Source organism: Globicephala melas, chromosome 17 (assembly GCF_963455315.2).
Source record: "Globicephala melas chromosome 17, mGloMel1.2, whole genome shotgun sequence".
Classification (NCBI taxonomy): domain Eukaryota; kingdom Metazoa; phylum Chordata; class Mammalia; order Artiodactyla; family Delphinidae; genus Globicephala; species Globicephala melas.
The window spans coordinates 10,288,960-10,403,275 of NC_083330.1; the positions used below are offsets into that span (position 1 = coordinate 10,288,960).

General features: G+C 41.4%; 1 long non-coding RNA gene across 2 annotated transcripts; it reads right to left on the reverse strand.

Annotated features, from left to right (window-relative positions):
- Positions 1-6,893: 6,893 nt before the first annotated feature.
- On the reverse strand, positions 6,894-112,875 carry LOC132593781 (uncharacterized). Of its 2 annotated transcripts, none has more exons than XR_009559610.1 (9): positions 112,590-112,875; positions 97,719-97,813; positions 96,595-96,732; positions 95,913-96,022; positions 95,385-95,824; positions 94,670-94,821; positions 81,446-81,509; positions 79,173-79,263; positions 6,894-10,029 (listed from the first exon to the last, which is right to left on the reverse strand). It is a non-coding gene; the product is annotated as an uncharacterized lncRNA (long non-coding RNA). The 2 variants fall into 2 exon arrangements; XR_009559611.1 differs by having other exon boundaries at positions 95,913-96,102.
- Between the last annotated feature and the right edge of the window lie 1,441 nt (positions 112,876-114,316).

Below are 114,316 nucleotides of genomic sequence, written 5' to 3' on the forward strand. Positions count from 1 at the left end.
CAAAATAAAATATCAGATTGGGGGAGGCAGAGCAGGTGTCATGAGGAGGTGAGTCTTGAAGAAACGTCTGACTTTGCATTGGTGGAGGGAAGAGGTGAGGTATCCAGGTGGGGGAAGAGCTCAAGCAAAAGCAAAAGGCAAAGAGGAAAGGCTGAGCATGGCGTTATGAGGATATCAGACTGACAGAATCGAAGTGCTCAGGAAAGAGACTGGTGGGAAACACTGTTGAAGTATATCCTCTGGGGTGAGTGATTGATTAACCTCACCTGTGGACACGGTTCCCTAAGATAAGAGAGAAATCTGAGATGACAATTACAGGAAATCTTGGGGACATGGGAAGTCATTCATGAATATGGAAAGGTTTGTCCTTATATAGATTTCTAGAAGTAACTAATTCTAGCCTAGGGCTCTTAGATGAATCAGATCCCTTTGGTCCACAGTGAGCAAAGTTTGTATGGAAATAGAGGGGTCATGGTGTGTGCACATGGTGTGCTCATGGTGTGTGCACACTGTGCTGTCATCTGAATGTGCATGTCAACACGGCCGACCCAGTTCAGTTCCTCCCCGCAATCAGCCAGAGGACTGCAGAGGGGGGTAAAACTCAAGCAGTCTCCAGGATTGAGGAACCACTTTAGGAAGAAGAGGAAGACTGAGTTACTTGACAAATTCAATACACGAGAACATTTCTGGGCTTGAATTATTTTGGCAACTCATATCAGCTACTTTTTCAGTGATGATAGTCTTTACAGCTAGAGATTCAGCTAATCATTTATAAATTGTCCCAAAGCAATAAAAACTACCTACACATAAATATTAAAACTGGAAATATTTTGTTTTAAAATATACGCCTATAATCACCACACATTCAGGCAGCAATATTCTCCTTCTGTTTATTGGCTATTCTTAAAAATTAAAACATCAGAGTGATGATAATGATAACTCTTGCCAGGGGTTGGCAGTGCAGATTTTAGCAAAAGGATTTTTCTCTCACCACCTAAGCGGCTGCTGCCATCTAGCGACCAACCCAACTGACAAACAAAGATGGGTTGAGAAAACATACTCGGAAGCGTCTGACACAATCTTTTCCTTAATATCTCTAATTAATAACACCACAGAGAAGGAAACTGCATGTGCATAATATTTATGCTGTAATTTGAAAGTTATCATAGGGAAGAAATAGAAAAAATTACTAACGTGTTTCACCGGTAACACCCTTCAAGGTAAAAGTGATCACATTGAGATTAAATAACAATTTATAAAGCAAATAAGCAAAGATTCTGGAACCATCCTTCTACCAAAGATTAAACATAGAAATAACGACAAATTGTTTAAAATGCTTGCTTCTCTGAGAATATCATATAAAATAAAGTTCTAGTGTATGTTTAAACTGAGGGAATGGAATAGAAACCCATGCCTTATCTGGAACACAAAATATTTCATCGTCATCATCAGGAACTAGAATGGTGAAAATTCCAAATTTGAAACCCCATGACTTTCTTATTTATAAAAATTTAACCCCCTTAGGCTTTACAGTGAGAACACCAGTCTTGTGTATGTAAAGATTGGTCTGAAGAAGTTTCTCTCTCCTTATCTTGCTCCTTTATATTAGTGTTAATTCCAAATCAGCACAGTCTGCCTGGCACAGTTACCACCAAGTGCTACAAAGAACGAGGGTAAAATACCAAAGGTTGCTATTTAGGCACACGTTGGGCTTCTGTGGGGAGAGAAATGCAATAATCTGAAATGGCCCTGGGAGACCCTGAGGCTTCGATGGTAGAACCATCTCCCACAAAGGGCCCACAGCTTAAGATGCCGTCTAACCTGTAGCCTATTATAAGGGAACACAAGCTTATTAACGTCCTTGGTTTTAAGTTGCTAGATTGCTTTTGTTGTTATTGTTAAGAAAGGTGCTTAGGACATGGGAGTTTATGATGAGCTTCCTTTAATATGAAAGGATTATGCTCCTACAAGTTTTCCGTACAAGAAATGCTTAGAACTGTTTCCCTGGGTGAGTCATTGCCACTTTCCTGTGCTGTTCATTTTATGAGCAATGACACGAGTAGGCCACTGAGTAATGGTTGGAGGCTCCCACAGAAAATAAGGAGCCCCCATGGCACTACCGCTCCCTTCACATCGTTTTTATAAAGATGATTCGTAGTAAAAATCACCTGCGTATTTGTTTACTTATTTAATCAGCGACTGTTACCTTAACTATTTATTAAACAATTTTCCTTAAATGTTTGTTCACTTATTTAATCAGCAATTATTTCCTTCAATATTTATCAAACAACTATTGTACTTAGGCTATTATACCCAGAAGGAGGAAATTAAAGTCTTTGTTCTCAAGGCTACCAGTGGGAGAAAACAAGAATAGCATTTACCAATAGAAGGTTAAGTAGAAGAAATATAAATAAGGATTCTAGAATTTCAGAGGCAAAAGATGTCCCAGCAAGCTAAGAATTCAGGAAAGGAGTGAGGACATTGTACAGCAGTGATATTTAACCTAGGCTTTGAAGACGGCTAAGGTTTCAGTGGAGAGAAATGAGAGTCCAGGGCATTCCATCATGGAACTGCAAATACGGAGGACTAATGAGTGGCCAGTTGACCTGAAGCATAAATAAGTCTTGGGCACTAAAGGGATATTGGGCTCTAAAGAAAAGGCTTTCTGTGGTCAATGGAGTCAATGAAATTGTGAGTAAGAAAGTGAGTTTGAGACTGCTAGAGCGGTGTTTTAGGAAAGTTAGTAAAGCCACCACGTATGTCTATCTGGCATATGAACAGGATGAAGAGCAGAGGAGAAAGCCTAGAGGTGGGGTAACCAGTAGAGAGGGTACCTTACAGCACTGAATTAGGAATGGAAAAGAGAAAACAGAGGTAAAATGGGTAGAATTTAGTAATCACTTGGGCTCGGGGAAAGAAGAAAAACAGAAGGAGAAAAGGAGAAAGGAAAACAGTTCAAATCAATTTACTTTTTAAGCCTGGGTGACTAGAATTATGTAAAATTAACAGAAAAGAGGTAGGGGAGAGAACTAGCTTGCAAGACAAATATTGTACTGAAAAACAGAGAATATAAACCCAGTTCACATTATCAAAAGTACACACTGTACTGAGACACAGAGGACCTGAGATCTGAAGGAGATCTCTGGATATCGGAGCTCCTTTCCCGGAAAGGCAGAACCCATGACACAGCATCCTTAATAGGGGCAGGGAGATGTTGGTTACCTAACTATGTCCATGGATTTGGAGCTCAGTGTATCATCAGGCCAACCATTCCATCTTTGGATACTCTATTATAACATGTTTTCTTCTAGTCAATTAAATCCCACTTTTCTGTGATCTCTTATTTGTTCACCCTAGTTATGTTTAGAACATAACAGAACATTCTTCATTACCAGATATATTCTCTATCATTTCACAACAGTTATGTCCCTCTTTTTCCCCCAAAGTAACAGTTTTCAGTTCCTTCATCTATTTCTCACGCACAGTTATTTACACATAACTTGCTGTTTTGATGATCCCTTTCCAAAAATTCTTCAGAATGTGAATTTCCCTCAGAAACACCAGATCTACAATTGAGAAAGTCCACAAGATATAGCTTATGTCTGTCTGACTGCAGAGTCCACGTTCTTAACCTACACCACAGACTTCCTTCTTGAATGGATGATTAAAGATTGAAATCTTCTCCTTAGAAAAGGCCAAAATTATGGATATGAAAAGACACTACTTAAAGCACAGCACTTGACATAAAAGGGAATTTCCGTAAGCAATACTTTATAGCCAGTTCTGATTGCAGGGCCCTGAGTTCACATACAGAGTTCAAAAAAGTCACCTTTGGGGCTTCCCTGGTGGCGCAGTGGTTGGGAGTCTGCCTGCCGGTGCAGGGGACGCGGGTTCGTGTCCCGGTCCGGGAGGATCGCACATGCCGCGGAGCGGCTGGGCCCGTGAGCCATGGCTGCTGAGCCTGCGCGTCCAGAGCTTGTGCTGCGCAACGGGAGAGGCCACAACAGTGAGAGGCCCGCGTACCGCAAAAAAAAAAAAAAAGCCACCTTTAGAGGTCATCCACAGGTATCCTGATGTCAGAGAAAGAACTCCTATTACTCAAGGTCAAGAAACTTCAGGTAGAGTTTTAGCTCTACCATTATTTAGAAGTGAAGCCTGTGAGTTTCGGTTTCGGTTTTTTCCAAAGTGAGGATAAATATACCCATGCCTCATGACCATTTTAGTATCAAAGTCAAAAGAGAAGAATGTATGACACAAAGTAAACTGAGTGTTCCACAATTTTAACAAGTTAATTGTGCAGATGAGGGAGCTGAGGCAGAGTCAATATCTTACACTAGGCTCCCCAGACTAGACGGGTCTCTGGGCATCGTTAGAAACATGGGCTCTATGCTGGATCCGGCAGAGGGTGTCTCCTCCAGTCACACTGTTGTGAGAGTGAGAATGAAATTAATCCATGCCCACCCCTGTCCTCCCATTGCCAGTCACTAAGGTCTATTGCTTCCACCCCTCCCCCAATATCCTTCTCTAATAGCCCATAATAATTGCCTTCATTCACCTCCTCAACTTCTCTTTGCTGGGCTCACTCAACCACTAAACAAATGGAGTGCCTACCAGGTACCAGGCAGTGTTAGCTGGTGAAAATGTAAAGATGAATAAGATTTGATTCCAGTTTTCCAGGAGTTCACAGTCTTTTTGAAAAGGCAATCATATACCCACCAAGTAACTATTCTCAGAAAGCCAGACAATCCATGTGTGGATGAAGATGTGGAGAAACTGGAACATTTATGCACTGTTGGTGGGACTTAAAATGGCGCAGACATGTTGGAAAATGATTAAACATAGAGCTACCACATGACCCAGCAGATTCTACTTCAAAGTGTGTACTCAAGAGAATTAAAGACATACGTCTACACAAAAACTTATACATGAATGTTTATGGCAGAAGTACTCACGATAGCCAAAAGGTGGAAACAACCCAAATGCACATCAATGGATGAACGGATGAACAAAATGGGCCACATCCATACGGTGGAATATTGTTCAGCCATTAAAAGAAAGGAAGTCCTGATACATGCTACAACTTGGCTGAATTTTGAGATTATACTAAGTGAAAGAAGTCGGTTACAAAAGTCCGTATATTATATGATCTCATTCATATGAAAGTCTAGAATAGGGAAATCAATAGAGACAGAAAGTAGATTAGTGGTTGCTTGGGGCTGGGTAGGGACAGGGGTTGAAGAGCCAGGAGGGGTTGATAATAGGAAGGGTTAATAGATAAAGGATAAAGCTTCTTTTTAAGGTGATGACAATGTTCTAAAATTGATTGTGGTGATGGTTGCACATATCTGTGAACATACTAAAAACTGGTGAAATAGTACGCTTTAAATGGGTGAATGTAAATTATATCTCAATTAAATTGTATGTAGATTATATCTCAATATAACTGTTTTTTAGAAAAGCAGAATCAATAAGTGCTGTAAAGGATTTTAACTGCCACGATAACATGGAGAGCTCATCAAGGACAGCTAGGAAGGAATTCAACCTGGGGATCAGGAAAGACTTTACAGAAAAGTGATGCTACAGCCAAGACTTGAAATATGAGTGGGTGTGTTTTGGTCCCAACTATACTAAGAATCCTCTTCCAATACATTAGCTATGCTACTCCCACAACGACCTGTTCAAAAGTAAAATCTGATCATGCAAGAGAGGGGCGCACAGGGGTTTTCTAAGGCACTGCTAATGTTCTATTTCTTTCTGTGGACATACAGTACCTGAATGCTATGTTTCTGTATATAGCGATCATATACATTCATTGGAATAGATGATACTCCACAAAGTGAAAAAAAAACTCACTGTAAAATGAAAAAATGATACACTGCAGATGTAGTGCACCACTGCACTGCAGATGATACATTGCAAGATGAAAAAAAACAAACATCTGCCTAAAATCACTCGGTAGCTACACATCATCAACATAGTGGAGATTCAACCGCTCGGTACAACCCGGCTTTGTTCAGTATTACATCCCCGGCTATTGGCATGGTGCCTGCACGTAGTAAGCCTAGAGTTTTAGGTTATCTCAGAGCCTGGGACTCTGATGTGGGTGCAGGCAGTGTATTTGGGAGGTGATCCCAGGAAGCAAGAATGAGGGAGGGGACCCTGGGAGGGAAAGCCAACAGAAGGATGGCTGCCGTAGTAAGGTTGCCACTGCAGGCAATGGGGCTTTAGTTCCCATTTAATGGCTGTTTAATATCTCAGGTTTTCCAGACAAGTAGAGCAGTATTTCTCAAGCTTTGTGGTCTCAAGACCCATCTACCCTCTTAAAAATTATGGAGAACCCCAAAGAGCTTTATGTTAATTTTGCCTATCGAAATCTACCATAGAAAAAGTTGAAACTGGAGTATATTAAAAATATATCATAAAAACACTATATAGCATAACAACATACTTAGCATAAATGACATTTTGATGAAAAATAGCTATATGGAGTGACAAATTTGGCATTGTTCTATATTTTTGCAAATGTCTTTCATGTCTGGCTTCATAGAAGACAGCTGGATTCTCCTATCTGCTTTGGCACATCAATCTGTTGAGATGTTGCTTGGGTTGAAGTGTATGAAGAAAATTCAGCCTCACACAGATGTGTAGTTGGAAAACGAAGGTGTATTTTAATAGCATTTTTAGGTGATTTGAATATTCTTTGAAACTATACCAAAACTCGTTGAAAGGCAGTTTTTTTTTTAACATCTTTATTGGAGTATAATTGCTTTACAGAGTTGTGTTACTTTCTGCTTTATAACAAAGTGAATCAGCTATATGCATACGTATATTCCCATAACCCCTCCCTCTTGCGTCTCCCTCCCACCCTCCCTATCCCACCCCTCTAAGTGGTCACAAAGCACCAAGCTGATCTCCCTGTGCTATGCGGCTGCTTCCCACTAGCTATCTGTTTTACGTTTGGTAGTGTATATATGTCCATGCCGCTCTCTCACTTCGTCCCAGCTTACCCTTCCCCCTCCTCGTGTCCTCAAGTCCATTCTCTATGCCTGTGTCTTTATCCCTGTCCAAAGGCAGTTTCTTAAAGATTGGCTGCAGTGTGGGATCAGAAACCACTTTAAACATCATGCTTTGGTCATTTGGAAAGTATTGCTTCACTGAGTTATGCAAATTTTCCAAATGTTCACAGATTTTATTATGCAATATCAAAAACTCATGTTTGTTAATACCACCGCCTATCTCATCCGAAAATTCTGTAAGTACTAAGAAGTTGTCACACCCACAGTGGTGAATTCAAGTTTTCAACAATTCTAATTTTCATCTGAAAGTTCAAATTTTACCACTGGCAATAAATACTGTGAGTCATTTTCCTTCAAGCCATAGATTTTATTTCGTTCAGTTTTTTAAGAAACTGCCTGCCAGATGTCCGAGTCTGTATAACCATCGTTTGTCGGTTATTCTTTTTTTTTTTTTTTTGAGGTACGGGGGCCTCTCACCGTCGCGGCCTCTCCCGTTGCGGAGCACAGGCTCCGGACGCGCAGGCTCAGCGGCCATGGCTCACAGGCCCAGCCACTCCGCGGCACGTGGGATCTTCCCGGACCGGGGCACGAACCCGCGTCCCCTGCATCGGCAGGCGGACTCCCAACCACTGCGCCACCAGGGAAGCCCTCGGTTAGTCTTTGAAGTAAAAATGGTGTTCCATGTACTCAAAAATTTTGGTTTAATAAAATGAATACTTTTTACTGCTTCTTTAAGGGCATTTTTAAGTAAAACTGATATTTTCTTTTTTTTTACTGACAGTGTGTGAGGTTAAAGAACACAATGGCAAATAAGAAGTACAGTTAGATACCACTCTTTTGATTCACAGAGTTATGCCCACTATTGTTTTTGTGCCATTAGTGCAAATGTCAACCCAGTAAAAAAGGTCCCGTAATATCCTGGCATTATTACGACAGTTGTTTTGGCCTCAGGGAACCCCAGAGTTTCAGGGGCCTCCAGAGATGCACAAGCCATGCTTTAGGAACTGCTGAAGTAGAGTTCTAGTATGCCATAAATCATCTGCATCCTTGAAAAGAGTTTCAAGAGTTCATTAAATTAGACATGTTCAAATAGGATCAAAAGCGTGCTCTAACACCACATAATTACCGAGCCCACCCTAGCAGTGCCTTTTCCTCAGCTCTGGCCCATTTTGCTGCACCCCAGACCTGTCAGTTGAGAGCTCTGCTTATTATCGGATGCCTGCAGTGTCCAGCAAGAGGGAGCCAAAACAACAAATGAAAACAATCAGGAAAGAGAAGCAAAAGGTCTTTTGTCATGTGAAACACACAGCTTCATTGTCAATGGGTTCAAGAACCATCGGCTGGCAGTCAAGTTCTTAAACAGCTCAGCCATTTTTAGACATCCTCAGAGAAACTAAAGAAAGGGGACTTCACCCAGGTGTGAGCTCTAATGCATTCCCATGGACCAGATTGCAATGCAGGCAGTAGGAAAGAGAATGATTCTAGGGGAGGGTAAGGTCAAAGGCCAGATTTGAACTTTCTCCTTCTAACGCTTTCCTTGGAGTGTTCTGTGTTTTAAAGAAGAAAGGTCATTCCTTTTAGCAAGGATGGAAAGAGAGGAAAATATTTGATAGCGATTCAAATGCAAAATACCCAAGGACTGCAGTTGACCAGTGCCTGGGCTGATTTTCAAGACTGAATAGGTCATATGCTTGGGAAAGCCATCTGCTGTGTGCCCTAATTTTCCTTCTGACTCATCTCTTACTGGACCATGACTGAACTGAAAGCTTCATCACTAAGGCAAGTGCTAATAATATTCAGACCTGACATATGAATAGTGCCCCACAGTTTACAAATATTATCCTAACATTTGTTAACCACCAAGCTGTACTGGGCATGTGTATATTTATTAGTTCATTTAGTAATCGTAATATTTAACTGTATTGAGCATTAACTAGGTTAGGTTTTGTGCTAAGCATTTTATACACACACACACACACACACACACACACACACGTATACATAATCTTGTTTAAATATTCCCAACAACCTTACAGGTAGGGCTATTAGTATTTCCACTTAATGGTAAGAAATCTGGTCTCAGGGAATTTAAGTAACTTATTCAACATGATGCAATTAGAAAAGGGTCCTCCTGGTTGAAGCTGAGGCTCTTCACCACTAGACTCTTCTAGGGAGAACGTGCCCCCAAAGAACAGATTACATTTGAAATGGGCAAGCCTTTGAGAGAAAAGGAAATATGTATTAAGCCACAAGCAAAGGCATTTTTTTTTCTTCATTAGCAATTCTGTTGGGTGGTTACTGTGCTAAAAACTAGGAAAAAGCATGCTTCCTCTTATCAGGCTTGGTGACAAGTTAGGTACCTGGGGAGGGGCCCTGACACCAGGTCTTATTGCTGACATGCAAATGCTGTCTCTGAAAACTACATGGTATCAAGATAATGGGTTTCTGGTCCCAGAGACTTTGTCGATGTGAAGCTAGACCCTTGGGTTTGTCACCCACTCCTTGTTGGCTCCAAATGAACGATGACAGTAGTACCTGCTGCTCCCGGGACGGCCATGGATCTTGGGTCACTGCAGTCACTCACAGATCTTCCCTTGTAGGTAATCGGGGTCCGGTTTTTCAGGCCACAGAGAGCCGCTTCACCTGGTAGAGCATGAGTGCTGGAATGACCAGTTGGCTCAGTTAGTCACAGGGCTGTGCTCATGAGCTGACGGCAGGTTTCAATCCCTGTAGGTGCCAACTGGCTTTACACAGAGAAAAGTCTGTGCCGCCGACTTCATGCTCCCTTCATCGGAGCCTTTCCTGTAGGACAGGCAGTCTTTCCTGGGCACTGGGAGCAGATCAGGGAGAAATGAAGGCAGAGGGGATCTCTGTGGAGTTGACGGTCCGGAGGGGCTTGAGGTCTTCCCTGATTTATTCAGACATTTATTATAGCTTAATTAACATTTGTTCAATAAATGAATAATTTTACTCTGTTTCCTCCTAAGGATCTTTATGGCCATGATCTCTGTTCCTGATGAGAAGAGGAAAAGGAAGAGCCTCAGAATTAAAAAGTGTCATTTTCTTCTTAGACCTTAGACAGGCTAGAAGGTAGAACAGGATCCATTTTAATGGAGTTAGCAATCAAAAGGTCAAAAAACTCTGAGATTTCTGACACAGGCTTCATATATTTTCACTCGGGGATTTCTTTGTTTCAATGAGTTATCGGTAGATAAATTCTTCTAAACGACAGGGAAGTGCTTGATAGCAATTCAAATGAAAGATAATGTAGGGTTTGGGGTAACACATTCAATTAAGCTCACCATGTGATGTAACTACTAACATTCCCAGGCTGCATCAAGAGAAATGAACTGTCCAAGTTACAGATTACAGAAAACAAGTAGCCTCCTTATTCTTTGTGCTGGTCACCAAAAGTGGCTGGAATTTACCCTGACTCCGTCTTTTATTAACTATGTGCGCTTAGGCAAGTTACCTCATTTCCGTTCAACTGTACTTTCATTATCTTTAAAATGAGGATTCATGATAACAGCTAAAAGGAAAGTTGTGATAATTAAATAAATAGTACAAGGTAAAATGTTAACCTGGAATGTAGCCGATCATAAGAGTCATAACGGCAGCTCTTATGGACATTGTTTTGCTGCAGATAACACCGCAGCTGCCTTGTACGCTCTGGTTCTTAATACATACGTTAAGGCCCTTTGGTTGCAAAGAACAAAATAAAATCTGCCTCACATACACAAACACATTTGATTTTGATTCGAAGTATACGGAGCCCTTAATAACCTGATGGGAAAACTGGAGAGTCAGACACAGCAAATGAGACGTAACAAGTAGCCTTGTGGGTCCAAGAAACATGAGAGGTTTTCACTGTCATGTCCAGACTCTTCACCGTTTTCAGTCTTCTGGTCACCTGGTCAAGACCCAAATTCCGGCTTGGATCACATTCCCAGTGTAGATCTCTCAGGGGAAAAGTAATTCCCCCCCCCAAAAAATCTCATACCATTACTTAAAGAAGGCTAACTAGCCAACAAAGCCCTAATACTTCTAATGAGATCGTTCTCTTTGAACATTTAGCTAGAATAATTTGGGTTATAACTGGCATTTACTGGTGTGAGGAATGGATTGAAACTGCACTCAAGTCCCATTTGTGATGCAGGTTTGCTGTGGATTTCAGGAGCCCAAGGAATCTGAGGCAGGTAATTACTAGAAAGTGGCCACTAGATGGCAGTCGTAAGGGTTAGGCATCATTTAAAAAGAAGTCACAGCAAAATCTCTGAAAATTTTCAGCCCTTTCACATGTTATCCAATTAGCTGCACACAATAGTTTTGTGATCCTGAAACTATTTCCCCAAGAGTTTCTATTTGAGAAAAGTGGTCTTCAGAGAAATTCACTGACTTGTCCTGTGCCCAGAGTTTAAAAATGGATTTAGTCTACTAAATCTGTGCCTTTTCTACTAAACTTACTAAATTCTTTATACTTAAAGGGTTTCAAGGACTCAAAAGTTTCCGAGCTTAGAAATTTGGAGAGAAATTTAGAATCATCTGTCTAATGACTGACCCAAAGGAGCTGATTTAGTGAAAGCTGGTGCTGTACATGTGAATCTCGCAAAGCTCCAGCAGAACGGACCTTCTTCATCCTTTCCCCAGCCCCAGTCATTTCTGCTCTTCACAGTAGAGGTAACCATCTATGTTGTATTTTTTCATTAGTGACAAATAAAGATTTCAACTGGATGATTTAAGTAGTGGTAAATATTGTGCATTACGGTTTTGTTTTGTTTTGTTTTTCCTTTTAAGAAATACGTCCTTTGGGGGATTTCCCTGGTGGCACAGTGGTTGAGAATCTGCCTGCCAATGCAGGGGACATGGGTTCGATTCCCTGATCCGGGAAGATCCCACATGCCGCGGAGCAACTAAGCCCTTGAGACACAACTACTGAGCCTGCGCTCTAGAGCCCACAAGGCACAACTGCTGAACCCATGTGCCACAACTACTGAAGCCCAAGCACCTAGAACCCGTGCTCCGTAACGAGAAGCCACCGCAATGAGAAGCCCGCACATCGCAACAAAGAGTAGCCCCCGCTCGCCGCAACTAGAGAAAGCCCGCGTGCAGCAACGAAGACCCAACGCAGCCAGAAAGGAAGGAAGGAAGGAAGAAAAGAAGGAAGGAAGAAAGATGTCCTTTCGATCTATACGTCTTAGTTACATGACCTATATTTTTTGCTCACTGGTAGTAGAATTTATGTTAACCTTTAAGAGATTTTTTTTCCTCCAAAGGGAATTTTAAAGCATTTTTTACATTTCTAATAAGAGGATCAAGAACTGTCAAAAAAAAAATTCCTCATTTTCCAGGTGAGGAAACAGTACCCCAGAGAATTTACGTAACTTATTCAAAGTCACACAGTTGATTCACAGCCAAAGCTGGACTAAAGCCGGAGTCCTACCCAGACAGGGGTCCTTTTTCGAATACTTTCTTAAGAAACTTCACTAGTAGGATAATACCTGTAGAACTGAACCAGAAAGTCCTTAGTAAATCTTTGTCTGCTGAACACACGTATACAATTTGGCTAAAAGATTCCCATCTAAGGATGACCATGACAAACAAACCAGAGCCTACCTGTGTCAGAGCATCACATTTGACTTTGCACTTCACCTCTTTTGGCTGTAGGACAGCTTCTGTAATGAAGTGTGTGTTTTGTGACTTGCCTACTAGATGTTATGCTCCCAAGTAGTGAATTAGGTAGCATATTGTGTAAGATAGCCCAGATAAATAAAAGGAACATCTATGCTGTCAAAGAGGAACGAAAACCTACACCAACCACAGAAGATCTATGGTCACCCCAGGAGCGATCGGCAATATGGTCACCATTCATTATGGAAATAGCCTTGAGCTAATGGCCCGCTCAGAGGATATTGTCCACAGTGACAAAGAGCCCCACTCCTGCTGTTCTCTCTACCCCCTCCACCCCTGTCCAACACATACAAACCCTGAGAATTACAACCCATTCACCTCGGTCGATTTTTTTCAGTTCCATGTATAATGAAACTTTTCCACATTCCTGCATGTCATTCTCCTATGTGTACTTGTTCTGCATTGAAAACATTCCTTCTAAGCTCATAACACTGTACCTTTAATCAAATACAACATTCAGCTAATCATCTGGAAAGTTTTTGTTCTTGCGTAGTAAAAGGCAACATGATGTAGTAGAAAGAACTCCTCAGGTAGACAACGTTGCTGTGAGAACTACCTTGACTACTAATCAGTAGAAAGCCTTTTGTTTGATTTAGCTGTTTTCATGTGTATGTGTGTTAGGTCCCCTAATTTTTCTGAGGTTCAATGTGCTTATTCATAAAAGTTGCGTAAATGACATCTGCCCCACATGGTATTGGTTGGGATTATTTGTTTGCAAGTAATAGAAACCATCTTAAGCTATAATAACCAAAAATTGATTGTTTATTAAGGAAAAAAGGGATGCATTTCAACCCAGGAAATAAGCAAGACCTCAGGGAGTGCTAAAACCAGAAACTGGAATTAAAAAGTGTTTCCTCATTCTCCATCTCTTGTCTCTGCATCTTCTTCAATCTTCTCTACCTCCTGGCAAACCAGCCTTCTCTGCCTCTCTGTCCATACAGCAGAAGGCAGTGCAGAAGAGTGGCTAAAAGGTGACCAGATACATGGCTGAAGGCATGTTACAAAGCTCTCTGAGAGTTGTTTGCACATGGGAGAACGGGTCTATTAATAGTTGTCTCTCTCCTTTAAAGATTAAATAAACTAATGTATATAAAGTACTTAGTAGAGCCCTAACATACAGTAAGCATTGAACAAATATATAGCTATTACTACTACAGGTCCACAAGCTCTTATCCTCAATATCCAATCCAAAAAGCTCTGAAAATCAAAAGCCTTTGTAAGTTTTTAGCAAAAGTATTTGGTGTCAAAACATAACCTGAACTGAGCTGATGCAATCATAGTCTTAATCACAGTTAGTGGGGATATGTATACGTTTTGCTACAGAAACAGTAGTGTGTTTGGTTATGGTGTGTTGCTCAGAAACCACTGAGGATATTAGGAACTGCATGGCATATGCACCAAATCTTTCTAAAATTAAAAGATTCTGAACCCTGAAATAGATCTGGCCCCAAGGGTTTTGGATAAGTGATTGGGGGCTTGTTTTACTACGACTAAAAATGTTTAATTATGGCCTGAGCCTTTGGATGGCAATGCCTGTGAGGTGTTAGAGTTAATATTTGAACCTCATTAGAAGAGCAAACTTTCTCACTGGATCTCAGTCTTAAAATGATTCTAAGTGTTTCTTCTTGGCAACTGAAAGTCATTTTATTTCTTTACCAATAGCTACAAAAGCGGTGCAGCTATCGCCAGGTATTAGTCAACGTGGGCTGCCATAACAAAATACCACAGACTGAGTGTCTTAGCCAACAGAAATCTATCTTCTCATAGGTCTGGAAGCCAGAAGTCTGATATCAGGGTGCCAGCATGGTTGGCTTCTGTGAGGACTCTTCCTGGCTTGCAGAGGGGCCGCCTTCCTGCCGTGTGCTCAGGTGACCTCTTTGTGTCCATGTGGTAGGAAAGAGAGAGAAAGCTCTCTGGTGTCTCTTCTTATAAGGACACTAATCCCATCGTGAGGGCCCACCCTCGTGGCCTCATCTAATTATCTCCCAAATTATCTCCCTAATTGTCTCCCTAATTATCTCCCAAAGGCCGCATCTCCAAATACTATCACACGGCATGTTAGGGCTTCAACACAGGAATTTAGAGGGGACACAAACATTCAGTCCATAAGAGCCAGTTATCCAAATAGCTCCAAAACAGGGTGCAGGATATTTATTCATTCACTCATTCATTTATTCAGTAAGCTTTTCATTAAAGCACCTCCTATGTCCACACATTTGTACTTGTACAAAGTTGAGGGAAGCGGATATGGTCACTTCTACCACATTCTGGTGACATCCCGTTTGCTTCCTCTTTCTCCAAGTCACTAGCAAGCACACGGAGAAAAGAAGTTGCAAAGAGTAAGTGTCAGTGTGTGGCTCCCTCCAGGGGTCTCTCTCCTGACATTTGGGCCGTGGACTCTCCAGTTTTTGTGGCTCTACTTCAGCAACGACGGGAGGACCTGCAGGATGATGCCTTACACGCCTGCCATCTGACTCACCCCTGAAAATGTGGTCTCCAAGGCCAGCTCTCTGGTGAAAGGAACCACGCAGCGTGAATCGTGGCCTGATTGTGTCTGTTTGCTGCAATGTGATGTCCTTAGCCTCCCAAGGGCTCTGCCCCAAAGCCTTCCCTACACAGCCAACTCCATTTGGCAAGCGATGCCTCTAACAAAACAATGAGCTTGGCCCCATTAATGTGCTTGCCTCAAGGTCTGGAGTGTCCCCACTTGCGCTCTGTGGTGTGCCAGGGCTTAAGTCCGCTCAAGGTAGCAGATGCAGTGGAGACCTGAACTTCCCTGTCATAAGTGAACACTGCTCCAGAGGGCTCAACGGTGAACTTGGACAATCCTTTTTCCTTTACTAGATATGATTTTCTCTATCTAGAAAGTGAGGAGCTTGGCTCAGAAGACAGTGATTTCAAACTTTGCAGTAGCAGCAGAATCACTTATACCAAAGAAAGCTTATATAGGAGCCCAACATGCTTCGTGCTCCAGTAATAATTATTACTTGCAGTTCCCTAAACACTGTCATGCCTTGTACTTTTGCACGTGCTGTTTTCTTGGCAAGGAATGTCCCTGCTTAACGTCCTTCAAACCTAACTCAGCAATCATCTGCCCTTCGAAGGCTTTCCTGACTACCCGCTGTACCCTTCTCCAAAGTGTTAATCACTCGTTTGCTCATTAATTCATTGAGAGATTTACATTTAACTTCTACCATGTTGCATCAGGTACTGTGCTAGAACACACGGCTGAACGGCAGCCTAACCTTAAAGTCTTTAAAGCCTAGCATTTAAACATTCACCATCCACTAGGGGGGATGTGCCAGTCAGGGTCCTGGTTAGAGACAGGTGGTCCAAACGGAAAACTTGAGGACTGTCTAAAGAAGGATCTACCCACAAAGGTGTGAGAAAGGGAAGATGGAGCCCCGGAGGGGAGCCTGAGAAATGCAGAGGAAGGTAGTGGAACCTGGGAAGAACAACTGCAGCTGTAGGAGAAGGTCTTGCTGCAGGACCTGTGGCCAGGGGGCCTGACAGGGGAGAAGCAGGGAAATGAATACGTGGCCCGGTGGGATACTGTGATTTATAATAAGAAATATGTATTTGGTCTCTGTCCCCATTTCTGTCACAGAACCCCTAAAGCCCTTGGAATTTCCTAAGGAATGAGAGTATAAAGTTGACTTTTGTTATGCTAATAAGTGGATTTGGCCACCATCTAAGGATGAGGCTGGTTGTCAGTGGGGCCAACCCTTTGATTAGAGGGTTTGGACTTTCGGTCCAGCCTTGCCCCCCACGCCCCATCCCCCCTCACCGCCTGGGAGGGGGAGGGGCTGGAGATTGAGTTCAATTACCAGTGGCCAATGATTTAATCAATTGTGCTTATGTAATGAAGCCTCCGTAAAAACCCAAAAGGACATGGTTCGGGGAGCTTCCGGGTTGAGGAACACACAGGGATTTGGGGAGAGCGATGCCCTCTGAGAGGGCACAGAAGTTCTGTACTCTTTCCATGTACCTTGCCTTATGCATCCCTCCATCTGGATGTTCCTGAATTACATCTCTTTATAATAAACTGGTCATCTGGTAAGTAAAATGTTTCTCTGAGCTCTGTGAGCAAATTAATCAAATTCTGGGCGGGATGTCATTGAACCCTCCAATCTGTAGCTAGTCTGTCAGAAGCACAGGTAACAACCCTGGCTTGCGATTGGCATCTGAAGTGTGGCTGGAGGGGCAGCTTCGGGGGACTGGACCCCTAACCCGTGGGGTCTGATGCTTTCCTCACGTAGATAGCATCAGAACGGAGCTGAATGGAGGACACCCAGCTGGTGTTTGAGAATTGCTTGTCGGTATGCAAAAACCAGCCCCCCATACATGTTGGAATTATAGGTCCAGAACTCATTTTACCCTCACGCTCCCCGAACCTCCAAGAATCTGACAGAGCCTCCTACTGGCCAAACCCTAGCAGAATGCAAGATAGGCATGGGGGCTGCCGTAAACGTCAGCTCCCAGAGACCCGGGGAATTTATTTTACAAATGAGGAAACGGAGGTAACGAGACGTTAAGCACTTGGCGAAGATGACCCTGCTGGTAAGCCTCAGAGGTAGAATATGAGCCCGAGCAGCTTCAGACAAGTGGCCACCATCCCACACTTGCAGCTGTGCTCTCTCTAGAACAGAATAAAGGCGCAATGACTGTACAAAGAAGGTGATCAGCTCCACCTGAGTGGGCCCCAAGGACATGCAGGACTTTGCAAGACATATTAAAGATAGGGTTGGGGAGGAAGGAGGAAGTGGGTTCACGGCCAGGAGAACAGTATGTGCAAAAACATCTATGTCCAACAACATTGGCGGAGCTGAAAGAGGATCATTTTGATCAAGTGTACAGAGGAATGTGGATGTACGTGGGACATGAACTTGAAGAAGGTGACCGTAGGTCAGATCACGGAGGGTCTTGGATGATAATCAAGGTGGTTTGGACTTGATCCTGTAGACAGAGGGAAGATCTTGAAGATGTCTAAGCAGCGAAATGACATACACAAATCTGCCTTTTAGAAACATCTCTCCAGTGGCAGTGTGGTGAATAAGGACAGCAAATTAGAGGCAGGTGAGACAGAGGGCAGGGGCCAGTCAGGAGACTATTAGAGCAGCCCCGGAAAAAGAGGACCAGGATGTCACTCAAGGCAGTAGCAGGAGGGAAGGCGGGAAGGCAGAGGGAATTAGGAGGGAGAGACATCGGGGCTTAGAAGTTGGACAATGTGGGAGTTGAGAGGGAGGGAGAGGAGCCCAGGACAATTCCCATGTTTCTGACTTGCAGAGTCTCCATGCCGCCTAGATGCCTTTACTTCTCCTCTTTTACCTCAGGTTCAATTATTTTCACAGGGCATTTATTGAGTGCCTTCTCCGAGCCAAAATCTATGTTGATGCTGTGGATAGAAAGATGAGTTAGACAGAATGTTTTCCCTAGTTAAGGAGACAGACACATATGTAGACAATTTCAACACAATGTAATAAATGTTATCATAAAGATATGCACAAGAATCACTTTCTAGGGTAATTATTTATTTATACTCTCTGCTGCATTTCCTCTTCATCTTTAGGTCCTCAGGGTCAGGGACATGGCCGTGGCCTCTCACGTCACAGGGATGAATTAAGCACTGACTTTGGTTGGGTCCTCTGACCAGTTCTGTTACGATCAGGACTGGTTCCCCAGGAGTTCACAGGGCTCATACCTACCAGAGAATGAATAGGATACCTTAACCCCAAGATTGCATGTACTCCTGGCCTGCCGCAGTTCACTTGTTCATGTCTATAAAAATGCCCAGTGACACACCGCAAAGAAAGCAGGAGTAGACCCTACTCGACCTGGGAAGCCCTCCCTGCTTTTAGAAGATTGTTTTCAGGATGCTGTTGGTCCTCTGTATCCACAGATGCAGAACCTGCCGATATGGGTGCTGACTGTACTGTGCCGTGTTATGTACGGGACTTGAGCATCCTCGAATTGTTGTATCTACGTGGATCCAATTCCCGGAGGATGGGAATAAGTTTCCAGAGTCTTTTCAGAGAGCGAGTTCCACCCACGCAGAGGCAGCACCTTCCTTCTGCCCTCACCGCCCAAAAACACATGGTAGATCTCGATTTGGTGGAAACCTTATTCAAATCTCCATGCAGTTTGCTCTTCCCTCTCTAGCCTAGCCCAAACTAATGGAGTCCGATCTTGCTTTATAAATGCATCCCTCATTGTTAGCTTCATAATACAGACTTGGTTCTAGTAATTTCTGAAGATCTTTGAGAGGAAAAAACTTCGTGCTAGTTATAGTCTCCCTCTTCCCCACCAAGCGTCATCTAGTTTTAGTTATTGTAGAAAAATGTGCTTTGGTTAGCCCCAAACCAAGTGGTCCAGACCTTGACGTAACGTTCACGCACCAAACTCTGGTTTACGCAGTTCACAGAAACCCAAGGTGTTTCCTGTCTTCCTCAATAGATGAAATGGAATTCAGTGGTTCATTCTCATTTTTGACTATTAGATTCAATAAAGAGAGTCTGGTTCTTAAGTCCTCGACTGAGACAGCTTTGGAAGTAGGCAAATACGCCATCATATAAGTTAAGTCACTGTTCCAGTTACTAAAGCTACATAACTCGTTGTTGAAAAGTGGGTTGTCTACAAGAACCGTATTTTTTTATACTCACAAATTCTGTAGGTCAGGAATTAGGATAGGGAACAATGAAGATAGTTTGGGGGGCGGGAGGGAAGACTCAAAGGCTGGGGCTGACCCGATGTCCGGGAGCTGAGATGATCTGAAGGCGAGTTCACTTACGCATCTGGTGCTGAGCTGGGATGACTCTGAAAACCAAGGCTGCTGACCAAAGTGCCTCTCTGGCCTCACCATGTAGCTTAACTTCCGTATAGCATGGCGCCTTGGGGTAAGTGGACATCCTACATGGAAGTGGTCCAGCAGACAAGGCAGACAAGGCATGGCCTATTACAACGTTGCCTGGGAAGTCACATACTGTCTCTTCCACTGTACTCTGTTGGTAGAAACAGTCAAAACCCTGCCCAGATTCAAGAGCGGGAGAATTAGATTTCACATCTTGATGGAAAGAGGTGAGGTCATATTGAGGAAGAGTACTATGATAGGAGAAAACTTTGGAAATTGCAACCTGACACAGCTATTATACTTTTATATAACTGAAATAAAACTTTCTGCACCACTGCAATTTTTTTTTTTTAAGATGTTGGGGGTAGGAGTTTATTAATTAATTAATTTATTTTGCTGTGTTGGGTGTTCGTTTCTGTGCGAGGGCTTTCTCTAGTTGTGGCGAGCGGGGGCCACTCTTCATCGCGCTGCGCAGGCCTCTCACAATGGCGGCCTCTCTTGTTGCGGAGCACAGGCTCCAGACGTGCAGGCTCAGTAGTTGTGGCTCACGGGCCTAGTTGCTCCATGGCATGTGGGATCCTCCCAGACCAGGGCTCGAACCTGTGTCCCCTGCATTAGCAGGCAGACTCTCAACCACTGTGCCACCAGGGAAGCACCACTGCAATTTTTTTAACACTAAAATTATGATGTTCAAATTTTCAGAATCCTTATGCAGCTGAGGCACTGGGCTTCTGGAGAGGACAGTGTGCTTTCTAATTATCTTGGAAAAAAGTGGTATACTAATAGTAAGTAGTTCCAGATATCTTCCAATGCCGCTTTGGGGCAGAAATCAAGGATGGAAAATGTCTCCTTTCAGAAGTGGTAGAGCTCCTGCCTCAAGAAGCACTGCTGTAAAGGCCTTATTTTTTAAATACGTGCTGATGCATTTTCCTGCTTTAGTAATTTGATATTTTTGTTTGTTTGCTTGTTTTGTAGCCATTCCAACATGTTGCCTCATGGGAATAGAGTGCAAATGTCACCCAAGTAAGGACACAACAGAGGAGCAGTTCCGGTCCTACAGGAAGATGGAAACCCTGCCGGTGACATGGAGGAATAACAGAGAGGAAGCGGAGAGCAATGATTGGTCAGCTGCGGGGCCTCCCAGCCTTGGGGCTGAATCTGCGGGGATGTGTTGTTAGAAATAACCAAAGAGTTTGGGGGAAGTCCAGAGAAGAGAGGCTTTCCCTTATATTACAGAAGCCCAGGAAATGTCAAGCCTCCTGGAGGATTCCTAAATTCAGAGGAAGATGGTGCCACATGGGAGGTAGTTGAGAATGACTGAGGATGGCGTCCACCCAGGAGAGCCCGCGGGGCGCCCACAGCCTCATTCACACCCACAGTTCCTAGACCCGCTATTTCCAGGACCGCCATGGGGGATGCGAAAATGCTAAGAGACTCCAGGGCCTGGGGAAGACCTGGGATGGCACTTGGAGACCACAGATGACAGGAACTCCAGGCTTCAGGCACAGCCGGGTCCACGATGTCCAAAGGGGTGACCTCTCAGTAACCCAGCATAGGCTACCCAGTGAGCACCAGGGAATCGTTTGCAGAGACGTCACAAGTAGGCATCAGATAGAGCAAAATGAGACTTGACTACGTACGATCCCTCACAACGACCTCCACCATTCCCACTTTCAAATCATCTGTCTCCTCGAGAGAAAGACGGGCAAAGGGCTGGGAGTGGGATGGGGAGGGAGGCCAGAACTGACTGCACTCAACTTCTGCTACGGTCTGAAGGCTGGTGTCCCCCTAAAATTCACATGTAGAGACCTAACACCCAAGACGATGGATTAGGAGACGGGGCCTTTGGGAGATGATTACAGCGTGAGGGCAGAACCCCCGTGCATGGAATCAGTGCCCTAATAAAAGTAGCCTGAGAAAGCTCCCTACTTCCTGCAACATGTGAGAGCGCAGTGAACCGGGAAGACAGCTCTCACCAGAAGGCATCCGTGCGGGTGCCTGGATCCTGGACTTCCCACAGTGAGCGATAAATATATGTTGTTTATAAATTATCCAGTCTGCGGTATTTTGTTTCAGCAGACCAAACAAAGTAGGATAACTTCCCTGAATAGATATTAATCCAGGACAGACTGAGTATATCTTAAAGACACTGTTTACACCAAAAGGTGTTGAAATAGTTTGAAAGGACAAATGTAATTTCTTCATCCCTCCACCAAGCAGAAGCTGGGGTGGAGCAAGAGAGGGGAGGCAAGCACAGGGTGAGCTCGGCTTTAAAACAGACAGCATTCCTTATTATGTACTCTGGATTGTAGTGGTTACTTGTGATCGTGCTGCGCGTAGTACGTGTTAATGATCTGTTCGTATAACCCTTTCCCCCCTAGACTGTGAGCTCACTGAGGGCAGGAATCTTCCTCGTGCCTCTTTCTTCTGCCTCCAGTCCCGGCACAAAGGAGAGATCAAACACTTGCCCCGCCACAGCGCCACCAAGTGGCAGAACAGGGAAAACACAGGTCTAGCCAACTCTGGGTGTGGCATTCTGTTTACCTGCTGGACTGTCTCTCTACAGTTTCCTACTGAAAGAATAAAAGACCCCATAGAGATACCAATCTACAGAGAGGACCTCAGGCGTAGGTTACTCACGGTGTGTGTAACTAGTGGGTAAATAGGCCAGGTTTAGATAAACAGCAAAAGTCCCAAAGTTTGAAAACTCATTTCCCAGTCGTCTTGCTGCCTGGCTGTGTAACTTCACCTTGAGTTATGCAACAGTTATATAATGGAGATCCCCAGCAGAGCACTGCACTTGAAGCTAATTCTGTTTTGTTCAAATGAAACCCAGATTCCAGGTACATAATGACGGCACCCCAGGGCTATTATCAGTGTATATTGTGGCTCTGGTGTTGATAATGAGCATGTTCAAGTACATTCCATTCCTCTCTCTGTTTTAATCTCAACAGCACTCTGGTTACAAAGCAGTGAGCCTGGCCTTATCTCTTCCTCTTCTGTCTGCTTTGGTTCTTTTCAGCAGATTCTTGGGTCAAGGGTGAGATTCCATTCCTGGCTCTCGGCTGTAAGTCACCTGGAACGAATCCTTCTTTGCTTTTCCTGTCCTCAATTGTGCTTTCAAAAAAGGCAGGCTTTGGGACTACTCCATGTTCTGTCCCAGAAAATTTCTTTTCACTCAAGTCTGTAAAAGGAATGTTCCAAACGTGATAACTATATTCCTTTTGGTCACACCCCACCCAGCCATATGTTGTTGTTTTTTCAGCACACTTAGATTTTTTTGCAGGATGGCAATATGTTGTTTTTTTGGGTTGCCGCTTGTTTTGGAGTGCTTTTTTTTAGTCCTGTGGTCATGAGAAACACGCCACAGTTCTGGGATCAGCCCCCTTGACCAGAACCCACAATTCTTGGGAGTTGGCTAATGTCTGACTAAGGAGTGTGAAGGCGGGGAAGGTATGTCTTTTTCTTGTCCTGGTTGGTCTCCAGATATGGAAAAATGGAAGGCAACCATCATTTTGATTCCTAAAAGTACAAATGGTCTCCAACTCCGCCCACTCCCAAGACACCGATGAAGTATTTCTGTGTTTTTGTTATGTGTCTGAGTTCATGTTCGTGCACTCATATGTCTGTATTTGTAGAGAGAAGCTTTCTTTCTCGTTTCACTATTTCAATTATTTTTTCTGTGTTATTTCTGTTCTTAAGTATGCCCTAAAGTAGGGCTTATACTTTTCTCCTCCGTGCCTCTTACTTCTAGCTACCTGGAGAAAGCATAACAGTAGCACCATTTATTGAAACATTAGCTCTGCCTGATCTCCAAATCTCACACCCCTTGCGAGAAAGGAGGGCTCAGAGGTCAATCACTTGCCCAGCCACAGCGCCACCAAGTGGCAGATCAGGGAAAACACAGGTCTCCAGACTCCGGGTGTGGCATTCTGTTTACCTGCTGGACTGTCTCTCTCTCTCCATCCCCTGCCCTTAGCTCTGCCCAGGGAAATTAAATATCTCATTTAGCAGCAGCTCACAATAAAGCCTACCCTGAACCCCATCCACATGTGACCTCTGCCCTTTGAACCTTGGTTCAGGAATATCGTCCATTTATGATCAGACCGCCACTTGGGATATTTACATTTTCGTGTTGCCGAGGAGGAATGTGACCTGTCATATCAGAAACAAATGATGTTGCGAACATCAAGCCTTCGGCCACTGCAGCGCCCTGTCTGTGCACCCTGAGGCGATTCAGGATGGAGAAAAGCAGGATACTGGCCCTAGATAGTTAAGGTGCATATCAAAGGAATGATCTCCATGAGCCCAGACTCTTGCATCTTCCCATACATAGAAAAGTGCTAAATTCATTAACTTGAGAAGTCTGGTTTTCTTTAATTAACAGTCATCTTTTGATGTTCTGACTGCCTGGGTTTTATTTTTGTTTTTTGCAAAAACTCCTGTATAGCCTTGCGTCTCCCTTAGCTCTGCAGAGCACTCCCTCAGAGCCCTCTGAGAGGCTGCCTCCCAGGCTTAAGTCCTCAGCAAGTCCACCAAATACAACACGATTCTCAACTTTTAGGCTGTGGATTTTTTTTCAGTCGGCAGTCTTAATTTCCATCACTTACGTAGCTCTCTTAACTACCACAGTTACATTGATATGCATTTTAAGTGCAGGGGCTTTGGTCTTGCTCATGGCTTTATCCTGCTAAGAGGGCATTATGTGGGCTCCAGAGTCAGACAACCTGAATCTGAATCCACAGCGATTTACTTTTACATTCTCCTCATATGTAAATATGTAACAAGGCCGATCTACAGAGTTATAGGGCGGGTCAAGTAAAATAACTGCCTATAGATGGGGAGTTATACATTAGTCCCTTCAAACCCCCCATTTCGGAGGCAATTCAAGGGGTTCTCCAGGACTTTCTAGAACTGTGGATCTTTATCAATGCACTGCCTCTCCGATGTATTTATTCCCCAGCGTGAATCTTGGAGCGGCACCATGTGCCCGGGTGTCCCGGCATCTGACCTGTGACACAGAGACTGAAATTCCACGTGGGTAGACTTCGTTCTGGCTGGAATACTCAAGAAAGGGAGGGAACACTTTCTGCTGGAAGTTGCTAGTTGTAAATTTAGCTTATCCACTATCATTTCCTGAGCACCTTCTTCATGCCAAGACCTATCTAAATAATTATTCCAACTATTTAGTTAACTGTTAGCCAAAAATTTTAACGATTGTTATAGTAATTACTATATGTTTTGAGTTTTATCTATGCAGGTTCTAAGCAGCTTTTTTGTGAGTTGCTTTAATCCTTACAACAACTCTGAAGAGGGCACTATTATTATCCCCACTTTGAAGATGAGAAAACTGAGTGTTTGGGACTTTAAACAATTTACAGAAGTTTGAACGCTAATCTTGAGATGGAGTGGGAATTTGAACACAGGTAGTCTGACATGTCTGCCATACAATACCGATCCTTTTTAGTATTCATGGTCAAGTTGGATTCTTACTACAAGTCTTGGAGGGAGGTGAGATTAGTAGTATTTTGAGATGAGGAAAGACGCTGGGAGAGGTTAAGGGCTTGTCCAAATTCACTTGCCTTGGAAATAAAAATGCAGGGCTTTGAGCCAAGCCCATGAGACTGGTCCAACTCCCGTCTGGTGCCTTTTCCTCTCTACCATGACTTGGATTCTTCTCCATGGGGTAAAATGGAGGGATGGGAGGGCAGAAGGAAGGACTCATGTCATTATTCCCCAATCACGTGATCAAGAAATTAATGTCTCTTTCCAGACCCATATTAGGGATGGCAGAAACCTATTTATTTTCACTTTGGTTTCACTGTCAGCTTTAAACTTCTGTGTAAAGTCCTGAGGAGAAGATTTTGAACATCACAGACATACCGGTACACACACACCACTTGGACTAAGTCTTAATTTTGGTTTATGGTATCCATACTCCACGTCATAAAAACATGTTTCATTTTCCTCTCTTTGAGGAACCTGTGAGTCTGGTGCTGTAGATGAGGTACAATCCCACCCCACGTTGCACTTGCTCTCTCACCTGGGTGTGACAGTGGCCCTGTGGTTCCCGGACCAACTTCCTAATTATATCACAGGATCTCAGGCAGTTAAACTGTGATTGTCTACTCTGCTGATACATTTTGTTTTCCCTTGCTAAAAAACAAAAGAGAGAGAGAGAGAGAGAGAACTTCTCAAGTCATTATTTACCTTGTATTCAGAGATGCTATTTTGATATGCCCAGGCTGCCATCGATGCTCTGGTTTGGATGCGGCCGGGGCAGGGCCCGAGGAGCTCCACCTGACTGGCCGCCTCCTGCACAGGAAGCAGAGCGCTGGCCATGAACAGCACACGTCCTGTGACACAGAAACTTCAAAGTGCACGGCTGGCCTTTTATGTTGGCTCCGGGACAATCCCAGACTTTTATTCCCCTATTCCTTTGTTCATGATGTTTTCATGGATAAAACTGTCTTTTCCTCCCCATTTTTAATTCTACCTTTTGTAGTCTCACTCACCCTTCAGGGATCAGTAGAATACACAGTGATATGCAGAAAAATAAAGCAGGGAAGCAAAAATAGATTTGGGGGTGGGGAGAGTATTCAATGTTAATTAGAGTGGTGAGTCAAACTGGGAAGGGGATATATAAGGAAAAGCCGGAAGGAAGCCAGGTCGCTGGCAGTAAGGATAAGTGGAGGGTGAATATTTCAGGCCAAGATGAGGCAGATGTCCCAAGGGAACCCAGGAAGCAGCGACAGGCCAGGGGAGGTGCTTAGAGCTGAGGCGGAATTGGGAGGACTACAGCAGTTGAGGTAAGAAAGGAGAGGATGGGGCCAGATCCTGCAGACCACAGTTAAGAATTTGACTTTCCCCCAGAGTGAGATGGGAGTTACAGGACTTTCATAATATTGGTAGAGGGTTAGTTATTTAGTAGTTAACAGCTTTGCCAGTAACCAGCATCGACAGTCCCCTCTTTGTTACGATTTGAGAAGTGTTCATTTGCTACCGTGTTCAAGATATCTCTCCATTGGTCCTTTGACGATGAGGAGATTAGACTCCTCTGAGCCAAAGACTTGGGTACCAGTCTTATCTACATCCCTACGGTTTGGGTGTCCTGGGGTGTGTCACTTATTCTATCGTTGCTCAGTTTCATCACCTTCAAGATGAGGGTGATGATATCTCTAATTTATCTAATGGGGCATGTAGGAAGAATGACATAATGTTCCTGAAAATGCTTTGAATACAAAGGACTATAAAAATATCATATTACTTTTATTTAGGGGCAGAAAGGTCTCCAGAGAAATGAAAATGCTATCCACAATTGTCAAGCCAGGCAGATAAAACTTGGTTTATCAGGTGGCATAGATATTCATCTAGCTGGGTCCTTAAGGAACATCACCAGGGCGCTGAGCTTTGGTGCGGTACAGTGAGTAATGGTTCTAGAACACAAGCTCTGTTCAGAAGAACATCACAGGCGGTATATTAGTTTCCTAGGGCTGTGTAACAAATTACCACTAACAAGGGGCAGGGGAAGGATGGCTTTAAATAACTGAATTGTATTGCCTCAGAGTTCTGAAGGTCAGAAGTCCAAAATCAAGATGTCATCAAAGTCACGTATCTCCAGAGGCGCTAGAGGAGAAGTCTCCCTTGCCTCTTCCCTCTTTGGGTGACTTCAAGCATTACTTCTAATCTCTTCCCTGTCTTTACACGATCTTCTCCTCTTTTCCTTGTGTATCTTTTATAAGGACACTTGTCAATGGATTTAGGGCCCTCCCACCAACCCCATAATCCTGGAGTTCCTGGACTTAATTACATCTGCAAAGACTCTTTTTCTAAATAACGTCATACGCACAATTTCTAGTGATGAGAATGTGGATGTGTCATTTTGGGGGGCCACCATTCGACCCACTACTGGGGGGTTCCTGGCAGTAAAAGACAGCCTGGTGACAAGAGCCACTCATGATAGAAAAGCTATGCAAAATAACTGGGCTCAAATTGGTATTTGGCTATAACATGTTCAGAATTGAAGGGTCAGCTCTAAAAGGGTCTTCCTTCTAGGAAACTCGAGCTCTCTCTCGCTCTCTCTCTCTCCCTCTCTCCTCAAATGAAAAAAATTAATAAGCTGTTCTACCTCATCTAATCCTCTGGTTTAGAGTTGCTGTTGAGATAAATTTCTCCAAACCAAAACAGTAGAATTGTGGATGTTAGGGCTTGAAAGGACCATTGAAATGATCTAAGTCAACCTTGTCCTTTTTTTTTAACCCTAGTGATTTTTTTCAAAGTCACACAGCAAGCAATGAGCCAGACCCTGGAATCTAGGTTCTGGAACCTGTGCGTGTGCCTCCTTCATGACATGCTTTGCTGTGAGCAATTCTTCCTTCTGTCCTTGCCCACTCCTCCGCTAGGTAGAGGAGATTGGATTTACAGCACAACCCTCTACGAAGGAATGGTCCCCTCAATCCTTCTCTAATCCCTAATGCTTAACTCTTTTATATACTTGATATAGGTGAGGAAGTTGAAAAGTCAGGTAACCATTTTTCCCTTCCTCTTTGTAAATTTTATTTGGGATGTGGTTTTCTGTTTTCTTCTACCTCAGCTAAGATTTCCATTTTCACATCCTGTTATACATTCTATCATAGATGTATATGAAGGATGTTATGGGAACACACCACAGGCAAAGCTAACTCAGCCTTGTTGGGTTCAGGGGAAGGTGGAGGTGACCAGGAATTCACTATCTAAGTGAAGTCCTAAATGCTGAGTAGGAGTTCTCTACATGCCTGGGGACACTGGTGGACGCTGCGGAGAGGGAGAGGAGAGACAGGAGAGGAAGGCATTTCAGGCAGATGGAAAGACATCTGCAAAGACCTGGACTGAGGGAGTAAACTGTGCCTTTTTGGAACTGGCACTGAAGTTCGGTACAGCCCAAGTGTGGAGAGGTGCAGTTATATGTGTGCCTGGAATGGGGACAAGAAGAAGGAATTGTGCTGAAAGATGAGGAAAGAGACGGAGGCAGGGGAGAGCTCCTAAGGGACCATGCATGTCAGGCCAAGAAATCTGAGTTTATCCTGCAGGCAACGGGAAGCTTTTTTTGTCAGGATCAGACTTACATTCCAGTAAAAATGTCTCTGGCATATGTAATAAGGGGATTAGAGATGAAAAAATGATGAAAAGAGAAAGACTGTTTAATGGTTTAAGTATGGAAACAGCAACAAGGAATCGATTGTCAGGCACTGTACTAAGTGCTTTGATCGTCTTGTGTAATCCTCATAAGAACCTTATAAGTGCTAATGCTACGTCCATTTTACACACGAGAAAACTGAGGCACAAAGGATTACGATCCTGCGGCTGTTGTGTGGAAAACGGATTAGGGAGTCGGCAAAGTGGATGCAAGCAGATCGGTTAGGAGGATTTTTCAAAGGTCCAGGCAAGAGGTGATGGCAGCCTGGACCAGAGACAGGAGAATGGAGATGAAGAGCAGTGAACACACCTTCGAGATTTTAGAAGCAAAGCCAATAGGATGTGCTGATGGACTACGTTTTTGGAAATGAAAGAATCGAGGATGATTCCTAGGGCGTTGGTTTAAGCGGATGGAATGTGGTGCATTCTGAAGTTGTAAATAGTTGTGTAGACAAAATGGGAGCCTGGCTTTAGAAATCGTGTTCTGCAGAGTCTAAACTTGGTGTTACCGACGCATGCTATTTATTCTGTGCACACAGAAAAAGGACCGTTCTTTTCCATCCGTTTTCTGCTTTGTGTTTCACAGAGGCACACATAACTGAATCCTTGTGGGGGAGGTCTCTATCTCTGTCTGTCTCTGCCTTTCTCTCTTTGTGATTATGTCTCAGTCTGGTTCCAGCCTGCAATGCATATGAGGTAAACCAACTATGAGTAATATGAACAGTAGTAGCAACAACTTCCACTTATGGAGACAGAGCCTCTGAATATAACCAGGGCTCCCTAGGAGCTGGGTGACCCCAGGAGGACTCACTCTATATTCAGTTCGAAGAAGGGGGTTTTTTGAGGACATGCCTTTGACTTAACAGACACTGATAGGGCTCCTGGTGTCTGTGCCAGCCACTGAGCGAGCTGCCCCACGCTCAGGCAGCAAGTCCATCGCAAGCCAAACCCAGCCAGCTGGTGACAGAGTCGGGGACTGGCAACTGCAAACACTCAGCCAGGTGTGGCTTTCTCCAGCTGCTCCTTGCATCCCCCAATTCACTCCTATCTCCAGCCACCACCCCGTTCACTGCTGTCATTCAGTGACCTAGTTATCATTACATAAAAGGGAAATAAGTATAAGTGAAAGAATAAAGTGACCCTCTGCTTCTGCCTCCCGAGACACGTGAAGAAGGACCTTAGCTGAGAATTTCACTGAGTCCTTATGAGGGGTAACCTTTAAGCTCTATATTTGGGTCATTGTGTAGCAAAGGAAGTGGATATTAAGACGTTCAACTATGGGACCCTTGAACTTATCTGAGTTCTGGGTACTTACATCTAACCACCTATTTTATACTTCCACTAGCCTATGAACAGGCGTCTCAAACTTAACAACCTAACAGAAGCCTGGAATTCCCCCCAATCCCACTGCCATGCCACTGGGGCCACAGTCAACAGAAAGGATTGTGTTGAGGATTTCCAGACAATGACCAGCAGCAAAAGAGATGGTGATCCAAGACCAAGCTGGGAGTGACGAAGAGGAACCTACGCTTGTAAGGACGGGTACCGAGAAGCCCACATAAGAGGGACAAGGCTGCAGCCACCAGGATCCCACTGCGTATTGAAGGATGAAGAATATTGATGATGGAGTGAGGGGGAAGCAGACCCTTGGCCACACTGGGCCCTCCTGTTCAGGTTGGACCTTTCAATCTCAACTTTCCTTCTCACGCTCTGCTTGAATTTGCAAATATTTGTTCAAATGTGTCTTCAGCAGGACCAGTTACATGGTTTGTGAGGTCCAGGGCACAATGAACATGGGGGGCACCCTATTTAAAAATCATTAAGAACTTCAAGATGGCGACAGCAAGTATTAAACCAAGTTCAGGGCCCTTCTAAGCGGGGGCCTGTGTGACTGCCCGGGGCACACACCCGTGAAGCCCACCCTCCTCTGGGTTTAGAGCACCAGCTCTGTGCAGCCAGATGCCACTCACCCTCCCTCTTCATGTCAGCGGCTTTTCTGAGACCCCTTCACTATTCTGTTTCTTAGAGCTGTGACTATCTTAGTGATATAAAAATTTCATTTATATTCAGCTTTTTATTGTTTTTGTCTTGAAGACTGAGAATGGATTTAGATAAATTTTAAGGAGTTATATTCCTGCTGACAGGAAACACGAGGAGTCTTCTCCAGCCACACCCTGGACATGGCGATACCAAGGAGGCAGCACGGCGGACCTTTCACCCCACCTGGTGTCAGGATAACCCACAGCGGTCTGTGTGCAGGTCGCTTCTCAAATCCACACTAAGGTCACAGGGCTTGTTCCAAGAGCACTCTCTTCTCTCCTTTATTTATGGTCACTTTAACATGACCATGCTTGTTGACTAAGTCAGTGCATGGGGATAAACAGAACTCCAACCACAGTCTTAAAGGTCCAGAGAGAACGATCCCTTAGAAATAGTCACACACTGAGGTCCTCTTTAAAAATGCTCTGCTTTAGAACCCAGAGAATATCTGAGGCCTTCATCACAGAATGTTCCAGAAGATGGGAAAGACCCACGGATAAACACGTTCTCTCTCTCTCTCTCTCTCTCTCTACCATTCAAAGCTTCTTGAGATGGGGCTCTTACCATCTCATTCACAGACTAAAAAAAATCAATCTTCTTAAAGACATTCAGTTTTACTGCATGCAGCACTTTTGGGGAGAAGATTTCCCTTTGGCCTTTGCCCTTTTTGACAAGTAACATGCACCCCAGTCTTTCCTTTACTCATAGCAAGGCCACTCTGTCACTGGACATGAGGTCATTTCCCCCGTCTCTCTCCTCCTTATGTATGTTCCAATCTACCCCTGGGCATTAAGGCAACATGACATAAGAATCTATTTTCTAAATTTGCATAAAATGAGAACTTCACAGATGGGCAGCACATGCTTCTCATAAGTCCAGTGTGAAAATGGCTCGATAGCACTTGTCGCTACACACATTCTTTCCACATTTCTGGCACCCGTACATCTTAAACAAACAGGAATTGCGACAAGCAAAACAGATGGGCAACAAAAAAAAAAGTTTCCAAGGCACGCATCCCAAAATTCTTCCTTGAACATGGTACTGTATCACTTGTCACAATAAATCTGAAAGTAGTTTGGGTATTAACAGACAGTCTTTGCTGGAGGGGGAAGCTCAAGATATTCGAGATATTTCCATAACTCAGGAAGCAACGCTGGGAACACCTTTGCCTCCCCTAATTATGGGGAGACAGGCTCCAAGCCACCCTCTGTACACTGATGGCTTGCTAAGAGCGCAGGAAGCTCCCTTTGGTGTCCTCTGCTTTTGTCACTACACAGAAATAAAAGTGGTATAACTAGAGACCAGGAGCGGACCAAAGCATATTTCATGCTCCTCACGTTGTCAAACGTATTTCTTGATTTATCTGAATCTCCGCTCTTCCAGGTAGCTTCTACCCAAACTCAGGCACCTCGCCCCAGAAGAATGAGACAGAGTATGCGGGCAGCGTCTGCAACATGTGCATCTAACTCCATTTCTTCTCAAGAGTTACAGGCATCAGGAGAGCTCTAACCAAATTTCTAAATTTCTGAAAGTACTTGGAAGGAAACTGAAAGAATATTTGATGAGAAGTTATGAAACCAGGGCTTGGGTCCTACCTTTATCACAGGTTACCCGAGTGGACTTAGCAAACCACTTACCCTCCCTGGGCTTCTGTGGTCACCTGTCTAGTTGGTCCATCACATGGTCCCCTTCCCCACTGCTATCCTGGCAATTTGTCCCTTAAACCCTAGGACTTGGGGAACTTTGGAGCCAATGTCTGTTCAGAGTCACTACCACTGTTCCGGGTGCCGATGGCTCTGGGTGCCAGGTCAACAGAGGTGCTAGCACCTGTGTTGGGACCAGAGCTCCCACGTGTTTGCTCCACACCTCGACAAGTCCTCTCCTCCCCAAGCCCCCCACAGCTGAAGGCAGCCCGCCAAGCCTAGAGACCGCAACCGTCATAGTCTCAGCCCATTTTCCAGATCTAGGAGTTTTAACTTGTGAGGGGCACCAGAATTTCAACCTAAGTCTCCCATTTTTCAGGACAACCATTATTCTTCTGCCTCGAAAACCACAGGCAACGATGCTCGTTGTTTACCTCTCTAAGCAGAGGACGTGATAACCCAAGCCACAGCTCTCCAGGAAGCCTTATTGGTTTGACCTGGAGGCTTATTACAGAGAGTTTATCAGAATGAAGTCATAATAGTTTCACCTCTAGAAACTGAAATTGCTAACAACCTTCTAAAAGGTAGTTTTTCTAAAAGTTTTTTTTAAATTTGCTATGCACACTATGTTTAAAAGTTAAACAAATAAAAAATAACTTAAAGTTCCCCAATTAATCACAGCTAACACATATTGGTGTTAGCATATATGATGTATCAGACACTGCACCAAGTCCTTTACGTTAATTACTTATTTAATCCTCTTAACAACCTATGAAATAGGTAGGTATCAATACAATTATCATCATCCCCATTTTACAGATGGGAATATTGAAGCATGGAAGGCTTAAGGAATTGCCCTTGGTCACACAGCTAGCAAGTGGGAGATCCGTTTTCAATCCTGGGTAGCCTGGTTTAAGAAGTAATATTCCAGCTGTGTTTTGTTGTCATTGTTGTTTTGTTTTTGTTGGTAGTCTTATTGTCCTTTTGCATGTTTTATGACATGAAAAAATTTTCAAAGATTGAAACCGGTTTATATTTGATCTAATCATTTATCTTCCAACACAGTTATGGTATTCTATGATGAAAACTGATGTTGAATTGAAGCCTCTGGAATTCAACAAGATTCTTGGTCATCAGAGTAAGATGTTCTCTGTCTTCTACTTACTAATGAAATGAATTGTTTTAAAAAAATGTTTTAAAGAAATCTATAATAAGAATTAAAAGCAAAGGGAATTTCTAAATAACTTTTGTACAATGTTTATATATGTGCAATATATCACATATTTTGATCAAAAATTTCCCTTTTGCAGTGCAATTTTGTTGTGCTAATGCCAACTGAGTTTGTATTGCTGGTGAGGGTGGGCAGTGATACAGAAACGCATCAGATACATTTGGGGGCAAAGGAAGTCAGTTTAGACAGACAACTTGTCATGGACAACCCCCGTGGTGGGCAGTCTACCAACGGACTGTCGTAGCTCACCAGGGAAATAATTAAATATCCTGAAAACGTTTTCTCAAAACCTGCATTTCTAAAGTCTTCATCCCAGTTAAAGCATTCAGATTTAGGGTATTTTCAATACGAAGTCGTTTGTTTGATTCATTAGATTAACTTTCTAAATTCCAAATTCACCTCAAAAACTGCGTGTGAGAAAATGTCAGTGTGACATCATGGTAGGCCACAGGGGACAAATTCCAACAATTCAGAACGCTATGGTGGAATCTTTCCTTCCTGTTTGCAGGAAAAGGCAAGCTCAGGGAGCCAAATCCCTCACCCAGATAATTAGCAACTATCCAATCTGTTAATTGAGGATGTGTGTGCCAAACCTTCCTGGCAACCTCAGTCAAACGGTTGTAGGTGGTCAGTCAGTCAGTGGGAGCCGTGCAATGCCAGTGTGCTCGGCCCTACATTAAGAACTTTGCATTAAAGACAGTTCAGATGTGCTCTTTGACCTGGAAGAATAAATGTGCTAAATTGTGAGGAAATTGGCTGTTCTCAGTCGTAAATTTGGTAATGCTAAGAGCAAAATGATTTCATTAACCTTAGCTCTTTTTATGATCGTCAGTGAAAACAGTGACTCCCTTCTCTCTTTTCACTGTAACTTGGAGGACATTTTCAAGAATCAGGTGCTGCTGTGTCTAAACACAGATAAATAAGCACAGGTGGAAAGGTAATGGGGACAGGACAGAGTCAGGGAAGGGACAATGGTACCATTCACAGTGGGGATTTTTCAGAAGACTCCTCTAGGTTTCCGGAGTATTTCTACAGCTTTATATGTAATCACCTGCTCTCTTCCTACTGACCATACACAACCATCACACGACTAATGTGGACATCTCCAACTAGAAAGGTACCTTAGAGGAGAAAGACAGTGACCTAGGGAAAGAAGTAAGCCTGGGTGAGGAAAACTAAATGCCACCAGAATTGTCTGCACACAAAGTATGGACCCAAGTCAGTTTACAGAACGATAATTATCAAGTTTTTGGTATTCCAATACAAATGTAGCTATGTCTTGGCCAAAACAGAAACCTTCTTTTACTGTTTGGAGAGTGATCTTTTTGCTCCCAGGAACAAAACGTGCATTGTTTGGTTTGAAATGTGTTTCTAAGAGTCGGAGGTTGACCTGCTCAAATCATTATGGATTTGAACTCATAATGGAAAAGAGAGCATATAATGGAAAATGTGAAGGCAAGTTCAAGGTTAAAAGTGACCTGAACTAGAACAGAAGTCTTGCCTGCCAATTGTGAAAAAAGCAATTATGTAACTGTGTACATTGGACAAAGACCCATGATGAAGAAATCTGCATGGGAGCCTTTCAAAATCAAGGTCAGCCTTAGTGAGTTCCAACTTGGTAGTAAAACCATGTTTGTCACACATGTGAAAAGCGAGTAAGACGCAGCCACAACTTATGTGCATGTGCATACCTCAACTGTAACACATTTGAAGGGTTTGTAGTGTGTTGTTAACTACTTTACAGTTTAAAAAAAATAGTACTTGACATTTGGAAGTGAAATGATATGTGCAAAACATTAGTCAGATGGTGCTTCTTGGTTTGTGAATGAACTGTATGTAGTCTGAACAAATTCGATCCAAAGTTTAGCGCCATCAACTTTTCAGGCGGGGCCCACAAACAATACACTCCCAAAGCATCTGATAGTTTAACTCTATCAACCACCCAAATCAGTAAAATTGCTGATAGCACATTGGGAACAGGAGGCAGCTTACTAAAAGAGAGAAAGAAAAAAATCCCTCGAGAAGGAAATGACAATCTATACTACAAGGATTAGACTTGCTAGAATACAAGCCCCAGAGCCATGGGTCCTCTTCTCACATCAGTCTTCAAACGGGCTGAGATTTGAAGGGCCCTTCTGTCTTCAGAGACAGGTTGGCATGTGGACAAGCAAACCTAAACCGACACCAAATGGGCATCCCAGCATCTGTGAGCACGCTATATGGTTATTGATTTCCACTACCATCCTATGGCAATCCGTGAGAGCACAAAGTGATGTCAGCACAAAACAAATTCCTTCACAAATTGGGCAGAATGTCCTTTAGTGCTATGTGTAAAACGCTGAATATATAGGTTTATTTGTATGTTATACATGGTGAGTCATTAATGCTAACAAACTCTTGAACTAGTTCCCCAACTCATAAATGGGTATACTTTTAAGCAATTTTAATGGATTTCTACTGTTCTAAAGAAAGTTTTATTCATTTCCTAAGGCTGCCTTAGCAAAGTACCACATACTGGGCAGCTTAAAACAACAGACATTTATTATCTCACAGTTCTGGAGGCTAGAAGTCCAAAATCAAGGTGTCAGCAGGGCTGCTCTCCCTCTGAAACCTGTAGGGGAGTCCTTCCTCGCCTCTTCCTAGCTTTGGGGGAATCTCCTGGCAATCTTTGTTGTTCCTTGGCTTTGGCAGCCATACAACTCTACTCTCTTCCTTCATGGTCACATGGCCATCTTCTTATAAGAACACCAGTCATACTGGGGTAGAAGACACCAGTGATACTGGAGTAGGTGGTCCCTTACTTCTGTATGACCTCATCTTAAATAATTACATCTGCAATGACCCCCTTTCCAAATAATAAAATCACATTCTGAAGTACTGGTGTTGGGATATCAACATATCTTTTTATGGTGGAGACAATTCAACCCGTTAACGAAAGTAAACCTTGAAATAGCCCTTCATGTGTTGCCAAGTCTAATAGAAACTGTAGAAAGCCTTTAGCTCTACAAGCTGTGTGGCTATTTGGTCAAAGGGCTTTAATGTCTCTGGATATTTCTTAAAGTATGAATTTTCCACAATAATTGTCAATATCGCCAATCTAGAATTAGGTGTTGATCAGAGTAGAAAAGATCTCTAAGCAGCAGAAAATAACTTTGGGGTTCTCCCATCTCCCAGAAGAAGTTATTTATAAAACCGTTGACTACAATGCTATGTTGAGCCATATGGTTTTTTTTTTTTTTATTTGAATCACAATTTTTATGGACTGCCTGACAGGGCTATCTTTTCACATGATCTAGAAAGAAAACCCTGCGTGATGATGAGGAGGAAGTTTTTAGTTTAGTCCTTTCAAATCTATAGTTAGAACTGAATATTTTATTTTTAGATAACTTATTAATGTGGGTTTTGATTTGTATTCAGCCAGGGATCTTTTGTGGTGTGTTTCTTGCAAATACAAATACTATAATGAAGATTTACCACTGAGAAGGAGTTAAAACACTAAGCAACTGAACAAGTGGGAAAGAAGCTTAAGAAAGACATTTTTGTGAATCAAAAGACGATTGTTTTTAATTTTGAAAGAAAAGCACCAGATTATTGTTTTCTTCTTGGGATCAAAAGAGGAGTGGATCAGAAAGTTCACCGTGTGCTTATTTAATGTGCTTTCTTATTGAACATTTCCATGTAAAGGAGGCTGCAAGTCTGAACAAAAATCAGCAAAACATGTGCGATTGACTATTCCCTGCCTGACACTTAGTGGTAACTTGGAAGAACTGCAGCTTTTGACCTGTGGGAGGGAGCTCCATGGGAAACCACAGGGAGGAAACACATGGCTTTGGAGTTTATTGTTCTTTGCGTTCACATGAACCTGAATGCATCACCAAGAACTGACCCTAGAAAGCTGAAAGGCGGGTTGTGGTAACAGAGCCTAGAAAATGTCTGATTCCCTGTCATGCATCACAGAGAGATTGAAAAGTAGGAGACAAAAAAATGTGTTTTCATATTTGGCTTTTTAATATCACTTCACTTTTCTCATCTGATTATTTTATGAAGAAAATAATGAAAATCAACATAGAGCTTTGCAATGAAAAGAAAAAAGTCAGGGCAAGAACTTAAAAAAACAACAACAAAAATTAGATGGGATTGTAAATGGGTATCACCTTTCTGAAGGCCTATTTAGCAATCTGTATGACATTTTTTTAAGAATCTTTTTTTTAAGAATCTTGTTATGGACTGAACTTGTGTGTTCCTCCCTCCCCGCCCCCTGCCTCCACATCAAATTCACAGGTTGATACCTAATCCCCAGAGTCATGATACTTGGAGGTGAGGGCTTTGGGAAGTGATTAGGTTTGAGGATGGAGCCCCCAAAATGGGATTAGTGCCCTTATAAGAAGAGGCCAGAGAGCTAACTCGCTCTCTTTCCCCTGTGTGAAGATACAGCGAGAAGTCAGCAGCCTGCAGCCTGGAAGAGGGCTCTCACCAGAACTCTGATCTTAGACTTCCAACCTCCAGAACTGGGAGAAATAAATTTCTGTAGTTTATAAGCCACCCAGTCTGTGGTACTTTGTTATAGCTGCCTGAGCTGGCTAAAATACTGCTCACTTCCAAATTCCACTTTTATAAATTTATCCTGATGAAATTTATCTATTTAAATATTTAAGGATTTGTATATAATGATGTTGATGACCTCACTACTTTTTAGCAAAAGTTGAGAAAAAAACCAAATATGTCCAATAATGGAAATAAAAATGAGGCAAATTTCTTTATCATGAATACTATTGAAGTAATTTTGTGTAAGGATCTTAATGACGTAAGAAAATGTTCATATACTTTTAACAAAAATATTGGCTACAAAAATAATCAAAATTTTGTAAGAAAACATATGTAACACATTATAATATACATATAATATGTCAAATTACATATATGTAATATATGTGTAACACAGATAGGAAAAAAACCTAAAATGATCTAAATCAAAATTTTAATGATGGTTATTTCTAAGGAGTAAGATTTGAACTAAATTGCCATAATGAACAGAAATTCTTTTATAAATAGGAAAAAATACCCAATAAAAGATATTTTCTGAAAACCACAGAACTTTAAAGCAGAAGAATCACTACCAAAGAGTAGTAACAATTGGATGGAAAACTAGTTATTAAAACATGAAACTACAAACTCATAGGGGTCCTGAGTTCAATGTGAAAAGAGGAAATACAGCTGATTCCCAATTACCTAGGTTTGGAGGGCCAGTGAAGAAAGTGAAATCATGGGGACATTTATGATAAAACCGAGTTATATTTCAACTAGATGGATTATTTAAGCTACTTTTCCCATTTGGTCTTTAATTGGGACTCCTAACAGGTGGCCTGGGAGTCCCATCTCTCTGTGGCCTGGGACAAGTTTTCTTAGGTATTCTGAAGTTTACTAACCAAATCTGAAATATAGGAAATAATCTTAATCACTCTGACTACCTGACAGGGTTATGATGAGGACCAGATAAGCTAGTAAGTGTGAAAAATGTGTTATAAACTTCAAATTACGATCCAAATGGAAGGTGACCACGTGGCCTTTTAATTTTCACTGTCTGACCTTAGTGCAGGTGATCACAGTAGGAAAGTCAAGGGGCCTGCTGGCATTATTGACACACTCACTGTACACACGTGCCTACATCAGAGCAGCTAAGAACACCACACTGAAGCAGATTATTTACATGAGATCTCCCTTCTATTTTCTCAGGGTAGGCTGAGAAGGCTAAGAAATGAGTGATCTTGACCCTCAATCTAGACCAAAGTCTTAGGTCATCTGCGCAGGGCTTGTCAATCAATTCTGCCACCCTCAGCCTCCCCTACCTCCAGGCCTGGGAAAGCCAGGATTCACTGACAGAGAGACGAGAGGACTTATTGGGAGAGAGCTATGGAAGTGCTGGGCTTCCTCCTGACCTAAGCCAGGTGTGTGTGTGTACTGAGCATCGCTCCCCCAGTGAGGATTCTGGAGAACTGACCCTAGAGCTACCTTTAGTGAGTCCTAACAGTGCTGGGCGTGCTCTCAAACACAAAATTGATTGAATTATTCGTTGGACCTTGTATTATTTTTTAGCGATTTTTTTTTAAAGATTACAACATGAATGCTTAACTTGTTACAGACTACTTTCAATTAATACTTCTACCAGTCCTTCCAAAACAATACAAATACCTTGCAACACTTTAACTTCATTTACCCCCTCTGCCTTTTGCCTTATTTTTGTCATATATTATATCCTGATATCTATCTACCTACCTGTCTATTCTGAATGCCACAACATATTGTTTGAAATAGGGAATATTTATTTATATTTATCTACATGTTTACATTTTCTAAGGTTCTTCATGACTTCCTGCATGTCTATGTTTCTCATGTTTTCTCAGATGTTCCTCCCACCAGAAAAAAATTGTTTAAATATTTTAGTATGGGTCTACTGGCAACCAATTTTCCCAGTATTTGTTTCTCTGAAAATGTCTTTACTTTACTCTTGTTTATTAAGGATTTTTCGCTTCATATAGATATTCCACTGTCTTCTACCTTCTGCCATTTCTATAAGAAAAGGCAGCTGTAAGTTTTATTCTTACTCCTCAGAAAATAATGTTTTACTTTCTGGCTGCTTTTAAGATTTTCGGTCTTTAATTTTCAGTCATTTGACTCTGATGTAATTAGGTGTGGTTTTCTCTGTGTGTCTTCAAATAGTACTTCTAGACAATTTTTTTTTTTCTTTGCTGCTGGGATTCCAACTACAGGCATGTTAACCTTTTTCACAATATCCCATGTGTATTTTATGCTCTTTACTGTATTTTCCATCCTTCTCTTCCTAATAACCTGATTTCCAGTTTTCTAATCCTCAATTCTACTCTAATTTTCTAATTAAACCCATTTATTGGATTCTTAGTTTCAGTTGTTGTATATTTTCATTCTAGAATTTCCATTTGGTTTTATAGGTTTCAAGTCTTTTGTAATTCTCCATCTTTGGTTCTATTTTCTTGGTCATGTTAATCAAAGTTATGTTAAGGTTCCTCTATGATAAGGCTAATAGTTGAATCATCCATGGGGCTATTTCCTTGATTTTTCTTTCAATATGGGGTCACTTGGTCCTTTTATTTTATTAACATGACAAATAATTTTGTATTAAATGCCACACATTCCATATGAAAAATTATGCAGGTGCTGAATGATCTACTCTTCCCAAGAGGGTTACGTTTTCCCTGGCAGGTATAGAGAGCATGGGCAGATAGTTGATCTTGACAAGGATTATTTTTTGGCTTTGTTGGTGGCTAGTCTGTTTCAGTTTTCCCTTATTCCTTGGCATGAGGTCTCTCCTGGAAATCTAGTGTGTTTGCCAAAGCCAACCCACCAGGGCAGGAATTGGACATCAACCCCTGTCTCTCAGGCAAGACATGGCTATTGAGATAGTTATTCAGCAATTTAGGTTTTCAGTTGCTGTTTTCTGCTGAGTTGCTTGGAGACTTCCTCTACATAGCTTAAGGGGAAATTGTGAACAGATTCTTTAGCTCAATTCTTTGTGGTTTTCTCCCCTCAAAGATTTGCTCCCCCAGTCTTACCTGCTTTAGAATTTCAGATCTCTGTTGTTTGGCCCAAAGGAACTACTGCTTTCTGCTGAGACCTGATCGCCCTGTGCTGAAACTGGAAAATGCTTTCAGGGGAAAAAAACCCTAGAGTGAATGTCCCATGGGGCAGAAATGACACAGTGCTGAGAGAAGGGCATTGAGGCTGGGAAGAGAATAAAAATGTGTCAAATTTGGGGGGGGGCAAACGAATGCACCCTCTTCACTAAAAAAAAGATGACTTAGAAGACAAGAGGATATATCGAAATATGTAAAGACATTTTTCTGGATGTACCAGAAGCAATGCTAAACCAAAAACAAACGAAGGCTACGCGAGCAGCTCAATGTGGCATCTAATCCATATGGGGTTGAGTCAGCTGGTTTCAGAGAAGAGAAATAAAAACCTTACTCCTAAAGCAAGACTAATAGCAGAGATTTCCAAAACCCGAAAGAGTGGTGACCTGCAGAAAGCTAAAAAGGAGAGAACTTTTGTTTTCTACACCTTCCACAAGTGTCACCTGGAGGTAGTTACACCTTTAACTGTAAGATTTAGCAGTAATCCTCCAAACAATCCCGTGAGATTGAAGTAGATATACTAGGAATGAGGTTTGGAAAGATTCTGCTGTGTTGTATAAGATCCATTGTACCTACACTTTCGTTCATTCATTCATTCATTCACTGGACAAACATGTACTGAGTACCTGCTATATGTCAGTACTAGGTGCTAAGGATAAAGTTATAAAGACATGGTGCCTGTCCTCACAAAACTTACTATATAGTTGGGAATCACAGGGTCCTTATGTTACAGAGTTTCTCTCAATCCTGGCCACTTGGCTCCTAGTTTACCCACTGGGATTTCTGTCTCTGTTCCTGATAAATGTATCAGTCCCCTCCTTGGGACCAGAGTCTGACCTTGAGAAACTGTCCTGCTTTTCCCCACACCCCTCTGCTAGCAGGCTGATGATAACAACAGCAAAGCTTATATTGCACGTGCTCTGTGCCAAGCATTGTTATAAGTGCTTCACACATATAAACTTATTAGATTGTCACCACCGCCTTGGGAAGTAGTAATCGTATTATCTCCAATTTACAAAGGAAGAATACTGTTGCTTACTGGAGTTCTGTTTCAAATCGCGTGTGGTGCCTGGAACCGCATGGATGTTCTTCTTAGGAATGTTCCCACTTTCTAGAAATGCTTATTACTCTGTCCTACCCATGACATCATACTCCCTTCCACCCTGTAATTTGGATTGCTGGCCACCTACTACAGTTGAGTCATTATCTCTAAACATGGGTGTACCTCACTGATCCACTGGGGAAACGTTCCAGAATTTCCATAGCGAGGTCCTCTGAGTTATGAGAAATGTGTTGATTTGGGAAACCTTTCATGACCTATGTCTCCAAGTTTTCCGGGAATAGAGTCATCGATCCCAAAGGAAAACAACCCTACTCCGATCTTATGCAGCTGCAGGAGTTCAGACTCCTTCCTGAAATATTTTTAAGAATTCCTAAGGACTGGTGTCTCCAGTCCTAGTTGTCAGTTATCACCACTTGCTCTGGACCATTGCTAGGTTTTCTTTCCCGATCTCTTCTTCCCACTTTCTCACTGAATCATACATTCAGATCACAAACATTTAATAAAACTTTACTCAGTATTTTGAGACAAGGCAAGGGAAACTGAAGCACAAGACAGCAAAGCCTTTGTGTCCAGAGAGAAACTTCTTCAGGCAGAGTCATAGATACTTGCAATGGGAAGCTGTGGGCCTGGATAAAAACATGAGCACCGATGGAATAGCGGTGGGCGCCCTGCAGTACCTGCCACACCAGGCATTAAGCATGCTTTGCCTTTATTTTACTGATGAGGGTCTCACAGGGCACGGCATGTACCCCAGGTCACATAGCAGGCAATTGGCAGAGTCAGAAGTTGAATTCAGATCTACCTCTAAAGTTCATTATCTTTTTTATTTTGTCATGCCTCCTTCCCCACTCAAACAGAATATGTGGAGGGAATAAATTCCTTGTTGTAGTTGATTTGAACAGAAGGAAACCTAGGAGAGGAGGTGGTTGATGGCAGCACAGAGGGAAGAATATCACTGTCTGAGTTCCAGAACAGGAAGGAGGAAAAGAAAGAGCATTCTTCACATGAGTGTAGTTGGCATCAGATTCTGCAGGTTGGTTGAATAAATGAACAAGTGAATAATGGTTACTGGATCGTTGGATAAATAAATAACAATTTAAATAGCACTCAGGTGGATCAGACAAAAATAACATTTATCGATTAATTCATCAGGCAGGAACAGCTGAAGAAATCAAGTGCATCCCTGGGTCTTCACATTAACTGGCATCGAGAATCAGGGTCTACACACTTTGTAAACTTTTTATTTAAAATTTTTAACATGGAAGTAAAAATGGAATGATAGAGTTAATCTCCATAAAGCCATCATCTACACTGAAGAATGATGAACGTTTTTCCAGATTTGCATCTTTTTATCTGGTGAAGTAGTTTAAAGCAAATCTCAAACGTGATCTAGAAGGACTCTTATAAACATCTCTGAAAACAGCGTTCTTATAGAAACACGATATTATTACTATAATAAAAGTAATAATTCCTTAATATCTCCTAACACTAAACCATATTCAAATTCCTCTGACTGTCCTACAACTGTCCTTTTCCAGCTAGTTCGTTTGAATCAATGTCAAAAAAAGGTCCACACATTGCATTTGTTTGTTATGTTTTTAAGGTCATTTTAAGTTTAGAGCTGCCCCGCCCCCTTTTCATGCCATGGTCTTCTTAAGAAAACCAGATCAGTTGCCCTGTAGAATATTCCAAATTCTAAACGTGTTGTATCCGTGTATTTTTGCCACTTATTACTCACAGAGACATCTGCTGACCTACACTCATCATTTTGGTTATTTGTTATAGCCCAAGGAGTTCAATCAGGTATTTCTGAGGGGTCTTTGTAAGCTCACCCCCCTGTTTCTGCTGCAGGTGAACGAAACACACTGTCTAGAAAGATTATAAACAATCTCACCAAAATGTAGTGATCACGGAAGCTCACAGATTAGGAGCTGTCAATGGGCAGCCTTAGGCAAGTCCCACACTGACTGATGGCAGAAGGATGGTCAAGAACTAGAGTAGCTACAAGTCAGAAGGACCGAAGTCTGTTTTGTTCGCAGGTGTGTCTCCATTCCCTATTTCTACCTTTTTAGTGTGGATGCTCAAAAGAGGTTTAAACAAGGGCATAGGCACAGCTGGAGCTTGGGGAGGAGGCCTGCCTCACTGCGATGCAATAATGAGATTTTCACCTTCATTCCTGGTTTGAGAAATGCCACTTTTTCAGTCCTGAGAGTCAGTGAACTTAAATATCAAAGTGACTTAAAGAAGCAGTCGGTACTTATATCGGGCTTTTTGAGGCATTCACAGAGTTGGGGTTCCTGTGCATTGGCAGGATGTCACTAACCTCTCTTCCATCTTGGGGCGGGGTGGTCTAAGCTCGTTCAGCTCAGCCTCTCCAAATCCAAAGGAAAAGGATTCTGCTCCTTCCAGATCCCACCCTAACTCCAGTATGTGTCTGGGGTCCCTACCCCTTCTTGGGCTTAGGGTACCCTAGCGAGTTCCATTGTCCACAGAGAGTCACACAACATCCCCTGGAAAGACCCTGGGTGTGGATGAGCTCAGCTCCTCAGTGAACCAAGAGAAGGGACGCCAGCAAAGTCCTCGGTGCGGACAGTGGGCGCTCAGCTGAAAGCTTTACACGCCTCTGCACTTCTCTGTCGCTCGAATCTGCTCGGAGACTCTGGTCTGATCTACCCAGCTGAACCCTGCAACCCTTCCCGTCTTGGAGCTCCCCTCCTCTGGACGGTGCTGCTGGAACCGGGCCCCAGTGCTCTCAGGACCACAGACTCACAGGCTTCTCTCCAACATCCCTTCCCCAAGTCCAGGGAAAGCTTTTTAGTCTGCAAGGGGAGGGTAAAACCTAGCTCTCCCCGCGGCTTCCCTGAGACATTGTGTCTCTGTCACTTAATTCCCCTTTTTTCTCAGTCATCTGCTTCCCATACACCCCACTCCTTCATTCCTTCCCAATAGGCTTTGATGGCCCTTGAATCTAAAGCTCCCGAAACAATCTAAAACTAAGTCTCTCTTCCTCAAAGGTAGGGGGGATTTAAACAACAACTCCCTCTAATGTACCAAGGAAAGGAGGACAAAACTTTCATATGAAAATAAGTCTGAACATTCATATCTGGCTACCTGCGTATAGACTTTCCCTCCATTTTTCTTCCTGGAAACATGATTTCTGTTCCTTGCCAAGGTGAGTTAGGGATATAATCCCTGCCCTAGTGCTTTCAACAGAGGCTACTGCTGCCTTGGAAAACATAAAATCTGATGGGCCTGAAACTAGTCTAAGTAGCTCATACTAGTAGTAGTTTTATTATGGTCTCTTTTTCTTTTTTAAAAAAACTTTTATCAAAAAAATCAGAAGTTATGATCTCATTGACTACACCTAAATTTGGTGAGCTGTCCTGTTTTGCCCTTTACCCCGAGTCACAAACACGCTGTGTCTTTGGAGTAGTCTTTAGGTTCTTTGTAGCTGTTTTTCCACTTGTAAAATGAAAAAATTGGCCCCATTGATCTGAAACGTACCTCTTCCTGCTCTAAAATGATCTAATCTACACTTCACCAAAAAAGCTTGTGTCACATTTCCTGGAGTGTTCATCTCATGCCCACCCAAAAGACAGCCTCTTTATACACATACACACACACACACACACACACACACACACACACACACACACGCAGATCCTGACAAAAAAATAAAATATAGGCTATGCTTAATCTTCATAATTGCCCTATTTTTCTAACAGTTTGATTTGTTTTTAGAAAACTGTCAACTTTTCAAAACCCAAAGAATGATATCATACCCCTACAAGAGATGAAGGTTATTGGAAAGAAACTTGCCAAAAATTAGACAAAAATCACTCCTGAGGGAAGAGGCTCTGTTACAAGCATGAATCAGGGTCAGTTCCTCAGTAAAAATTGACAATTATCCACGCCCTTCAGTTAGACTAGTTTCATAGGATTATTATTGCTGGCACGTTTTATAATTTGACTCTAACTTCTCCCATGATCCTACTAATCGCAAACACACACTTCTTCCAAGGATCATACCTTTATAAGCCCCCAAATGCTTGCATAAGGGCCCTTCTTAACTGAGTGAAAGAATGTTTATTTTTAGAGAATACCTAAACTTAACCATCTCCATACGTGGTTGATTTTCTTGAAACACAGTAAGACTTCATTATTCAAATCACTGCCTAAGCATCAGTATCAGGAATAAGCTCCACTGGGCATATTTGTGAATGTTGAGTTCTTAAATGATTCAACCTCAGCTTCACTCACATCTGCAGTAATTATCACCACCAAAGAGAACATATTTTAGAGAACAAGATGTTAAATTAATGTTCTGAAGAATTTATCAAAAATAATCTTGGGGCTTCCCTGGTGGCGCAGTGGTTGAGAGTCCGCCTGCCGATGCAGGGGACACGGGTTTGTGCTCCGGTCCGGGAAGATGCCACATGCCGCGGAGCGGCTGGGCCCGTGAGCCATGGCCGCTGAGCCTGCGCATCCGGAGCCTGTGCTCCGCAACGGGAGAGGCCGCAACAGTGAGAGGCCCGCGTACCGCAAAAAAAAAAAAAAAAATCTTGGCTGCTTTCTCCCACGAAGTTCTCCGTGAATTACTACAGACTCCTAATGACTTCATCAGGAAACCTCTGTTTGAGGTGGGGATGAATTTGGGAACAAATTGTGGTGATATGTGGCATAATATTGGGGAAATGTAGAACACACAAATTTACTGCTTCATTCTAAAGGCCTAATGAATGTCAGGAAAGTGCTTCAAATCATAACACGTTTTTCTCTGAAAGCACAGGGAAATGAAGAACCCTTCTCAATAATATGTATACTTGGGTTCCCCTTTTAAATCTAGATAGAGGCTATACTGCATCTATTCAATATACACGCACATATTCGTAAACTTTGTTTGGAAAAACGCATTGATGGAATGTTAGTTACCATGTGGAAAATGGAGCACATTAGGGCAAGAGTGGGTGCAAGTGATGAGTGAGTTGTGGAAAAAGGAGCATTTATTGAGAATGTCTTACACGCTTGTCAATATTCCAAGTGCCTGATATATAGTGTTTCATTGTTTCTCTTAATACCTCTTGAAACAGGTATCCTTACCAGTTATACCTCCATATAACAGATGATAAAACCTAGGCAAAGGGAGACCAGATCACTCCCCCAAGATCACAGTTATAAGACTTAGATCCAGGATCCAAACTTCAGCATTCTGATTCCAGCCCATCCTGGACCACTGGGCCGGACCACAGTCCTGCATGAGAGAGACAGTGGTCACTTGGACCAGGGAGGGGCAATGGAGATGGAGAGAAGCTGACTGACCGGAGACACATCTATGTTTATATTCATCTGTCAGAGTGGAAAGTGGGAAACAATGCTAATGTCCTACACTAGGAGGTTGACAATAGATTTTCAAATATTTATATAAAGGTACACCGTGTAGCTATTCAAAAATCACTTTTTCTCATTATATTTAATAATAACAAGCAGGAAGGGCACGGTTTATTCTTGACTGAGAACATCATGCTAAATGAAAAACATAAGCATATAAAATGCGTATTTTGGATGACTCCATTTTTGTTTATTTATTTATTTTGTGGTACGCGGGCCTCTCACTGTTCTGGCCTCTCCCGTTGCGGAGCACACGCTCCCGACGCGCAGGCTCAGCGGCCATGGCTCACGGGCCTAGCCGCTCCGCGGCATGTGGGATCTTCCCAGACTGGGGCACGAACCCCATGTCCCCTGCATCGGCAGGCGGACTCTCAACCTCTGCGCCACCAGGGAAGCCCGGATGACTCCATTTTTGATAAACCTGTGCGAGTGTGTGCAAGGATCTACAACACTAAAAAGTCTACACAGCCACACAAAATGGGTTGGGAGTTGAGACTATGTGTAATTTATATTTTCTGTTTTGCACCATCTTTTTCCAATTATTTCTGCAAGAGCATGCATTGTTTCTATAATGAAAGCAAAATGGTTTCGGGGGAATGAAAGGATCACAAAGCTACAGTTCAATCCTGAGAACTAACAGGACCAGTGGAGATTCAAGACATGGGCTGACAGGGATGATGGCAAGAAGGTGGGATTCGTGCCAGGTCAGCCCTGCAGCTACAACCTCCTAAGCGAGTCCAGCAGGTTTGGTCAGCACTGGCTGAGGCACATTGAGAAGCCGAGCTTGCTGAGAGGTGATCTTCAGCATGAACACACAGAGGACACGGAGAGCCACTCACTACAGGACCAGAGAGGACAAAATAATTCATCCAGAGCCCCGCACAGAACCTAAAGTCTGTGCACTGAAAAGGGGCACTGGAGAAGACAAGGAGAGGAAGTGCGGTGGACAGGACAGAAAGGGGGTCAGAGTAGGGCAGGTGGAGTTTCGTGTAATTTATCCATCCTCCGGATAGGGAGCCTCATGTAATTTGCACAAAGGTGCTCTATGTGCTAGCTGCAGCCAAGATTGCGAGATGAGCTGAGGCCAAACGTGATGGGGCTTTGGAGTCCAAAGTCATCAAAGGTAAAGACGCACAGTTGGGAGAAACTGCTAGATGCAGGGGTCTTGAGGGATGAACAGGATTTATACCGGAGAAGTGGACAGACGGGAAGCGATCTTGTACTGGGGTGGAAAGAAATTTAAACATTGAAGTTCAAGGTGGGGTCATTAACTAGATTGTGAAAACCTACTGAAGTTTGGGAAACTCTGGGCTTTTGCCTTCAAGACTTCAATAAACCAGCAGAAGGACAATAACATAAAAAAAAAGATCCCTGTAACAGGATGCTCTCTCCTTCAAAGGCCTCCTTTCTCCTGCTTCCTTTCAAACTATCTGCCCCCTGGCTCTACTCTGACTTTTGGGAACAGGCATACCAGTTCAGACTCTCTTCTTTGGGGGCAGAATTAGAACTCCAGTAAGACCCATATGCTACCTAAGGGACCACATTCCTCAACTCAAGCTACACCGAGACCCATGACCATCCAGTGCATTCCGTCCAGGGAGCCGGACAGATCAAATAAAACTTTCGTTCATCATTTCAAAGGTGTTCTGCTGAGAATATGTTCATTTTCCCTCATGCAGGCTTGAGCAAAGTTTACTTTTTCCGGACAATTGCCATTTCTAGTCCATTTGCATGCAGTTAGTCTTCCACTTTTCCGCAGAGTATTTTATTGCCAAGCACGTTTCAATGATTTATTAGCTAGTTCTCCACTAAAGGCTGAAAAGTTGTTATTTCCTCCATGTTTATGGATGATAAAAAACAGAGCCGCAAATTAGTGAATTGTCTTCTCAAAGGTCATCCCACAAGTTTGAAGGACGGAGCCATGGTCAGGACTCGTACTCTCTGACGAGCCCCACCCTGAGAGGCCCACTGGGCCCACCACCTCGCTGCAGGACAACATAACATGCCGTCAGGGGCAGGTGTTGCCTGTCACCCTGACCATCCATCATGCCCATAAAAAGATGCATTTACAAAGAGGGATTTTAGAAAATAGCTCCTATCCAGGTGGCTAAAATCACTTTACCGAAACAAAGGCTTAGAAATCAATGTCTGAATAGTGGTCCCGTTTTCATCCTCACCTAGCTTCTCTCTGCTGGCCACCCGGCACAACTCTGAGTCACCTTCCCCTGACATTAGTGACAGGTCCTCAAAGAATGAAAAATAAGATCCTTTAAGTATTTGTCGAAGCAATTAGGAAAGGAAAACTTGGAAAGGAGGCGAAGTCACCTGCTGAATTATGAGTGAGGACTAAGGTTTGGGGATCGTCTGCGGTCCCAGATTTATTAGAACCACTTCTCAGTTCTGTCTCCTCCTACCTGTCCTTTTTCTTTGTTAAAGAGCCATTTGTCATAGGTGATTGGGGAATGAATTTAAATGTCACCAAGAAAAATAGGCCATGGAATTGATCTAGAAGAGAAGAGCTACTCCAACTCCTTTATTATGCCAGTGAGGAAACGGATAGAAAAGTTATGTAAATTCCTGAGGACTACATGGCAATTACTGGAAGCATAACGTCTGTAGACCCATCATTTAGATCTAGAGATCCACTGCCTCCCAGCCTAGGGTCTATTCTGCCACATACCCAGAACACAAGTAAATTAACAAAATTCAATCACCTGTTCAATAAATTCTCAGTAAGGGCCTACTATGTACCAGGAGTTTGGTAAAATAGAGCTCTTGCCTTCAAAATACCCATTGTCTAATGTAACGAAAGCAATACGTTATCTGATTAATAACTACAATAAATTTTAAAATGCTTCCATAGATCATAAGATGAGGGGATAAAATCAGCTTGACTATTTTTTTAATTAAAAAAATGTATCAAAATATAGTTGACTTACAGTATTATATTAGTTTCAGGTGTGAGATATCTTCTGTTTCTAATTACTATTTAAAAATTAAGGGACATGTCTCTTAAAAGACACAAAGGGAAAGGAAATTGACATAGTCTATAGAAAGGCTGCACTTCCTTATTTCCTCTCAGTTTGTCACTAGTGCCCTACACCGAGATGCTAAGGCCCCTTCTGTCCTGAAACTACCTGTGAACAGGCCAAGGAGTAAAATTTAGACACACTGTGGGACTGTTATGTGGAAATGTGTTGTTTCAAACGGCTGTCACTCATGACTGAAAGAACAGATTATTTGCAAATGCAGACGTGTTCGTGAGTAGTTGAAGCAGGAAACGTATTTCGCTTCCCCCGCCCCTCCACATTCTGATATGAGAATTGTAGGGTCTGGAGGACTATAGTGGGCGAGGCAGCACAGAATGTAAAGGCGGTACAGGTTGGGTCAGGGCTGTGTATGCGTGTGTGTGTGTGTGTGTGTGTGTGCGCGCGCGTGTGTGTGTGTGTGTGACTCAGGAATAGAAGATTCTACCTCTTGGCTTTCGTTCCTGGGGAGTTCCTCCAAGGTAAAGTCCAAGGGGAGCCAAGCTGAAAGTCTGAGCTTCAGCAGAGTCCTAGGAAATAAACATTCTGAGAGGCTTTTCCATATCTGACCACCTAGAGGAAACTAGGATAAAGATCAAGTTCATCAATCCTTTATTTTCTTTTTTTTTTTTTTTGCGATACGCGGGCCTCTCACTGTTGTGGCCTCTCCCGTTGCGGAGCACAGGCTCCGGACGCGCAGGCTCAGCGGCCATGGCTCACGGGCCCAGCCGCTCCGCGGCATGTGGGATCTTCCCGGACCGGGGCACGAACCCGTATCCCCTGCATCGGCAGGCGAACTCTCAACCACTGCACCACCAGGGAAGCCCCCCCCTTTTTTAATAGATTTTTTGGAGTATAATTGCTTCACAATACCATCTTAGTTTCTGTTGCACAACAAATTGAATTCAGCCATATGCATACACATGGCCCCATATCCCCTCCCTCTTGCATCTCCCTCCCACCCTCCCTATCCCACCCCTCTAGGTCATCACAAAGCACCGAGCCGATCTCCCTGTGCTGTGCTGCTGCTTCCCACCAGCCAACTATTTTACGTTCGGTAGTGTGTATATGTCCATGCTACTCTCATTTCAGCCCAGCTTTGCCCTCCACCCCATGTCATCAAGTCCATTCTCTACGTTTACCTCTTTATTCCCGCCCTGCCACTAGGTTCATCAGTACCGTTTTTTTAGATTCCATATATATGTGTTAACATACAGTATTTGTTTTTCTCTTTCTGACTTACTTCACTCTGTAGGACAGACTCTAGGTCCATCCACCTCACTACAAATAACTCAATTTCATTTCTTTTTATGGCTGAGTAATATTCCATTGTATATATATATATATGTGCCACATCTTCTTTATCCATTCATCTGTCGATGGACACTTAGGTTGTTTCTTCAGTGATCTCTTGGTTATTTAGTAGCAAACTGTTTAGCCTCCATGTATTTGTATTTTTTACATTTTTTTTCCTGTAATTGATTTCCAGTCTCATAGCGTTGTGCTCAGAAAAGATGCTTGATAAGATTTCAATTTTCTTAAATTTCCTGAGGCTTGATTTGTGATCCAAGATGTGATCTATCTTGGAGAATGTTCCATATGCACTTGAGAAGAAAGCGTATTCTGCCACTTTTGGGTGGAATGTTCTAAAAATATCAATTAGATCTATCTGGTCTATTGTGTCATTCACAGCTTGTGTTTCCTTATTCATTTTCTGTTTGGATGATCTGTCCATTGGTGTAAGTGGGGTGTTAAAGTCCCCTACTATTATTGTGTTATCGTCCATTTCTCCTTTCATGGTTGCTAGCATTTGCCTTATGAATTGAGGTGCTCCTATGTTGGGTGCATGAACATTTATAATTGTTATATCTTCCTCTTAGATCGATCCTTTGATCATTATGTAGTGTCCCTCCACATCTCTTGTAACAGTCTTTATTTTAAAGGCTATTTTATCTGATATGAGTATTGCTACTCCAGCTTTCTTTTGATTTCCATCTTCATGGAATATCTTTTTCCATTCCTTCACTTTCAGTCTGTATGTGTCCCTAGGTCTGAAGTGGGTCTCTTGTAGACGGCATATATATGGGTCTTGTTTTGTATCCATTCAGCCAGTCTGTGTCTTTTGGTTGGGGCATTTAATCCATTTACATTCAAGGTTATTATCAATATGTATGTTCCTATTACCATTTTCTTAATTGTTTTGGGTTTGTTTTTGTGGGTCTTTTTCTTCACTTGTGTTTCCCGCTTAGAGAAGTTTCTTTATCATTGGTTGAAAAGCTGGTTTGGTGGTGCTGAATTCTCTTAGCTTTTGTTTGTCTGAAAAGCTTTTGACTTCTCCATCAAATCTGAATGAGATCCTTGCTGGGTAGAGTAATCTTGGCTGTCGGTTTTTCTCTTTCAACACTTTAAGTATATCCTGCCACTCCCTTCTGGCCTGCAGAGTTTCCACTGAAAAATCAGCTGATAACCTTATGGGGATTCCTTTGTATGTTATTTTTTTGTTTCTCCCTTGCTGCTTGTAATATTTTTTCTTTGAATTTAATTTTTGTTAGTTTGATTAACATGTGTCTTGGTGTGTTTTCTCCTAGGGTTTATCCTGTATGGGACTCTCTGTGCTTCCTGGACTTGGGTGACTATTTCCTTTCACATGTTAGGGAAATTTTCAATGCTAATCTCTTCAAATATTTTCTCAGACCCTTTCTTTTTCTTTTTTTCTGGAACCACTATAATTCAATTGTTGGTGTGTTTAGTGTAGTCCCAGAGGTCTCTGAGATTGTCTTCAATTCTTTCCATTCTCTTTTATTTATTCTGCTCCTTGGCAATTATTTCCAGCATTTTGTCTACCAGCTCCTTTACTCGTTCTTCTGCCTCCGTTATTCTGTTATTGATTCCTTCTAGTGTATTTTTCATTTCAGTTATTGTCTTGTTCATGTCTGTTAGTTTATTTTGTAGTTCTTCTAGATCTTTGTTAAACATTTCTTGTATTTTCTCAATCTGTGCTTCCATTCTATTTCTGAGATTCTGGATCATCTTTACTATCATTACTCTGAATTCTTTTTCAAGTAGATTGCCTATTTCCTCTTCATTTATTTGGTCTTGTAGGCTTTTACCTTGCTCCTTCATCTGTGACATATTTTTTTGCCATCTCACTTTTTTTTTTTTTATATGAATGGGATTGTGTTCCTGTTTTACTGGTTGTTTGGCCTGAGGCTTCCAGCACTGGAGTTTGTAGGCTATTGGGTAGAGCTGGGTCTTGGTGCTGAGATGAGGACCTCTGTGAGACCTTGCTCCAATGAATATTCCCTGGCATCTGAGGTTCTCTGTTCGTCCAGTGGTTCAGACTCAGAAACTAACAGATATGTTAGAAAGAATGTAAAACTACAAATATAGATGAATCAACAACCAGAAAGTACATCAGTACCACAATAGTAAAAAAGAGGAGGAGGGAAAAGAAAAAATAAAAGGGTGGTGGGGGGAGGCCTTGGCTGTGAGGGTGGGGCCTAAGCAAGGGTGAGGTTTGGGGGCTGGGTGGGGCCAATGCTCAGGACCCACAGGGCTGGAAAAGGCCCTGGGGACCATGGGGGGGTGGGGCTTAGGCTCAAGGAAAAGAAGGGGCCAGGCGTGCCACCCATCCCTGATCTCAGAGGGCTGGGGACCTCACTTGGGAGCCCAGCAGGCTTCCTGGGCTTGAGTGGGTGGAGCAAACGTCCTCCTCTCCTCTCCTGCTCCTCTGGTCTGGGGTCTGTGAGGACCCCTCCCGCCTGCCTCTCCTGATTTCCTCGGCCTCCCTCCTATGGCCCCAGGACCCATGCAGCCTGGATGGGGCTTTGGAAGGGGGAGAACCGGCTTGGGAGCTCAGCAAGCTCTCCAGCCATAGTGGGCTAGGCAATCGCTCCTACCTGCCTCTCCTGATCTCCCCGGTCTCAGGGGTGCTGATCTTGTCTGGCCTCCACTTCTCCTCCCCCCTTGATCCTCCTACATCCTACCAGTTCACTCTGGGGTTCCTCCCATCCCCTTGGGGGTCAGTCCCCCACCAGCAGCCGGCAGGTGCCCTAGTTGTGGGGAGACATTAACTCCACATCTTCTCACACCACCATCTTGACTCCTCCCATCAATCCTTTCATTGCAACCTCTTAAGGGGACAAGTGGAGAAGGCATCATCCTTTTGAAGGACGGGAGGAGGGCAAAGGAAAGACAGTAAGTGTATGGACAGACAGAAGACCAAGGGAACAATTTATAAAGGCCACTAGAAAAGTATTGACAAAGCATCACATCAAAAATTATTACAAAAATCGAATTATCATGGTGCTGGAGAGCATGCTGCACTAGGAGAGTCAAGTTAAGCCCTTAGTTTCCCAGAAATATTAACACTCCAAAGGAGAATCTGGAAGAAGTGGATTTCGTGACCACTATAAAAACGCCAAACTTTCTTTAAGTCAAACTATGGAAGGACTTACACAGCTAAGTAAGTGGCCATATAGAAGCAGGGATGTTTTAAGGTGGGTAAACATAAAATAAAAAGTTTAGAGGAAAACAATGGAAATGTGAAATCTTTAGAGACTGAGTAAAGCAGTCTGGCTGTCACAAGGGCAAAACCCACTATACTTTCCAATGTCTTAATATATCAATAATATAATATAATGTAATACAGTATAATGTAATATATAATACAAATCAACATCCTAAGGGCACCAGGGAAAGGTACAGCAGAATTAAACTCTCTATTTCCCTGGTGCTTAACCACGTATTTGGTTGTGTTCCTTGGTTCCTGTACTTGTCTGTGGAGTAGGGTTTTGGAAACTCCACACAGAGATTTTTGGTTCCGCTTTGTGAAATGTGAATAGCAGTCACTGGCCCTCCTTCCTCTCCTAACTCTGCCCTCACAGCACACTGAATGTTGGTTTCTCCTTTTAGGTGATGTTGACCAGACACATTGTTGAATTCAACTTTGGCTCAGTTCATTTGGTTCTTATTTATGTTTTTCGTTTTGTTTTGCCAATTTGCCAATTTCATCAGTATGTGGTTTCCAGAATTTTTTACTTTTTTTTTAAATTAAGAAAATAATTTCCTCACTGCCAATTTCCTAGAAATTTCACGTGGTTTTATTTTTACGATTATTTATTATTTTTCTAGGATCACCTTTTCAAGCCTTCTCAGCAACTGTGAATATAAATTGCCAAAATTTTGGAGCTTAAGTCATTTGAAGTGTCTGTGTTTTGTTTTGTTTTGCCCATTGTAGGATTTAGCACTTCTCTTCCTCATCATCCTTTAGCTCCCTGTCACTCAAGTCTGTGTACAGTGAGGGAGAGAGAACAACCATGAGCACCCATGTCTCATTCAGGGAACAATTCCCTAGGGTATTTCTAATGTGGAGAGTAATGACTTAGACCAAGGCTATTGGTTCAAAGGAAGAGAAACAGACACCAAATGCCTATGCGGTCGGCACTTTTCAGGACTGGCAAAGGAAAACCATTTTTAACCTAATTTTTTGAGAAAAACAGAAATTGCTTTTTAAAATATATATGCTTTGACCCAGAAATTCCATTTAAGGACATTTATACTAAGGAATTAATTGTACAAGTATTAAAAGATAGCTGTACAAAAACATAAACTCTAACTTAATGCAAAATATCAAAAAATTTGCAAACAGCCTAAAATTTCTACATTGATTAAATAAAGTATGATACTACCATACTATGAAATATCATGTAAAAATTTTAAATGTTAACATCGAAATAGATTTATTGATATGGAAGATGTTCATTTACATAAAGTGGCAAAAAAAAAAAAAAAAACAGTTTACCAAAAAGAACTTTGCGTTATTGTCTCATTTTGCTTATATGTGTGTTGGTAAAGTATATGTATGAATAGAAATAGAAATGGAGAAGAGGACTATACATCAGACTTTAATAATATTATCATTAGAAGTATAATTATGATTAAATAGTTTTCTTTTTGCTTATCTGTTTTTTCCATTTTTTCAACAATGAATGTAGATTTTGTACAATAAAATCTATTTCATTTTAATGAAAGGGAGGAGAGATGAAAATCCTAACATGTCGGAATGAGTAATTTAAGGCAGAAAAAAAGTTGGCTGTTGTCTTAGAGGCTTATGGGTTTGTGGCATGCACCTTCAGAAAGAGGAATAATTTTTTGACCCAGGGTACCTAATAAACCAGTAAAAGCCTCATTCTCCTTTCTGGCCCTTTCCTTCCCCTGACCTCAGCCCTCCCCCATCCATACAGGGGCTGCTTGGGCAGGTTCTTTAAGCAAATGAGGAAAATAAATGGTGTTTCCAGCACGGTCGCCAAGGCTGTGTCGTTTGATTATGAAAGCTGACCCTGCAGGACCCCTGAGCAGAGTCATCAGGAGTCACACTGAGCAAGTGTCCACTTTCCCAACACGAGAAGCATGTCCTCAGGTAACATATTTCACTGACATACAGAAACCACTGCTTGCTTGCAATGGCTCAGTCTTTCTGAGATTGGCCGAGGTGAGCGTCAGCTCGAGTTTTAGAGGACAACCCATGCAGAGAGCTCCATTTCCCAAGTATCCATGGCAGCGCTGATTTCCTTCATCTACCATTCCTGAGAGCAGCCTTCGGCTACCTGTGATTTCACAGGTGTGTGTGTGTGTGTGTGTGTGTGTGTGTGTGTGTGTGTGTTTGGGGGATGAGCGGTGCAGGTAGAGAGACTAAAGACAGAGCTATAGCCTTTCCCCTCTTCAGAAGGCAAGAAAACTCCCGTGCAGACACCAGTGGCATCAGATAAGAAATTGTCTTCAGCAGCTCAAGGACCCACAAAACTGTTTCGGACCCAGCTGAGGTAGTACTGATAAAGGCCGATGACAATCCACTAATCTCTCATCACACTACTTCAAACACATTGTGTATTTCTCCAAAAAGTTAATTCAGAGACAGCTTTTCTTGTCTTAAATACGTTGACTTTGTTTTTCGGGACTATAATTTTCACCCCTTCCCATGTATCTATCTTGAAAAGTTATCTATTAGCATCAAGATGCAGTGAAAAGGCCAGGAACTTTGGCAATAAAAAGATAAATATAAATAATGACATACCCACCATGGAATACTGGGGGACTTCATAATTTCTCTGTGCCCTCAGTTTTCTCATCAATAAAGGAAGCTGAATAAGAATTGCTACCCAGGGACTTCCCTGGAGGTCCAGTGGTTAAGACTCGGCATTCCCACTGCAGGGGGCACAGGTTCGATCCCTGGTCAGGGAACTAAGATCCCGCATGCTGCACAGCGCGGCCAAAAAAAAAAAAAGGAATTGCCACCCAGAGTTGGAGGGAAGATTAAACGGTGCTCCTCCTGCCATGTCAAGCGCACGAAAGTTAGCCAGCCAGTGGTTCCCTCTCCCGTGACCTGGGCACCATTTCTGCAACTGCAAAGAAAGTAGGAGGTATCCAAAAACTCCCCTGTTGATAGATATTCAAAACTTTATGGAAATTGCAGTGTCATCTCCAGGAGGCATGTAATAACTTGCAGCACAGAAGAGAGAGACTAAAGAACTGATTAATTAAAAGCGACAGGCGCAACTTAAATTTCTTGTTGGATGTTAAAACAGCTAGTGACAGGGTCTGTAAGAGAGAATGATTTAAGGGATTCACTGGCCAAGGCACAGCCGTATTAAACGCTGTCCCTCTGGTTGAGTCCGCCAGGAAATGGCACGGTCTTTATTATTTCTTTCAACCTCATCACTCCCCTTACAAAGTAAACAAAACCAAAACAATTCAGGGGGTGGTTTTGTATTTTTTACCCTCAGACTCATGTTGCTGCCTGACCTAAAAGAGGATTTTATCTAGCTAAGTTATAGATCATTAAGCTGAAAAAAAAAAGTTTGCCTGTTACTGCTGTTTCACCATCTTGCCCCATCTTGTCTCATTAGCAGAAACTGATTGAGCATGAAGGTGTCTCTGGCTGTCAGTAGATAAAGTAGGTGCTCTTGGCTTTCATCTGTTCTGAATTCTCCTTGTCTCATTATCTTCCCAAGGTCAGATTCTCTGACACGGCGGCTGCTTGCTTTAGCACTTCATTCGGGCAATTACTTGCCAGGCAGCCTTAGCCAGGATAAGGTTTCTGGTCTGTGGCATAAAGGCAGGCATGGGCACCACGCCCATCCCTGTGTTCGGCCCCCAATCCAGCTTTCTCCAGAACCACGGTATCCAAGATCGGTGTGCTTTGTTCAGGGCTGCACTTTAGCACCTCTGAGGCACTATCCCACTGGGATATTCTAATTAAGCTGCGGTCCCATACAGGTCATAGAGTGATGTCCAGTCTTATTTTCTACTGGGACAAGTTGTTATATCACAGACCTCACACTTTGGGCCCCATCCTTAAACTTCGTTGTTCTACTTCAGCGAAAGGCATAGAACCACAAAGCTATACAATCTTCACTCTTAAATCCGTCATCCTCACACCATTAATAATTCCTGCTGGACTTCCTGTTCCTTCGAGAGATTGTAATGAGTAGCTGAGCAAGGAGAGAATGTTCCAGGCTCAAGCCCCAGGAGCACAGTTCCCACCAGAGCAGCTTGTGAAGGTGAAGTTGGTCACAGTGGCTTTGTCTGAACTGAGTTCCTTCTTGCCTGGGGCGGGCAAAGTCCTTCCGAGTATTGTTTTCCTTTGCAAAGACTCTGTGCAGGGAAAAGAAGGAAACAGTTCTCTGATATGATTCACTTAAAGGTGGATCTGGTTAGCGTTCACATTTTCTTCTGAAAATCTGTAGAAGAATCTTGGCCATTTGGTTTGTATAGAGATACACACACCAGCCAGGCAGCATTTTGTTAAAAGAATAGCTTCTCCTCAGATGAGATGCAAATCCACTGGCAGTATCCACATTATTTTCCAGATTGAAAAGACAGTGCACAAATGCACACCCATCTTTGTGAGGTAGGCGTGACCAAGTCATCCAAGAGGCGGCCAGAGAGCCAGGCCGCAGGGCAACCAGGTGCGAGCCTGAGCCTTCGTGGGAGGAGCAATCTGCTCCCTGGGAAAAATCCAGCCATCTGCCCTCTTTCTAACACAATTCACTGACCCTTATTTCCCGGACTTAACATGTGCAAACAGAATGGTCCTTGGCCCAGGAATGGACATATAACCATTATACTTACTGCACTCTCCAAACTCACAAATTTCAGGCCCCTCTGCTCACAATGTAGCTGTTTCCGACAGTGGCATCTACTCTGTGCTCATCACAAAAAATAACCAAACCAAGGGAATTTGAAATATTTTTTGCTTCTTGCCAAGAAATGATATATGTCCAAAAACTTTAGGTCAGAAAAATAATTCTCCAGAACTCTCATGCAGTTAAGTACACACAGAAAGCCCAGTGGGTGATCCAGTAGCTTGGATATCTATCTACACGGCATAGCCTTGTGTTTTTCTGAAATTCTGCAAGGTTGTGAACACTCAGCTTTATTTTCTGGCCAGTGTCTCTGGGTCTTTAGCACTTGGGTGTGTAAAAATGTGCAAGCCACTGTTTGAGGTGCTGTCCAACGAACCCAGCAATATAACTTTAGGACTGAACTTTTTAAGAGTTACTCTATTCCTCCAAATTAGAATTTTGTTTGTTGAATTTGTGCATTCTTTCCTGCCTCGCTCCTATGGCCTTTGGTTTCTTAAGGTGTCGTACAGGAAGATGGGTAAAGTATAAGACAAGCTCCCGTGTTCTGTGTCTAGAAGGGAGAGGCTTCAGTTGATGGGGGAAAATCATCCACTGCATCACCCAGCTACTAAGAAAGGAATATGTCCCTCTAAGCAAGAGCAAAAGCTAAACGGGTTGGTCCTCGAGGGGTGGAGAATCTGGAACCCTCTCTTTTCTGGCATTATCTCAGGAGATGACTAGATTCTCGGGAGCCTGGTTTTGTCCATCAAGATATATGATAATAACGATAGCTAACATTTAATGAGTATTCATTCTATGCCAGGCACTATGCAAAGTACTTAAAAATACTTAATCCTCCCAACAATCCAATGGAGTAGGGGCTCTCATTATTCTCATTTTTCAGATTAAATAACTGAGGTTTCGTAACTTGCAACCCATCACACAGATCACAGGTGCTAAAGCCAAGTTTTAAGATGGTGCCAGGCGTAGGGATGGATTTAGAAAGCCCACAGCCTGGCAAGTTACCTAGAGCATTCTATCAGTCCTCTGGCACTAAAAGTTACTAAGACAGGAGCATAAATCTTTTCAAGGTTCACTATTTTAATGCCCCTTATATTTCTTCACAGTCTTTGTGCATTGATTTCCTTCTTTTTCCCTTTGAAGATTTCGTCTGTCTTAAATCAGGTAAGAGAAACCAAGGAAGGGATTTATAACACTTTAGTGCTCAGGGGTTTAAATAAAGAGGTTCATATGAATGTGGCCAAACTATGTTAAATGCCCTTATGGGAGGGTAAAATGGGGTAGGCTGGACATTATGATTCGTTTTATAAGCTTCACCTCCTTACATAGGGATTCTTTTTCTAAAAACTCTTGTCCATGTTTTGTATTAACAAAAGACAGGGGGTTTTTTTGTTGTTGTTGTTGTTTTAACGTTTTTATTGGAGTATAATTGAAAGACGGGGTTTTGTTTGGTTTTTGTTTGTTTGCATAACAAAGCTGGGAACGGAAACACACTGGCGACATATGTGCCATAGATTCCCCCCTGCTATGGCTTTCACATTTTCTGTTTGCCCTTAAGGCACCATCTCATGATCTTGGAAATGAAGTCCAAAGAGAATCTATTACCATAAAACATCACCCAGCAGTCTTATCATATCACTTGACAGTATCACTTTGGTTAACGTTGAGTTAGTGTTTCTATTATAAACCCAATTTACTGAAGGGGCTGGGGGAGAGGACAGGAAAAAGAGATGGGCTCATATGTCAACGTGTAAAATGACATGAGGCTGAAAGCAAGTTGCCAACCAGCATAGGACTTTTGGACCATGACATCAAAGGGAAAAAGAATTCATTTACATTCCATGTTCATACTATTCAAAACAGGTAGCACAAACGTCATCTAAACGATGAGTGCAGTACCAACAGGCTAGCGTATCCTGCCGGTGGGAGGTGGGAGGGTACATTCAACAACTGGAGGGAAAATAAGGTAGAGAAGATGTGATAGGAAAAGCTGTCAAGTAGGAAAGAGAACTGAGCCCTGATCCTGTTTCTGCCATTTCTTAGCCACATCGTAAGTCACTTTACAATTTGCATAAGGAGATGTCCATTTCTCCATCTTTAATATAGAGCCCACAATGCCTCTGATGATGCCTGAGCAGGTTCCTGTAAGAAGCAAACCAGGTCCGTCTGAAACTGCACATTGAAGCTCAGGAACCACAAGACAAACGAGCGACACTCTCCTAGCCCTCACCCAGCAGACAGGGTCCCTGATCTGCCTGGCCTGCGGGGGGAAGACTCGTTAAGCACCCGGGTGACTGCTCAGGCCTCACCGCCCCGAGGCCACACTGAACCCCTCCTGGAGCCACTCTCGGCTTAGCAGCTGGAGAACTTCCCAGGCAGTGTCAGGAGAGGAGACCCGGGATGCTCAGCCCACCCTTCAGAGACGAGACTTCCAGACGGCAGGGGGCCCTAGGTTTGCTTAAAATGTTAATACCATATACATATATGTAAAATCATACATATGAGATAGACATATCTCATATATAATCATATATGTACAAATCATGTCGTATTTATTATTTTATAAACATATGATTTTTATATTTGATGGATTTACCGCATATATATGATTTTCACATATATGTTCTATATGTGATTTCATGCATTTTGCATGATTTTCCATAATCTACATGTAACGTCATGTATACGTTTTGTCATATATCTCTATACGTATACATCTGTACTGGGCCTCCCAGTTAATCAATAAGTTTAGGTTTTGAGAAGAAACTGTTTCCATGAACTATTTCTAGGTACACATTTATGACTCCATGATTTAACAATTTTTGAGCACCTGAAATGTGAGAGACTGCAGATCAGAAGCAATGTAAATAAGCCTGAATGGAGAGCAAAATACAAGAAAATTAAAGTAATAGGTCACTGAGATCAGAAATTTTAATTAGTGCCTCATATAAAATTCAGTTAGTATCATTTAGCTGTTTGAGGAATAATTCTGCCTTAAATTGCATTTTCTGTGCAACTCTTGTGAATATTATCTCCCATGAGCCTATATTAATTTAAGGACACTATAAAGATTGATTCATGAAATATACAACAATAGGTTAGTATCAGCCTGGAATTCCACTTTGGGAGAAGTGATATATATGATTTTCAGAGGAGAAGTAGGGATGCAGCAGAGGCAAGGAAAACTTAGAATGAATTATGACTAGGGACATGTGGAGGACAGTTTGAGAAGTTAAGATAGTAGAAATGCCTATGTAGGTAAATAGCATTGATTAGGAAAAAGAACTCAGTATTGAAAGGAGAAGTCTCCCTTCTTGGCTGGTGACAGCAGAAGTGACAAACAAGGAATGTGGGTATCTCTGTTTGGATATTCGTGGCATTTTCTTATATGAAGTTCATGTCATTCAGTTGGCTGGAAGGCAGTGTCCCAGGGACCCAAGGTTCTCAGTGAGAGAGACAACACCTGTCCAGGTGGCCAAGAGTGGGGGCTTTAGAGACAGACTGATCCAGGTCCCTGCATCAACCCTGTGACCTTGGGCAGGTGAGTTTACCCCCTAAGTTCCAAGTCTCTTGGCTATGAAATGGGGCAGCGATATAACCAATATCCCATCGTGAATATGAGGATTAAATACCATCAAATATGAAACGAGCTTAACCACATACTTAGCACCTCGTGTGGGCTGTGTCATCATCTTGAGAGGACCAAGGAGGAGGCTGACCCTGGAGATCAGGGCTCCTCAGGAAGTGCACCCTCTGGGATATGGAGTCTGCCTGGAATTCCAGCTGAGCCTGAACCACTGGCTGGTGCTTTCTGAACCCAAATGAAAGTATTTTGTGTCCCCAGTTTCAAGAGTGCTGAGCAACATGGTTATGGCTTGCAGTTAAGAATCAGGAAGATAAATCAGAGAGAAAACAAAAGGACCTGGGCACAGATAACTGAATCCTTCTAATTTTCCTATTTGTTATAATCTGTGCTACATTTGGGCGCCAGCCCACATCAGTGCTGGGTTTCAAAGATGAAATGCATTCAGGAAATAGAGCCCAGTACTTCTTCTGAAACTTACTGGCTGGGATCAGTCAGTTATTTAAACCCTTTAGCTCTCATTTTCTCATCCATAAAATGGGACTAGTAATCATAAAAAGAATAAGAAAACTAGATATGGGGATGATCAAAGAGAAAACATATGTGAAGGTAGTACTTGGACAGCTTTTCTTTTTTCTACAGAAATTTCATTTCTTAAATCGCCATTTTCTGGCGCCTACTCATAACAGATCTTCTTCCCCAAAGGGAAGGTGATTCTTCTTGTCAAGTGTTAGAGATCTCCAGGAATCTGAGTGATCACAGGCTTTCTATTGATTGGAAATGCTCCCAGTGTAGGAACCTAAGCCAGGGTCTCCAGAAAGCTGGCCTGGAAGCTTTGCCCGTGACTCACCCTGGGCCACATCCTCAGCTTTCCTGGATGACCATCAACCTAAGAACAGTGGCACATGCTTCTGGACGCGGGCTCTGGACTCAAATTCCAGCTCCGCCACACAGCGAAAGCCAGCAGTTTTCTAAGCACACAAAGAATTTAAGCAAAATCACTGTCCCAATATTAAGGATGATAGTAAATTCATCGCCTATATACATGTTAGACACACATACAGATACAAACACAGATTAGACACATTTCCTGTCCTTTAGGAACACAGAACCTGTCCCTGATTCTCCTCTAATTCTCTTTCCAACACTCACCAATAGCATCCTAAGGTCCAGGTTCAGTGTGTGAGAGCTGTAAATTACAAAATGGGGAAAAGTTTTTCAAGTTTTGAAGGAGACATACATACTCCTTCAATCGATGATGGGAGACTATTCCAGTTTTAAGACATGAGGATGGGAATGCCCCCTTTGGGAGGGTACGCAAAGCAGCAAAAGTGCAAAGCTGACAGAAAGGGAAGTTTGGCTGATCAGGTGTGGCAACTGAGGCAGAAAGCGAGGTGTTATAAAGTCTAATTGCGACACTGTCAAGAAAACGATGTCAAAATTAAGGGAGGGGCTTCCCTGGTGGCGCAGTGGTTGAGAGTCCGCCTGCCGATGCAGGGTACACGGGTTCGTGCCCCGGTCCGGGAAGATCCCACATGCCGCGGAGCGGCTGGGCCCGTGAGCCGTAGCCGCTGAGCCTGCGCGTCCGGAGCCTGTGCTCCGCGGCGGGAGGCGCCGCGGCGGTGAGAGGCCCGCGTACCGCAAAAGAAAAAAAAAGAAAAAAAGTTAAGGGAAAGGAAAAAAGTACCATCAAGACCAATTTTATTATCTTGCTGGCTAATTATTAGCAAGTACCAATAAAAAGGAGGGTATCTAAGGGTGTGTGTGTGAGAGGGAGAGAGAGAAAGAAAGTATAAAAGAAATAAAGTCTAGAACATAGGATAGAAGCAACTAGCTATGGTAGATAAAATATATACACATATGTTACCACGATAGCATAAAATCCTTCCTACAACTGTAAAATATCTTAACAGAGTAAAAACCATCTATAACTTTATGAATACCAACACAAACATACACACATTTTCACAATGTTTTAAAGCTTTTTACAGTGGCATTAAATAATTTTAAATGATTTTATATATATATATATATATATATATATATATATATATATATTTCAAAGATTCCGTTTTGAAACTTAGATAATCCAGGCACATCTTCTCTAGAAGATGCACCCTAGGTAGGGTCTGTAGCAGAACTTGCTATGTGTTCTCCAAGATCTGTTTTCCCCTTCTCCCCTGGTAAACTAATTTTTTGCTGGGCAAATGACTGCCCAAGATAAAGGCAACATTTCCAAGCTCTCCTTGGAGTCAGGACTCAGTTGTGGCCAACGCTATAAGAGAGAAAATTATGCATACGATTTCTAAGCTGTGCCCTTGAAGGAAAAGCATGTGCCCTTCTCTTCCCTTTCTCACTTCCTGGTGGCTGGAGTGCAGACGGGGAGGTGTAGAGCATCTTCGTCTGTGTGAAAAGAACAATCCCCCAGGGACGGTGAAACGCGATACAAGGCACCTGGACCTCTGGTTATTCAGTCTGTGAGCTTGAACATATATGAGTAAAAAACAGCTCTCTCTTTATAAGCTACTTCTATTTTCAGTCTCTTTCACAGAAGCCAAACTTGTATTTTAAGACATCATCTCTCTTCATTTCAAGAGGGCTAACACTATGCTACTACATCTGCACTGATTAACGTGCCAGGGGGTAGGAGTGTCCAGGATAGAAACTATGCCACAACCTCATCCCCAATACAAAGGAGACCGATCAGAATTGCCCTGGTGGCTCCCACTGTTGCTGGCCCCGGGTCCACAAGTTCACCTACAGCTGCCACAGACAATTGCCAGCACGCTGCCAGCTTTGCCCCTCGGGACCCGCATCGCTGGTCTTCCCTGCCTGAGGGCTTTTTCTGGGATCAAGGGAGCTTGCTGCATGTCCCTCAGTGCAACCCACAAGACAGAGGAATGACATGCCTGGGGGTAGCTCTCAAACGAAGGAGGATGGGAGTAGGACGATAAACGCCCAGTCACCTCATCCTTAATTGGAGAATTCGGAGGGGGATTCCCTCACGGCTTTTCAGAGATTGACTCCCCAAGCCCATCTAGACCAAGTTGCCCCAGCGGTAACCTGGTCACTGACAGGCTGACTGGCCTTTCTCCTTTCCCTGTCTCACCTTCCCTCTTGCCTCCGGTCATCTCCTCCCAAATAAACCATGTAGCCGAATCCTTCTTGCAGGATCTGCTGTTGGCAGGACTCAACCCCCCAAATGCCTATCCTCTTGATACTTTCACTCCAAAGATGTCTGAATCGGTTAGAAAGAAAATAATAATTCACCAAAAAAGTACGAAAAATAATCGCACACATTTGTCATCAGGTTGTTTGTATGGAAAGTTTCTTAACTTCTCCTATGTCACAAATCCTACAGAATTTTCCCAGGATGCAAGAATTTCGAACAAAACCTTGCTCACAATGTTAATGATTGTAGGAAAATTTTCTGTTGTAGGAAATAAACATCTCTAACACATCTTAACATAATGATCTATTTAATGCAAAGATTTGGGGCCCAAGTAAAAGTTTGGTCAGCCAGCAAACTAAGTGAACATACAATGCTTCCTAAAGGTCTTCATACTCCATCATTTCCTGTAAAATTATAAATCATCACATGAAGTCGCTTCCTTTACATGTCCCTTCTGAAATATATCAAACTGGGAAAGACGCAAGAAACTCCTTCCCCTGCTTGCCTAAACTTACTATTGAAATACCTTTACAAAAACTCCAATTTCTGGCTTTGATTTTCCTGCGTTCAGAGGAACTTCTTGTACATACACTTGAAAGTTTATGCATTGCCGTAAAAATGTAGTTTACTGGTGGATAATTGCTTTTTGGTTCCTTTGAATGTTAGTAAAAACATAATTCTTATTAATAAGGGAATTCAGTGAATATAAAAATGAGGGAAGAATGGTTTAAAAGCTTTTCATTTCTAAAATGTTTTATTCATATTGCTTTATATTTTTATACACTTAATTTACTGATCTGACTCACCCTCGATTTTAAGAACTATAAACCCTTGAAAGCATAACTGTCATCATAACAGAGGCAGCATTATCTTTCACTTGTCATCTTTCCAATTAGATAATAGATGTACAGAAACTAATCTAATTGTGACACTGCTCTGTGTGTAGTAAACTTCATGGTAACAAATCTTTTATTTTAAAATAGAGGCCTTGGGCTTCCCTGGTGGCACAGTGGTTAAGAATCCACCTGCCAATGCAGGGGACACGGGTTCGAGCCCTGGTCCAGGAAGATCCCACACGCCACAGAGCAACTAAGCCCATGAGCCACAACTACTGAGCCCATGCCACAACTACTGAAGCCTGCGCGCCTAGAGCCTGTGCTCCGCAACACGAGAAGCCACCGCAATGAGAAGCCCGCACACCACAACGAAGAGCAGCCCCGCTGGCTGCAACTAGAGAAAGCCCACGCCCAGCAACAAAAACCCAACACAGCCAATAAATAAATAAGTAAATAAAGAATGCAGAGTTCTTGTCGTGAAGAAATGGTCTACTAACTAGCACATTAAATGCTCTCCTTTGAAGGAAACGCAGTCCAATAACTAGGATAATGAATTTGTGGTAGAGTACCCCTTTAAAAAGAGATGCATTTGATCATCACATTGCATTCAGTGAGACCAAATGGTATAGGTCAATCCTGAGATGTTCTCACTGCCCTACTTATTAAGCCATTTGATTATCTTTGGTCTCTTATTGTTTCCCGTTTTCTAGAAATGAAGGTTAGATCAGCACTTCTCTTGCTAACCTTACACAGGGAAGTACCATCTAGAAGAAACTTGAATGGGCTGGATTTCACCAGCCTGTGGATGCAATTGAGGTCACATTTATTTTAGTGCCAAAATGATGCATATTTGGAGCTCCATCTTCCAAGGCAGATGCTGAGCCATCCACAAAGGGTCCTTGGTCGCTTTCTGGGTACCCAGGGGTGTTGTCTCAAGTCCATCTGTGCTCTCCCACTGCTGCCAGTACTTTCTGTAGGCCCCAGCTCCATCACCCCACCCTGTCCCCCGTCCTGACTAGGGCTCTCTCCTTAGCATCCCCAGCTTTTACTCCCAGCTCTGCTGGACTCTCCCAGGGTCCTATGCCTCAGTAGAAAAAACTGACCTCCCCTCAAAGTATCACCCCTGGGTCCTGGTGTCTCACCAAGTCTCTCAGGAAGTCAGCTCCTTCGGTGTCTTTCTCCCAGCTCCCAATCCAACAAAACAGAAATATCACCGGGGGGAAAAGAAAAAAGATTTCCCCTAAATCTTCAGAGAAGAAACAAAATAAACTCTCTCAAGGGACCTGAACACAGAGGAAATACAATTCTGCTCACTCCTCAGAAAAATTATTGATTATCTTGAGTATCAGGTTAGTCATTTAGAGTGACATTAACTTAAGCAGCTTTCCTGGGGGCAATTCTGCTCCACAATTGAAGGGTTAAATAATTCCCTTTAAGGGGCTCTTCCAAATCAAAGGACCAGACTGTCCCAAATCTCATATCTTCCAACACAGAATATAACATTCTTGCAGTTTGAAACTACTGACTCTGTTCTTAACCTTCTACCACTGCAGTTAAAACATTAAATATTAAATATTGAGGACAAGTTTCAGCAGCACTCAAGCAAGTTCCCAAGCTCTGCATCCCACCCCTCCCCCAATTCCCTGCTCATCAGCCTGGAAATAGAGTTCAATCCAGAGCTACGTGTTGCACAACCCACCGCACCCTGCTTTAACCTTTGTTCAGAGAATATTTAAGATTATTGCCAAAATAATGCTTATCTGAAAGAGAACGTTAAATAAACTAAGCAACATTATGACTATATATATGATCTCTAGAGCAATTTCTCTACTGCACCCCTAGTAGTTTAGAATTTAACTTCATATCCTTCCAAAATTAAAATTAAATAATGAGAGGGTGGCCTAGTAACTTTGAGACCTTTCTGCAATGGTATCACAAGTGTCAGGGAATCTTGCTACTAGCTTTGCCCAACTTAGAATTTATTTTTTAAATTTTGTGTGTGTGTGTGTTTTTTGCTTTTTTTTAAATTAATTTTTATTGGAGTATGGTTGCTTTACAATGTTGTGTTAGCCTCCACTGTACAACAAAATAAATCAGCCATACACATACAGATATCCCCTCCCTTTTGGACTTCCCTCCCATTCCATTTAGGTTACCACAGTGCACTAGGTGAGTTCCCTGTGCTATACAGCATGATCCCATCAGTTGTCCATTTTATACATAGTATCAATAATGTATATGTGTCAATCCTATTCTCCCATTTCCTCCCACCCCACCCCTTTCCCCCTTGATATCCATCATTTGTTCTCTATGTCTGTGTCTCTTCTGCTTTGAAACCAAGATCTTCTATACTATTTTTCTAGATTCCACATATATGCGTTATTATATGATATTTGCTTTTCTCTTTCTGACTTACTTCACTCTGTATGACACTCTCTAGGTCCATCCACGTCTCTACAAATGACCCAATTTCATTCCTTTTTATGGTTGAGTAATATTCCATTGTATATATGTCCCACGTCTTCTTTATCCATTCATCCGATGATGGACACTTAGGTTGCTTCCATGTCCTGGCTATTGTAAATAGAGCTGCAATGAACATTTTGGTACATGACTCTCTTTGAATTATGGTTTTCTCAGGGTATATGCCCAGTAGTGGGATTGCTGGGTCATATGGTAGTTCTATTTTCAGTTTTTTAAGGAACCTCCATACTGTTTTCCATAGCGGCTGTATTAATTTACATTCCAATTTGGAATTTAACTGCACACTAAGGAAGAGATATCCTTAGACATCTTGAAGATTACAGGACAACTAAAGACGGGAAATGTTCTCAGTGGGCAGACTTTTAAGTTCTGGCACTTTCAGTCTACCACATCTCTCCAGAGTGAGATTTGACATTCCATGTTTGATTGTATAAACATGAATAAAGATATGATCTTTATTCTTGTTCAGTGGATCAAACCCCTATGCTAGATGTTCTAGCCAGGGCAATTAGGCAAGAAAAATGAAATAAAAGGCATTCAAATTGGAAAGTAAGAAGTAAAACTATTTCTATTTGCAGTTGACAAGGTCTTATATAAAGAAAATCCTAAAGAACCCACAAAACACTATCAGAGCTAATAAACTAGTTCAACAATATTGGATGATATAACATCTATATATAAAAAATTAGTCTCATATCATATAGCCACTCCAACCTCATTTTGGTTGTTGTTTGCGTGCTGTAGCTCTTTCCCACGATTTTCTCTTTGTTTCTGGTTTCTAACAGTTTGAGTATAATGTGTCTATGTGTGAATCTCTGAATTTAATCTACATGGAGTTTGTTGAGCTCAGATGTGATAAGATAAGACAGGTAGATGAATAAAGACTAATATTTTCAATCAAATTTGAAAGTTTTCAACCATTATTTCTTCAAATATTCTTTCTGCCTCTTTATAATCTCTCTTCTCCTTCTGGCTTTTCAGTGGTCATTAAGTCATGAGAGTGGAGCCCCCATGAATGAGATTTATGCCTTGATAAAAGAGATCCCAGAGACATCCCTCACCCCTTCCACTATGTGAGGATATAGGGGGAAAAATGGCCATCTGTGAATAATGAAGCCCTCACCAAACACTGAATCTGCTGACACCATGATTCTGGACTTGCCAGCCTCCAGAACTATGAGAAATAGATGTTTGTTGTTTATTAGCCACCTAGTCTCTGGTATTTTGTTATAGCAGCCTGAATAGACTAAGACAGTAGTGTCTCACAGGTCTCTGAGACTCTGTTCAGTTTTCTTTGTTCTTCTTTTCTTTCTGTTCCTTGGATGAGATAACCTCAACTGGCCAATCTTCAAGTTCTCAAATTCTGTTTTCTGCTTGCTCAAATCCTCTGTTGAGCACCTCTAGTGAATTTTTTATTACAATTATTATATTTTTCTATGGAGTTTTTAGTTTTAAAATCTGTTTCTTTTTTGATATTCTCTATTTGGTGAGACATCATTCTCATATGTGGCTTCCTCTAATCCTTTGATAATATAAAAAATAACTGAATTAAAGCCTGTTTAATAAGCCCAACATCTGGACTTCCTCAGGAACAATTTCTACTGACTGCTTTTTCCAGTGTATGGGCCATACTTTTCTTTTCCTTACTTTTCGTTCCTTCCTCAGGAACAATTTCTACTGACTGCTTTTTCCAGTGTATGGGCCATACTTTTCTTTCCATACTTATATTATTGCTTAAAAAAATGGCAACTCTGCAAATTAGATTCTACTCCCTTCCTAAGGTTTATTTTTGTTACTATTTGTTGTCATTTGTTGTCTTACTGACTTTTCCGAATTGATTCTGTAAAACCCGTGTTTGTCATTTGTGACCACTGAAGTCTCTCCTCGTTTAGCTTAGTGGTCACCTAATAATTGGACAGAGATTTCCCAAAGTGTCTGGGCCAATAAGTTTCCCAGTTTTTGCCAAGGTACACTGCACATGTTGGTGAATGCCTTCAACTCGCAGTCAGGCAGTTTATAATTCCACCTTAGCCTTCACTTCCCACTGTATAGAGCCCAGAGGTGAGAACTTAGGGCTCTGGCTGATCTTTCCTGAGTATGCGCACAGCTCTGGGCATGTGCACAGCCCCACACATATACATTAACTTCTAGATTTCCAGATGTATGTTGCAGCTTTTCCAAGTTCCCAATGGACATCTCATTCCCCAGCTTTTCCTTTGAAGCTTTTTGGTTAATCTATTTGCCCCAGTTGTTATTTACCACCTCAGGCAGGCACAATGTTAAACAATTGCCTCTGATTATTTTGACAAATACCCCCGGGGAAAAGGCTGTCTGCACCAGGAGAGCTGTAATTACAAGTGGTTCTTTCTCAGAGGCTACCACAGAACTGGGGAGGGAGAGTGGGAATAGGGCAGGTTACAATGTCACTGTTCTTACTAAGATGGAGTCATTTTTCTTGAATAAACTTCCCCAGATCGCTCCAAGCTCTTTGCTAATTGCCAGATTTCTGAAAAAGTTGACTTTGACTTTTTTGCCAGTGTTTTCATTGCTTTAATGGAAGAAAGATTGTTTGGAGGTACTTACTACCCCATTTTTGCTGAAGTCCCATCCCCATTCCCCAATGCAATGCATATTGTTTTTATTCATTTATTTGAGCAAAAATTTTGCTCAATTTGGGAATCTTGTTTTCCTTAGGACTTCATTTAATATACATTACTAATAAAAATTTTATTTAAACCTATGAACACATGTAATTTTGGTCAAGTAGCATTTTACAAAAGGAAGCATTTTAGTCACAAAATCCCATAATAGTCATGTGCACACACACAAATGAAAACATCCCTCACGCACACACAACGGCTATTGTGCCCTCAGTGTTCACTAATTTCTGTTCCTACATGCTTATCAACTAGTTTGCCTCGAATAATGCAGAAGAAACAAGTAGAAGCTAAAATGTGGTAGAAGCTGTAATTTCTGTAAGAATAATGACCCTACCACCTCATGCCACCACCCTTCAATCTTCATCAGAAACTCTGGTCTTCAGTAGTCGAAGAGAAAAGAAACTGGAAATGCAATAAGGCTCTCTTCACATCTCTCTCTGGTGAGAAACAGAAGACAAAGATCTAAGACTTTATGATATCCAGAGCAGCTTCTGGTGTGGCCTATGCTTCTATGTGGCACATTCAGGTCATCCAATTCTTGACCCGTCCAATGTGGATTCTTCAACTTATAGACTTTACTGCAAACCTGGGAAAACTTCCATTGTACAAGGTAGAGATTGCGTTGCTAATGTTGGGCCAGTTTCAGGTGTGCTAATTACTAACAAGAAAAGGTGTTAAACCTCAAAATATGCAGGTGAAAAAAAGTAAAGTCTATTTGCATCAAATTTACCTTTCAAATGTTATTCCTCTTGAAGCAGCATGATGTTATTCTACAACAAGGGGTGGGAAGCATCAAAGCAGTGCTGTCTGTTTGTAAGATGAGGCACATTTGGGGTTTCCTTTTTGAGTAACAACTCTAGAAGGCCCTTGTAGCAGCACGTATAAAACATACCAATGAAGATCCCTGGCTCCGGATGCGGCCTGCCAGAAGCTGAGGAGTGTTCACGTTAAACACAATAATAACTTTGTGGACTAGACAACATTCATGCAACTGAAAACAACATACGGTCTTCAATAAAATGAAAGGTACACTAGGAAAGGGCAGCTCTGAAGAATACTTTTAAGAAATAGGCATGGAAAAAAAAAGAAAAAGTAGGCATGGAATTAAATTCAACATTCTTCTCCTAATTCAAAACAAAAAACAGAACAAAAAAAAACCTAGGAATGTTTATGTGTCTTTGTTATTCTAAGAAATTCATGAGGGGAAAATTTATGTGACTATACTTTCTTCTACCACCCCCCAAAAAATGTTAAGAGCGCACCTTAAACCACAAAGATAAAAGAGAAGCAGAATATTTAAGAGCTGTTAGAAGGTATAAGAATCCAACTCATTACACACAAGTTTACTGTCACCAACCCCTATCTGCCAATCGAAGTTCTGTGTCTCCAATCTCTAGCCTGTCTCAGGACCCATCTTAAAAATCTGAGAAATCACGCTTTGAAAATGTACTTCTCATTGGTGCTGTACCCAATCCCAGACAGAGTTGTGGAAATCAGCACGTACTATTTGCCTGGAAGAGTAAACATCTCTCTCACTGCTTCCTTTTGAAAATTCTACATAGTGTTTTTCAGAAGAAATCATTTACATGTAAGATGTAATATGGAGCTGTGAAGTGTAGTCATGGAAACCATGATGGTAGAGAAAAAAAGAGAGATTTGGGGATTTAGTGAGTGTTTTTGATTTTTCAAATACAATAGTCCGCTTAGCAAAATAAGTCGTGCCATATGGTGAACTGTGTGTGGTAATTTTCTAAGCTTGCAAATAGAATTCTGCAAAATGTGATCAACTGCTAAGTCACTGCACTCCGAGGAAGCCTGAATTCCACAATTGCTCACTGTTCCCAGGGGTACTAGATGCCAACACTATACATACTGCAAACAAACAAACAATGCTTAGGATCTAATTTTAAGAACCCTCCAATAAAGACGCATGGGATAGGACGGACGTTCACTAAAATCATTCAACTTGAGAAACAGAGAAACAGTTGGTTTCAGAAGGTCGTAGGCTTCTTTGAAAACTCACTGCTGATTGTCTCTCTGAAACTCAAACTGCCCTGAGATTCAGTTCTTGCCCTCTCTCCACCACCCACAGTCCATAATATTGGCATTATTCCCTTCTAAAAGTGAGCATTTTCTATGTCTCTAAATATAAATCAGCTTTTTCTACAAAGAAAACAATCGCAAAAGTTCAGTGATAAGAAAAAGCATCTATTACTTTTTTATGCAACGGCAAGTTGGCTGAGGCAGTTCTGCTTTGGACTCCAGGTCTGTGGGTTGAGGACAGCTCTGCTCCATGCATTTGACACCAGACCCCAGGCCGGAGGGCCAGCAGCTACTCCAGCAGGTCTTTCCATGGCTATAGCCAAAGTGCAAGAGAATAAGCCCAACCACGCAAACATGTTTTAAGCCTCTTCTTGCATCTCATCTGCTAACATCACATTGGCCGAGTAATTTGCAGAGTCAAGCCCAACGTCAAGGAGAAGTGGCATATGCTATTCTCATGGAGGTAGAGAATAGCACATAATAAGCCAATGTACCACAGTGCACCTTTTTGTTCTCATGTATTCTCCATCTTCCCACACGCGAAATATACTCATCGCACTACACTCCTCAAGTCACAGCATCAGGCTTAACACCACGACCTCATGATCTACATCTGGTCTGAATGCAGCTCCGTTTGATTCACCGGGCCATGAACTAAAAGCACAATTTGCCCATCCCCACACACCCAATACAAAATGATGAAACTTGGATAGAGTACCACAATAAATACTCCTATTTTTTAAAGGAGTATATGATAGTTCACTTGTCCATAACAAATCAGGAGTCCTGCAGAGCAAACGCTGTCAGGTCTTCAAACTGGATAGGGAACTTAAATGATTGCTTGCTAACTGCTCTTTCCCTACAGATAGACCGAAATAAGATATATATAACGATATCATGTAACTAGTGGGAATAAAAGCAATAGTGAACGATACCTGCGCACACCCCATAGGAGAAAGATGAGCCTTCCTGCACAAGAATACTCAATGGAAACCTTTACCTGTGTAATCATGTGAGTTGAGAAAAGGTGATTTGCTTCGTTCTCAGTGAATATGGAACCCATAAATAACAGAGTCATGGGTTATGGTTCCTGATAAGACCCTGGCTCTGTTTCCTGGTAGTGGTTCTTAGTCCACTGTCCCCATAGACTTCGAGTTGGCCCTCTTGGGGCTTCTGCCATTGCCATCATCCTGCTTGACTAATTCTGAAGAGGGCATTTGAAAATAAGTCTTTCTTGGCCTCTGAGCAGGGATTTTTTGGGGGGTGGGGTGGGGCTGTTTTGCCTTTTTTTTTTTTAAGATCAATTCCTGACTATATAAAGTTGGGAAGCAAGAGATTTCTTTTTTTGCATTTTTCTTTTTTTTTAAATTTTTTAATTAAAAACAATTTTTTTGGTGTAGAAATTTCATTTTTTTTAAATTGGAGTATAGTTGCTTTACACTGCTGTGTCAGTTTCTGCTGTGCAGCAAAGTGAATCAGCCATACGTATACATAAAGCCCATCTTTTTTGGATTTCCTTCCCATTTAGGTCACCACAGAGCACCGAGTAGAGTTCCCTGTGCTATACAGTAGGTTCTCATTAGTTATCTATTTTATACATAGTAGTGTATATATGTCAATCCCAATCTCCCAGTTCATCTCACCCACCCCTCTTTCCCCCTTGGTATCCACATGTTTGTTCTCTATGTCTGTGTCTCTACTTCTGCTTTGCCAAAAAGATCATCTATATCATTTTTCTAGATTCCACATATATGCGTTAATATACGATATTTGTTTTTCTCTTTCTGATTTCACCACAAGAGATTTTTTTTTACATCTCTGTGTCGGTGTCTTTCAGTCTAGGCTGGTAGCACTTTTGCTAATACTGGTCTCTCAAAAGAGTGGTTTGTTTTCTATGTAATTAATTCTAGTTAAATCCAAGTGCCAAGAGTCACACTCATAATACATTCCAAGGCATGTCTCTCTCTAGACTTAATTTCAGGTACTTTGGGTACATTAATCTTCTGTGGGAACTTGCTCTCAATTTTTCTAGAAGCCCTTTTGTCTAGCTGAGACTATCTACTAACCCACACATTCTATGCATACGTCTTAACAAAGGATGTTAGACCCAATGTTAATTTGGTCTTTAAAAACACCACATCTTTGTTTTAATTTTAAAAAACTATTTTATTTTTCAAACTTGAGATTTCTGGTCTCTTTATAGTCCCTCTAAATCCTCCTTGCTAATCAACCAGCGTTTACTGAGCTTATCTTTTTCCTGTAGCACTTTGTTTCAAAAGCTCGTGCTTTTGAAATCTCCTAACTAAATGCTACAAGTATATTAGGTACATTTTCTGACTTCTCAGTTACTGCGAAGCAACAGTTTTATCAAATATTTTGTCATTTTAGAACACAAATGACCATTTTTACAGCCTCCCATAATAGTTTCCCCATTACCCCCTGTGTGGTCCCAAAGCCAAACCCAAGCCAAAGATTTGAGGTTTTGATACGGCAGCATCTCATTTTCTTACCAACTTATATACCAGTCAGTTATGGCTACAGCAATGCTACATTTATTTCCATATGTATGTATTTTCATGCTGACTACTGTTGAGCTGATTCAGGATGAATTTAGCTGCGGTGGCTTTATATTCGGCTGTAGCTTGACCGAGCCTGGCCCCATGTGGCATCAGATATCTAGGAAATGTTCTCCTGGTAGAGGCTGGGGCTGGGAGACAATGCTCCACGCATCACTCATGTGTCTGCACATCTTATAAGCAAAGGCACTGACAGCCTTTACTGTGGACTATTTTTTTCAAAGACGTATGGTAAACAGACTTAGAAGATAGAAATAGGTTCTCCTACAGAATAAAAGGGAAACATACTGACTGCCCATTATAAAAGATTTGGGTTCCCTAAGCTCAGGGTTTCTCTCTTGTAATGCAACTCACTACAAGTGCAGGTGTCAGCTGGTCCTCTTCATATCACCCTGTGGGAACTGGGGTTTGGGAAAACAACACAAGAAAAGGCTGATACTCTGTAATTGCTGTAATAAAGCTCTTTGTCTGATGTGGGAGCCTTATGTCTTCTGCCAGCATCCATGAAACTGTGGCAGAATAATTTTTAGCTTGCAAATAGGGTTAAATATCAGACCTATTATAGTTCCTGACCATCAGAAGCAAAGCAAGTCACACAGCCAAGCCCAACATCAATGGGAGGAGGAAGTATAATTCTCCCATGGAAGGAGGGCAGAAGGGAAGGTAGGAAGTGAATATTTTCTGAGTAACAACCTGTACCTATTTAACATTTCTTCTCATTTCGAATATTACATGAATTTTACTGGGAAAACAATAATATATAAGTGATGAGTCTTGGCAGGATTGAGAAAAAAGTAAAAATTTCAATGGACCAAACTCCACAGCGTTTTTCTTTTTCTATCTCTTATGGACACAATTTCTCCTTCCTTACTTTGCAGATTTTCTTATTACTTTCCCCTTCTCCCATTAAAGTATTTTCTCAGATATTCCATGCCAGCTAAAGTTTCAATATTGGCAGTATTTATGAAAGTCTTTAAAATAAAAAGAAAATCCCAAAATGGCATTTCAGGGTTAAAGTTGAGTGAAAAGAAGCCAGTGTGACCTCCAAGGGTTCTCTAAAACCAAACCAGAAAGGCAGTAAATGTCATTCCTCTTTACATATCCACCACCAGTAGGATTCAACAGCAGCAGGTATTACTGATGACAGCGTGGTGAAGGACGAGTTTAATTTAGCTGGTACAGTATGCCATGATCTCACTTGCTCAAACCATGATTGTTAAGTCAACAGCTTTTGTAACAAATTAACCTATTTCCTCAAACTCATATAACTACAAGGGATTCACAGAATACCAGAAGCAAACTTACCCCTCTGGTACAACAGGTACCAGATAGGTACTTCCTACTCAGTTTCAGTAACACTGGACAAAAGGCTTGCAAACACATGACAGATTAGATACTGGAGTTAAAGTTAGGTGATGATTTCTCATCAACAGGAAAGGTAATTGAAACTCCAAGAATTTAAGCATTTAATAAAAAATAAAAGTCATGCCAAATTAGGATTAAAATCAAAACTTGCCGACCAGTATTTTATCTCCTATATTTCTAGTCTACCTACCAATCACACACAAGAAATGTTGAAAACAAACACCAGTCAAATCCTCAGCTCTTGCGTAATGTTTAATCTTTTTCATTGTGTGCAGTTATCATCATAATTTCAATATCTGTCTTATACCTCATTCTCACTGAACAGGTATTATATTGAAGGCCAACTATTACAAGAGCAAAGGGACTATTCTAGGCACATGGATGCTAGTGTAGCCCCAACACCTGCTTACTGATTCACTTGATGTTAGTCTTATTCTTATCTGAGGCTCTCAGATACCAAGAGCTTTGGTTTATTTGAAGGCATCTTCCCAAACTGAACAAGAAAAGTCATCTGGTTTTGCACTCACCTTTCAAGTGTAATGGACAGAATTAAAGACTGATGAAAGCACACGAGGTGGGCTGGGGTCAAGTGAGCCATCATGACTGGAACCCAATGTCCTACAGTGGGGAAAAGACCAGAGAGGTAAATAAGAGCTAAACTGTAGGGTTCTTTGAATGCTAGGTTGGCAAGTGTCTCTCACTAACGGTTTTAAAGCAGAAAAATGACATGATCTACCTCTTAGGAAGACCTCTCTGGAGAGATCTGAGCCTGGTGGTCAGGACAGTTAGGAGATAATCACTGAGCCCTTGGGAAGAGGTTACTGAGGGCCTGAAAAGGTGGATCTAATGGAGGGGGCATTACAGAGATGGACTTGACTAAACTTAGTGACTAGTCTTATAAATTTATAAATTTCTAACAACATTATAAAAATGCTTAGAGGCAATGAATATTTTTAACAAAATAAGAAAAGTATAGAGAAAAATGTGAGTATCCATTCACCTACCACCCAGCTTAAGATATAAAATGCTACAAATATAATTGAAGCCCACTATATGCTCTTCCCCAAACCCAATCCCTCCCTCTTGACCACAGGCTACCTCTATCCTAAATTTAGTATCTATCCATATTCTCTTTTTTCTCTTCCTCCATCCCTTTTCTTGTCTGCTGTAACCACTATGTTTGTTCAGTAAAGAAATATTCTCTTGCTAAACCACAACTTTAAATATTTGCTTGTAGTGTGTCCAAATTCTAGATGAATTTTCTAACTGGTCTCTTCCTTTTGTACACATAGGGCTTCTCCCACTATGGTTCTAGCAATCCCCTTCTTCACATGTCATAAAGTTACATATTTTTCCCATTTACGCGTTAGACATTTGTCATACACCAATTATTTGCCAGCTACTCTGCTAGGGACTGGAAATACAATAGACATGGTAGGCCCACTGTAATTGCTTAGTAGGTATTTACTGAATGAGTGAATAATAGGCTCTATTCTTGCCCTTGAAAGCTTACAGAATAAGGAAAGAGAAAGACACAGCCACGAGGTGATAAATGATATTAGAGTAATAAAGGGCTATGGGAATACTAGCCGAGATATCCAACAAAAGGTCGTCCCCTGGTTTATTCCATGGTATATCAGAACACTGTCACTTCATCTGATGACTTGCCACTTAAACATTTCCAGACTACTACCATTCCTGCACCTTCACAAGGTAAAGACGTAAAGAAAATACGCTTACTTGTCAAGATGAGACCACCCCCCAGAAGATATTCCAGTACTGGCCAGACAATGTCCACTTCCCCCAGTGTGGCAGTGGAGAGACATCATCAGCTCATCGCCAGACATCACCTTGAGCCCCACCTTGACCAATCCCCGGAAGCTCTGTGCATGCAAGGGCCCCTCCAGAGAGATTTCCCTGCATCCCCACTTCCAGTAGTGGGGACCTGCCTTGACTACAATGTAGAGGCGGATCACTTATCACAGTTACCCAACAATAACAATGATATACCAAAACTAGTGACAATGACTAGCAAATATTGAGCACTTACTATATAAGTGATACGTATATAAAAATTCGCATGTGGTATCTCATGTAATCCTTACAGACTCTCCATTAAACATCAGGTCTCACCCACTTCAGATCTAGGGACACATACAAACTGAAAGTGAAGGGAGGGAAAAAGGTATCCCATGCAAATGGAAATCAAAAGAAAGCTGGAGTAGCAATACTCATATCAGACAAAATAGACTTTAAAATCAAATGACAAAATCCTTTGAATCTAAGCCCTAGGACAATAACACCAATTGAAAGTGTGTATTATATTGGGTTTTTCTGTAAATTCAAAGTCAGAGATGCTCTTATAATATTTCTAAGAAATCAATATATCTTGAACATCATGTATTAAAACAAAGAAAAAAGTAAAATAAAAAAAAATTCAGGTCTCATTATTTCCCCCCATATTTCCTGGAAAGTTTCCCAACTCACCCTCAAGATTGTCAAGTAATCTGTCCGAAGAGATAGAGCCAGAAAAGGCAGAGGTATGCCAATCTGAAAGCTTCCAATCCTTTAGGAAATTGTTATGATAATGATAGGAAGTTTTAGTGCCATTAGCAACAAATTATTGACAAAACAGTAGTAATAGTAACAGTCATAGCAGTGTGCCTGAAAATGGGACAGCCTGGGCAGAAAGAGAAGTGATCCTTGGTGGAGGAGACCCCTACCAAATGCAAGTTCGGGGACTGTATTGACTGCATTGCTCCTTTGTTTAGCAGACAACCAAGAGTAGGTAAGGACTCACCTTCTCTCCGCTTGTCACACCAGGCAGTGGTTTCATACTGAGGCAGCAAACCCTCTGCTGTGACCTGTGTTAGTAACAGAAAATTCATTTCTATAGTTCCCTTATGGTTTCTAGAGACAATTATATTTATATATATATATATATATATATATATATATATATTTTTTTAAGCTTGGCTGATTTTATTCACGGATTCCACCCAATAGTTGACACATTACAAGTGGCATAAGTCCATATTTTGTAATGTGTATCAACATCTCACAGTTATGAAGTATTGCATTCCAGAGTAGAAAGGTCTTTTTAAAATGATATGCATCTGTGACAGTCTGGCTCAGAGCATCCAGCTGTAGACCCGTGCTGCTGATGGGAGCCAGGGTGTCCTCACTGGTCCTTGCTGGCTGAGGGCTCACAGAGGTCCCCTGGGACACCACAGAGGCAGAGTGGCAATCGGTCTCACCTCAGGTGTCAGTGACAGTGGGTGGTAGAGGCTGCAGAGAGCAATGAACTCATGGAAGAAAGGGACTTATAAATTTTATAAATTCTCAGGGCACGTGGCCTATTCTTTAGTATTTTTTTTAGGACCGAATAATTAACTCCCTTTAGGCACGACCTTCTCAAGAAAAGTTTCCACAGAAGGTATAATATATGAGCTAGATGTTCAAGGAAAAATAAGAATTCACCAGGTGGCAAAGTGGGTGAAGGCCCAGCAGATGCAAAAACATAAAGGCACTAGGATGTTCTCAGCCTTTGTCGAGATGAGCTGTGAGGTGTACATGCATTTGTATGTGAAATCATCTATTTATCAGGTTGTGTAGGGCTTTTTCTTAAATGTTATATCAGGATTATATTTTAAATTCTTGAAATACCATTTATAAAATGGTATTCTCTCACACAGAGTGGGTCCCAATTTATTTAATCATTCCTTCATTGTGGGCAGTTAGGTTTTTCCCAACCTTTCTGTGTTATAAGCAAGGCTCCAAAGAATATCAATGTGTATAAATTTCCATCTGACTTTTTGATAACTGATTTAGAGTGCATTCCCAGAAGTGGAAATACTCTGCAAAGGGGAATGGAAGTATATGACCTTCTGGATGTGTATCAATAAATTGCTTTCCAGAAAAGCTTACATCATCTGACTTTCCATTCACCTATGCAAGAGAGTGCTTGTTTCACTTAACGATTTCCACTTTGGGGTATTAATTTTATCAAAACTTGCTAATGTCATTGAGCTGAAATAGCATCATTTTGAATTGTTATCTCTTTGAACTTTTTCTTCCTAATATAAAATAGTCGTCATTTGGTCATTGTGAGTAGTAACACCCCTCTTCTTTTGGAAAGGGTGCTCTGTCAAGGAGAATATCAATTTCTGCATTGCTTCTATCTACAGGCTAAAGAGTGGAAAGGAGTGCTACTTCCTAACATTGTGACCTGGTCTAAAGGGGGCGTAGGGAGGGACTTTAATTCCCAAACTTCTGCCTGGTGTTGGAATAACAAAAGTTGCTGAGTCTGTTGTTTGGTAAGGCCCTAGGGATGATCTGGAAGCAGAAGGATGAGAAAAGAAGAATGGACATTGCTCTGCGTGATAATGTAATTCTCTACATTATCTGTAGGAAAAGTCTCTTCTTCCTTATTATCTAAAAAGTACCATCTGCCATTGGGTGATGTGTATGTGCATGTGTGTTCTGTTCACAATTATATAAGTCAAATTTTACATGGTCACATGTGACAGAAACTGAACTCGAAATAGCTGAGGCAATAATAAGATTTGTTGGTGCCAGTAACTGAAACTTATGGGCTCGATCCAGGAATTAAAACAAGGAGCACAAGCCCTATCATTTTCTTGCTCCTTGTTTAGACTTCCTTTTCCACTGTGCTGGCTGGCTTCATTCTCAAGCAGGCTTTCTCCATATACCTGTCCACGTGGCCCTCACCAGCTCCAGATTTTCAGGGACCTTAGTGTCCAAAATCCCAAAAGGAGAGGGTACCTCTTTTCCAATCATTTCAGGAAAAGTCCTGGAGGGGGATCTGATGGGTCCATCTCAAAAATTGTACCCATTTTTGTACCAATCACCAAAACCAGGAAGGATATTTCACTCTCCCTACTCTTGGAGCCAAAGAATAGGGTCAACCTCATCTGGACCACCTGGGCTAAGAATTGGGTCCCATAAAAGGATGCTGGGACGGGGGTGTGCTCGTAGATGTTTAACAGTTGGTTCTCTCAAGTACGAAAAAAGCCCTGATTTGTCGCAATTGCTGACTGCCATGGTGTAAACACTCCTACTATGACTGACTGCAAACTACCAACAAGACACGTGAAAGAAGAGTTGGGAAGAGATGCACAGCATTGGCTCCTTCACACCACTGTGGCTGGACCAAAGAAGAAGACTCAAGCAAAAAGCACCAGGTCCCTTCTAAATTGTCCTACCGAATCTCCCAACCCCACTCCGCGTATACTTCCTACACTTCAAATACAACAAAATATTACTATAGTCAGTTCGACTGATAAACTAGACTTTGGGAAATTACATCTCAGGAGATACTCTGATATGGAGAAGAAGATGGAACCAGGAGACAACTAAACCTTATGACAGAGAATAGAGTTTTCCTAAAGTGGGGTGGAGATTTTGTAGATAATCAACAGAATCACGGCTTTTCTTAAGCTCATCGGTAGGCTGAGATTACAAGGTTAATTGTGGCTGAGAGAGGAGTAAAAGCAAAAACCATCTGAAGGAGAGGAAAGACATCCGAGCACAGGCTCTTGCTCTGATACAAAGCAAAACTCTGCTACAGTTGGTCAAGACTGAAGCAGCACCCTCCAGCAAGATGCCCACCACGAGCCTCACACTGAGGTACAAGCAAAGTCAGTTTCCCACTGAAGGAAGAACAAGCATGAGAAGAGACCCTCTTTATGCTGAAGGCACACACTGTGCTGAAAGCTAAGAGTAGAGCAGAATATTTCCTCTTTGATTTCTTCAGTGATCACCTCGTTATTAAGTAGTGTATTGTTTAGCCTCCATGTGTTTGTATTTTTTACAGATCTTTTCCTGTAATTGATATCTAGTCTCACAGCGTCGTGGTTGGAAAAGATACTTGATACAATTTCAATTTTCTTAAATTTACCAAGGCTTGATTTATGACCCAAGATATGATCTATCCTGGAGAATGTTCCATGAGCACTAGAGAAAAATGTGTATTCTGTTGTTTTTGGATGGAATGTCCTATAAATATCAATTAAGTCCATCTTGTTTAATGTATCATTTAAAGCTGTGTTTCCTTATTTATTTTCATTTTGGATGATCTATCCATTGGTGAAAGTGGGGTGTTAAAGTCCCCTACTATGAATGTGTTATTGTCGATTTCCCCTTTTATGGCTGTTAGTATTTGCCTTATATATTGAGGTGCTCCTATGCTGGGTGCATAAATATTTACAATTGTTATATCTTTTTCTTGGATCAATCCCTTGATCATTATGTAGTGTCCTTCTTTGTCTCTTCTAATAGTCTTTATTTTAAAGTCTATTTTGTCTGATATGAGAATTGCTACTCCAGCTTTCTTTTGGTTTCCATTTGCATGAAATATATTTTTCCATCCCCTTACTTTCAGTCTGTATGTGTCTCTAGGTCTGAAGTGGGTCTCTTGTAGACAGCAAATATATGGGTCTTGTTTTTGTATCCATTCAGCCAATCTGTGTCTTTTGGTGGGAGCATTTAGTCCATTTACATTTAAGGTAATTATCGATATGTATGCTCCTATTCCCATTTTCTTAATTGTTTTGGGTTCATTATTGTAGGTCTTTTCCTTCTCTTGTGTTTCCTGCCTAGAGAAGTTCCTTTAGCAGTTGTAAAGCTCGTGTGGTGGTGCTGAACTCTCTCAGCTTTTGCTTGTCTGTAAAGGTTTTAATTTCTCCATCAAATCTGAATGAGATCCTTGCTGGGTAGAGTAATCTTGGTTGCAGGTTTTTCTCCTTCATCACTTTAAATATGTCCTGCCAGTCCCTTCTGGCTTGCAGAGTTTCTGCTGAAAGATCAGCTGTTAACCTTATGGGGATTCCCTTGTGTGTTATTTGTTGTTTTTCCCTTGCTGCTTTTAATATGCTTTCTTCGTATTTAGTTTTTGACAGTTTGATTAATATGTGTCTTGGCATTTTCTCCTTGGACTTATCCTGTATGGGACTCTCTGTGCCTCCTGGACTTGATTACTATTTCCTTTCCCATATTAGGGAAGTTTTCAACTATAATCTCTTCAAATATTTTCTCAGTCCCTTTCTTTTTCTCTTCTTCTTCTGGAACCCCTATAATTCGAACGTTGGTGCGTTTAATGTTGTCCCAGAGGTCTCTGAGACTGTCTTCAGTTCTTTTCATTCTTTTTTCTTTATTCTGCTCTGCAGTAGTTATTTCCACTATTTTATCTTCCAGGTGACTTATCTGTTCTTCTGCCTCAGTTATTCTGCTCTTGATCCCATCTAGAGTATTTTTCATTTCATTTATTGTGTTGTTCATCATTGTTTGTTTCATCTTTAGTTCTTCTAGGTCCTTGTTAAATGTTTCTTGCATTTTGTCTATTCTATTTCCAAGATTTTGGATCATCTTTACTATCATTATTCTGAATTCTTTTTCAGGTAGACTGCCTATTTCCTCTTCATTTGTTAGGTCTGTGGGTTTTTATCTTGCTCCTTCATCTGCTGTGTGTTTTTCTGTCTTCTCATTTTGCTTATCTTACTGTGTTTGGGGTCTCCTTTTTGCAGGCTGCAGGTTCGTAGTTCCCATTGTTTTTGATGTCTGTCCCCAGTGGCTAAGGTTGGTTCAGTGGGTTGTGTAGGCTTCCTGGTGGAGGGGACTGGTGTCTGTGTTCTGGTGGATGAGGCTGGATCTCGTCTTTGTGGTGGGCAGGACCATGTCAGGTGGTGTGTTTTGGGGTGTCTGTGGACTTATTCTGATTTAGGGCAGCCTCTCTGCTAATGGGTAGGGTTGTGTTCCTGTCTTGCTAGTTGTTTGGCATAGGATGTCCAGCACTGTAGCTTGCTGGTCGTTGAGTGAAGCTGGGTGCTGGTGTTGAGATGGAGATCTCTGGGAGATTTTCGCCGTTTGACATTATGTGGAGCTGGGAGGTCTCTTGTGGACCCATGTCCTGAAGTTGGCTCTCCCACCTCAGAAGCACAACACTAACTCCTGGCTGCAGCACCAAGAGCCTTTCATCCACACGGCTCAGAAGAAAAGGGAGAAAAAGTAGAAAGAAAGAATTAGTAGAAGAAGAAAGGAAGGAAGGAAGGAAGGAAGGAAGGAAGAAAGAAAGAAAGAAAGAAAGAAAGAAAGAAAGAAAGAAAGGAGGGAGGGAGGGAGGGAGGAAGGAAGGAAGGAGGGAAGGAAGGAAAAAAGAAAGAAGATAAAGTAAAATAAAGTAAGATAAAATATAATAAAGTTATTAAAATAAAAAAGATTATTAAGAGAAAAAAACAAAAAAACGGATAGAGCCCTGGCACAAATGGTGGAAGCAAAGCTATACAGACAAAATCTCACACAGAAGCATACACATACACACTCACAAAAAGAGGAAAAGGGGAAAAAATCATAAATCTTCCTCTCAGAGTCCACCTCCTTAATTTGGGATGATTCGCTGTCTATTCATGTATTCCACAGATGCAGGTACATCAGGATGATTGTGGAGATTTAATCCGCTGCTTCTGAAGCTCAGCTGGGAGAGATTTCCCTTTCTCTTCTTTGTTCTCACAGCTCCCAGGGGCTCAGCTTTGGATCTGGCCCCGCCTCTGCGTGTAGGTTGCCTGAGGGCGTCTGTTCCCCGCTCAGACAAGACGGGGTTAAAGTAGCCGCTGATTCGGGGGCTCTGGCGCACTCAGGCCGGGGGGGAGGGAGGGGCGCGGAGTGCGGGGCGGGCCTGCGGCGGCAGAGGCCAGCGTGACGTTGCACCAGCCTGAGGCGCGCCGTGCGTTCTTCCGGGAGAGTTGTCCCTGGATCCCGGGACCCTGGCAGTGGCGGGCTGCACAGGCTCCCCGGAAAGGGGGGTGTGGAGAGTGACCTGTGCTCGCACACAGGCTTCTTGGCGGCGGCAGCAGCAGCCTTAGCGTCTCCCGCCCGTCTCTGGGGTCCACGCTTTTAGCCGCGGCTCGCGCCCGTCTCTGGAGCTCCTTTAAGCAGCGCTCTCAATCCCCGCTCCTCGCGCACCAGGAAACAAAGAGGGAAGAAAAAGTCTCTTGCCTCTTCGGCAGGTCCAGAGTTTCCCCCGGACTCCCTCCCGGCCAGCCGTGGCGCACTAACCCCCTGCAGGCTGTGTTCACGCCGCCAACCGCAGTCCTCTCCCTGCGCTCCGACCGAAGCCCGAGCCTCAGCTCCCAGCCCCGCCCGCCCCGGCGGGTGAGCAGACAAGCCTCGGGCTGGTGAGTGCCGGTCGGCCCTGATCCTCTGTGCGGGAATTTCTCCGCTTTGCCCTCCGCACCCCAGTGGCTGTGCTCTCCTCCGCGGCGCCGAAGCTCCCCCCCTCCGCCACCCGCAGTCTCCGCCCGCGAAGGGGCTTCTACTGTGTGGAAACCCTTCCTCCTTCACAGCTTCCTCCCACTGGTGCAGGTCCCGTCCCTATCCTTTTGTCTCTCTTTTTTCTTTTGCCCTACCCAGGTACGTGGGGGGGTTTCTTGCCTTTTGGGAGGTCTGAGGTCTTCTGCCAGCGTTCAGTAGGTGTTCTGTAGGAGTTGTTCCACGTGTATATGTATTTCTGGTGTATCTGTGGGGAGGAAGGTGATCTCCGCGTCTTACTCTTCCGCCATCTTCCCGGAAGTCTGCTCCTGAATTCCCGTAACTTGTATTTTTAAGTGTTTCCTCTTAGAGAGATTAGGGAATCTCTTAAATTTCTTTTTTTTTTTTCTTTTTGGTTTTCTAGTTTCCTTGAAAAAAAAACATGAGTTTTTAAATTTCTCTGGCATTTATTAAGATCTAATTGTTTTCACTCTATCACTGCTTTTAATTCAGAAAGCCATCTTCATCCAGATATTTCAGTTAAAAACTTCCTTGCTTCCTACTTGGTATCTCTTTTGGGACTTATAAGGACTTGGCCGAAAGTTACAACTATTACCACAAATATAACTATTACACACTGCTTTGCAGTTATCTGTTTGGCAGAAGATTCTCATGAGAAGAAATCACTCCATTCATCTCCCTGTGTTTCCATCTCTGACCACAAGTGTTTGGCACATGATAGGGACTTGACAAGGGTGTCTTGGAGAAATAAATGGCGATAGGGGTCTGAACAGCTGGGCCTTATTCCTACCCCTTCCACGGTCACAGTGTGAACACAGGCCTACTCACTGCACTCGTTTACAAAAGCTAAATCCTGCTTCTCAGCATGTTGTAGTGCGATCCTAAAGAAACCAAGCAAATCTAACCAGAGAAGCATTTGAGTTGTATACGTTTCTTTGTGTTCTCCCTTCCATGACACAGGAGGGCCTCATTAAATTACTTGCAATGAAGGGGTTTTCTTTACTATAAGACAGTATAGCTAGAAGTTTAGATCATAGGCTGTGGAAACAATTCCTGGGATTAAAGGCGAGTTTTGCTACACACTGTAGTTTTGCGAAGTTAGTATCTTTCCCTGTAAAATGGGGAAAGTACACCTCTGACAGGGCCATCTGGAGGATTAGTTGAGATAACGTCCGTGAACCTAGCACATAGGCAAGGGACAGTGAAGGTGAAGAGCTCTTTTTATTAGCTCTGTTCTCCCTCTAGCCCATCTTCATTGAGTGCTTACCATTCACCGAAAGTTTTTAACGGGTTGTTTGACACAGGCTAGCACATTACATGGAGGTGTGTATTCTCGTGCCCACTGGCCTTACTGGTTGAAAGAAGGCAACTCCCTCAGCATCTCTGGCCATGCTGAGAATGAGGGGCTGCGCTTAATCCTCTCTGGCCCTGCAGTTCTGGGATTGTCCTGTAGGATGGCCGTGATTAATAGAAAAGCCTTCTCAGCAAGCTTTGCTCTTGTGCTCTGTCTCTGCAAAGATGAACCATTATTTTTCATCTCATCCTGTCATCAGTGCCCCTCAGTCATCCCTTGATGCTTCCACTTACATATGTGCTGCAAGGTCTGAGGGCCTGGATGCCACCCTTATTCTGTCTTCATTCATGCTGTGATTTCTCACCTATTGAGAACTGTTCTATTTGTGTATCATTCCAGCAGCTGGCTTCCTCCTGGTCTTTTTATTTCTCTTATTTGCTTTACAAATTAGAGAGAAAAATTCTTTCCTCATTTTTTATTTCTGTCATGGGGCTGGGGGCTGGGAGTAAGCTGGTCTTCAAATGTCTTTCTTCATGCCCAGAAAACAGGAAATCGAAGGGCACTGTAGAATTTGTTTTTAAGCTAAAGTACATCTGGGATTGTACCTGCTTGGGTGTCTGGGCTGTAAATAAATACTAAACAAGTGGTTATTTCACCAGGGTTTTAACTACAGGCTCATTTGCTTCTGTGAAATTCTAAGTGAGACTCATTTTTTAAATGGCTGGTGAAGAGAGACTACAAACTCTGTATTCTAGGCAAATGGTATAGCCTCCTAAGGCCATCCACCATGTGCCAGCCAAGTGTCTAAATTGCTACAGCTCAAATCCCACTCCAGTAAACAACATTAACCGAAAGGTTCACTTTGATGAATCATTTTCAAGTCCTGAAAAGTTGTCCACGCTGACATTCAGTGTGGCATAGGGGGAAAAACATCATTTTAGAGACAGGGTGATCTGAGTTTGAGTAATTTGCAGGACAGTACGAAGATTAAAAATAATAAAATCATAGTAGATCCTGCTTACTGGGAACTTACTCCTTCCTGGCCCTAGGTTTAGCACTTCCCAATATCATCTTGTTGAATTCTCAACACAACGCTTGGAGGTAAATAAACACTCACATTACCCAGTTTTGCGGATGACAGAAGGGGGGCTCTGAGAGCTTCAGTGACCTCACCTAAACTCACGCTGATGGTAAATGGCAGAACCAGGATTCATATCCTGTCCTGCCTGAAACCCAGAACTGCTCTGAACCAGTGGTCTCCAGAATCAGGTCTGGACAATAGCACTTCCTTGGCGGTACAGGAGTCCCCTGAGGATCCCAGAAAGAAACAGAAACCACTGGCTTCACCCTGGGAGACGCTGATTCAGAGGCTCTCAGATGTGAGCCAAGGAATTCTGACAGCAGCCCCAGTCTACCACCTACTCCACAATAACCCCTGGATTCTGGATTTGTAGGAGAAGATTCCGGAAACAGTCTCTATATTGTGGCTGCAGAAGAGAGAAAGACTGGTGGGTTTGGAGGTAAAGACATAGGCTGTCATCTTTAGAGCAAGTTGCTTGATGGTGCTGTACCTCAACTTCACACATCTGAGAAGGGTGTCATAGCATGTACCTGTATCTTCTAAGGTTGTAATGAAGATCAGAAGAGATAATGGTAGACTGTTATATACACGCATGTCCTACACATATTCCTATAGTATTCTGTTTCTTATTCCTGGGTGGAGAAGACTTCAGTGCTCTATCTAGAACAACGTGGATCCAGTTTCTACCATTTTTTAAAAAATTGGTACAGTTGATTTACAATGCTATATTGGAAACCTCGTTCCCCACAGCCTCAGTGGCTTTATTTCCAACAACCAGCACCTTCAGGTCCTTCTGAAGGCTGCCCTGGGGCAGCTGAAGTTGCTTTGTCCTCAGAGGTTTACCTGGGGGGTTAGGGAGGGAGGGGAGGCCCTCCTGGCTCAGGTTGGGACAATTCTGAGGCATAAGCTACTCTGCAGAGCTCCTCTGCAGGGTCAGGACTCTAGGCTTCAGCCTGAGATCACACCCTTGCGTGGCTTTTCCCCCTTTCCACCTTGCTCGCTCTCCCATCAGTCTCTCCTGGGAGCCCTTCCGTAATATGTTGCACAGGAATCTTCCACTTAAGATCTGCTCTAACCTAACCTCTAGGATTTCCCCCCAAAGTCTGAGAGCAGTGCCCTTCTATCTGGGACCCACCAACACAGACAATCATAGATTCCCCTTGGTCTTTCCTTCTCCCCAAGCCCAGCACCACATTCTAGTTTAGGTTGTGATGGAGTTCTAGACTCTCACACTGATAGTCAACATTTTTTCCCCTGCCTTTCAGCTGAAGAAAAGGCCCAAGGCACCGGGGCTGCTGGAGGTGGAGGGCAGGCCAGGCGTAGACTGTGGCACACGTGCTTGGTAACTGCCACATCTCCTCCCAGGGCAGTGAATGAAACAGCTGCTCAAATGGGAGGAGGGGAAAAGGGGAGAAGTTGATGGGGTGACACCAGTTAATATTTCCAAAATATTCTACCACGTGACTCAGTATCACAGTTGCTTTTCTCACTTTTGTTTATTGTTAGCTTGCTTTTTACTCATTGGTTCTCACTGGTCAACACTTTGAGAAGGAAGTTTCCCCAAAGTGACTTCCGCCACTATTCTCTTTTGAGTGGCAGATAAAGGCCCCTCTAAATAGGACTCTGTGCTACCAGATCCCTCTTTGACTCTCTCATCCTGAGTTGGACAGGATCCGTAGGGTGTGAGGGAAGTCAAAACTCCTGAAATTTCCAGAGAAAAGTAAAGTCTCTGAACACTAGGATGAGTAGCCTTTTGAGCAACCAAATATTTTTCACAGCATGGCTATCTCAGTTCAGCTCATTTATTCAAGCTACAGAAGGAAATTCTCGTTAGAAAAAATAAAAACCTGAACTCTTAGAGTTAGTGCATCCCTCTGCCTGAATATTAAACATCTTTAGACCCAAAATAGCTGTAAGAAACTAGTTTAGGGAAAGGATTGACACAATGATCCTAAAATGAATGTTACCAACTGCTCCACATCATATATTTAGAAAGCATCTGTTTATGTTGTTTTGCTGTTCTAATGACTAAAATCTGAATGGTTTAATCATCTTTCAAATATCAAATAATCTTTATTTTGACTAATGTCCTTATCGGTCCAGACTTTCAAACCCGAGTACCTAGAATGAGACAACATAGCCATTTTCATGCCAGCAAGAGAAGCAACTCTAGGTCCTCAGGGATAACAGAATCACCTCACGTCCCAGCTTACGGCGTGGCGCAGCCCATGTGATGCTGAAGCAGCCAGGTGAAAAGCAGAACATCCGACGCCTCCAACAGCTATTTCAGCTGCACGAAGAGTCGGAACGGCTGTATTTTACCCCTGGCTAATAGATTTAGGTTTTTAATGAATGACTGAGACAACTGGATTTTTCTGAAAAATAAATTTATGACTGAGATGACTTAGAAAGGAAGGCTGCCATAGGAAAAGAAGATCAATTCCCAACCAATCTGGGGAACAAAAGATGGTTAAAAACTCTATAAAGAATCCTAACTCAGGGCCTATGATAATAAGCTACTTAAAGCTTACGGGAAGGGAAACACACAAAACCCACAGTTGAAAAAAAAGGCATCAACACTTTTAGGTATTAGATGAAAAAGACTGAATTCCATTTTAGAATCACTTCAGTAAAATTGTAAATGATGGTTATAAACATACTGCAGTAACCTAAAAATAATAATAAAATAATAATAAAAAATAATAAGCTATTATTATATGATGTTACATATATAAGAACACTAGAAAATGTATTACCAAATTTCATGCCATCAATGGTTAGTTACATCCACACGTACTTTAAGGCATACGCAAAACTGCCAACAGTCGAGTTAGATTTGGGGAACTATTTTCCTTTTCTCTATTTTCAAAACTTTCTGTAATAAGGTTAAATTCCTCATAAAAATATGAAAATATAAACCCATTTAAAATTACACCAATTTTAAAATGGGCCCTGAGGCACACTTTAAGAGCTCTGAAATCAGAGCTGCACCGCGTGGTCACTGTTTGCGGGTCACCAGAAATGCCACGGCTGCCACTGCCTCTTGGTTCCCTGAAACTTGCAGAAGGGGCGTCAGTGGCTTGAAGAAAATTCTAAAAACAACCGCCCCTACTCGCTGCGAGCAGCCTTCAGAGGCCGAGTCAGGCACATTAGTTTCCACTAGGATCCCGGCCCCATCTCTCCCCAGTCAAGTGCCTTCACCCAGCGCTGGTTTTATAACAAAACAAAGAAGTTTTTCTTCATAAATAAAGATTGTTTGCACAGAAAAAAATCCTAGAAAGACAACGTAGATGTCACTACAAACACAGAGAAACTACCACAACCCTTGACTGAAAATCATGTAGAACACTTTCTGTTTCCAGTGTACAGCAAAACAACAAATAAAACCACAACCATGTAAACAAAAGACTGATTGCTGCTAAATCAAGAATCACAACAGCATCTCCTCTTAATCAATGAAACGGTGGAGAACACATGCTTTTTTTAAAAAGTTGCCCAAGGTTCCCTTAAATCTAATCTCCTTAAGATTTTACTTCTAATTCAACACACGCTGGGACGTAAAAATTCTGTTGGAGATCCTCGTGGAAGATGTGAGAAGCGAATGCTGGGTTCAGACTGTACACGATGAAAAGAAAAATAAACCAGACAAAGAGAGCACACACACACAGCTATCCTCAAACCACTGCATCATTCACAATCATCGATGACTTCGACTGAACTAGTGATACAGAACAGTTGGACTCGATAGAGGGACAAAGTTTTAATGATATCTTCGTCCATTCATTCTGCTGATGGTTTCCTTCTTACGTATGCATAGAGAGGGATACACGATAAAAGATATCTGGGTCTAATCAAGGCTAATACTCTTTTCAACAAGTGGAAAATGAATGATCTAAGTGATAAGGAATCATTATGCCATAGTTCAATTGGCAGCAACTTTTCTCCTTAGTGGAATATAAAATAACGGTGAAATCTTGCAATCAGCGGTGTCTTAGCTTGAATGAAATTCAGCATTACCAACCCCAGGCATTTTCAGCAGGTTTTGCAGCTACTTTTAGCAGTTATCCGGTATTTTGTAACTACTGTGCTCTTCTATTTTGTTTAACACCACACCCATTATTTAGGGGAAAATCATTAACCAAGTTAACTGGTAGTTGTAAATGGACAGAGGTCTTGAAAACAGGAAGGCCAGTGAAATGATACTGAGACTGAAGATGGTTAAACATAATTTCAGGAAAAACAGCTATAAGGGACTTTTTATGCCTTCTAATCATCTGGGAGAAATAATCGATCTTTAGCGACAGAAAGAATTCCAACTGGCAGAAAAATCTACCTCCAGGGAACAAGTCAGATAAAAGCCTTACCCTGGGCTTCCCTGGTGGCGCAGTGGTTGGGAGTCCGCCTGCCGATGCAGGGAACACGGGTTCGTGCCCCGGTCCGGGAGGATCCTACATGCCGCGGAGCGGCTGGGCACGTGAGCCATGGCCGCTGAGCCTGCGCGTCCGGAGCCTGTGCTCTGCAACGGGAGAGGCCACAAGAGTGAGAGGCCCGCGTACCACAAAAAACAAACAAACAAAAAAAAACGAGGTATGTCCAGAGAGCTATCGGAGTTCGGGAGAAATAAAGGGACATTTGCAGACAGTGCCCCAAGCTTCTCCTTGATGATGCTTCACAGCTGTGTGCAGAATTTGTCCTCAAAATAGAAGACGACAGGGGGACACAGAGTATGAGCATACACAGGTGGGCAGCTGTAGGGATAAGGGTTCTGGGTTGTGTAATCCCCATGGAAACACCACCAGGGGAACAGAATGTCTGAATACCTGCCACGCCCCACCTTCACCTAATAGGTGGGTAAATAAACCCACTTTGACCAATGGCTACCACTTACTGGACTATGACAGAATGAAAATGTCTGTGCTTTAACAAGACGTGGATTAGGTCCATAAGCCTCCTTGTTCTAAAAAAAAACCAGAAAATATTTGGTGCCAGTTTTTCCTATTGTATGAACATTTCAAAATCCAAATTTTATGGTAAGAGTAATAATGGAAATCTCTTTTCTAAATGTTTATTAAAACATACCACTTATACTGAGCCTGCACGTCTGGAGCCCGTGCTCTGCAACAAGAGAGGCCGCGATAGTGAGAGGCCCGCGCACCGCGATGAAGAGTGGCCCCCGCTTGCCACAACTAGAGAAAGCCCTCGCACAGAAACGAAGACCTAACACAGCAAAAATAAATTCATTAATTAATAAACTCCTGCCCCCAACATCTTAAAAAAAAAATCACTTAATAGAATGTGCTTAGGTGAATCTGGACCTCAAGATTTTTTTTTTAACCCTCCGTAGAGACATTTAAGAAAGCAAAAGTGGACTGAGATCGGGCTAAGTTATGGACATTCTACACATTCTTTCTGAGATCGATTTTCTTCAGATTTCAGAAGGTTCTGATGTCATATGATCACGTGACAATCTCCTTGGCTCTGTAGGGCCAGTCTCTCCCTGGGGTAGAGAAAAGATTTCCCTAGAGAGAAGAAACATTTCCAACGTCAGTTACTCTAGGGAATGATCCATTCTACGGCAGGAAATGAAGACTCTGGGAGAGGTATTACCTTGGGTGTTACGAGGTGCCGGCTGTATCCGAGCTATGTGGTCTGGAGACCCTGGCAGCATGTGGAGAGGTAGGCCAGGCACTGAACTGCTGCCGCCCCGTGAAGACCAGCTGCGACGAGGCAGAACAAACTCAGCTGGATGCTCGGGGCCTGGGCCTCCACCGGGGCAGTTTTCTCTGTGCTGTATTTCCTTATGTAATGGGAGTAATGGTTTTAAACCTCCTAATGTAAGTTTACTTTTTTCTTTTCTGCTTCCTCTCTGTGATGACATTTATCCCTACAGGGAAGGGGAAAGCAGCATGGACCAGACTCTGCCTAGGCACCATCCCAGATCCACACGCAGGCTTTGCTTACTGGCCTGTGAAGCCCCCAGTGGGCCTCATCCTCTTCCACAGGTCACACAGCCAGTTGTCTCTGCAGCTACAGACAGCGCCACCCCCTTCTCTCCCATTGCACTGAGGTGAGGGTACGCTGGGGCTCGTTTGGCATTCCTGTTAGCGTTAAAGCTCCATGGGCCTGACCGTGACCCATAGGATATGGGAGGCAGGGCACGATGCTTCTCCCTTCCTCTCCCCGACTGGATATACAGTCCCTTCATTTATCCCCCCTAAAGACATCCCGGGAGACTGAGCAATGGTCTTGTCATTATGCTCAACAACACATTCCCCTTACATTTTCTTACCCTCCTTCTCTGTGTCACTTGTCCTTCCCCTACTCCTGCTTCTTTGGGATTGCATTTCCCAAATCAAACGTCAGTGTGGCCTCAGGCTCTGCTTTCTCAGGGTGGGCTAGGCTGACACCATAATCCCCAGAGTCCGTCCTTGGAAGAAGGAGGAGATGAAATAAGAGATCTAGCCAGATGGGAAAAAGAAGTGAGAGACAGAATCATAGGATGAAAACATAGACTCTGGAGCCAGACTGCCTGGATTCAAATTCTGGTTCCAACCCTTACTAGCTGGGTGACCTTGGGCAAGTTATACAGCTCTGAATACATACTTTTCTAAATTGTAAAAACAGAGTGATAATAGAACCTGCTTCACAGGGCTGTTGTGAGGACTGAATGAGCTAATTAGCAGAAGAGTGCCTGATACGTGGTAAGAGCTATATTAGCGTAGCAGCTATTCACCATCACCACCACCACCGTCATCATCCAGGCCGCAAAGGTGCTGGGAGAATGAGGGAGGGGGAAAAAAGAAAAGCAAGAGATTAGCTGCCAGCATCCTTAATTCCAACTCCCATCAAACAAAGGAATGGGAGACTGCGATTGGAGAGGTGTATAACCCCAAGATGGGTGCTCCAGATGGGTCTGAGGGCATCTAAGAACATAGCAGCCAGGGCCTCAGTTCCCTTGGGCACAGCACAGGTGAGGTGAAAGCCTCTCTGAGAAGCATTCGGTTCAGTCCCAGTATTGCTCCAGCGGGGAGCACAGTATCCGTGAACAGAGAGAAGTGAGACGGAGCCCCCAGCTCTGAGCAGGGAATCCAGAAATACCAGCTTGGCAGGGGTGGAGGGGCCCAGGTGTGGGGAGAGTGGTGCAAAGAATTCTGAGAGAATGGGGGGAACCAGGAGATTCTTGGAGACAAGAATGCCCATGGTGCAGCACACTGAGGGCTGAGCTTTGCAGATACTGCAGCCTACATCTGGGGCTGTCAGCAGAGAGACTGGGACAGGACCAAACGTAGCAGGCACCAGTACCAATCACCCACAGGATCTGCAGAATGAGGGGATTTCAGAGGAAGTTGTACATTATCTGGAAAATAGCACGCAGACCAGAGCCACGCGCTCTCATCCCCACAATGGATTTACCTATGATCTTCCCTGCACGGAGGTACCAACTTGGGAAGGCAAAGAGCGGAGGGAACTCTTTAAGACAGAGGGATCACTCCTGAAAGACCTGTGACCTGTGAATGGGTTAAATATTTATCAGAAGATATATTAAAAATATTTATATTATATTTATATTTTATTATAAATATAAATAATTTAATATAAATAATATAATATAAATATATATTTATATTATATTAAACGTAAATAAAGTATATTATAAATATTTATCAGAAGGTATATTATAAATCAGGAGGATCCTGATTTATATTTTCATAGAAAATTTCACTTTCTTCCCCTTCGCCCTGCCCCTCCTTCATCAGTGGGAAGGAGAGCCCTGGTGCCAGATATTATCAGTTATAAGCCATGAAGGCAGTTACATTATCTTTGCACATCAGAAGAACTCTCAGAAATAACAGGGCATTCAAAAAGCATCATTGCAGAACTCAGGTGTGTAGAGTAATGATTTCTGACAATAAAATCCTTTGGGGCTTGTAACATTGAATTTTAAGATTTTTTAAAAATCCCCTGGACATTAATATTATCCCTTTAAGACCACTTCCACTTATTTTCTCCTCCAAAGGAGGAATTGGGGTGAGGGAGGTGTGTACCAGACATTCAATGTGTCTGAAATCACAGGGCGCGGGGGGCCAGCCGTGTTCATTCAAAATGGGCAAAATATTCTGCTCCCTTTTCACTGGGGTAAACAGCACATATCCCTTAAGGTCAAGCAAGTACAGAACCTCAAGCATGAATAATTAATAAGGATGTACAAGATGTCAGAACTCACGTTCCCTGGATTTGCTAAGATACAGATAAATTGGAATCTGACAAAAACAAATTGTGTTTAATAACCCTTAAAGACGTGATCTCTGAAGCATTCTGCACTGCTCTGGTTGCCCCCTGTCCAACTTCTTCTATCTCAATTTATAGTTGACAAAGACTAGCGAGAAAAGAATGTTTGAACTTAAGTAATAAAATCAGTTACCAAACCACTTACTTTATCACATACTTAATGTGCTTCCCTACCACCTTTTTAATATAACTTTCTAATCTCTCTATTTAGGGAAGACACATAAAGTATCATTTAGTTTCAGCTGAGAAAGCGTCTTCCACAGCCAGCTCTGGGATCAGAGTCACGGAATGAATCATCTTTGCGAACTTTCTTGGTTATGTGGAAGAGATGGGTGGTATAAGGTAGCTCTCCTTAGAGCAGGAAAAGAAAAAGCCCTCTGATACTCCCAAAGCGAAACTTCCCAAGACCGGACATAGTTCTACCCTGGGCAAGACTATGAAAATAGGGAGAAATTATATTGCTATAAGATTCTGTATTCCTCCACATTTTTATCAATCATTTCTCCTTGGGGGACCTTTAAACCTCTCCATTAGTTCTTGACAAATGTTACTCATTTGCCTTTCTCAGATTATCCAAATATTTCCTTCCTTCAAGAACAGATGTGCCCAGTTAGGGAGCAACTGTACGTGTCTCACAATTAAAGGAGAGAAAACATGAGGACCCTAAGTTACTCCAAAAGGAATTTAATACAAATAACCCCTTCCCCACAAAAAAGGAAAGCATTACCAAAACTCAAGGCAGCATTCAAGGTTAAGTGGGTCCAAAGGTTTTCAGCAACTCCATAACTACCTAGAGTTAAATTATGTCTTCAGTGTGTGTCTTTCATGGTGCTGTGTGTGTGTGTGTGTGTGTGTGTGTGTGACAAAATAATGCTAATTACAAAACTTTTCTTCAGAGCCTTGACACATCCAAAAAAATAAATATTCCTTTCCTCTATCTCACATAGTTAATTTAGATTGATATTAAGAAAAATTATGGAACTAAAAGTGGGACTAGGAAGGCCACATCATTAAGGGAAAAGGGAAAAATACATGTCACATGTTATCATTCATTGAGTATAAAGACTACATTAAAAAATAATATTTTCTGATAAAGCTGGAACTTCCAACCACTGAGGAAACAATGTATTATTCACTAAATGGTTTTGGAACACACTACCAATCATTTGTACAACAAATTACAGTAGTTCATATATTATAATGCACCAAAATGAATTCCATATAGATTACAGATTTAGATATAAAAGCAAAACCATAAAATACTAACAGAATGTAGGAGTGATGATTTACGTAATCATGGTGTGGAAATGGCCTTTGTAAGAATTGTGTCAAAAGCAAAAACCATTTTAAAAAGGATTAAATTTAATCATATAAATTAGAACTCGTATATTTCAAAGATCCATTGTGAAGAAAAATTAAAGCAATGCAAAAATTCCAGAAAATATATTTGCAATATATGATGAGAAAATAATTGAGATATTGAAAGTCTGTCAGAAACAAATTAGAAAAATGAAAACACCAGTAGAAAAGATTACAAATAAACTTAAAAAGCACTTTACAAAGATGAAATCAATCAGTCCTTAAGCATATGAAAAAATGTACGAAGTACTAGTCATCAAGGAAATGCACATTAAAACAATTATGAGATGCTGTTTTCATCCACCAAATTGCCAAAGATTTTTTAAAGCTAAAGTTCTAGGAATTGGCAAGTGTTCAGAAAAATGGTCTCTCAGAGAAGCATAAATTAATATATATCTTCCAGAAGTCAGTTGGGTGATATGTATGAAAAGAATTGAATTGTTCTTTCCCCTTTTCCCAAGACTCCCACTTCTGGAAATATTCCTTACCTAATAAACGTAAATGGCAATATATTAATATGTATCTGAGAATCACAGAGCAGACTGGCTCATTCACTTCCATTCCAGTTCCCTTGTAGCGTATTTCTGTCAATAAATATAAATCTATATAATCAATTTTAATGACTTCCTAATTGCATTGTGTGGATATGTGATAACTTATGTATCCATGCTAATAGACACTGAGGCCATCTCAAGATTTTGTTTATGTTAAAAATGCTTCAGAGAACATACTACTAAGTACATCTTTGCACATGTCTCCAATTAGTTCCTTAAGATACAATTCCCAGATGTAGAATTACAGAGGCAAAGTGTGCCCATCTAAAGTATAAATACATAGTTGTAAAAACTTGTAGCAATTTATTCCCATCAGTAATACAGGTGCCATTTTTCCATACCCTTGCCTCAGAGAACGTTAATAATCTTTCTAAATATTACCTTTCTTATAGGTAAAAAATAATATCTCATTGCTTTATTTGGTAATTCTTTTTTTGCATATGGAACATGAATTTGCCTATTTTTCTATTATATTAAAAATATTAACTTTGTCTACATGTGCACTGCAAATAGTTTCAACAAATATAGTTGTTTTTGACATTTATGTTAATTTTTTCAGTACAAAATTTTAAAATTTCTACATGGTTATGCCGTTAAACTTTTCCTTTATTGTTTCATTACTTAGTGTCATTTTCCGAAAGTCCTTCCCACCCAGCATAAGTGAAAAAATATTCAGTGCCTTTACTATTTTAAGAATGTTCCATTAGGAAAAATTTTAAACATATATAAAATGGAGAGAATAACACAGAAACACATCACAAAGTCAACAGTTATCAAGCATTTGCAACTGTTGCTGTATGTTATCTTTATATCTGTTTCACCAGGTTTGTTGTTTTTGTTTTTTATGGGGTTTTTTTTGCAAAAGTAATGTAAATCCCTGGTATCATATCACTCCTGTATCATTCATTATGAATCTCTAAAAACAATTTTGTTACAAATCCACAGCTACAGTTTTACATCTAACAGAATTAACAACAATTCCTTGGGATCATATACCTCAACCACTATCAAATTTCCCCAGCTGACTAAAATGGGTCTTTTTATTGCTAGTTGGTTTGAATCATTTATAAACCAGGCCCACACACTACTTTGGATTTCATGTCTCTTAGATCTCTTTTAACTTAAGAATTTCTTCTCTTTCTTTCTTTCTTTTTTTTTTTTTTTTGCGGTACGCGGGCCTCTCACTGTTGTGGCCTCTGCCGTTGTGGAGCACAGGCTCCGGACGCGCAGGCTCAGCGGCCATGGCTCACGGGCCCAGCCATGATCTTCCCGGACCGGGGTACGAACCCGTGTCCCCTGCCTGTGCTAGTTTCACTTCAGTGTAAAATAAAATAGATAAAAGTGTAAAATAAGTACAAATTGTGCAATGTAAATTTGCATTGAAAATAGTAGAAATTCTTGATGTTTTTTCAAAAACATACATTTTTTTGCTCTGTTCACTAAAAATGTCTGAAAGAAATGAAAACTACATACTCTATATCCTACTCTGTACCTTGCTTTTTCTCAATTAACAATATATGCAAAAGCTCACTCTAGTTTAGCCTGTAGATATTCTGTTAGGATATGATTTACGTGCTATAAATTTTACCCAGTTTTTAGTATACAATTCAATGATTTTTGTAAATTTACTGAGTTGTGCAACCATCACCACAATCCATTTTTTGGACATTTTCATCAGCCCAGTGAGATCCCTCATGCCCTCTTATAGTTAATCCATGTTCTATCCCCAACCCCAGGTAACCACTGATCCACTTTCTGTCTCCACAGATTTGCCTTTGAGATCTGCATCATATTCAACTGTATAGATGGACAGTAATCTCTTCAATCAGTTCCCTCTGGATAGACATTAGAATTGTTTCTCAAATTTTGCTATTACACATGATGCCATAGGGAATAATCTTGTGCATAAAGCACATCATACATCGTACCAATGTCTGATGAGATAGATTTCTAGAAATGGAATTGCTGAGTCAAGGATAAATTTATACGGAATGCTGCTAAATTCCTCTCCATGGAGTTTCATTTTGCATTCCCACCAGCAAATATGCGAGAGTGTCTGTTTCCTCACAACCTTATCAAAAGAGAATGGATGAAATTTGGGATTTTGTCAATCTGCAATCTGAGAAGTGTATCTTGGATAATTTTAGCTTGCATTGCTCTTATATTGAGTATATTTAAGCAATTTTTTGTACTTTTGAGTGATTTTCATGTCTTATATGAAATATTTGTTCATTTTTTTGCTCATTTTTTTTCCTGCTTTAGGAAACTTTTATATTTATATTTTTTAATGTAAATTGCAAATATATGCTTCCCTTTTATTATTTGTCTTTGATTTTTCTTGCCATGCAGAAGATTTTTAGCATATAATAATCTCTTCTTGTATTACTTCTGAATTTTGAATCACAGTTAGGTTTTTTCCACTTCTAGATTATAAAATGATTCATCCATGTTTCCTTCTTATACTTTAATACCATGACAACAACTGACTTTAGTGGAACTTAATGTCTCATTTAGTAAGAAGCTGACTTCCCCCCAGAGAAATATATATTTTGTGTTAAGAAAGGATCTATCCATTCTTATTTTCTTGAAGTTTTAAAACTGAGGAATGTATTCAACTTTGTCTTTTCAGGTGGCTTTTCACTGAACATATTGGCATTTCTTCAGTGAACTCCACTTGACTATTACGTTGATTTTTAATGTGCTGATGGATACCATTTGCTACTATTTTAAGATTTTTTTTTTTTTTTCCCTCAACTGCTGCTAAAGTGCTTGGTCCTTCCAGGAGACCTAAGGCCTGATTGGGGCGAGGCCCTCACTTCGTCCTGAGGTTAGCACTAAGGCACTACAGCACCAGCCCAGTACTCGCCGCACCATGGCCTGGAAGGAAGCCATCACTTTTATTGATATTACTGATACGTTTGTTCTCAGTACTGTCATATTGCTGTGTGTTACATTTACTATATACTAGGTGGTCTCTTTTCCTTGTTATTTCTTTTCTTTCAGTTTTAGGAAAGTTTGTATATGTGTTCCAGCCCTTACATTTATACTAAGTAATACCTTTATATAATCCTTTAGTCACTCCTATAGTAAGACAGTATCTGTTGGTTCTCTATTACGTAAAGTATTAAAGCTAGCTTTAAAAATAGTAGGGTCATGTGGGACAAGCCGAGCAAGGTTTAAGGGAGGCGCCCCTCTGAATGGGTTTGTGACTGTGGCGTTTCCCCTGCAGAATCGCCGAGGGGGTTGGTATAATTGGAAGCCACCTTACCTAGCCTGAGGTTGTGTAATCGCATCACTACCTAGTCCAAGAGGACACGAACAGAGAGCACGTTCAGAAAGGAGTCTCTCAAAACAGGATGAGCTCATCATTGGTTGGGGGCAGGGGAAGCACAGAAAAAGCTAAACAGAAAGGTGGCATCAAATAACACTTCAAAATTTTGCATGAATTTTGCCTTATCATCAGTTAGGGATTTCTACCAAAATTTCCTTAAGAGACCCAAGGCATATATCCTATGATCCAGTCTGAGGCCACCCACTGGGTACCTAAACTGGTAGCTTGCCAAGTTTTAAACTCTAATTACGCTCGGCAATAGAAAATGCAGTTTGGATTAAATTCTACTGAAGTTGTCCTTATGATGCAGAGAAACTCATCAACAAAGAGGTCTTTTCCATAGAAGATCCGGATAAGAGAGTTTTGGGTAACTAATGAAGAGTTATGACACAGGCTGACGGTACAGGCCCAGGATCAAGTGCACGTTACTGGCCTTGTGCCGCACTAGACTATCTTCTTCCAACAATGCTAATGAGGCAACTCAGGTCGTGAGGTGGGTGATCTCAGGCATAATACCTCAAAGTACCTACCAGGGATATTGTGAAAATTAAAGAGTTCACCCGTGTAAGGTGTTTAGCATAGTTTCTGATGCATTGTAGGACTTCAAGAAATCATTCTAACACTTCTATCATTATAAACTTCCATTGGTATTAGGCCAAGGGGAAGGACTTTAGCACAGAGGTATCTGTGAAGAAAAGTACACCCTTTTGTCCTTCACTGAGATGGGCTATTTCTCAAAAAAAAAAAACCAAAAAAAACCCAGGATATAATTAATTTGCCTCCCTTGAATGTTGTGACAATTTACTAATTAATACTGTAAAGTGCTTTGGAAACATCAAGTGAAGTTAAAATGCTAAATATTGTATAAGTGCTTTCCTTTGCATTAGCATCTTCAACACACAATAATGTAACCTAATTTAATTAAACAATACAAAGTTAAATAATAAAGAGCAGAGGAAGAAATAAATTAAGAGGCATAGTCCAGGGAGAAAGGCATGTTTTCAGATGAGATTTGAAAAAAGAGTGTGAATCAGTGAGGCAGAGAGGCACTGGAAAGTTGTGTTACTTGAGAGAAGCTACAGACAAGGTCTCTCCTTAGCCAATCTGCTACATTCCCTGGGACCTCATTATAACATTAAATGCATCAGCATCTCAAATAACAGTGAATGTTAATGGCCATCACTGGTGCGACACAAAAGAGCAGTTAATTACCCTTTGGGAGAGTAAATGCAATCATTACTGAGAATTGTTGAAGTCATATAAAAGTTGAAAAATATAATAAATTGTAGCTGGCTAACACTGAAGATCCGGGCTCCCCTTCTGTATTTTAGAGTCACCTGCCCAGCCAGGAACTCCATTTCCCCTACTCCAGCTGATGGAACATGAACAGAAGTGATGTGTGTCATTTCCAGACTAAGGAGGATAATTAGTAATTGTGCTCTTGCCATAATCATTTTCCTTCCCACAGTGCCCTGTATATTGAAGAGAGTGGCATCAAAAAAAAAAAAAAAAAAAACCAGAAAAAGCTGAATCCCAGAGTCCCCACATGAAGGAAAGCAACCCAGGAGAGCTGCCCAAGTAGGAACGTCCACCTTGACTCAGCATGGGTGAGAAACAAAGCTGTATTTGCTAAACCACTGATACGTTAGAGCTGTTGGTTATCATGCCTAGTAATATATTACCATCACTAGTAATATATTTTTATTTCTAAAGTTGATTTTTGACCTAAACACCTATTTATTAGAATAAATATTTATCACAGATCGTATAAAAAATGGAGTGAAGGGGCCGAGCAAGAAACAAAAGCTGTCGTTGAAAGAATCTCTATGCAAAGTGGAGAGTACAGCACTTAGTCATTATGGCTGGATGAAGAGACGGGGAAGGGTCCACTCTTAAACATGGTACAGAGGTCAAGTAAGAGAAGAAAAGTTTCTTTACAGTAAGTCCCCTAAATACGAACGTGTTCTGTTCTGAGAGCACGTTGGTAAGTCCAATTTATTCATAAGTCCAACAAAGTTAGCCTAGGTACCCAACTAACACAATCAGCTATACAGTACTGTACTGTAATAGGTTTATAATACTTTTCACACAAGTAATACATAAAAAACAAACACAAAAAAATAAAGAAAACGTTTTTAATCTTACAGTACAGTACCTTGAAAAGTATGCCAGACACATGAACTAACTCACGTGATTGGACGTGTGATCTCATATTCACATCTTTGAAAGTTCACAACTTGAAGGTTCATATGTAGGGGACTTACTGTAAAGTGAATTGGATTTTGGAACCCGGATGTCATAAATTGTCTTTAGTGAAAGCAATTTTCACTGAGTGTCAGTAGGATAAGTCACACTGTAGCTGTTTGAGGATTGCAGTAGAAGTGAGGTACGGTTCTTCTTTAAGAAACTTGGCATGAAAGGGAAAGAAAGATGTAGAAAGGTAGCTAGAGGAAGCTGTAAGGAGGAGGGACAATCTTGTTTCGTTTTGTTTTGTTTTAGGATTGGAGTGACTGGTGGATATTGCAGGAAATGCTACTGCAGAAAGGGAGTGGTGTGAGATACAGGAGAGTTCCCTGGAAAATGGGACAGCATGGAACAAATGGGGAGGGACGTGATGGCAGGAAAGGCACCCCTTCCTCCACAAGCAAGAAGCAAGAACAGGTCCTGCTGCAAATTGGAGGAGGAATGGCTGCCTGCTCTCACCATGGGGACTGCAGAAAATTAGAGACACGGGCACTAATGTTTCAATCAATCAATAATGATAATAATAAAAGAAATGGCAATAATTCAAGACAATGTACAATCCAATACAAATAAAAATATATAAAACCAAATATTACTCAGCCATAAAAAAAGAGTGAAATAATGCCATTTGCAGCAACATGGATAGACCCAGAGACTGTCATACTGAGTGAAGTAAGTCAGAGACAGAGAAAGACAACTATCATATGATATCGCTTATATGCAGAATCTAAAGAAATGGTACAAATGAACCTATTTACAAAACAGAAGTTGAGTCACAGATGTAGGAAACAAACTTATGGTTACCAAGGGGGAAGGGGGAGGGATAAATTGGGAGATTGGGATTGACATATACACACTATTATATACAGAATAGATAACTAATAAGAACCTACTGAATGGCACAGGGAACTTTACTCAATACTCTGGAATGACCTGTATGAGAATAGAATCTAAAAAAGAAAAAGAGTGGATACATATGTACGTATAACTGATTCACTTTGCTGTAAACTAACACAACATTGTAAATCAACTATACTCCAATAAAAAAATTTAAAAATATATAAAACATAATAAGGGGGAAAACTGCAAGGATAGATATAGAGCTAGATTCACATACTATAAGGATACAAGTGTGAAATATAGTAAAATAATATATAGATACCGGCAATATATTTGCTAGTTATTTTGCAAATATTCTGAGTTAAGTGAAGAAGAAGAAAACTAATTATTATCAAGGGAAACTATGCACCAGGCAGTGAGCTAGTTTTACAAATATTTTCTCATTTATTCTGTATCACAATTGCATGAAGTATCATTTCCATTTTTTTTAACTTGAATAAACTGACATATGATTCAGAGTTATTAAGCAACAGAGCTAGGGTTCAAACTGATGCCTGTGACTTAAAACTCATGTTCTCATTATACTCAAAACTGCTATTGCTTTAGCAATGAAAGAGCATTGCCTTTGGAGACAAATAAACCAGAACTGATCTATTATTTCCACATCTTACTTCCTACATTGTCAGTTTCTGAGAACACGGTCTGTGTTTTTTTCACCTTTGTACCACTTAAAGCATAGCACAGTGGTTAAGTATATGGAAGGGATCCAGTGAGTGAGCATAGTATTAAGTTTAATTTCCTTATGTCTATTTTAATATTACCAGCAGGATTAAATCCTTATGTCTATTTTAATATTACCAGCAGGATTAAATAGAATTATTACACAAAAGACAAGTGAAAGAGAGAAAACAATTTTAAAGAAAAATGTGTAATGAGATAATCAAGAAAGAATGAAGATGGAAAAGCAATAGAAGGTGTAGATCACACAGAACCGTAGACATAATTGCCAAGGGCTGTCCGAGTGATCTGCATTGATAACGGTGGAAGTTCTACCACTGTCAGTGGATAAGAACACATTCCTGCTCTAGGCCAGACCCTAGTATTTTTAAGTAGGGGCCCTCAAAAAGTCTAAACAGCATATTGTTGTCAATTAATCACTATCAAATATTCCAAAAACGCTTTGTTTTTCCCAAAACATAGATTGGATTTCAAAATCACATTTCCATGTTCACACTGCAAATAATGATTTTTGCTGAAGATGAGAGTTTAACCCTTTTTAAGACTCCATGTGAGAAGCCCAAAAGCCCTCCTTTTAAGGACCAGACTTTAATATATACAATTTTAAGAACATGGAGTTGAGAGTTTGGAAGCAAAATAATGCATATTTTAACAAAAGTTCACAGTTTTAGGTAGCAAAGAAAATCATACTATGCATAATACACAATAAGCAACATTTGCAAACTACATGTATGGAGCAAGGATACATCCAGTAGAATATTTAATTTGAATACCATCTTTGGGTTATGCACTCAGCATGTCAAATAGTACCAGTTATTTTAGTCACCCAAATTAACAAAATATTTAAATGCTTCACTCCAAGTCTATAATCAACAAAGTCCCAAACCAAAAACCATAGGAAAAGGGGATGGTACGAGCTAAAGCTAAAACACCAGATTTTATTCTTTATTTAAAATGGCTTTTTTATGACATTCCAGCCAAAAAAAAAAAAACCAAAAAACCAAAGAAATAATGACTTCAAATTGAACTAGCTGGAAGTTATTCTTATGAAACATAAGTCATCATCAGCCTAGACATCCTCATAGGAATAAATACAGATAAAGACAGAGACGTAAATGACTATAAAATAGGGATCGTTCTATGCACGTTTTTAAATTATTTAATTTTTGCACTTAACAGCAAAACAGAATTGAAGCATAAAACATTCTAATTATAGATAAAGTCTTCCCACTAAAATTAATAAAAATCACAGTGAAAAAGATTGAGGGGTTGGAATTAATTATGGCTCCTTTTTAAACTGCAGTTCACTTTTAAGTACTACTGACTGATAATATAGTAAACTGAGGAGATTCTCACACGAACACTTTCTCCTATCTTTCATTTTTTTTTTATCTTTGGTCTGTCAAGGTTTACATTCTGTCCCAACTCTAATAATCCCCATAGATGCTTTGTCTTAGTTTTATACTGAAATGAAATGCTCGTCTCCATTCCTTTCATCAAGTTGTCTTCCTTCCTGAGTTCTTTATTTTAGTTAATTGCCTAGCTGGCCAAATTTCAACATCAAGGTGTCTTTCTAGGAAGGACTCAACAATGCTGAATAGTAAGCTGCCTCTTGCCGTCAGACTTAATGGACAGCTTGGATGGGTGTAACATTCCTGGGTCACAGTTGGCCTCAGAATCAGGTTTCTTTTGCTGCCCTGCCTTTGGGCATTGGATGTTGCTATGAAGAAATCAGGAGCCAGCCAGTCTTTCCCCTGATAGGTGTCAGATAGGAAAACACTACATAGACCCATTTTATAGATTAAGAAACTGAGGATCAGAGAGGTTAAGTGTCATACAATTTAATTAACCAGAAAACTGGAACCAGACTCCAGGTCCCTTGACTCCTTGAAGTTCATAATAGAAGGTCAAGAAAACGCTAAGCGTAGCCAGCTATGGACGCTATTGCCCCCATGAACATCATGCTTGAATGTGTCTCAGAAGATGGCCATTCCTCACTTATTTCACCTGCTGCGCTGGAGTTCACACTCCAAGTAATGGAGCAACCTGCCTTCCTGTACATGATTCATAGAATAACGTGGCAAGTATTTTTTTTCCCTTTAAGACATAAGATAAAGTGTGTAACTATTCACAGTCACAAATTAAACTGAAAGCACAATAAAGAGAAGATGAAACCTGAATATGATGAATATGAAATATCAAATATGTGTTTACAGATGTGTTAGAAACAAATGAAGATGAGAATCAGTGAAAGAGAGAAAGCTAAAATGTATGAAAGCATTCACCAGCTACCCTTAAAAATCTTAAGTAATTATAAGCCTGTGAAGTGTTGAAATTATGTTATGCATTTGAGCAAATCCATAAAATCCATTTTTATATTATAAAATGAGATTTTAGGAAGTATCTGTTTGCCTATCTAATGGCCTATTTTGCAATACGTGCCTTTATAACCGCCAAATAAATTCACAAGCCTAGCATGCTATGATTATGTTCTATCCCTTTTCTAAAGTAAACTATGTACATGCAATTATAAGGGCCATGGAGTGTATATAGAGCTAAGAAGAGATTGTGCTAAAAGGGGTGTCTTTCCTCGAAGTAAAGAAAAAAGTAAATTTTGATATTTTCAATCACAAGTAGAAAATTTATTTTTAGGATATCTAGTATAACGGTTGCCGCTACTGAAATTACATTGAATTAACTAGACACTCCACGTACATGTACCGTGTCCACAAACTCATGCCACTAGGTGGCAGTGGCGCCATCTAGGCCACTAGGCCATAGGTGGCATTGACCTCATACAACAGCTTCATCCTGATTAATGCACACCTTCTCTCCCCTACAGCATCTAGAGCCTGCCCACAATTCACACGTGTCTCCTTCAGAATTCTTTTGCTGTTGTTAAAATAGAATTTAATTAACAAAAAATTAATTAGATATCTATTTCCAAAAGCAATCTTCTTAGAAACAAGATTTAAAGAAAGCCCTGTACACGACCACAGAATATTTGCTGTGTTGCTCTGGGTCCATTTGAGTTGAATTGCACTGCATGAATTGAATCCGGTTTGTACAGATAGAGGCATCGCTGGGATGTTTAAATAGGTTTTGTCACCACTTACCTTAATTTAGGTTTTACAAAATTACTCTGACATGCTTCCCAGAGGCAGGGGCTTTCTTGATTCTGCACCTTCATGTGAGTTTTAAACTCCCTGCTTACTCTTATCAAGATGAAGATCACATTTGATCCTGCTAATGAGCTTTGAAGCATAGTTTCTCCTTGCAGGACGGTTACTCTTCAAAAATAGGCTGAAGAAATTCCTGCTGAAGCCCTCTGCTCTTTCTTTTACCTCTCAAACCTACCCATGGTTCAAAACTGTCACCTCTGTTATAAGTCGCACTCACTGAGAATCAGTGCTTCTTAGAAACACTGTCATCTGTCAACCTCTCTAATATACTTCCTCTTCTGACACTTCATTTAACAGTGGAGGTTCTTTTTTTTTTTTTCCATGCATTCATTTAAGAGATCCTATTAAGTAAGTTAGCACTATTCAAATCTCTTCAAGTCCCTCCTTAAAAAAGTTTTGCTCTCTTATCTTTCATTATCCATCAGTATATTTTGAGTGTAGATGGAAGAGATTGATTTTAAAGCTTCTATAGACAACTATCATGTCTTCATATTTTAACATCAAGTTCCACAAAAAGTGTCTGTATTCATTAAACAAGGAACAAAAGCTTTCCTCATAACTGTAGTCTGAGATTGTATTCAACATGTCTATTTCTGTATCGTAGCATATTTTTAAAACGAAAAAAAAGTCCCATGCATTTCAAAAGAAAAATAAAAGCTATAACAGCATCAGCAACTAGAAAATATAAGGGGGGTTGATAGTAACGAAAAAACAGTGAAGAGCTGCCCTGACTTTAAGTCATATGCAAACTGCTTTCTTTGAAATGGTAGCATGATGAACACAAATGATATTTTTGGGTCTTGGCACATCAAACTACCCACAGATGAAAGATGACTTAATTGCTTTGACCACAGTCCGAGTCAGAAGAGCTCAGTTGGCAAATATAAAAATAGCTTGGTGCTATTTGCATTTGCATTTGAGTAAGAAGTGATTTCATTTCAATGCCAAAAGTCTAAGTAACAAAGCAGCCCACAGGTAGTGAAACACTCCTTGCAAGTAACAGCTACAATCCCTGACCAGACTGTCTAAGGCTGCAGAGGACACCTTGATCTTGTCAGCTCCCTCCGTGTGCATAGGAAATACCGCTGTCAGCACAGCGCCTCCAAATTCAGATCACAATATACTGAGAGTTTATGTCTTCAGAGGTTAAGCACTTAAGCATTCACAGAGATTTGTTGCCTGTACCATCACCTTTACATAACCTCCTAAAAACCTTTTAATAATTAATTATTATTCTAAATATCTGCTGTTACTGTTAATAGCTTAAGTTGCTTCTCATAATTTCACCTAACAAGTTTTTTTCAAACAATAGTCACAGCAGACTGAAGCTTGCTATATTTTAGACTTTACTACACAGCAGCCCCCCAAAAGTAAAAATATATAGAAGAGGAAAAATACGACACAAAGAATAGGAAATTTCTCTAGGCCTTGTATTAAATGTGATTCCAAAGCAAGTAATGGTAAAATGGGCACTATGGACTTCCCATTTCTTCTAACCAGTTATCTTTGAGATGATGTTACTTTCATGTTTTCTAAACTTTGTAATATAAACAGCAAACTTAATTCAGAAAAAAAAAAAAAAGAAAGCCTGCCATCACTGAATACCACAGCCAGGATCACAGACATTTAAATCAAAAGTCACCTGAGTTGGAAAAGGTTTAAGTTTTTTCAATAAATTATTTTTTATCATGACTATAAAAGTTATATAGTACACAGAGGCTAGCTGGAGTTACATACTTTAGTGTACCTGAATTGCGAGGAATTCTTTCCAAGACATAAAGCTGACAGTCAGACATCTGAGTATGACTGGAAGATAGCAGTCCCTGAAAGATTAAAGTATGAATTTTAGTAACCTCGAAGGCAAAAACCATCGTTCTTCCACTTTTGAACCAGGAAATAGAATGGGCCAATGATGGTCCAAACACATGTAAGGAGATCAAAGGGTGAAGCCATACCCCAAAATCACTTTGTCAAAGCTGAAAGTGAGAATTCTTGCTACACAAAAATCTATATTTGTTCTGCTCCTTAAAAAACAGTTTTGTGATCAAGCTAAGATAGAAGTTATAAAATGGCTCAATTCACAGAGTAAAACTGAATTATTCCTATTGAAAATCAATAAAGTCACTAATGTTGCAATATAATCATATATAATATATGATAATACATATTATATAGCATATTATATATAATATATTTTATTATCATAAATTTTCTTCAAAACTTTAATTACTAGTAATAAAGGGCAGGTATCTGTTGTTAAGCAAAGATATATCATTATATCCTACATATTATTATTTTTAAATGCATTCTTGATCCAAACAACATGAAAGAAAATGGTTTTAGGTAATAAAATGTGAGAAGCAAAATTACGGAAAGCAAGTGCTTAAAATTAGGAAGATTACTCTTAATATTTTTAAAAAGAGGAGAGAATGAATAATGATGCAAAGAACCTACAGGAAATATTAACACTTTCATTTATTTAATCATTTATTCTTAAGTTTTTTTAATTGTAAAAAAAAAATCTACATGCATAACAGACAGTAAATATCTGTCTGTCACCCATAATCTTTATCAAACTATTTAAAATAACTCTTGAAAAACCCTACCATTGACCCTCAAACCTCAGTTCCCAGAGAGAACCAGGGGTAACTGTTCTGTAAACTTCTTTCAAATTTTTTCCTGAATGTGTCCACCCACATACCTCTTTTTTAATAACAGAAATGACCTTGTTAGATTCTACATCTTGCTTTTTCAACTTAATCATGTGTCAGAAGTGTCTTTCCAGGTCAGTGTATATAGATAGATTGACTTCATTTACTTTTTATAACATACTATTTTATAGAATGGAGACACCGTCATTTATTTAATAATTTGATTACTAAAGAACACTGTTTCATATTTTTTGCCTTTTCGGAGAACCCTTATACCTGTATCTATAGGACTCTTGCCATTATTTCTATAGGATAGAGTCTTAGGTGTCAGACCCAAAATCACCTTCGCAAAAAGATTGTACTGATTTTCACTACAACCGTTTTCCTCACAGCTCTATATATTATTACTTTTTTTAAATTTCGCCTATTTTAAAATGTTTTAATTTATATTTTCTTTTGACTAAGGATTCTGAACATCTTTTAATATCTTTTTTTGGACATTTATATTTTTTCTACTTGTTGCCAGATTAAATTATTTTCTTATTTTTCTATTAGATAGCTTCTTGTTTGTAGAAGCTCTTTGTATACTTAATGTATTTATTTTCTCCTTCTAGTCTGCTATTTGTCTTTTAACTTTGTTTGTGGTGAAATTCTTTGCAGAACAGGAATTCTAATTTTTAAATGTGTAGTTAAATGGGTCAACCTTTTTCTGTGTGAGTCTCTGGATTTTTGCCTTGTTTAGGACAGCCTTTCCACCCTTAATCTATAAAATGCATCTCTATAAATAATGTTACCATCACATTACCTTAAATGCATTTCTCAA